The following is a 112,288-nucleotide window of genomic DNA, read 5'->3' as shown; positions in this document are numbered from 1 at the left end:
TAACAATACCATTATACTCCGGCTTTAACCCGTGAATAATAATCCTTCTCATTCTTGTTTCAGAGATGGCATTATTCGGATCTAGCTTCGAAATTTCGTCACAAATAGACTTAACTTTGGAGAAATACTGACTCACCGTCATATTTTGTTGTGACATCGACAGCAGCTCGTTCTCCAATCTTTGCAACTTGGCATCATTCGACCTCGCGAACAACGCTGCCAAGTTATCCCATGCCTCCTTGGGAGTCTCCGCACTCTTTATATGCTGCAACAAGTCATCTTCAACAGTCACAAGAAGAGCGTAAAGAGCCTTACCCGCTTTGATGTTCCATCTCCTCAGATCACCATCGTTTGTGGGTGCCGTGGTGTTGCTGCCGCCAACAATATCCCACAAATCTTGACCCCGCAAATAAAACTGCATGCGGGTACTCCAATTATTATAATTGGAATTGTTGAGCTTCTCAATACCATTCATCGAACTTGATACGTCCGCCATCCGATTGGAGAAAAATGCCCGGCTTGGTCCCAACCAATTGATCACGATCCCCGACTGTACTCCCGCAGAGCTTCGACGTACTCCGGTCCTTGACCGCTTACACACGAATAATGGTCGCTAACCACCGTCTTCACGAACCACGCTCCGGAAGACTTGATTCACGGTCCCCGATAACCGCGCTCCGATACCAAATGTTGAACCTCGTAGTTGCGAAGCACGTCTCGATCCTCAAGATGATCGAAGACTATCGAAGGTGAAAGGTTCTCTTCACACGAGAGAAGCTTTCAAGAGAGGAGATGGACTCAACAATTTTCTATATTTACCTTATTTTCACCTTAACGAAACAATTACGGGACTCGCCTTTATATAGGCGTACAACATGACTCCCGACATGCCCTAGGTACATGAAAAGACCCGTCCGGATACATAGCAATAATTACACATCGGAATACTAAAGGACTCTCGAGACACACAACAATGATGACTCTAAAAGAACTACAAAACAATAATAACACTAAACACGCGCGTCGATAGATGTCCATCGGAAACCGAAAAATCTATCGAAGAGTCACGTTATTGAATTCTAGAGTAGGCGGTGATATCTTCAATACACTCGCCTCTCCAAGCTTGTGTCACTTGATCTCTCTTACAACTACGATGAATCGAACTCATTCTCTTCTCTTGTGTTGGAGAATTCGGTCTTCACCATGCTTGTTCAGAATCTAACGGCAGTGAGAAAGCTTTGTCTTGATGCAGTAGACATGTCCATGGTTTCACCCATCTCCTTCGCAAATTTGTCTTCTTCTTTGACACGTTTAAGAGTTTCTGCCTGTTCCTTAAGGGGAAGGTTTCCAGATATTGTTTTCCGACTTCCTAGCTTTACTATTCTCTTTGCAAATTCCAATCCCCTCATGTCCGGGAGTCTTCCCAAATCCAATTGGACCGGTCCTCTTGCGTACTTGTCTCTTGAAGGTACAAGCTTTTCAGGAGAAATACCCGGTTCAATCGGCAACATGAAGAGGTTGACGGTTTTAGTTCTTAGTGATTGCAGATTCACAGGACACATCCCCTCATCACTGTGGAATCTCGAGCAACTCCAAATTTTATATCTAGCCGGGAATAACTTTAGCGGGGTCGTAGATTTCGAAAACTTCACAAAGTTTAAAAGTCTCCAAATGCTTAATGTTTCCCTAGAGCTAAATCTAACCCACGACACCCTGGAGTATACATTCCCGATGCTCGAAGTGTTGGGGTTGCCTTCTTGCAACTTGACCAAGTTCCCCCCTTTCTTGAGTTCGTTAAAAAGATTGATACGCTTGGACCTCACTTTCAATAGGATTAGTGAGGAGATTCCTTCTTCGATTTGCCAGTCGAGTTCGCTTCAGTATCTGAGCTTGGGTAATAACAATCTCTCTGGGAATATGCCACCATGTGTTGGTAATATGACCAATCTCGTTTATCTATACTTGAGCGGCAATAAGTTACAAGGGCCGTTACCGCGCTCCCTAGTCAAGTGTGTGAACTTATCGGTACTATTTCTCGGTTACAATAAGTTCGCTGATATATTCCCACATTGGCTGGAAGCACCACGACTATATGCCCTTGATCTACGTGTCAACAGATTTTATGGTAGTATCAACCTCACTGCCTTTGGACTCGTCTTCCCTGCTCTTGAGTACTTACTTATTTCCTACAACAGTTTTACTGGACAGTGGCCCACAGAGGTTTTCTCAAACACCTCATTGGCTGCGTTAGACTTGTCTTACAACGAGTTTGGAGGACCAATTCCACTTCCATCTCCCTTCACGTTTTTTTATTGCATTGCTGGCAATAATTTTACGGGAAAGATCCCTTCTTTGATATGCGATGCCAGCAAGCTCGAGCACCTCGACTTGTCAAATAACAGCTTAACTGGTAGCATGCCTCGGTGCTTAACAAATTTCAGCATCGATCTGTCAATTTTCAACTTGCGAATGAATCGCCTTGAGGGCACAATTCCTCAATCATTTTCTTGGAGAAATAGCTTGGCGACTCTTGACTTGAGTCAAAATCGGTTGGAAGGCACATTGCCCCGGTCCCTCATCAGATGTGATTATTTGGAAATTCTGGATCTCGGTAACAATCGCATAGAGGATGGATTCCCAGGATGGTTGGGTACACTCCCAGAACTAAAAGTTCTCGTTTTGAGATCCAACAATTTCAAGGATAATTTGGATTTACCTATGGGAGCTCACCTCTTCTCCAAGTTGCGCATTTTGGACCTATCCGACAACAACTTTGGCGGTCCTTTGCCATCCAATTTGATAATGCACCTTGAAGCCATGATGAATAGCGAAAATGACCAAAGCAATTCATTGTATATGACACGGTTTTTCGGAAGGGTGGTAGGATATGAAAATTCAGTCATCATAAGCATAAAGGGGCAGATTCAGCTACTGGTCTCCTTGACCGTCTTCACAATCATTGACTTGTCGCACAATTCTTTTGAAGGGGATATCCCAGGAGTTATTGGACATCTTCACTCTCTCATAGGGCTCAACCTTTCTCATAATCACCTTACTGGTTCCATCCCCGATAGTCTATGGAATTTGACCAATCTTGAATGGCTTGATCTTTCTTCGAACAAGCTTGGTGGTGTAATTTCTAGGAAATTGGGAGATTTGGCATCCCTTGGGTACTTAAACCTCTCGAAGAACCAACTCACTGGTCGAATTCCTCAAGATAAGCATTCGAGCACATTTTCAAGCGACTCATTTGGTGGGAATCCAGGATTATGTGGAACTCCGTTGCCTAAAGCATGCCTTGACGATGCTCACCCTCCTCCACCAAGTATCAACCGGAAAGGGTATGAGAACTGGATCGAACAGAATGTATTGTGGGTAGGTTATGCAACTGGAATTGTAATTGGGATTTCCATAGCGTACATTACATTTGAAACAGGAAGGCCCAAATGGCTCGCGCGACGTGTGAGAATGCTGGAGAGAAGAGCAACTGAGTGGATGGAGAAGCCAAAGCAGAAGGCCATCAAGTTTCATGGACAATGAAATTGTTTGAAGAGTTGTCCCTTTCAACCGTGGAATGTAATTTCAATGAATAAAGATGTAACTAGACTAGTTTAAAATGTAATTTCCCTTATGAAGGCTTCTTTCGAATGTCTTCTCTTCTTGTTTCTTGTTGCAATTATATATCCATTAATTTTTTTTTTAGTAACGGTATCTGTCAAGCACAAAGCTTAAAAAGAAGAAGCAAAAGCCCCCCCCCCCAAAAAAAAATGAATCCCATGCCATAAACCTCTACAAATATCTTTTCCAACTTCCCGTTCACGTAGCTATTATTCATGGTCGTTGATGGAGAACATAAGTCAAAGTGGAACCGAAAAATGTCGTGTGAAATATTCACAGCATATTCTCGTTCCAAATAATTCTACTGAAGAAGTATGGCAAAGATTGAATGAATCCCTTCTCTTCAAGATGAAAAAAACAGTGACGGGCCTCTTTGTTTTGTTCGAGAATGTCTTGTTGTCTAGCCTTTTTTTTTAGGGAAAACATGCATTGGAGAGTTGCTGTTAGAACCAGAACAGACATCTAGTCAAATCTGGGACCAAGGAAGAATTTTCCACGCACGAGTCATCCCACCAAGACAATCAAGAAAATCCAAATACTCCGGGACCCCAGCCATGTCGTTTCCAGAAGACTTTGACTTGTTAGTGCACCGCTGTCCTAAATCTACTGTGCCCAAGCAAAACACATAGATTCCAGCCAGACCCCGTGTCTTTTTCTTTGCCTAACCCTCGCCATTATGTCCGTGAAATGTTGAAAACTATTTTTCTGACAGTACTATAAAAAACGGTACAATTTCAACTTTAAATTCACACAATTACAGCATATTTTATATAAAATATTCATCGATTGAGAGATCTTGTAGTAAAAAATAACTGACACTATTATGAGATTGTCGGGTTAGTAACTTTCATTTGACAAGCTCTTTATTAAATCAAAGTATGTTTAGACAAGCGTTTTGCTCCCCTTGTAAAATATCAGTAACAATCCAAGGCGAAGCAAGTTGCTCCCCTTGATCGATATTGACTCAACTCCCAACCCGCAAGGCAAGTTGAAGTCATCTTATCGAAGGAGAAGTTGGAAGTCTATTGGAGCCCAACAACATATTGACAGATGTTTAAATACACTTCCTACACGTTTATACACGAGATTAATAAATGGATTGCGCCTAGGTTTCAAAAAATACCGTATTTGGATTAAATCTGAAGAGGCTATGATCCGAATGATACGAATTGTTAGCTCTGTTGCCAAGAAACTTTGCAACGATCATGTTTAAGAATTAAACGATACTCTAGAGGTTAGAATACAAGGGCCTCAACAATTGGTATCCGACCATGTGAATCCTCTCTCTGGATTTCTCCTCCTGTCCTAGACATAATGGCAGAGCCCCAAGAGACAGAAGTTGCCCTCGTTGCACCCATTGTTACAACCCCACAATGCTTCCTATTGAACGACGGGTTCACACACTTCCCTTTGCAACAGATCTCATTGTGCTTGCACTTCCTATCACACATCCCACAGTTGAGCCGGTCGGCAAGCAGATCGACGCACCTCTTCTTGCAACAACTATGTGTCCAGGACTTCCCTTAGCGCGACATATCCTAGGAAACTTGTTGCAAGTCAAGCGACAGGCATGCGTCCCTTTATGCGAGACGAACCGGATTGGGTCACGGGATGAGGCGAGGCGATGGGAGAGCTCACCATTGGGCTCGTACTCGTGCTCCCCGGGATGCGTCAGTAACGAGGGTAATAGCCACTGTCGCTAAGATAAAAATGGATATGATCTTACGGGACCTCATGGTTGAAGAGGGAGTAATTGTTGAGGGAAGATGGGTGGATTTTGGGGTGAATATCGAGCCTGGAGATGCGATGGCCACGGAGAAATGGCCTGAATGAGGAATGTGAAGAGACTACAGAAGTAGGATGTTATTTATACCTGCGCTGATCGTCAAAATTAGCTCACATCTGTGCTCTCTTTTCAGATTTCGGTGGTAAGTGGATTGGGCCAAATTCAACTATAAAAAATGAGGAATAATGACACAAATGATCCTTGAATTTTAACCTCATGTGTAGTGTGATCTCTGCACTTTTAATTTGACTAATGTAATCCATGAACTTTGATCCAATATGCAATATGGTCCCTGAATTTTTAATTTGACCATTATGGTCTTAAAACTTTGAACCAATGTGCAATGTGATTCCTAACTTTTAATTTGCCAATATAATCTCTGAGATTTAGCCTAATGTATAATGCGATTCCTGTACTTTTGAAATTTAGTCCATGAATTATAGAAAGATGTTCAATACAGTTCTTCCATTAATTCAAGTTCAATGATGACTCTGACATTTTTTTATAGTTCAGGAACTTAGTTGAACATGTTTAAAAAACACATGACCACATCAAAAAAATTGAAAGTTTATAGATTATATTGTACATTGTACTAAAGTTTAGGAAACATATTGGTCAAATTAAAAAGTCAGAGACCAAATTGCAAGTTTGGTCAAAGTTTATGGACCATTTGTGTCATTTTTTTCAAAAATAATTCATAGAAAGATATCAACAACAAAAAAAAAGAATGAAGGTCATAGACCTTCCAATTAAAGATGAGAGTCGACTTACAACTGTGATCAATGCTCTTTCTATACTAGTCGTCCGTATAAAACTCGGGATAGGATATGTTTTATCTTATCCCGTGTTTGGTAGGTGTCCCGGATAGTATAATGTCGGATATAGGGGGGATATAACCCGGATAAAAAAATCCTAAGGAAGGGGGTAAGATAAGGTCGGATAGGATTTCTCTTATCCGTCATATAAAAGCTAACTTTCTTGTCACATTTGTTTTTATTTTCATTTTATTTATTTATTTTGCAAAGAGGTTTGAAAATCTAATAAAATGTGTATATTTTCAAGTTTTTTTTTTTGTGTATGAGAATATTATTTTTATAGTAATAAGATCAGAATATTTCATGAGCATCACGTAGGGCATATATGTTCTTTATATTGATATACAGTTTCTACCAAATACGGGATAGGATAGGATATGAGAATATCCGACTTTAAATCCGTAGTTCACCAAATGATGGATATGATATGGCTAAATCCCTAGATTTCTTATCCTATCATATCCAATCCTATCCTAACCAGAAATCCCGATGACCAAACGCAGCCTCAAGGTATAATGACTCGAACACTAGATAAGCACTAGATAAGCACAATGAGAAAACCCCAGATGATCCTTAAAAACATCCCATTCATTAGAAAAAATATGTTAAAAGCATCCCCACCATGTTGTAATCAATATGTAGCATCGGTTATTCAATCCCCCAAGAAAGCAGGCGCTCGCATGTAATACATATGCTGCAAGTTAATCGACCCAACAACCAAGACCCCCCTCCCCGGCTCCAAAAAAAAAAAAAGTTGACTTGTAGTGAATGGTCGTGACTTCGGTTCAGACAGAAGCCATGCAATGAGAGATTTGATTCTCAACCTCAGCAGCAGACAAAGGTCCAAGGAAATGCTCGTTAGAACCCAGAATATGTATAGGCCTGTTAGTAAACAGATGGGACGGGACGCGGGGAGGAGTAGCAGATCTCCCTTTTGATCTGTCCTGTCTTCTTCTTTCTTTTCCTCTCTGCTGTCTTTCTCAGAAGTTGACCTTTTGATTCAAGAATGGGTGCATGAACAAGAACCGGCTGGCTATATTCATGAACAAGAAGAAGAAGAGGACTCCCCGGTTAAGACTCGTTTGAAAAGATTGGATTGATGCTTGCTCTAAATCGTGCCTAAAGAAAGAAAGATGGTGCATTGCTCGGAGGATCAGGACACTGAACCAAGACTACCCAAAACAAACGAAATAATCGTGTCGTGAAATTGGAAATTTAGTTCATATACCAGGTTTTTACTTGATAATAGCTTGTTGTATGAAGTCCAAAGCATAAAATTAAGTTGAGTTAATAGGCCACATGTGTAATTGTGTATGTATATTTATAACCGTAAATAGAATGAAAGATTAAGCACTTTTGGTGTATGGATAGATACCTTGGTTCATGCCAAAGTTAGGCCAATGGACACTAGTACGCATGGCAACACTTCTGAAAATGAATTTCTGCTCTAGAAAAATCCGCTTGATAATGCAACTTCTAAAGCAAAAATTCGTTTCGTAAAAATTTTTACTTCTGAAAGAAATTTGTACTTCTGAAGTTATTTTTTCCCCAAATTGAGAAGCTGAAAAAAATTGATTCTCAACTCAAGAAATACTTCTCGCCTCACCCTCTTTTCATTACGCCTCTCTCGCTCATTCACGCATTCCCCGTCGCCAACCGCCATCGCCCGCCGTTGCCGGCCATCACTCATCGCCGCCCGCCACCCTTGCTTGTCGCCCGCCGCCCACCACCGTCGACTACCCCCCTCCCTCGGCCGGTTGCCCTCTCGACCTTCGTCGGCCGCCACCAACCATTGGCCCCGTGTTGACCACCAAGCATTGCCTACGACCTCCAGCCACAACCAACCACCTCCCCACGCCAATCACTTCCCACCACCAACCACCGCCACCGATCTCCACCCACCGCTACTAAGTTGCCATCTTCGGCCACCGGAGTAAAAAATAAATAATAATTCTTTATTTTTTTAAAAAATTAAAAATGAAGTATAAATTTTTCAACTATCGATAATAATTCATTGTAGAAGATTTTGTGTTAATAATATTCCAGAAGTAAAAATTTTCAACTATTACCAAATGAATTTCTCCGATTAGAAATTAACTTCTGAAGCAGAAATACAAAAATCAACTTCTGCTTCTGAGTAGAAGTGAAAATTTTAACTTATAACCAGTAGTTGATTTACGAAGCAGAAGTCTTGCCATGCGCGCCTGCTCCATCAAAAGTAATAGGACCGTACATGTATTTATAAAATTACAACAAAAAAAGTTGATAAAATAACTGGCCTTCGGCTCTTAGCATCATATGCGCCACAACCTGTTTGTATATTATTTAAATATGTGGGATTCCACAAAATATTTATTTCAAGACTTGCTAAGTTCAAGTGTTTAGATAAATTCACGATAAACATGCCTTGTTCATGAAATAACTTTGTTTAATGCCTTCGGCCAAAGATCACATATAATCATTCATATGACAACCCAACCCGATAATGGTGGAGAATGATTGTCGGGCCAAATGGGCCCGAACAATGAGTGGCTCCCACCAGGCATCTACAATAGCAAAGGGGCAGAAATTAATCGAATTGCAGTCTAAATATGAAAAGAGTATTAATAGATTATATATGTATAGCTGAAATAACATCACAAACTGAGCCTCTTGGATTTGGGGAATCATTCGAAAAATTCTCTATATGTACATGTCAATAGACGAAACCGTAGTCTCGATATGGAACGAGGTAAAACTAACAATGCCTCCAATGAGTTAATATTTAGGCAGTCCAATTTATGGAAAAAAGAAAAGAAAAGAAATTGTAACACTAAATAACAAACTGAATAACGCACTTTGCCAGTCTGTTGAAAGCATAAAATTTTCTGACCAAAAAAAGAAATGGCATAAAATTTTCTCGGTTTTTTTACTACAACTATTATAGTCACGAGAAAAATGTGGCTGCAAAAATGTTCTCACTTGTCTTTTTCTATATTCGAGTTCACCTCTCTACCCCCGAAATCGGAAAATCTCGAGAAAAGCAACGAGCGGCATAACAGGAGCGGGACACGATCCCGAGTAGTTGCAACCACCGAGAACCATCGCGTTTCATGGCCGCTCCCGCCGTGGAGAGCTTCGCTGTAGCGGTGCTCCGCTCCGTCATGGTCCCAGTCCGTCAAGCGGCCGAGCGATCCGGCGCGAGTGCCGAGAATGTGCGCGCCGTGGCCATTTCGAAAACCAAGCCCGTCTCTCTGATTCGCGATGTCTATGACGCGGGTCGCCGTTGTTTCGGCAAAAATTACGTCCAAGAGTTCGTCGAGAAACCTCCGCAGTTCTCTCTCCCTGGGATCATTTATGTGCTCCGATCAGTTTTTTATTGTGTTTCCGTTCGGAGTTTTTGTTGAGATTGTGATTCGTGTTTGAGAGGTTGATATGAGCTGCGAACTAGTTTCTCTGAACGACATTCTATGTCCAAACATTTTCGTGGAAAATGAATTATCCATTTTTGTAAGCGGTACACGCATTTATCTTATGAAAAATATTTTCTTTAAATTACCTATTTTTCGCAAGATATAGAAAGCCTGAATATCCTATTGATGGGATGGGCGATGCAAGTATTCCCCAACCTGCAAGGCAAGTAGATGTTGGCAGTCTTATCGGAGACGTTGGGAGGCTAACCTGGCTTATTAGAAGACTCGTGTCAAACGGAATGCAAGCTGCCCCATGACCCGCAATGCAAGCAGATGTCGGCAGTCCTATCTCGGACACGATGGGAGGAGAAGAAGTTGGAAAGCTATGGTGAGCCCGTCCACAGGCCTTTCAAGAAGAAGACTTGTGCCGATAGCCTGGCTTTATTGCAAGACTCAACTTAGTATAAATTGAAGCTCTCTTCCCCCCCGCTTAACTCGCTCGCGTGTTAAAGCTGCAAAAAATGGGGTGGCATCAAATCCTCGGCCTCCTCCGTTTCCTCTTCTTCTTGCATCCATCCCCCCCTTTGCCTCCCCACTTTGCCCTCCCGACCACCGCGATGCCTTGCTCCTTTTCAAGAACTCCTTCGTGCTTGATCCCATGGCGTCCCGCTTCAGTTGCGACGATTTGTATTACCCCGTCACGTCTTATCCGAAGACGAACGCGTGGAACGTGGCCGTCGACTGCTGCTACTGGGACGGCGTCGCCTGCGACGGCACCACCGGCGACGTCGTCGGTCTCGATCGTGCTTGCAGTTGGCTTCGCGGCGCTCTCCGTCCCAATAGCTCCCTCCTCCTTCGCCAGCTCCGGAGCCTCAACCTTTCTGGTAATGACTTCGCTGGCACACGAATTTCGCCTAATCTGAGCGTATTTGTACAAATGACTTACCTGAATCTCTCTCGTTCGCACTTTTTCGGTGCCATTCCCCCTGAAATCGCTTGCCTATCCAAGCTTGTGTCACTTGATCTCTCTTACAACTACGATGAATCGAACTCATTCTCTTCTCTTGTTTTGGAGAATTCGGTCTTCGCCATGCTTGTTCAGAATCTAACGGCAGTGAGAAAGCTTGGTCTTGATGCAGTAGACATGTCTATGGTTTCACCCATCTCCTTCGCCAATTTGTCTTCTTCTTTGACACATTTAAGAGTTTCTGCCTGTTCCTTAGGGGGAATGTTTCCAGATATTGTTTTCGGATTTCCTAGCCTTGCTATTCTCTCTGCACGTTTCAATCCCCGCATGTCCGGGAGTCTTCCCAAATCCAATTGGACCGGTCCTCTTGCGTACTTGTCTCTCGACGGTACGAACTTTTCAGGAGAAATACCCGGTTCAATTGGTGACATGAAGAGATTGACAGTTTTAGGTCTTAGTGGTTGCAGATTCACGTGACACATCCCCCCAACGCTGTGGAATCTCAAGCAACTACAAATCCTATATCTAGCCGGGAATAACTTCAGCGGGGTCGTAGATTTCGAAAACTTCACAAAGCTTAAAAATCTCCGAATGCTTAATGTTTCCCTAGAGCTAAATCTAACCTATAACACCCTGGAGTATACATTCCCGCTGCTCGAAGTGTTGGGGTTGTCTTCTTGCAACTTGACCAAGTTCCCCTCTTTCCTGAGCTCGTTAAAAAGATTGATACGCTTGGACCTCTCGTCCAACAGGATTAGTGAGGAGATTCCTTCTTCGATTTGCCAGTTGAGTTCGCTTCGGTATCTGAGCTTGGGTAATAACAGTCTCTCTGGGAAGATGCCACCATGTGTCGGTAATATGACCAATCTCGTTTATCTATACCTAAGCGGCAATAAGTTACAAGGCCTGTTACCGCGCTCCCTAGTCAAGTGCGTGAACATATCGGTACTACTTCTCAGTTACAATGAGTTCGCTGATATATTCCCACATTGGCTGCAAGCAGCGCGACTATATGCCCTTGATCTAAGTGCCAACAGATTTTATGGTATTATCAATCTCACTACCTTTGGACTCATCTTCCCTGCTCTTGAGTACTTATTTATTTCCCACAACAGTTTCACTGGACAGTGGCCCACAGAGGTTTTCTCAAACACCTCATTGGCTGTGTTAGAGTTGTCCTACAACGAGTTTGGAGGGCCAATTCCACTTCCATCTCCCTTCACGTTTTTTTATTGCATTGCTGGCAATAATTTTACGGGAAAGATCCCTTCTTTGATATGCGATGCCAGCAAGCTCGAGCACCTCGACTTGTCAAATAACAGCTTAACTGGTAGCTTGCCTCGGTGCTTAACAAATTTCAGCATCGATCTGTCAATTTTGAACTTGCGAATGAATCGCCTTGAGGGCACAATTCCTCAATCATTTTCTTGGAGAAATAGCTTGGCGACTCTTGACTTGAGTCAAAATCGGTTGGAAGGCACATTGCCCCGGTCCCTCATCAGATGTGATTATTTGGAAATTCTGGATCTCGGTAACAATCGCATAGAGGATGGGTTCCCAGGATGGTTGGGTACACTCCCAGAACTAAAAGTTCTCGTTTTGAGATCCAACAATTTCAAGGATAATTTGGATTTACCCAAGGGAGCTCACCGCTTCTCCAAGCTGCGCATTTTGGACCTATCCGACAACAACTTTGGCGGTCCTTTGCCATCCAATTTGATAATGCACCTTGAAGCCATGATGAATAGCGAAAATGACCAAAGCAATTCATTGTATATGACACAATTTTTTCGAAGGGTGGTAGGATATGAAAATTCAGTCACCGTGAGCATAAAGGGGCAGATTCAGCTACTGGTCTCCTTGACCGTCTTCACAATCATTGACTTGTCGCACAATTCTTTTGAAGGGGATATCCCAAGAGTTATTGGACATCTTCACTCTCTCATAGGGCTCAACCTTTCTCATAATCACCTTCTTGGTTCCATCCCCGATAGTCTATGGAATTTGACCAATCTTGAATGGCTTGATCTTTCTTCGAACAAGCTTGGTGGTGTAATTTCCAGGAAATTGGGAGATTTGGCATCCCTTGGGTACTTAAACCTCTCGAAGAACCAACTCATCGGTCCAATTCCTCAAGATAAGCATTCGAGCACATTTTCAAGCGACTCATTTGGTGGGAATCCAGGATTATGTGGAACTCCGTTGCCTAAAGCATGCCTCGACGATGCTCACCCTCCTCCACCAAGTATCAACCGGAAAGGGTATGAGAACTGGATCGAACAGAATGTATTGTGGGTAGGTTATGCAACTGGAATCGTAATTGGGATTTCCATAGCGTACATTACATTTGAAACAGGAAGGCCCAAATGGCTCGCGCAAGTTGTGAGAATGCTGGAGAGAAGAGCAATTAAGTGCATGGAGAAGCCAAAGCAGAAGGTCATCAAGTTTCATGGATAATGAAATTGTTTGAGGAGTTGTCTCTTTCGACCGTGGAATGTAATTTCAATGAATAAAGATGTAACTAGAACATCTTAAAATGTAATTTCCCTTATGAAGGCTTGTTTCTAATGTCTTCTCTTCTTGTTTCTTGTTGCAATTATATATCCGTTATTTTATTTTATTTTTAGTAATGGGATCTGTCATGCACTATGCAGTATGCTTAAAAAGAAGAAGCAAAAGACCAAAAAAAAAAAAAAAAAAATCCCATGCCATAAACCTCTACAAATATCTTTTCCAACTTCCCGTTCACGTAGCTATTATTCATTGTCTTTGATGGAGAACATAAGTCAAAGTGGAACAGAAAAATGTCGTGTGAAGTACATTCCCGTCCCAAATAATTCTACTGAAGAAGTATGGCAAAGATTGGGTGAATCCCTTCCCTTTAAGATGAGAAAAAAGTGTCGGGCCTCTTTGTTTTGTTCGAGAATGTCTTGTTGCCTACCCTTTTTTGGGGGAAAACATGCATTGGAGAGTTCCTGTTAGAACTAGAACAGACATCTCGTTAAATCTGGGACCAAGGAAGGATTTTCCTCGCACGAGTAATCCCACCAAGACAATCAAGAAAATCCAAATACTCCGGGACCCCAGCCACGTCGTTTCCAGAAGACTTGACTTTGACTTGTTAGTGCACCGCTGTCCTAAATCTACTGTACCCTAGCAAAAAACATGGAATCCAACCAGACCCTGCGTCTTTTTCTTTGCCTAATCCACGCCATTATATCCGTAATACATTAGAAAATGTTTTTCCGACAGAACTATCAAAGACGGTACAATTTCAACCATAAATCCACACTATCACTGCATGTTTTACATAAAGCACTCGTTTATTGAGAGATCATATGATAAAAAGTAACTAACACTCTTGTAAGACTGTCGAGCTAATAACTTTTATTTGACAAGCTCTTTATTAAATCAAAGCATTTTTAGACAAGCGTTTTTATTAATGTTGCTCCCCTTGTAAAAATATCAGTACCAATCCAAGGCAAAGCAAGTTGTTCCCCTTGATCGATCTTGACTCAACTCCCAACCCGCAAGGCAAGTTGAAGTCATCTTATCGAAGGAGAAGTTGCAAGTCTATTGGAGAGCGCCGACACTTTGACAGATGTTTAAATACACTTTTTGCAGGTTTATACACCAGATTAATAAATGGGTTGAGCCTAGGTTTCAAAAAACACCGTATTTGGATTAAATCTGAAGAGGTTATGATCCGATGATACGATCATGTTTTAGAATTAAACGATAGTCAAGAGGTTAGAATACAAGGGCCACAACAATTGGTATCCGACCATGGGAATCGTCATTCTGGATTTCTCCTCCTGTCCTAGACATAATTTGCAGAGCCCCAAGAGACAGAAGTTGCCCTCCTTGCACCCATTGTTAGAACCCCCACGATGCTTCCTATTGAACGACGGGTTCACACACTTCCCTTTGCAACAGATCTCATTGTACTTGCACTTCCTGCCACACATCCCACAGTTGAGCCAGTCGGCGAGCAGATCCACGCACCTCTTCTTGCAACAACTACGTCCGGGACTTCCCTTAGCGCAACATATCCTAGGAAACTTGTCGCAAGTCGACCGACGGGCGTGCGTCCCTCAATGCGAGAGGAACCGGGTTGGGTCACGGGATGAGGCGAGGCGATGCAAGAGCTTGCCATTGGGCTCGTACTCATGCTCCCTGGGCGCTTGGTCGTAATCTGGATCGCAGCCCATCTTCTCGGGCGATGATGTGTCAGTAACGAGGGTAATAGCCACTATCAATATGATGAAAATGGATATGATCTTGCGGGACCTCATGATTGAAGAGGGAGTAATTGTTGAGGGAAGATGGGAGGATTTTGGGGTGAATATCGAGCCTGGAGACGTGATGGTCACTGAGAAATGGCCTGAATGAGGAATGTGTAGAGACTACAGAAGTTGGATTTTACTTATACCTGAGCTGATTGTCAAAATTAGCTCACATCTGTGCTCTCTTTTGAGATTTTGGTGCTAAGTGGATATGGCCAAATTCAACTAAAAAAAATAAGGAATGGTCCTTGAATTTTGACCTCCTGAGCTTTTAATTTGATCAATATAATCCATGAACTTTAATCCAATGTGTAATGTGGTCCCTAAATTTTTAATTTGACCAATATGATCTGCGAACTTTGAACCAATGTGCAATATGATTTCTAACTTTTAATTTGACCAATATGGTCCCCGAACTTCAGCCCAATGTGCAATGTGGTCCCTGAACTTTTGAAACATGTTCAACTTAATCCTCGAATTATAAGAAAACGTTCAATGTAGTCCTTCCATTTATTCAAGTTAAGGGACGACTTTGACATTTTCTTATAGTTCAAGGATTTATTTAAACATGTTCAAAAAGTACAGGACCACATTAAACAAATTGAAAGTTCATGTATTGTCTTGTACATCGGGCTAAAGTTTAGCAACCATATTGGTCAAACTAAAATTTCATGGACCACATTACACGTTGGGTCAAAGTTTAAAGACCATTTTTGTCATTTTTTCCAAAAATAATTCATAGAAAGATTTCAACCCAAAAAAAAAAAAAAAAACAATGAAGGTCATAGACCTTCCAATTAAAGATGAGGGTTGACTTACAAGGGTGAATGCTCTTTCTGTACTCTCAAGGTATAATGACTCGAACACTAGATTAGCACAACAAGAAAACCTCAGTTGATCCTTAAAAACATCCCATTCATTAGAAAAAATCTGTTAAAAGCATCCCCACCATGTTGTAATTAAATCCGTAGCATCGGTTATTCAATCCCCCGAGAAAGCAAGCGCTCGCATGCAATGCGTATGCTGCAAGTCAAAATCTTTTTCAGTTCTTCATGGACAAGATGGTACGTGAAAGGGAAAAAAGACCAGAGTGGATAAGAAGTGGGTGATGGCGATATCCATTGATCGCTGCGAAAGTAGGCACATAAGAAGGTTGACTTCTTGACTCCCAAAAAAAAAAAAAGAAGGTTGACTTCTCGACCCAAAAAAAAAAAAAAAAAGAAGAAGAAGAAGGTTGACTTGTAGTGAATGGTCGTGACTTTGGTTCAAACAGAAGCCATGCAACGAGAGATTTGTTTCTCAACCTCAGCAGCAGACAAAGGTCAAAGGAAATGCTCGTTAGAACCCAGAATATGTTTAGAGGTCTGTTAGGAAACAGATGGGAGAGGACGCGGGGAGGAGTAGCAGATCTCCCGCTCGATTCTGTCCTGTCTTCTTCCTCCTTTTACTCTCTGCTGTCTTTTTCTGAAGTTGACGTTTTGATTCAAGAATCGGTGCATGAACAAGAACCGGCTGGCTATACTCTCCCTTAAGACTCGTTTGAAAACATAAGCTTGATGCTTGCTCTAAATCGTGCCTCAAGAAAGAAAGATGGTGCATTGCTCTGAGGATCAAGAAACTGAACCATGACTACCCAAAATAAAACGAAATAATTATGTCGTGAAATTTGAAATTCCGTTCATATGTTGGCGTTTTACTTGATAATAGTTTGTTGCATGAAGTCCGAAGCATAAAATTAAGTTGAGTTAATAGGACATATATGTGTAATTGTGTATGTATATTTATAACCGTAAATACAACGAAAGATTAAGCTCTTTTGGTGTATGCATAGATTACTTTGGTTCGTACCAAAGTTAGGCCAATGGACACTACGCCACCAAAGTAATAGGGCCATACATGTGTTTATAATATTATAATAAAAAAAAAGATCGTATGATAACTAGCCTTAGGCTCTTAGCTTCATATGAGCCACAACCTGTTTTTAGATTATTTAAATATGTGGAATTCCACAAAATATTTATTTCGAGACTTGCCGAGTTCAAGTGTTTAGATAAATTCACGGTAGACATGTCTTGCTCATGAAATAATTTATTTTGCTTGATGCCTCAGCTGAAGATCGCATATAACCATTCATATGACAATTGACAACCCCATCCGATAACGGTGGAGGTTGATTGTTCGGCCGAATGGGCCCGAACAATGTGTGGCTCTCAACAGGCTTCTAAAATAGCATAGGGTAGAAATTAATCGAATTGCATTCTAAATATGAAAAGAGCATTAATGGATTATATATGTATAGCTGAAATAAAATCACAAACCGAGCCTCTTGAATTTGGGCAATCATTCAAAAAATTCTCTATATATATGTCAATAGACAAAACCATAAATCTCGATATGGAATGAGGTAAAACTAACAATGCCTCGAATGAGTTAATATTTAGGCGGCCCAATTTATGCAAAAAAAATGAAAAGAAATTGTAACACTAAATAACAAACTGAATAACGCACTTTGCTAGAATGTTAAAAGCACAAAATTTTCTGACAAAAAAAAAAACAAGGCATAAAATTTTCTCGGTTTTTTTAGTACAACTATTATAGTCTCAAGAAAAATGTGGCTGCAAAAATTTTCTCACTTGTCTTTTTCTATATTCGAGTTTACCTCTCTACCCCCGAAATCGGAAAATCTCGAGTAAAGCAACGAGCGGCATCACAGGAGCGGGACACGATCCCGAGCAGTTGCAACGACCGAGAACCTTCGCGTTTCATGGCCGCTCCCGCCGTGGAGAGCTTCGCTGTAGCGGCGCTCCGCTCCGTCATGGTCCGAGTCCGTCAAGCGGCCGAGCGATCCGGCGCGCGTGCCGAGAACGTGCGCGTCGTGGCCGTTTCGAAAACCAAGCCGGTCTCTCTTATTCGCGATGTCTACGACGCGGGTCACCGTTGTTTCGGCGAAAATTACGTGCAAGAGTTCGTCGAGAAAGCTCCGCAGGTCTCTCTCCCTGGGACCATTTACGTGCTCCGATCAGTTTTTGATTGTGTTTCCGTTCGGAGTTTTCGTTGAGATTGTGATTCGTGTTTGTGAGGTTGATGTGAGCTGCGGACTAGTTTCTCTGCCCGTTCATGTGTCTTAATCAGTTTCTATTTGTGTGTTCTCTCGGAGTCTCTGTTGAAAATGCGATTTGTTTTCGCAAGGTTGGTTAGAGCTCTTAATTCGGTTCCCTAGATTCGATTCATGTGTTTGAGGAGGTGCATTAGATTGATTAGAGGGTGAAACGTGGTGCTTTGACTCTGAAAGGTGCGCGTTCTTTGTGCAGCTGCCCGAGGACATTGAGTGGCATTTCGTGGGGCATTTGCAGAGCAACAAAGCCAAAACGCTTCTCTGTATGAACCATTGCTCCCTACTACTGTTCTGTGTAAAATTCGAAAGAAAAAATATTTACTTCTTCTCCTAGGATACATTTGTTGCCCCTTGATGGAAATAATAGATTACTTGTGTTTTAAAGTAAGAATATCGAGCCTTCTGCGCATTTTTCGTAAGCAATCAAATAGAGTGTGTGATGTAAATTTTCTCCCTTGTGTTTCTATCTATAGTAATAGTTTGATCATTGCGACCTGGCTTGGAAACAACTTAAATTTTTAAAGTGTCACACATAGACGCAGAGTCGGTGCATGTGCTGAGACTGGATGATTAGTTCTCCTTTAGTCATTTCAGTTCATTGCCGAGCTTCAAGTTGGCTATGGGACATTTTGAACAGCACCGAAATGGTGGGTCATGAATCTACTTTTTAGATGTCTGCAAAACTTTTCTCTGTGGGACGTCGCAATTGTCGTTTATGGAAATGGAAATGTATGGTGATCGCTTACGAGGTCTCCTTCTTAAATCTGCACAGAGTTTGTTCTAAGATTATTTCAACTTTGTCACAATATGACACATGGTATTTTTGTCTGTACGTTCAGCTGCAGTTCCAAATTTGGCAATGGTTGAGGGCGTGGACAACGAGAAAGTAAGGACTCCAATCCGTCTTTGCAGAAATTAGAAGCTATTGCACTTCCATGGCTGTTAGTTATTAGCTAGACATTAGTAGAAGGTGTTTTGCTGTAATTTGAATTTAGAACTGTCTATAGTGACAGATTACATGGCTTAACAATATCTTAGGTGGCATTCAGATTTATGCTTACATATTGCAGTCCTTGTGAATTTTTTGGACCACAAAGGCCTATCAACTTACCACTTTTTAAGTTACTAAGCTTCATTACAAAGTTTCATGGTCTTGGCAAAATTGAAAAATCTTGAGGAGGCATGGGAAGCTTTCAGATAAAATGATTGCTGACTACTTCCTTTTTTGCAGATTGCTAACCATCTTGATCATGCCGTTTCAAGCCTTGGAAGAAATCCATTGAAAGTCTTGGTCCAAGTGAACACCAGTGGAGAAGTATGTGAGTAAGCAGATAATTACGGACATGGTCTTCTATTATCAGTAGACTTACCTGCTAGGTTAGTAAAGCAATCTGTTATTGGGGGATCAATTGTAGCTAAAGTAATTGCTTGTAACACTTTCAAGTGCTGATTTCTCATCCACATGCTTAGTATTCGTTACGCCTGTTATTTTAAGCATAGCCGTTCTTGTGTGCAAAAGGACTGTAGCTGCTCTCTTGTTTCCTGAACTCTTATGCTTCCTGTAATATGGAGTTAAATTTTGTCTTTTCAGGCTTTTAAGTGGATTAAACTTGATGCTCTTTAGTTATACTTATTCTTTTTCTTCAAACTTTCAATATGATATTGAAAAAGGTTCAAAAAGGTTTTTCCTTGTGCTACATGTTTCAACTACAGTTTATCCTTTTTCTTTATCTTCTGTCATGGAGGGCCTTTAACCAATTTATGTCCTCATCTAGTTCCTTTCATGCTGCACACATTTCACAGGGTTAGAATCTCTCTCCTGCAGCTTGCTGAAGTTTCCTAAAAGATTTTTGTGTATTCAATTAGATGGTTAGAACCGGAGACTTGTTTTTTCTCTTTTTTCCTAAGAGCAGGTTAACAGATTGCCAAAGTGTATGCAAAATTATTGTTGGACTGGAACTGATGGAGGATTTCTTTTTAATACCAGAAGGAACAAGTGAACATAGCATCAGTACCTTCTGCTTAGTCGTTGCGGACCTTTTTTTAGATAAATGATATGCTTTATTGACCGACTAGTCCTCATGACACTGTTGAAGCTAAATCTGGTGTGGAGCCTGCAAATTGTTTGGAGCTTGTGAAATACGTCAAATCGCGGTGCCCCAACTTGGAATTTTCTGGCTTAATGACAATAGGGATGCCAGACTACACATCAACTCCAGCGAATTTCCAGGTGATGCTTTTTTCTCAATGTCAGGGAATGGAAATGAACCATCTCGTCCATTGTGAAGTCTGAAGTAGGTTCATACTGTAGAGTGTGGTTAATGTGGATTTAAAATTACCTGGTACAAGCAAATTCAGGATGGCATCTTCTTCTTATTATTATTTAAAGTAAACCAACTTGACATATTATGATGTCTAACTCAGCTTACTTTATTCAGGTTCAACTTGTTGCCTCTGCATGCTAATTTTCATTGTTCATGCTGTTTAATGTGACAGACACTTTCAAACTGTAGAACAGAGGTTTGCAAGGCACTAGGAATCAATGAGGGGCAATGTGAGTTGTCAATGGGCATGTCCGGTGATTTTGAGCAAGCAGTAAGTGACATACTCACTACTTACTTCTTCTTATGTCGAGTGTGGGATCCTCAAGAAGCATTCCTAGTGGATGTTCTATGGAAATGTTAGTAACCAAAACTTCATAGATCTCAAGTGAGTCTTGGGATGTGCTTTCCTTGGCAATAGTTTGAGTTCGGAGCACATATCTTCTTTCTGGGCATATACGGATCTATGGTGCAGAATTAATCAGTATTTCTTCGTCCCACTGAACAGGATTGTATCAAATCTTTTCTTTCCATTCATGTCATTTACATGAGATGCAGTCAAAAGTATTGTTCATGCAACCCATGTTTCAGCATAAGTTGATAAATGTCATGTGAGCAATTAGATCCACTTCCTGATTTTTGCAGATTGAGATGGGGAGCACAAATGTGAGAATTGGTTCCACCATATTCGGCCCCAGGGATTATTCAAAGAAGCGACCGAATTAGTGTGCTCTTTACCTGATACGTGAGTGAATGACAATGGTCCGTGCATGCAACCTTGTAATTAGTTGATTAAGGTATCTTGCAGTTACTTGATTAAGCGTCTATTATTTGGTTGATCAGATATCTACAATGGCTAGGCCCTTGTATCTATGGATTCTGTAGCCGTTGCTGCAATACTTAAGCAATAGAAAATCAAAATTCTAGCGAGAGAAAGATTTGGGCATTTGAGGAATACCCACAAGGTCGTTGCGGCTTCTAGACTTCAATAGGAATTTTTTCTGATGGAAAGCATCTTGGTGATGCTTCTTAAGTTGCTCTGGATAGAATAGAGCGGAGCTACAGGTTAGGATCATGACGATGATTATGGAGCTGTAGGTTATGATGACAACGATGATCACAATGCAGAAACTATTATGATGGATGATGCAGAGGACTATAAGGCGTTGTCTGCTACAGAAGGACTTGAGTTTGTTTTCCAATAGCTCAGAAAGCATGCCAAGCACAGGTATTGTCACAATCTGCATGAGAATTGAGAAGTGAAACGAAGGTGTATTTTTTGCACTTTTTCAGTATCATTGCGTGTGTGCCTTCTCTTCTATAACTCGCGCATTTCGATGTACAGTCATGCATTTTATAATAGAACCACGTAGATAATGAGTTTACCTCAATTAGGCTCAAATTGAACCATGAAAATCCATGATTTCCTTTACAAAGATGATTTTCGAATAATTGGACTTTATTGCTAATTTCTGTTTCATATTGAGGAAGTTAGAAAAATTATAAACATTTGTTTAAATAAGATGTCATATTATCAATAGCACAGTATATAAAGCAATGATTGCATTATGTGAATTCACATGTCAATATTGTATATTAGGAAAGTTTTATGTGTTTCAGAATAATAAAATGTCAAAGTGTGTCAATCGCAAAATTTAAACTTAAAAGTCTGTGAATTATTCTTATCTAAGTATTTTATGATATACGCAATATAAACATGCAAATTATTTTATTGTATTAGTGTTCTTGTGTTGAAAGTAAAATGTTGTACATAGCAAAGCTTGTAGTTCAAATTAAGCCAAGTATTAGATCATTTGAGCATCAGTCCAAACCACACAATCTTCATGTGAAGCGAGACTTAATTGAAAACTTTCTTGAAACTTTGCCATTGAAGCGAAAAATCCGAAGCCGATTGCCACTTGACATGTAGTTTTATTGCATGCGTCCCACCTTTGTAATTCTCATTTTCGATCCAATTTCAGGACATCTTGTTATCAACAATTCTATTATTCACCGAATTACTTGGGATTAAAGTATTTAGAGAGAGAAGTTTTGGGAGAGAATATTTTGTATTGCTTGAGTGTTTAATGATACAAATGAGAGAGAGCCCTCCTATTTATATAAGAAGCCTCTCAATGACTATCGTTGATCGATTCTAGATCTAATGGTCGAGGTTGCATCTCCACATCTAACAATTACTGACATTTATGATAAGAAAACCCTAGAATATTGTACATTATTGTATCACCCGCCCCTAAGAATATTGTAGAGGCCACAAGAAAACTGTGGAGGCCAAAATACTTCAAGTTTTGTGGTTCACCCAGTTAGCTCACTGAACCTCCGATCTGTGACAAGTGCACGTAGCCTTGTGATTAGTTGATTAAGGTATCTTGCGGTTACTTGGTAAAGCGTCCATTGTTTGGTTGAGCAGATATCTACAATGGCAAGGCCCTTGTGTCTATGGATTCTGTTGCCATTGCTGCAAGAAAATCAAGATTCGAGCGCCAGAAAGACTTAGCATTTGAGGAATTACTCAGGATCGTTGCGGTTCCCAAACTTCACTAGGATTTTTCTTGATGGAAAGCATCTAGGTGATGCTTCTTAACTTGCTCTAGATAGAATAGAGCGGAGCTACAGATTAGGATCGTGACGGTGATTATGAAACTGTAAGTTGTGATGATAATGATAATCACAATGCAAAAGCAATTATAGTACAGGCTTGAGTTGATTTTCATATAGCTTAGCAAACATGGCAAGCACGAGTAGGGCCTACATGATAACCATTCTCATTCTCTGATTCTGATTAAGGGAACAAAAAAGGATAAGAATCGCATTTGGTAACGCAAATAAATTCGATTCTCATTATGTTCCCAAAATCGGTTTTAGAGCAAAATCCAGAACCGAGAAAAAAATTGGTTACGGAAAAAAGAATCACTTTTGAGAATCACAAAACAAAATAAAGTCTCACATCTCTCACTTTTCCCTCTCGGTTCTCTCGTCACTTTTCCCTCAAGCTAATAAAAATAAAAATTCAAAATTCAAAAAAATTGGAAATTTTTTAAAAAATCACAAAAAATTTAGAAAATCCCTAAAAATAGAATAATCTTATATTAAGCTAGTTTGACCTTATTTTCATAAATTTGGGCCTAAATTTCTTAGATTTCATAGATTTCACTCTTATGCAAAAATGTCACAGAAGATGATGGCATCCAACATGTGAATGATAACGTATATACTCGTAGCCGTGCATCACAAAATGTAAACATCTGCACGTGGAGCTGAAGCTAAACGCCCACTTGGATTTAGGACGGAAGCTACAAAATGATAGTGAAGGACTTGTACTTCGTATCAAGGAGGATAATTTATTATTATTTTTTTGTTAGTGAATAATTTGATTATTCGAATGCTATATTTGTATGTATTTTGGACAACGCAACGTTTAAAGAAAAAAAGTTCTTAATATGGGAATTATCTCATGCTTCAATCGAACTTCAAACATAATGTATTAAAATTCGTGTTTCATTTATGACATACTAAAAAAATAATATATTTTAAATTATTTTAGTGTGCATTGTAAATTAGTCTTCAATTTAGGATGAAATTTTACAATGTAACTACATGGTTATTTGACTTAAATAAATAAAAAAATTAGGAAGAGAAACAGTTTTTTAAAATAGAAATTTTGTGCAGTTATCAAACGCGTTTCTATTCTACGAACAGAAATTTTGGGCGGTTATCAAGTGCGTTCTGATTCTCTAAATCCCATCCAGAAACGTAATCAGAAAAAATCATTTTAATTAGAATCGGTTTTCTGGAACATAATAGTTGTCATGCGCAATCGTAGTGTCACAAGTTTCTTGAGAATTGAGAAGTGAAGCGAAAGAGTACTTTTTAACACTTCGTCGGTGAAGCGAAAAATATGAAACCGTCTGCCATGCAAAACGGCACGCGGTATCATTGCGTATGTGCCTACTCCTTTATAACTCGTGCATTTCGAGAATGGGTTTACTCAGTTGGGCTCAAATTGAACCATTTAAATCCGCGATTTCCTAAAAAAGATTATTTTTGAATAATTTACTTTATTGCTAGTTTTTGTTACCTATTGCGAAGTTAGAAGAAAACCATAAATATTAATTTCAATGCTATATTATCTATAGCACGATATATAAAGCAACAATTTAATTATGCGAATGAAGTATTAGGTAAACTTTGGTATTTCGGAGTAATAAAATGTCAAAGTGTGTCAATCGCAATATTTAAATAAAGTAAGAAGCAACAAAATAAAAGTCTATCCAAATACTTAGAAGTTGAGATGAGTTGCTCCTTTTCAAGTATTTTATGATATACACCTTATAAGCGTGTAGATTATTTTATTGTGCGTAGTACTTATGTCGAAAGTGCAAATAATGTATTTACCGAAGCTTGTACGCTCAAATTAAGCGAAGGATTAGATCATTTGAGCATCAGTCCAAACCTCAAAATTTTCATGTGAGGCGAAGGACTTAATTGAAAAGTTTTTTGACACTTTGCCATTGAAGTGGAAAATCCGAAACCGACTGCCCCTCGAAACGACATGTAGTATCATTGCATGCGTCCCACCTCCTTTATAATCCCCCATTTTCGATCATCTATTTAATCTCTGAATTACTTGGATCGCTTACTTATTTACCGGATTATAGAGAGAGAGGAAGTATTTAGAGAGAAGCTCTTGAGAGAATATTTTGTATTACGTAAGTGTTAGATGATATAAATGAGAGAGAGGCTCTCCTACCGTTGACTGACTCTAGATCTAATGACTGAGGTTGCATCTCCCCCATCTAACAACTACCCACATTTATGATAAGAAAGCCCTAGAATATGGTACATTTACCTCACTACCCCGCCCCTAAGAATATTGTAGAGGACTTAAGAAAACTTGTAGGCCAAGATACTTCAAGTCTTATGGTGCACTCAGTCCATGTGATCGATCTGTTGGCTCACGGAACCTCCGATCCTTGACACGTACATGTAACCTTGTAAATAGTTGATTAAGGTATCTTGCTGTTACTCGGTTAAGCGTCTGTTGTTTGGTTGATGAGATATCTACAATGATGAGGCCCTTGTGTCTATGGATTCTGTTGCCATTGCCACAATACTTAAGCAAAAGAAAATCAAAATTCGAGCACGAGAAAGACTTGGCATTTGAGGAATTACATCAGGATCGTTGTGGTTCCTGACTCTTTTTTTTTGTGGGTCAGCTGGTTCCCAGACTTCAATAGCGATTTTTCCTGATGGAAAGCATCTCGACGATGCTTCTTAACTTGCTCTGTATAGAATAGAACGGAGCAACAAATCAGGATCATGACGGTGGTTATAGAACTGTAAGTTGTGACGATGATGATAATCACAATTGCAAAAGCGATTGGAGTGATGATCCATGAGGACTAGAACGCATTGTACACTACAGAAGACTTGAGTCGATTTTTCCATGGCTCGGCAAACATGCCAAGCACGAGTAGTGTCACAAGTTTCATGAGAATTGAGAAGTGAAGGGAAAGAGCATTTTCGACACTTGGCCAGTGAAGCGAAAAATATGAAACCGTCTGCCATGCAAAAACGGCACGTGCTATCATTGCGTGTGTGCCTACTCCTTTGTAACTCGCGCATTTCGAGAATGAGTTTACCTCGATTGGGCTCGAATTGAACCATTTAAATCCATGATTTCCTGAAAAAGATGATTTTCGAATAATTGACTTTATTGATCATTTTTGTTATTAAAAGAAAACTATGAACATTTATCTCACATAAGATGTCATATTACCGTTAGCACGGTAAATAAAGCGACGATTGAATGTTAGGTAAATTTAGGTGTTTCGGAATAATAAAATATCAAACTGTGTCAATCGCAAAATTTAAATTAAGTAAAAAGAAAAAAAAAGTCTATCAAAATGCTTAAAAGTTGAAATGAGTTACTCCTATTCGAGTATTTTGTGATATTTATACCTTATAAGAATGTAAATCATTTTATCATATTAGTGCGGTACTTATGTTGACTGTACAAATATATTTGTACTTAGCAAAGCTTGTACGTTCAAATTAAGGGAAGGATTAGATAATTTGACCGTCAGTCCAAACCTCACAACTTTCATGAGAGGCGAAGGACTTAATTGAGAATTTTTTTTTTTTTTTTGTTGACACTTTGCCATTGAAGCGAAAAATCCGAAACCGACTACCTGTCGAAACGACGCGTAGTATCTGCATGCGTCCCACCTCCTTCATAATCCCCTTTTCGACCCCGTTTCGAAACATCTATCGACACTTTTATTTAATTTGCGAGGACAGTGCGCTCTGCAACTCGGCAAAATGTCCATGCCGAATCTGCCGCAATCGCTGTCCATGAACGCGCCGTTCGGGGCCGGGCCGGGGGCGCCGGCCCCAGGCCCCGGCGGGCCTCCGCCGAGCAAGGACCGGAAAATGGCGTCGGCGGAGCAGTTGGTCCTCGACCTCTGCAACCCCGATCTCAGAGAAAACGCACTTCTTGAGCTCTCCAAGGTGAACTAAACAAAGGGACTGTTTTTATGTTCTGTTATTGAGTCGTGTCGTTCGATAGTGTTTTTCTTACTGGGTTCTTGACATTGGTGGAGTCTGTGGGCGGGCGGGGGCGGGGGAAAAGAGCGATTTTTAACAGATATCCGTGTGAATTGGCATGGGCATTGAGGGAAGATGATAAATTAGGGTTTTGGTGTGATTCTGAATTTGCTTTGAACGACGGTGATTTTATTCTGTGGTGGGTCGATTGGTTTTGGCCTGATTTAGTGTGGTGAAAGATCGAAATTGAGGTTCTTGGACTTGCATGTGGCTCGTTTTGTTGCTATTGCATTTTGTTGATGCGATTAGAATCGGTCTTCAATGGTGAAATGGAGCTCTTTATGGTGGGCTCTCCACGACACACTGATTACACCAAAGAAGCAGGGAGGCTTTCATTTATCTATAAAACATAAGATTCGATAAAGTTATAATAAGACTTGAGGTAACATGTCAAAAGAGTAATGGAACAAACCTATGGAGGATGACCATGAGTATATGGGTCTTGCAAAGACATGGTTTAAGGCAGGTGCAATGGCATGAAAGAATTCATGCTGTTGATCCAACTCAACTATAAAACGCTTCAAGGTAGTAGTAGCGCTGGTGGTTTTTTTTTACTATCGTTTAAGATGCAGAGCACTTTAAATTGTCTTCCCACAATGGAATTTCTGTATTATGAGTGTGTCAGCGTTCGGTTTCATTTCATGGAACAAGGAACGAGTTTCGAGAACTGGCTACTATGTTGTTGTTTTGGTTTGTGCATTTTGTTATTGTTGCACTCATGCAGGTATGGCTAATGCATCTTTGTTCTTTGACACGTTTCGTAGAAGAGAGAACTGTTTCAAGATTTGGCTCCACTGCTTTGGAACTCTGTTGGTACTATTGCAGCACTTTTGCAGGTACGCCTTGGGTTTTATGCAAAACATGAATCCTTAAGACTATTTGTATCTTGTTTGTACATATTTTTATTTCAACATCTAGATCTTTTAATGTTGTATTTGTCATTTACCTGAGTGTCCTATCGGTGGAAGATATCAGACTCCTTCCTTTGGTAACTATTATAGTATATGAGATACTTCTAAACTTCATTTTGTATATCTAATAGGCTTCCCTAATTGCTGATATGATCTAACGTTGCTTGTTTTTATGCCTTTTTCATGTATTCATGTTTAACTTGTTTTCCATTCAGGAGATAATCTTCATATACCCGGTCCTGTCCCCCCCAAATTTAACTCCTGCTCAATCAAATCGAGTCTGCAATGCTCTTGCCCTTCTTCAGGTAAAGTTCATATCCTCTTTCAGGTGGTTGGATCTTCATATTACTCATGTGACTTTACCATCATGTGGGTGGCTCGTCATTTTGAAAGTCCTCAGCTGTCGCTCCAGCATTGCAGTGGAAGTTTGTTAGAGTACATTGAAGAAATTATACCAATGTTTTCATCATTTGATTTCTGTCTGTTCTTCCTTTGTCTACCCCTATGCTGATAATGATGAGTCCTGTCTTTTGTTTTGTACAGTGTGTAGCCTCTCACTCTGACACAAGAATGTTGTTCCTCAAGGGTAATGTTCTAGATCCTGTTGAAAGGCTATCTCCATTGAAATATTGTTGAATAAAGCATAATCTTCTTTTGTTACTTGTGAAGTTTCACTATCAGAAAATTACCTAGAAATTATCTCTGAAGCATACAAGTTCTAGAGAAAGATTTATATCACACCGTAATAGTTGTATGATTATCAGGATTAACTGAATTACGGATTTGTAGAAAGTCTCAAAGTTCAAATCTGATTCTTATAGGTTACAATGACATGTTATTTGGGATTTATACATTGACCAGATCTATGTTTCCACCAAAGCATAGAAATGAGCTAGCAAGTTCCTTTAATAATCACTTTAATGACTGCATCAAAATGTGTAGCTGGAAATTTCGTTCCAGTAAACGGTCATTTAATGAAAGGATTGTCTATTTAGCCTTACATTTCACTTTATATCTAAGAAAGATGATAGCCTCAAGGAATTTTGATGGGGTCGTGTGACATGGCCTTTCATCAGCAAGGATCGAACACTTATGATGATATGGTTGATCTTAATGACTTGTCATTGTGACAATAATTACCTTATCATCAAGTTCCAATAAATTGCTTTGTCCGTGGTTGATGTCATATCATCATGATATTCTCAGTTCTTTCAGTGTAAAGTCATCAATCATGTTTTATTGTACCTCTCCTCAGCAAGGAGCGAACATTTACGACGATATGGTTGATCTTAACGACTTGTCATTGTGACAATAATTACCTTATCATCAAGTTCCAATAAATTGCTTTGTCCTTGGTTGATGGCATATTGTCTTCATACTCTTAATTTGTTTCAGTGTAAAATCATCTAGCGTGTTTTATTGTACTTCTCACTAATAAAATTCCTTTTAACTGATACTTTACTTATTGCACCTTTCTAGCTCATATACCTTTATACTTGTATCCTTTCCTCAATACGGGGAGCAAGACAAGGCCATTCGAGTATCTGAGACTGACTAGTCTCGGTGTCATTGGTGCCCTGGTTAAGGTACTTGATTCGGATCAACATGCTATCACTCCCATATCTCAGTACATTGACTTTGCATATGTGCATAATACCTTGTAAGCTATAACTCTGAATTTCTTTCCATTTCACCAGTTGTCTGAGAACTTCTTTAACTGTAACTTTTCTTTAAACAGGTTGATGACACTGAAGTTATCAGTTTTCTTCTGTCAACAGAAATTATACCGCTGTGCCTTCGAACTATGGAGATGGGCAGTGAATTGTCGAAGACGGTGAAGTTTCTTCTTTGCTAATTTGGAGATATGCTTAATAAAGCAGTATTTCAATCCATTTGCTGTCTTATTTCAGAATTTGATTGTGATTTTTGAATTACATCAAGCTCATGGTTTTTTTTCCGCTTGGTGCCATAAGTTCAATAATAATTGGTCACCCAATCATTCTCCTTTTTGTGCAACACAAAAGAAGAGTTCTTTTTGTATATAAGAAGTTCATATGTGCCTTCCCCATTGAAAGAACAGGAACAAATCTTGAGTATTATTAGACTTGCTTGATTTTATAGAAGTGTCCTTCTTTGATTGACTTTGATTCCTGTGAGCTAGGGTTATACGAAGAAGCTTGTATCTGTTGATCTAGATCTTGAAACAATTTCTGTAATTAGTTCCTCAATAGCCTCATGTGGAGCCAATGCCCTTAATACCTCTTAATGCTGAAGTTAAGCATCTGGTATATAAAATTGCTTGAATGGATTTTGTCACCTTTGTCGAGTTGGTCTCTGCTTATGGAACGTGTCTGGGAATTCTGGCTTGTTGCTCAAATGATTTTGTTATCCGAGAAACTTCTTGAACTGCAGTACCCTAGAGTGATAACATAGTTGGTCTATCTAATCTTAAGTTTTGTGTAACTATGCCCATAAAAGAAGATAGTGGTCCGAAGTTCAACTTCATCTTTATTTTTCTCTCGACAGGAGAATGCAAAGCTGGACTGTTTATTTTCTGTTCCTGCAGGTTGCAACATTCATTGTTCAGAAGATTTTGTTAGATGACTTGGGCTTGGACTATATTTGCACTACGGCAGAGCGGTTCTATGCCGTAGGCCGTGTTTTGAATCACATGGTTGGAGCACTTGCTGAACAACCTTCATCACGGCTGCTGAAGCACATTATTCGTTGTTATTTGCGTTTAGCAGATAATCCAAGGTTGTCTATTTGGAGCATTCATCTTTAAATAATTATTGCGTAATGGCTTAAGTATTTGTTTGGTTGACAGAAAATGTCTTTCTGTTCCCTTTCAGGGCTTGCGATGCACTGAGAGGTTGCCTTCCAGAAATGTTAAGGGATGGCACATTTAATGCTTGTCTGCGTGTAAGTGCTTGTAGCCATGTCCACTTTTCTTCTGAAGAATGGGAAAATAATCCGTCCATCTGTCAGTTTTTCTTCATTAAGTGTACTCCGGATATGTTGGTTGTATGCAGTTTAAATTCTTTGAGTTCCATGGCCCAATTACTGTTGGCCTCTGTTTTGCTAATTGCATGCCTTAAGATACCTTTCTATTTATGCGCTTTGTTGGAAGTTTGTATCGAGGTATCAACTGCTTAGTGTTTAACCACCGCCGTTATCTGAAGATGCTGTCTTTCTCTAATGTTGTTATTATTACCTGTTTTTATCCTAATAAGTAATGACAACTTAGACCAACTGATGAAGTTCCTTGACGCCCTTATTTTCATCATATTTGTTTGTCGAAGGCGTATTCATAAATCTCATGGTTATGTTACTGCAGGAAGACCCAACGACTAGGCGGTGGCTCCAACAGTTACTTTCCATTGTAGGCGTGAACCGGGTGCCCGGGCTTCAAGCTGGCGGAGGATTCGAGCACATGCTCTGAACCAGAAAAGTACAGTGGTGCACATTTTATACAGAAGTTAACAGTCAGACACTCTTGGTCCATCAACACCCAGTATATGAATGATTTATCATCTGCATTCAGTTCTGTTTTAGTTTTTTTTTTAAGTGTTGTTCCGCATAGGGTAGGCTACTAGCCTCACATGAAAGTGTCGTAAATGAACAGAGAAGAGGCTACTCTCGTTTTTTTGGCTGGATTTGAGTGAACAGAAGAAACTGCTTTTTACTTAAAGGGGGAACCAAAAGCTGCTTGGGCATTCATAATTGAGCTCTTGGGTGTTCCTTTTGGGTATCTTCGTTTGCTTGTCGTTTTGGTTCTGGCTTATTTGCTGACCGATACCGACTGTAGCCTTTCATAGCACAAAAAAAGGGCTTGAACTCTACATTTGACATCTGCTCTTTTGTAGTTTTACTTTTGTTTGTGAAGAAAAAACTATCTTGTCCGTTTGTTTGAAAATATTTTTTTTTAAATGTTAGCTTATATCACTTGAAATAATTAATCAATTGAAATGTTTTTATTATTAATAAAAATTTATGTTTAAATGTTTCTTATGGATGGTGAAAATAATTATTTTTCATGGATGGTGAAAATATTTTTATTCATTCATTTAGATAAGCAATACAAGCGAGCATTTTTAGGAAAGTATTTTCTAAATTGTTCAATTTTCGCGAAACAAACAGAGTTTCAGGCATATTAAACCTTATACATGATCTGAAATAAGTTCTATATATTCATTTTGAAATCTTATGAAAGTTAAGAAAACAGAAAATCACTAGTGCAAATCGCCAGCCTTCCTACTGGTTTTCTGTTTCAGAGTTTGTTAAATTCATGTTTACTAAAACTCTGGTTCTACATTTTCATATTCTGAGTCACATGAAAATGTTTTCGGGATATATGTCAATGACAATTTAACTAATTAAAGAAGACATGAAGCAAAAATGATGTGTATGGATAATTCAGTATTTTGTAGGTACGTCTGTCTTTCATATAAATTTGATTTTCACTTGAGAAACATCGTGTGTGTCCAATTTTACCAAAACTGAACTTATAGTCAATTTATCCCCGCCCAAGCCATCCCATTTTCATTCAATTTTTTTGCTCGCCCATGGCCACCCGTGGCCATCTGCCAGCCCCGGCCACCTCTGCAAGAGCACCAATAGTCGTCGGCAGTCATCTCCCGTGGACCCAAAACCGAAAGTTCCCTAGTTTGCGGCCATCTCCATTGCTGGAGATCGGGAGCCGAAATTCGCGCTTGATCTTCACTTCGATTAAGCCAAAACAACCATCGAGAGACAAAGAACAATTGAGATATTCTCTGAGCAGTGATTGGGATGGCTTGGACGGAGAAGAAGATGGACATAAAGAAAGGAAAGGAACAAAAAAAAAATGTTTATGGGCGAAAATACTCCTATGTTTGTCATCGGAAAACTCAAATCGACCGAAAAGAGAAAAAAAAAAAACCACTGAGTTGATATTTTTATTTAAAACAAAATTCACTTCGACTTTTATTTTAGAAAAAATGATCTCACTCCACATCTTTATTCGATGTTCTTTCCAATAGTAGATATTGGATTCGAGAGAAAGGGAGAGTATAGAGTTCGAAGTGGGAGAAATGACAGCCCTTAGAAAAACTATGCTTTGAAATGAAAAATTCAATATTGACCAAAAACAAAACAACTCAGGAAATATTGAGTAGGCCGGATGCGCGCCCATGCCAATCAGCAGTGGACACGTCGCTCCACGTCAGCGGAGTGGATCCCACTTGCCTTAGGCACAGAAAATTCTTTTTTTTTTTTTTTCATTCAAGAAAATTCCTTTTTTTTCATTACTCCCCGTGTTCCATGCAGCGACTTGGACCAGACTTTGGTCTTAATGGTCTCTGCAATTGGCAAATTCTCGTGTCGGGAAATTGCCGACGAAGTTTCCCAAAACGACAAGAAGATTTCCACAAGAAACAAATCCTACGCCATTTATGGCAGTCGAATCTCTAGATTGATATGGCGGTTGAATGGCTAAGTTTACTGAACAATTCTTTAATAGTGAGGATATCATTCATTAACAACGAGATCTCGAGAATTAATCTTATCCTCCATCGTGTTCTTTTTTATCTAGAACAATAGCGAATGCGCATGGAAATTGACATTCCAAGGATGAAGCGAATTATTTTGTTTTGGAATAGTCGAAACATTGAATATTAACACGTGTTCTTGATAAGATCACGAGATAAAAAAAAAAATTGCAGTTGTATGTAAAAAGAGAAAAATGTTTTGAAATTTTTTTTAAAAAAAATCAGGAAGGTAATTACGGAGTAGAGAATGTCTAGATTTTGGCTTGAGATCAAATTAAGTTCATCCCTCGAAAATTTAAGTGGACTCAGATAATCCTTATCGATGCGACCTTTCAAAAGAGAATTACATCTTCAAAAAAAGAAGAGTGATAAGGGTTTTTTTTTTTTTTTTTGGGTCAGATAATCCTTATCGATGCGACCTTTCTAAAAATAGTTACTCATATTGTATAAGATAATTAAGCAATGAAAAATATTTTTATTATGGCTGACAATTTATGTCCGAATATTTTCGTGAACAATGAAAATATGTTTCGTTTATTCATTTTTGAAATTAATATAACCAATTATTTTTAAAAATGGAATTTAAATTATTTATTTTTTACGAATTAAACTAAACCTTAATTGAAAAAAGAAAAAAGAAAGTGGGGAACTCCAATCTCTAGGCATCTCCTAGTAAGGGGGCATCCCATATTTGGAGTGGAAAGATGTGTCATATCTTAAGGCCTAAGGATAACGAAAAGATGCTCTTTTTCCCTTTTTTTTTTTTAACTAAATTGAAAACTATATCCTTATCGAGGAACGGTCCGTCAACGAATTTTCTCGATAATAACCAATTACTCAATCAATTTCCGAAAACGATAACGATGTCTATTTAGCGTTGATCCCGATCAAATTTTTTGTCACATAATTTAACACGTTACGTGATTAGTTATGAAAGATGAATAAATATTATATTTTGTCGTGCAGTTTATCGAGCAAGTGCACGTAATTAGTTATGGAAGGTAAACAAATATTGTATCATTGATTAATGCGAAAAAAAACCAAAATGGCATACTCAGATATAAATTGGCAAAAGCGGCTTGCCCACCCTTATAACTACCAAATTCAAAACTCAGCAGGCACGCTCTTTCTCTCTCTCTCTCTCTGTCACCCTCTAATCAAAGTCCAAACTTTGATCACGGAACCTTGTCTCCATTCTAGACAAAGAGATGTTCTTTCCGAGTCGCATCGTCTCCGGCGGCCACGCTCCCTTCCCTCCGCCGTCGCCGGAGAGGAGCTCCTCGGTCTCCGCCGTCGAGGTCATCCTGAACTACAAGTTCAAGAACCCGAAGCTGCTCGAGGAGGCCCTGACGCACTCCTCCTTCCCGGAAGCTCCGTCCTACGAGCGGCTCGAGTTCGTCGGCGACTCCGTCCTGGAGCTCGCGGTCAGCAACCACCTGTTCCTGGCGTACCCAGGGCTCGATCAGGGACGGCTCTCGAACCTGCGGTCGGTGAACGTGAGCACCGAGAAGCTCGCGCGGGTGGCCGTGCGTCACGGGCTGTATCGGTTCCTCAGGCACAATGTGCAGTCCATGGACGACAAGGCAAGTACCACCGAGAATTTTGATTCTTTTTGTGCTCGATTTCCTTCTCGAAAAATAGCACCTACAATGTGCTCTGTTGGGTGAATTACAGAGTGTTTGGTATGAATTGAGTGGTTGCTGCCTAAGTATTAATTTTGATTCTTTCTGTGGGACAATTGTTTTTTGTGATCAATTATTTGTCCCAAAATATAATCCTTAGTTTCTTTTTTAGAGTTCTACAAACATGGCCTATGGCCTTGATGCAGTGGTAACGACATGCATGTGTCACCTTCCGGAGGTTTTCTAGACCGTGAACCATTCATACGGCCATCTCTCTTAACTTCCCCAGAATATTCCTATAGGCGGGCGATATTGTTGATGGATCTTGTTCTAGAGAGTTCCTTGCAATGTGGTCGGTTGGGAGGTGCACTCTCGTTGGTCGATAGGGAGATACGATCTCCATCATTAAATCGAGGATAGTTCAACTGTTGTAATCGAAGGAGTATTTGCATATATAAGGGGAACCCTCCTCTCATTTGTATCTATCATCTCACAAGTGAATAAATTCCACAGCTTCTCTATAGTATCCTTGTGAGGTTGCGTGTGTGCAAGGAAGGCTGACTTAGGAAGGAATTTCTGACGCCGCACAGGGGTTGAATTCTGGTAACGAATATCGAGGTTACCAGAATTCAACATCAGGTTACCAGAAAAAGAAAAAAGGGAGGGGGGGGAAGGAGACTCGTTGCATCGAGCACAACTTATGGTAGAACAAATTCCTTAGCTTCCACACATGTCAAACAATGCATTGATTTCGCATATGTCGACCAATGGATCAGAGCGGAACTAGCAGATTCCGGAAAAAGATCAAGGCATAGTCTTGATGCCTTTTTAGCATTCTATCCATTTTGGTGGATTGGAGAGTAGTGACCAATGAGTGAAAGTTTGGTGAAACCGCTTCAAAGCTTAGAATTACTGACTCTTTTCTGTGTTTTGCTAAGTGATGCTTTAGCTTTTGGTTTTGGTACTGATATGGCAATAAGACTCTGTAAAGTGAGGCCGGTAGTCAGATGTCTATGTTCAATTCTCAGAAGTTAGGCATTTTCTCTCTTTTCTCGTTTAAGCTTCATCACCACTATGCGGATTGTTGTGGCTAGCCACAATGTGTTTGGTGGTCCTTGCTATTGGTTCAAGAAATTGTTTTCGGCATTGGTTCTATTCCATCTGCTAACATAGAATGAGGACATATAACATTTCATATTTTCCAAAAGCAAGTCCAATGGACCTAGCCCATCCTGCTTTGGCTGCAATGAATTTTGGAGAAAATGTGTAAGGGTAATGCCATGGCACATGACATGCGATGTGATATTGCCAAACCAACCAACTATGCACTTGATCAATGTGTAATGAACAGTTGCACTTCATAGAATGAGGATCTAATGTCAGCATGTCACATCGTGTAATCATATATATAGTTTCTTCTTCTCGAGTGGCTAATCATTTTTATACCTGAAGCCTGCATTCTCTATTCTCAGCGAGTGCAAGGGTAAATATCCATTTTTATGTTTAAAAAAAAAATTTGCACCTGGATATTTGCAAAGAGAATGTTAAGCTGAAAAGATCTCCATTTCTCTACGCGATCTAAAGTGTGCAATTCTCAAGATTTTCAAACTGCCTTCTTATGGAACTTTCCAGAAGGAACATTACCATCCAAAATCGGTGCCACCCTGTAAATTTCTGTGGTTGGTGCTTGTGGATTCTTTGTTTCTCTGGACAGTTGGAAGTATAATGGCTTGACAAAATGCAACAATCTATTTATCCTTTTTTGACTCTATGTGTTACTGGGAATGTGCAAAATGTGTGATATGGGAATGAGATGCATGATCGAGTTTCTATCTGTTACTTGTTAGTATTCTCTATCACTCTTTTTTTTTCATTGGGATGTTTCTAGTTAATTTGCAGGTTAGAGAGTTTGCTAGAGCAGTTGAGGAGGAAGATGATGCTGTTGCACATGGGGGATCAATTAAAGCCCCAAAAGTTCTCGCAGATATTGTGGAATCTGTGGCAGCTGCTATCTATATAGATGTTGACTTTGATCTACAGAGATTGTGGGTGGTACGGCGTTTCTTTCTTCAATATGATGAGTCCTTTATTTTAATCTTCAAGTTATACGTTTTGTTATCATTGTTGTCTTTAGAAAAGATTTGTTTGGTACATGTTTTAGATCTTCAGAGGTTTACTGGAGCCTATTGTTGGCCCTGAAGAATTGCAACAACAGCCTCAACCAATCACAATGCTATTTGAGGTTTGTCAAAAGCAGGGAAAGAAGGTAGAGATAAGGCAAGGGAAGAAAGGTTCAACTAATATAGCAAGTGTCCATGTAGATGGAAAGTTTGTTGCCTCATGTTCTTCTGAACATAAGGAAATTGCTAAGCTTAATGCTGCCAGGAGAGCTTTGTCTCAACTAGCACAATCAGAGCCTGTCAACCGTGGAATTATGGAAATAGATGGGTTTGATGGCCCATTCGAAATTGAGGGGGCCAAACAGAAGTTACATGAGCTTTGTGACAAAAAGAAATGGCCCAAACCAATCTACCGGTACACTTCCTTCTTCATTTGATTTATTTACCATTGTTGTGCTCGCTTTGCAGATGTTTACCCGTCCAGGCAGTTTCCTTTACTCTCTGCCTGTTCTTTTGGATTTTATTGCAAGAACCAGTGACGTGTCCAATCTTCTCATGGTATTAGTAATAATTAGTTGCTTCAAGGTAGTCTTGCATAGACTCTACGAAAAGATGCAAACTCTACGAAAAGATTTATGAGTGACAACGTCGGCAAGAGATTTATCATGGTCATAATATTTTTGGTATTTCCCAATGAGATGAAATGCCGCATGCCTCTGTTTTCCTTCTTCACCAACTGTTGATGCTCTCTTTTTCTGTTTCTTTCTGCTGAAATTTCATGTAAAATTATTATCTTGATGTCTGTCCTTTTAACTTGCAGAAAGAATGAGTCAGGCCCTCCACATAGTAAGAGCTTTGTTTGTACAGTTCAAATAGCTACGGATGATGGTGTCCTCACTATGATGGGAGAAAAAAGATCAAGAGTAAAAGATGCAGAGAACTGTGCTGCTTCCCTCATGTGCCGTGCCTTGCAGGAGTATAATTATCTGTGAGTCTCTCTCGAGCCTAAGAATCTGAAGAGAAATGCTTTGCTAATTCTTTGCGGCAGCTTCGTCCAGAAGATAACCCCATAAACAAGGGGAATTCTCTGTCTTGTGATGAGCTTGCAAAGAAGTAGCGATGAAAGGATGCGTTTCATATTCTTATGGTTGGTGGATACTTATAGATAATTAGATTCTTTCAAAGCATGGAAGGTTTTGGTGGGGAAATTATTAGAATATATGTCTCTTGTATTTTTGGGTGGATTTCAAATTTCCCAATGCTTTTACTTCTCTTTCCAGTTGTTGAGAACTGGCATGAATGTATAGGTTAACTTTTTCCAACAACCAGTTATTTAAATGTTCAATTTGGTAGCCAATGTAGTCTTCACTGCAGAAGTCACAAAGGACTCAATATTGCAGACTGATGGTATCTGAATTGATTACAACCTCGTATACAGGTGAAAACTATGATGAACCCTGGAGCTCTCGGTTTGTCTTATTTCATTGCTCCAGGAAAGTCTCGATGACATATGAGAGTAATGCAACTTAAGCAACATTATGTCCCCAAGGGACATGTACTTTACAGACCTTTTATGTTTTTCTGAGGGTATTTGTTTCGAAGTAAATTACTTTTCAATATGAAAAATGATCGTCGGTCAGTGCTTGACCTGGACAACTAAGTGGTGCCAGAGAAGACAGTGTGACTTGCTCAGCCGTAGCAGGAAGTGGCTGCCTCCGCCAATTGGACTGGCAGTGATGGGCCTGGCGGCACTAGCAATCGGCTCTTATGGTTGTGGTGTAGATGGCGACGAGTGGTGGCAGTGGCCACTGGTGGTGGTCAGGTGAAATAATAAGCCAAAATCAGTTTTGGAAGATGACTTCCACTTCTTGAAGTCAGAGATTATGCAGATTTCAGAGTTTCCTGACTAAATAAACTTCCCGGAAGCTCCTCAAGCCTCTTCCATCAGCCACATTGCAGGACGTGATTTCAAGAAGGTCACCATCCATCTATACCTGGGGATGTTCAGTTCTTATCTTCCCATGTAAAGCTTATGCTGAATGCCAAACCATGAAAACTGACTTAGAAAGATAAGGAGCAAAGGTCCACGCAAGCAGCGACATTCGTGGACAGTGTTGCGGACACTGACTCTTCTCATTATAGGCAGAGATTGAGAAGTAAAAAGCTACTTAGTTTTATAAGAAAATCCAACAGATGATGGTTTCAATGTGCGTACAGCGACAACGTTCTAGTGAAATCGACTCCTCGCTCGAGTCCAACGGCCAGTGGTGGACAACATTGGACTAGTGAAAGAGAGCGTTCATTGATTTGTAAAGTAGAGGGTCGAATTGTGACGATGGCCATGGCTTCTAGTAGAATTTTGTGCGGAGAAAGCTAGCGATGTCACTGTTAGAATCTGTTCTCCACTAAATTAGTCTTTTCGGGTTGATGGAATAGGGCAAGTTGATGACCTCTAACTGAGCTGATGATGCGGCCGATTTGGGTAAACTGAACAGAAAAAGAGACAAATAAGCCGGACACTTTCATCGTCCTCAACGGCGGTGTCAAAAAATCATCCGCTGCCTTATGCACCTCCTACATGGATTGCAGTGAAAGAAATGAAGAGCCTCCCTCCTCCACAGTGCTCTTTTATATGAAATTATTTGCAGAAACCAAGTAAATTTTGATGAACAATCAAAGCACCATCATTGAGGATATACCAGCAATTGCAATTGGATAACTACATTGATATTCTAGTTCAGTACAAATGACATCCCTTAATCAGGTTCCATGAGACCCGAGCAGATTCTCCTAATTGCCGTCTCGACTAGCTAGACTAATCTGATATTCCTACGAAGGAATGATCAATGTGGAGCAATAGAATAGCTGAGAGAACTGCATAATTTCACTGGACTTCTAGACATGACAAGTAGAACCTATTTACATAATACAGTTGCGAGAAAGATGAATGAAATGATAATTCTGCCTTCTTTTCACACACTTGTCCCAAGAACCAATGATCCTAACGTAGATAATGTAGTAACTGTAGCAGAATATGGATGTGTTGATTATATAATACGTGAAGCAACTGGTCTTCAAAAGGCTTTCTGGTACAGACCATGGATCTTCTTCCATGAGTCTTCCCTCTGCATCTTCAGCTGCTTGTAGAAGTTCCCTATGAAGGTCTCGGATTTGGTGAACAGCTCTTGCCTGCTGATCCCCTCAGCCTGCTCTGGCTCTTCATCTTCTTCGCTGTCCTCCTCGGACTCATATTTCTCTGCCTCAGCCTCTCCACCACCAATGAAGAACAGGCTTGGCGTGGAGGGGCACTTCTTGACCTTCTCCTTTTTCGCTGCGCCTGCACTCATCTTCTCAGAAGCAGATTTCTGCACGCACTTGGTCTTCTTTTCATTGCTTTCAGGAGTTTTCTTCTCAATGCTCTCAGAAGAAATAATGGGTTTCTCTATAGTGGCATCTCCTTCTTTATCAGGAGTTGGAGCTGTGTCTGGAGCCACGATCGTGGCGGTTATCGGTTTTGGGGCATGATTCGCAGTTCTTTTGTCATCCGAAGGCTTTGAGGAGACGGAGAGAAGGCCAGCTTCTGCTCCGAGTGTTATGATGAGGAGGTTGAAGATGAGGTAAAGGTATGGAGACCTTAAGTTTGAGGAGAGAAGCGGTGTCGCTATGAGAAGTGCAAGCAGAAGTGCGAGCATCAACACTTGTGACCTCTTGAACTTCTCCATTAGGTGGTGTCTTGGAGGAAATCAGTGCTGTGTCTGTGGCTTATTTGTCTGAGAGTCAGATGATCTGAATGTTAACTCGTGGGGACTGCCGAGTGAAGGTCCTCAGACAATTATATAGAGCAGGCAGGAGACAGAGAGATGGAAATGTTCTTGGAATATTCTGTCTGAAGAAAATTTGAGAGCTGCATCAGTCAAGAAAGTGCAGAAGATGTGCATTGACTGACCAAATGGGTGTTGTTGATTACCAAGGATGTTCATCCAGTCCTGATATTTGAAATGGTAATGATGAGGTGTGTATCTAATAGCTCAATGAAAGTTCAATTATTGGACTATTTGTTGTTATGCCACGTGAATGCATCATGGGTTACAAGTTTGAAAGAGTAAACTTCAGGACGTTGCACCAACCATGATCTAATAGAGAATCGAATGATGCACGGCGCATTAGTATCGAAACCAGTGGGACAAGCATAGATTTCACTAGAGTTGTGTAGCCAATCTGGTTCTATCATGGAACATGACCAGATTGCTCAAAAAAGCAAGTCCGGTTCTCAATTCCAATAGGAACAGATTCGTTTTGGGTTCCAAGCTTTTTGAACCGGTACTGCATGGATGGGTTTCAAGTTTTGGGAGTTGAACCCACCTCTCGGGAACCGAGTAGAACTTATTTTTTGAAGTTGGAAGAAGATGATTTATTATTCTTAAATGAGCTTGACTTCCCCATTATATTTCTCTTTATTTTGTATTCATGTTTTACTTTGAGCCGTTTTGTCGCTTATAATATTTCGCTATAGTTGCTATTTGTCTTGGTTTAAAAAAAAAATGAATCATTAAAAAAAAAAACATATTGGGTAGACCCTAAAACTATATCAGACAAACATAATAGATTTCAGGTTTCAATGATTGAGAATAGGTTTTAATAAGATAGGTTTCGGGTTCTAGATCTAGAACCTATCTATCTTGAAACCAATCGCTATTAGATTTTGCATGACGTCGATAACAAGGACATCTTAAAGGGACCAAATAATCCGGAATCTTGGAAGCTAAAGCAAAGGAAGTACCCAATGGGATAACGACTATTGACATTTGCATGCAAGTGCTCAAGGAGGCAAAACAAGATAAAATCACACGAACTTTTACAAAAGAAAAGAAGGAAAAGAAAATCAAGAAGAGGGGAAAGATAAGGTCGGTGAAAGCATCTTCTTTGGGGGCTCATAAACACCAGCTATTATCCCCTTTCTTATTTTTTTCCCCTTTTTGTGTGGGGGTGGCGCCGGCGGATCGCCGTTGAACGAGGACGGGCCAATCCATGATGTTTGGCTTCACGGGCTGCTTAATCTCGGACGCAAACGTGGTATTCGCACGTGGGTCCCCCGGCGAAGGTGTCGGTGGCCCCACTAAAAGAAGGGCCTTGGAAAAATTTGAGGATCTTTTCCGGGCCATGTTTTGGACCCTCCGGGAATATCTCTCTGCCCCTTACCATTGTCCACTGACCCACTTGTACCTTAGTGCGGTTGTAGACCCCTACGACGGTCGATAGGGTATCGTCCCATGCCAACGTTAAGGAAATGACGGTTTGAAAATTCAAATGCCAACTTTTTTTTTTCTCGACGAAAAAATTTATTTATTAATCAAAATAATAATCGAGAGAGTTAGATAGAATGTTTTCAAGTTCTCAAGTAACTTCGAAAAAATGAAAATATCAAAAAGCAAATAACAAACTATATTCGGCGGCTAGAACAATGCTTGTAACCGGGGGTATGTTGCCAACAAGCACTATGAAAAGCACAGGCCAACAACGTTGAAGCCGAAGCTCCAATGGCTCACTCCAAGTGCAAGTCGCTACTATACGAGTCTACTCGACGGTAGCCAGCCGAAGCTAATATGGTGTCTACCTTTACTACCGTCATCCTCCTACGTTAAGAGAAAATATATTTTTTCCCCTCATCTCAAGAAATTTTCCCGAATTTTAAGTCCCAAAATTCAGATAAAGCAGTTTAAGGACTTACTTAAGTCCAAAATAAAAAATTATTAAGGAAATGAGAGTTTGAAAATTCAAATAAAAACTTAAATTATTTATTTTTTAGTCGAAAAAAAAAAACGATTCCATTCATTAGTCGGGATAATACTCAAAACAGTTACATAGAATACTTTCAAGCTCCCAAATAACTCTAAAAAATAGAAAACACCAGAAAATAAATAACAAAACATATTCTGCGGCTAGAAGCACACTCTCATCCTCCAAGGATAGATCTAAAAATTTCGACGAGCGATTAGCAAAGCCAGTGACGAGCACACATTGAGAACTCCTACATCAATTGCAACGACTTGCGGTGCGCGTCTAAGTTCGACATCCCTATCACCATAGTCTACCAAGAATACCAATATTAATATGTTAAAAGAACACATATGAGATATCCGGAACTTCTTTCATATCTATATCTAGATCTAGAAAGAGAGCGTAAAATCCTTAATTCTAAACTTAAATCTAAATAGGGAGAGGAGAGCGGCTTAATTTCGGAGAGTTTGTGAAGCCAAATCACAAACATCCCCATTGATGGTCGAATGGACGAATGGCCTAACCGATCTCCACTCTCCATATTCACCCAAAATCAGCAGCAGAAAATTATTCATACTCACAAACTCTCAAAACATAATGGGAGAGAAAAAGGAAAGATAACACTAGCAAAGAAAATCGATGCCGAGTAAGAGGCTTCGGCTTGAGGATCTTCCTTCGGAGTCCGACGATCTTCTGAACCAAATGAGCATGAACCAGAGCTAGATTTCATGCCAAAACCCAACCGAGAAGAAGGTAGAGAAAACAAAGGAGATGGCGAGAAATGGACAGAGAAGAAACAGGTTGAGGCAATCACCGAGGCGAAGGGGAGGGGGGAGAGAGCACCTAAGTGCAAAGGAGACCGGATTTGGTGAGAGAGCACCTGTGATTCTCCCAGCGCGGTGACATGACTTGATTAATACGAACTTAATTGAGATGAATAATCATGGCATGAATAATGTAATTGGTCGACTTCACCGGTTTATCTTGAAAGAACGATAAACATACAATTAGTATGTCTTAATCCAATGACCTCAGTATAAAACTCTAGCAACTTTACTTACGCAGCTATGAGTGATTGGTGGCTCTGTGGCGCACTATATATATATGTATATCTCTTCTTCTTCTTTTTGGGTCGGAACATATATCTTACATATACGTATATATGTATGTATATGTATATATTTGAAACCATGTACGAGTGGCCTTTTCTGTATGGCCTCCAATACTGTTCCAATCCCACTGGACTCGACTTGGAAATCGAACTAAACACCCGATTTAAGATGAACTCGATTCCATAGTTATTAGTAAAAGTCAAAACTCTTTAACATCATCGGAGCTTAACTAGATTATCTACGAGACAATGCATCTGCATTATTGAGTCCTTCAACAGAAATGGCGACGTGCATCTTCTCTGAGATCAAGACTACATACATAGTTGTTGGGGTTGTACACACGAGTTGTTGGAGATTAACCATGATGTGCTCATCCTCTCGCACTTTTTTTTTTTTCTGGGAGAAGTTGTCCGAACGCGGCCTATATCCCCATGCCATGCTTGTGTGTTTATCCACATTTCTTTTGCCCTAATGCCCTTCCATCTTTTCGAATTTGGCCCCGGTACTTTTGCTTTTATTCCCAAACGCGTCTCCACTTTTTAGGGGGAGTGCAATCGAAGTCAAACGGGCGGACGAAATCTTCCATGTCGAGGCCCACATGCGTGGACGAGATCTATGGAAAGTGCCTAAAAAAGCAACCAAGCATATATTCCTCCAGGTAAGCAAAGACATTGGTCACCACTACATTTAGTAAGTTAAAATCCTTGGATGACGTTATCATAATCACTTTCTTATCTTGTCAAGCTTTTGTAGATAGGGTGGATCACGCTTATGTCCATTCTTGGCGTAAAATGAATAGATCATTGTGTCGACACATATAGCTAACTTAACGACATAAAAGAAAAAAAAACATATATAGCAAACTCATGCATGTTCATCAATTATTTGCCCCCCCCAAACCAATTCCAAATTTTGTCCCTTACCATGCGAAACCCATCTCATAAGCAATTGTCTTGTTGTGGAATGTAAGTTATAGGGAACTTAAATACAATTATTCTTGAATTTTGATCAAGTATGCAAATTGTTTTTAGACTTTTAATTTTTTCAATGTGGTCACTAACTTGTTGATAAGTGTTCGATGTAGCCTTTCCATTTGCTCGAACGACAAATTAGACGTTAGTTTATCACATGAATAATCATATGCTACGTTAGAGTATTAAGAATAATTAGTCACCATGTCCATTTTTTTAATCCATCTGCTTCAAAAAGGGGAAAAGAAAATACGGGCATTACAAAGCCATCGTTATTTGATAAGGTGGACTCTTATATGCTGATTTGGGACAAATATCTTACATGGATAATCTGCCGATAACTTTTTTTAGTTGTCCACCGTAGAAACTTAAGGGATTGAAAGTCACACCAGCAGATTCCATTAACTTGAATTCACGGAATGATGGCATTTAACGTTTTCATATAATCTAAGGACTAGAGTAAATATTTACCAATAGTTCAGGGACTGAACAAATTAAAATTTATAGAAGACATCGCTCATTGGACCAAAATTCATTGATCATGGCAATCTCTCCTTTCTTTTCCTCAAAATTGTTGGCGAACCGAATGATGAACTGGTAGTCCATGGCTCAGTCCTATTGTGTACCAAATTCTATTTCAGGAGGTCAGGATCAGAGTCATGTTTCGTACACCTCGACTCGGCCCAAGGTGGCAATTCGCAAAAACGAGTTCTGGGCCGACTCGACACTTGAGACCCATGGGCTTGAATCAGCAGCCCATTAGCAACAAAACGAAATTTGTTTAATTAAGAGCCTGGACTTTATGTATAGGAGGACAGCATTGCTCGCGGGATGCTTACACGAGTTTGCAAAAGATGGATTTGCAACACGACGACGCCGTGAGGATGAGCAATGAGCTAGGTACCCCTTGTTACTTACGAAAAAATAAGCCAGAAAGTCATAAACCTATTAATTTTTTGCTCAATTCAATTAAACATTTGAATTGTGCTAATTGAATCCCGAGTCTTTTCATATTTTGCTAGATAAGTTCATCCAGTCGATTTTTTTATCGGAAGGCGCTGACGTGATGGTCCAGTCAGCGCTAATTGCTCCTTATGGTGTATCGGCGCCGACATGGACGATTTTGTAAAATTTTTCTAAATTTTTTCTGTTATTTCCTTTTACTTTTTGCTGATGGCCATAGAGGGCTCGGTGAGATCGCCTTTGCTGGCACTAGGTAAAAAAGAAAGAAATGTAAAAAAGTAATAATTAAATGAAAATAAATTATTATAAAGAAAATGTCCACGTCAAGACGGACGTGCTACTAAGACGATCAGTGTCTACGTCGGTAATTCCATATCAAAGTTGGCCCAATGGACTCAATTAGCAAAACTTGAAAAGGTTTATGGCTCAATCGATATAATTGAAAAGTTTATGATTGAATTGGTCAAAATGCAACATGTTTATGATTTTTCGGATAATTTTCCCTATTACTTATTACTCGTTAACCGATACGCATTGGTAGGTAACATGTACATTTTTAAGAAATTTGGACGCCTAAAGCGATGTCGCAACTTCTGCGGGAGCTTTCCCACCCGAGATTCTCGTCAATCTGTTGCATTAGACCAAGGAACTGGATAGGTTTGCATAAGGTCGAGGTGATGCAACGACAATGCTAGGGACCACGGCTATTTTCCTAGGCGTAAACATAAAATAGAGGAAGATTCCTAGGTGTGTCGTTGGCTGACGTTAGCCCTTTCACGCATAATTGGAGAATAGGAGCTAAAGATCGAGCTGATCATTCGATGTAATTGCGAAACTTATTCTAAAGAGACGCCGCTCTAAAATTAGAGACACGTACCATTATTTAGCGATGGATGTACCTAACCGGTCCTATCCTCAGAACAATAATAAACAAAATGACACCTAACTCACAAGGGCTGCAGCTATTTTGTCTCGTTTGGGATGGGTTATTTCTTAATCTTTGAAATATTTTGGACTCGATTCGAAGCTTACCAGTACCGGGAAGTATGGGTTCTCCTCTTGATGTAAAACTTTCAAGAGTTGCAACATTGAATTCGTGATGAATTGATTTGTCGGGGGAATTCGAAAGTCGTAAAAAACAATAGGAAAGAAATAGCGCAAAGTACACCGAACATAATATATCAACAATATCGGTTTAAAGACGCTACTTTTCTTCGAACGTTATGTAATAAAATGGAAATCCTGTTCTAGGGGGGTTTTTTTCCAATTTAATTTTTTTAAAATAAATATTTATGAAATTATTTTTTTAAAAAAAATATTTACGAATTTGGGCCTTACTCGGCGGTTGGGTTGCCGAGCGAGGCCCGCTCGGCAGCCCAATTGCCAAGCAGGCCCCGTTGGGCCCGCCCCCAGCTGCTCGGTAGCTCAACCGCCAAGCGGGGCTTTTTTTTTTTAAATTTTATTTTTTTAAGTGTTTTAATTATTTATATTTATAATATTTAGTTTATCTCGTATTTTTTTAACATATTTATATTTATTTTATTTATAATTTTTTTTCTTATGAAGCTTATCTTTATAACATAATTAGCAATAATTAATGTAAAAATTTATTAAGATCTATAATTAATAAATAATGTTGTAATTATGTAATTAATTTAAAATATTCATAAAATAATTTCCCCAAACAATTGTCAAGAGTATTTTGTGAGGTTTTTTTTTCAAAATTTCAGCGGACCGAATTTTTTTGGGGAAAGAGGGAAAAGAAGGTTTGTTCGATATCGAGAAGTGGCACCGGAGGGAGAAAATGCAAAATTGACAAGGAAAACGGCGTTTTTGGGGAAAAAAAAGCCAGGACAAACTGCCTATGGCTATTTGCAATGGATTCGTCTCGAAAAATTACGTGAAATCAAAAAAAAAAAAAAAACATCCCAAACGGACGCCCGAGCGATGAGATATGCTCTTCCAAAGTTTTGCCCTTTCTTTACTCGTTCCCACTCTTTTGCTGCGGTTTTTAATCTTTTCATGCGGATTTTTAATTCTTTTGCTGCGATTTCTCATCTATCTATTATTGCGGTTTCCAACATATTCCTGCGGCTATATTACATTTTATTTTATGAATATTTTAAATTAATTACATAATTACAACATTATTTATTAATTGTAGATCTTAATAAAATTTTACATTAATTATTGCTAATTATGTTATAAAGATAAGATTCACAAGAAAAAAATTATAAATAAAATAAATATAAACATGTTAAAAAAATACGAAATAAAGTAAATATTATAAATATAAATAATTAAAACACTTAAAAAGTGAAATGAAAAAAAAAATCCTTGCTCTAAAATTTGGGCTGCCGAGCGAGGCCCAAATTCGTAAATACTTTTTTTAAAAAAATAATTTCGTAAATATTTATTTTAAAAAAATTAATTTGGAAAAAACCCCTGTTCTAGGGTACAATGCCATAGCTCGAAATGTTCTTTTCTAAGTCTGCATAATAAGAGAAGGTGAATCGATTGGAACTTATTATTTGATGGCTAATGCATAATGAAAGAGGAAGGAGAAGAACCAATAGTAAAATATGAAATCCAATGAGGAGAAAATAGATTAATTTTCCTTTTTTATGAACGGGGTAATCGCCCCACTACTATATTTTCAGACTTTTCGTTCAATGTCTTCTCTAAATGTTGTTTTTTATAACTAATAAAAAATCTGTCTTTCAATAAAAAAAACGTCAACATACTTTGGTAAAACAATCTCGTCGTATTGCTGACTCATCGATATCACGAGAGAAAAAATTGAAACCGACGGTATCTCAAATTTTCACGGATGAACGGCACACAATTTGAAGTTATCGGCGAGAAGCTTGAAGCCGATCGATGAAGTCATCGATATCAACAACAAGCAATCGATACGAGGATAACCGTTGGATGGTTATTTCTATTAACACTATTTTGCAATTGTTGTAACCATGATTTGTAACCTTCATTTGCAACTATCAATTATAGGTTTTAAATAGTTACATCGTACTATTTGTAAAACCCTTGCGCTAACGATAACAAAAAAAAAAAAATCGCTATCTTTCGATTCCCGTATCCTCATTGTCGCTATCTGTCGGTTAGATTCCGACATATATCTTAATTATAGATTTCTAGTCTTCGTTGTCCATTAAATTCATACGTTACATCTTTATATCATCGGACTTTGTCATTGATTAAGTTCCGGTAAAAATTTTGTGTCATTGCGGTTCATTGTCGATTAAATCCTTTGAAGCATATATGTTCTTTGTGCTCGATCGGAATCGCCACGTAACTTGTCTCTTATTAATAACAATCGAACAAAGAATTTCGATGAAAGATATTTCGTTGTCGATTACGTTCCAAAGAAACAAATATCAAGTGAGGATGACATCATCGCCGATTATAATTATCACGTTACGCCATGTAATTACTTTGGTATATTTATAATTAAGGAAATTAACCGTTTACGACATGATACACGCCGCATGTTGAAAATCTCAGCGGCCCATTTTTTTTTTTTTTTTGTGGTCAGAAGCGACCAAAGATTAGTGTGGGGAAAGAAGGCGAGAAGCTTGCCGCCTTAAAAAAAAAAAAACACAAAAATTCAAAAACTGGTTTAGTTGACGTATTCAGAATTTTGATAAGAGTCAATCATGACAGCACTAACACAGAATCATGCCCTCAGCAGATTCCGAATCTGGTCTGTCCATTGATTAGCAGTTAAATCACACTCGCCATCAAATTATTTAGCACTTTGAAAATAATTATTAAAACATGCTTAACAAAGAAACGGCACGGATCACGAGAAAAAAATGTAACGTGCTAGAGTTACGGCGTTCCCTTTTATTTTGTTGCTTACCTGGCTATTTCGCCAAAAACTAAATAATTTATATTTTAAATTAAAAAATAATAATTTCATAATTCATGAAAATGTATACAATAAAGAATTTTTTTTATTAATTAATTATTTAGAATAATATAAGTGATTATTATTAAAAAGGCATTTTTTTCAAGTTTCCTATTTCCTGCAAAATAGACGGAACATTAATTCCAATCACTGATGCTTTTGTAATAAAATTCGTCTTAATTATTTTTTTCATTAGAAAATACTTTTTATTAACTAAACGAAATCGTTCAGAGATAAAAATTCGAAATGAAAATATAACAAGGCCAGGAAGGCTTCAAGGGATTGGACAACCAATTTTGAGGAAGAGATTTGTTCTTTCGAGCTCGACAACCCAATTCGCGGCTCTGATAAAATTCGTCTTAATTTTTTCTTTTTTGGTCGAAAAATTCATCTTAATTCGCTACGCCGTTTTTAGATTGATTTTTGTTTTTGATAAAATAAAAAAAAAATTGGTCGATTATATGTGTACTGGCTGGTTCCTCAAAATTGTTAAAGGGGAAATTGTCCGAGCCCCACGTGTTTTTGTAGCACGTGGTGAAAAACAGAGTGGCGGGCACTCACGTGAAACTGGGAAGCGCCCACATCTCGAGAAAGTTCCCTTGGAGGTGGAGATAAGGAGGGCCCACCACGAGCCCGGTTGGTGTACGGTCGGGTTTGCTTGGCTCGGGCTCGGACTCTCTCCCGCCCCGAACCTTCCTCGCCTGGACTCTTGTGAAGAATTTTCAGCTTCTTCTCTTCACGCCTCTCCAAACATCACCTACTGCCAAAGACTTGCAACAACTTCGTTTTTGGGTACGTTATAAGAAGCTTCATTGAGTCGAACCATCAATAAGAAAGCTTCCCAAGCTTCAAGGTGGCCGGGAGAGTCGGACAAGAAACAAGAAGCTTCGTCGAGCAACCGACAAGTCTACCCTCCCGTGACTTTTTGAATGGAAAAGTCGCCCATACTTGTGTTAGTCATTAAAATCTAAGCTATGTTTGAACTTGTATCTCGTTGGCAGTCTGATCTGAAACTTGTTATTGTTGACCATCGGATTGGATCATGGCATATTTGCCTTGATTTTGCTCAAGCGAGGATAGACTCGACGTTGTACTCCTTAAATGGAGCGAGAAAAGCATGATTAGAAATGAAATACTCGATGCTCTTGGTTTGATTTATTAAGTGGTTGATTTACTAAAGAGATAAAGGACTCGTCATGCAAAGCAACCAAAGCCAAATGTTAACAAAAATTAGTGCTAATATAGAATGAAAAGCGATTAATACTTGCTTATTCATGTTCCGATTGATTGACCTATTCTGGAAACATTATACTTTTCTCATGTATTGAAGGACGTAACGACATTGATTTGCCAAAATCGGATGTCGAGGAATTCAAAGTTTAAAAATCTACCTGCACATAGCTTTTCTTAGAAAATATACATAAAGACTCTTGGACAATGCAGATTGAATTCAAACTTAGAGCCTTTTTGTTTAAGGGAAAATTAATTACGAAAAATTATTTTTCGAGTCCATAGTATTTAGATGACGGAAAATCAATTGATCTACAAAAAATATTTTTTATTGATAGTAAAAAAATAAGCTTAGATCGGGGAAAAAAACAACTTCCCCTTCTAATAAAAACAAAATCACTTTTCATAAACAACCAAACAAATTGTACCGGAAGAAAAAGTGATACGTTAATATCGTGCAACACAATAACACGACACGTCTCCTTCGTTCAACCGGGGAGAAAAAGAGATACGTGTGCGTAAGAGAATGAAAGCACCAATACACAAATTCAAAACGAGTCAAAAAGTCGAGAAATGAATTGACCGCAAAAGTCATTTTCCGTTGGCTGGTTTTGGACGCATCCGTCGGACTTGTATTCTTAACAGGACAACAATCGAATAAGCCACGTCAATCCATTGCCAAGAATTATTGGACGTGCTAGTTGAAACGTCAAACATGTTATCACCATGTGTGCCCACCCATTTCTTTCTTTAATTGATAAATTTCAACATTCTTAGGCAGGTGGGTGTGGAGAGGGACCAATATATCTTGGGAAGATGCAGCCCACCCTAATTATATTCACTAATCCGCTTTCACCCTAGTAATTGGTCTGAGAATTAGCCATCGTTGTTTCGTTAACAATTCTCGTTGAGATAATCTTTAATTATCGTTTATTTTCTATCTTTTTCGTTACCTTTTTCTCCATCTGTGCGATTTTTAATGCGCGTATTTCGTCATAAAAAGTTTCTTTTTACCCTTTTCTTGTTAATTTATAGCTTTCCGTTAAGATCTTTTTCAGGTGTTTAACTGCTAAATAAACAAATTGACTGCTAAGTGTGTTCAAAATCACGTGTCGAAAGCTACTTGCCACGTAATTAGGAAAATATAATGTGTGCCCACGAAAGTGTTAACGTGGTCTCGCCATGGTTAGATTTTTCCCTCCGACCCGCATCCCCGACCGAGTGGTCCATTTCAGCGTCCGACCACCAATCCAGTTGTTCGGCCGATCCCGAAGCCGAGCCTCTGCTTCGGACATTTCGGTACCTGTCGAAAATTAGACAAGTATTGTCTACAGTATATTCACAGTGACGAATGAAGGTCCCCCGGGTCGGGTCCATTTTACCCATTTTCACCTGCCGGGCCATCTTCTGGGTCTTCCTCGGAGTCAATCTCTTCTCTTCATCTATAAAAGAGAACCACCCATCTTCCCCCTTCGCACCCAGCCAACCATCCTAGCTCACATTGCCTGCAGAAATCTCTCCCTTCCCTCACAATCGCTCACTTGAACCCTAGAAAATTCCGAACCCAAGTTTCCCGATCGATCGCTCGTACAAGCGCCCGGTCTCTCCACCTTGAATCGCTGCGCGAGTTGTGTTCGTTGGGGTAGAACCCGGTGGCAGACGAGTTGAAGACATCACGGCTATACACGGCATAACTCGGCCTCTCATCCATGCCCGCTCCGTTCGACGCCGCAAGGGTTGCCTGATCGCCGCCTCCTGCGTCGGCAACCCTTCGCCGCACGGCGGACGAGGCGCCCTCCCCTCCGAAGGCGGCAGCCCCTCCGACCTCCTCTTCCTCGCCGGCGGCGGTCCCTCCTCCCTCCCCTACTGCTAGCATATTCTTTTTTAGGGTTTCGTATTCGTCCTAGTTACGACGTATTCTACTGCGTGTATTAAGCAAGTTGCTGGTTTTTAGATCTTGTATTTTTTCTCGTGCCTGTTCTAGTTGCTTTCGATTTCGAGAGAGAGAGAGAGAGAGAGAGAGTTGAAAGAAAGCGGTGAGAGAAGATGATGCTCAGGATTAAGAGGGTTCCGACCGTCGTTTCGAATTACCAGAAGGAGGAGGTTGAAGGGGGGCGTGACCGGGGTTGTGGCCGCAATTGTCTCAACAATTGCTGCGTTCAAGGTAAAATTTTTGCTGGATTTTCTATTTTCTGGGTTGGTAATTTATGTAATTTTGTGAATTTCATTTGTGCGTCTTCTGGATTGCGTAATTGAGCTGTTTTCTACTTTGGTTTGGGATGGATAATAGGGGCGAAATTCCCTTTGTATGCTTTCAAGAAGGAGAAGGAAGTCCCTAGCGACAATGCTTTGCTTGGGCATGAGGACATGGAGCCTCCTGTGGCGTTTCTTGACTCTCTTCTGCTTGGAGAGGTAAATTTTAACCAATTAACAATAAAACAGACACGAAAAGGAAGTTTAGCAAGTTCTGGAAGTTGTAGTTCTGTTATTTATAAGTGTTTAGCTCAAGTTGCTCGATATGTGTTATAATGCTCGTTGTCTTGATTTGTAGTGGGAGGATCGGATGCAGAGGGGTCTATTTCGCTATGATGTCACTGCCTGCGAAACTAAGGTCTCTTCCCTGACTCCATAAGTTTATCTTGCAGCTGTCCCAAGCTTGTGGGTTCTTTCTGATTAACAAAGGCAGTTTGATTGCTTATGGGGATACGGGGCTCTGGTGTGATGACATTGGTGTAGGTGATTCCGGGTGAGTGTGGCTTCATTGCCCAGCTGAATGAAGGACGTCATCTCAAGAAGAGACCGACCGAGTTCCGTGTTGATAAGGTGCTCCAGCCTTTCAATGGAAGCAAATTCAACTTCACCAAAGTTGGTCAGGAAGAGGTGATCTTTCAGTTCCAAGCAAGCGAGGATGGTGAAACTCAGTTCCTCCCCTGTGCTCCAATTGATGTTGATAGTTCCCCCAGTGTTGTTGCCATCAATGTACGTGCTTGTCTACTTGAAACTAAGTGATTGTTTTGCTTCCACTATCTTTTGGGAAGATTGTTTGCTGATCTTTCTTTTTCTATATCCACAGGTCAGTCCTATTGAATATGGCCATGTGCTGTTGATCCCTCGCATCCTGGAGTGCCTGCCTCAAAGGATTGATCACTCGAGTTTCTTGCTTGCCCTGTACATGGCTTCAGAAGCAGGAAATCCTTATTTCCGACTAGGTTACAACAGCCTGGGGGCATTTGCCACCATCAATCACCTGCATTTCCAGGTGTCTACTTGATCGGTTTCTATTTATAATTTAGTGGCTTTGCTGAATAATGACCGGTAAACTTCGGTAGGATAAAAGATTTAACTTGATTATCAATATCAAACAGGCATACTATTTGGCTGTGCCCTTCCCTGTTGAGAAGGCTCCCACTCGAAAAATAGCAGCCCTTGACAATGGGGTGAATGTAGCTGAACTTGCCAAATATCCAGTCAGAGGTCTTGTTTTTGAAGGTGGAAGTACCATGCAAGACTTGTCCAATGCAGTTTCGGACTCGTGTATCTGCCTGCAAGACAACAATATACCTTACAACGTCCTCATATCTGATTGTGGAAAGCGTATTTTCGTCTTCCCACAGGTGATACCCAATTTATATTTCTCAATATTTTGAAGACATCATCATGAATACGCTCCATGAAAGATTCTGATTGATGTGTTGGTGTAACGAGCAGTGTTATGCTGAGAAGCAAGCTCTCGGAGAAGTCAGTGCAGAGCTTCTGGACACGCAAGTGAACCCAGCTGTGTGGGAAATCAGCGGGCATATGGTCCTAAAGAGGAAGAAAGACTATGAGGAGGCATCTGAGGAGAATGCATGGAGGCTCCTAGCAGAGGTTTCCCTATCTGAGGAGAGGTTCCAGGAAGTGAGCGACCTGATCTTTGAGGCAATCTCTTGCAGTATTGATTATGTTGCTCAAAGCTCGCTTGACGAGCCCAATGCTGAACCTTTGGAGGACTTTGCCGCCACCTGCCCCAATACGGTGGGTGGGAAGAATGATTGCCTGGTCCTGCAGTGAGAAATTCATCCTTTGGATATCTGCATTGTGGGAGTCTTGTGTGTGTGTGTCTCTGGAAATTCAGTTGCTATGGGGCTTCCTGAGGAATGCCAGCAACTTGCTGAATAAGCGAACTTGGTTTCGATGTTCTAGTGTCGGTGTGTAGTGTCTGTTTTTAGAATGTTTCATCTGTGTTCACCCTGAATCAACCGTTGGTGTAAATTACTGTATTGGTACGCTTCTGAGGATGTTATCTAGTATCCTCCGACAGCTTGATGTTTCAACTCTCCTGCTTAAATTTTAGTTCAGATGGATGCTCCCTTTCAAGTAACTGCTTAAGTTTTCCTCTTGCCTGAAGTGGACAATACTACTTTCTCCCAGTTCAAAGCAAAAATGAGATAAACTACCTGAAATCATTGAAAATTAATATATTCAATGTGCTCTGCTCAATAATTCATTTTCAGATTTATGTAAAACAAGGCAGATTTTCTTATTAACTGTGATGTACCTTTAATTTGTATCCAGTCTTGTCTTGTGGGTGAGATAAACGATAATGATGCACTGCCTGTGCTGTTATTTGAATTTTACTTGATTGTGAGAAAAAGATGAAAAATTGTAGTTTGACGAACCAATAGGGTAAATGGCATTAACTTAGACCTAACCGATATTTCAAAAATAATTAATTTCAAGTTAAGTGGGTTTTTGAATTAGTTACTTTCATTTTTTATTTTCAACCATGTGGACTTCCTTGAATCATACAAATTATCTATGACTAGATACTTGGCCTGGGCATTTGCTTTCATAATTGTGAATTTCTTCATAGATTGTATGTTTCCATTGTTAGGTAATATGATCTTAAGATAGAATCCTGAGAATTCGGAAAATACAATGCCGTGGTGATAGATGAATTCTAAATAAACGAAAAAACATACTTAAAAGGGAAATATGATATTGTGCAGAAAAACAAATTCTACAAAACAAAGGTGAGTTTCTTATATAATGTTGTGAAATATCACGATAACTAATGGATCTTGCAATTCAAGTCTAACACAAAATGTATAAATTTCCCAAAATAATAATAATAATAATAATAATGAGGAACGGTAAGTACACTAGAGATTTATCCGATTCCATCGGAATATCGATACTACTCTATGGGGAGAGCCGAGATTACATATTTTACAATGGCTTCATCACTAGCCCCTAATCACGCCCAAAACAATTCCACAAAAATTATCTTGCAATCTTTCGTTAAGAATAGAAGATTCGGATATAAAATCTTAACGATATTCAGTTTGTTCTAACTTGTTCATCGCTAGAAATCTAGCCCACATATATCCATAATATTTGCATTCAAAGTAAGAAATCGGGAAAGCAACTCAAACTAGATAATCTATTATTATGAACGATATATTATCAACACAAACTGCATTTTTTTTTTGTATGATATTGATCTAATATATGTTAGTTGGGAAGTCATTGCACTGTCAATGTAAGAGTTTTTTTTTTTTTTTTTTGTGGTTTTGATTCTTTCCTATCTTGCTCTAGTATTCAAGTCACATTGTGTGGCTATATGCCGTGTGTAGATTGCAAAACCCTACTCTCTCTTACTCATCAAATTCAAACCCCACCCCTCTCTCTTTCCAAGTGAGAAGAGTGGCCACTGAGGCAATCCCTCAGTAGTTTATCAATATAAGAATTAGAACTCTCTATTTCTCGACGTGTCATGTTTCCGTTACTGTTGCTGGTCCTTAGAAACGAATTTTCAAATATACACACCTACTAGAAAATTTTCAAAATAAAAAAAATTATACATATGAACATCATTCTAATCAAATAAAGAATTAAATGAATTGAGAGCATTTTACTATGGTAAACTTCTTTCAAGATAGAAAATGCCATAAGGTGGGTGCGGGCTGCAGAAGCCCATATTGATAGGAGGCCCAATCACAATTGACTCAGACATCGGCCTCCATCTCCATCTCCATCTCCATCTCCACTGCCAAAGTGGCCTGAGGGAGTTCCTGCTTCAACTCCCTCCACACGAATCGCCAGAGACACAGTCGACTCGGCCGCCGTCGGAGTCAAGCCCTCGCCAGAGACACACATTCGCTTCCACTTTGGGTTTCTGCGCCCGTCGACGCCGCTGAACCTCGCCTCTGTACGTATGAATTCGCTTTAGGTTTTCGTTTTCTGCGTAGAAGCTGGATCTTTTTTTTCTTATGATCTGCGTATTTCGTGTATAGTCGTTTAAAGTACGGCTAAATGCTAATTCCTGGAGCTCCGAAACCTGTTCTGTAGTTTGTTGTTGTACTTGGGAGTTGTTTAAAAATTTGTTCTTTGAATTTGATTCGTTGATTCTGGAGAATGCAGTGGAGTAAAAAAATTGAGAATGCTCGATTTTTGTGCAAAGAAAAATCGTTGGTCGTTGACGGGGCGGGGGGTTGAGTGCTTTTGATGTGCCCCTTGGCCGTCCCCGAGTCGAAACAAACGGGGATAAGACATCAACTGCTTGTAACTTGTAAGGGACTCCCCTCTTCGTAAATGTTAATGTTAAATGAAGAACTGAATGTCAGTTAATATGCTGGACTATAGGTGTCCTATGGACTGCTGTAACATAATGCAACACCCGTTTCACTTTTAGTTGCAGTGAAGTGAAATCTTAATCGACACTTTTACGATATCAGTTATAAGAAGCTGTTTATGCGTGTCTTGTGTCTCTGCTTTGGTTTTTGCTAAAGTGTAGGTTCTGAATGGTAGTGTAGAAACAAAGTGCATGTGGTCGAGGTTGAGGACTTTGTGTTGCGTCTCGTCTTTCCCTCATATTTTGCCTTTTTGTGCTGTTTCCCAGCTAGTGTCATTAGGCACTTACCATAATCGATCATCCCCTATTAATCGAAATGTGTAAATCTTATTTTCTTATTCTAGTGTTGTGGAAAATTTCATGATCTATCTCTAGTACTCTACCGTCTACATTCATTGTTGAGTCGCTACTGGTAACATGCCCGAGGCAGATATCACATGCCAGGGATTAAGGTGCTCTTTTGTGTTGGTGGAATGTAGATTTCCAGTAATTTCATATGTTCTTTTGACAATCTTTTGATTATTCTGATGATCTGTTTTTTTGTATTTTTTTTTTTCTGAAGATTCTTCATGAACATGAAAGCATGGTAAAATTACCTTCTTCCTTGTTGTTTAAGGAAATATGAGCTCATCGGTTGGTGAATTTTCTTAGATCTGTCTTTGGCAAATACTATTGGAGTATCTCTGCTTCCTCTTATGTGAAGTTAGGTCACTTTATTCATTGGAGAGTAGCTTGGGTGCCAATAATTTAACTTTTTCAAAATTGCTTTTGGCCAATGACTTCTCCCAGCGACATTCAGAACCGAAACTCATTGTTTTCATACATATTCTGTCCCCTGTTAGCATTTTTAGTTTTTTGTTAGTTATAGATGACATCTTGCTTACAGGACCTGCCTCTCTAATGATGAATCATGGAGAATGGTGTCCTTCATGTGAATTGTTTGGTTGAATCTTGTGTCTACTTCTTCTTATTGTATATTCTTCTTGGGCTGCAGATAAACGAAAAATGAAGAAAGGGATACACCCTCAGATGCAATGGATATCGTATGTGACCCAGAGTGGGAGATTGATGCATGTTATGATGACAAAGATACACAATACTGGCAAAGTTTACCATTTCCGAGCAAGACGTCAAATGGCTCAGAGCTTGGGGCAGATTGCAAAATACAAACGCCGTTATGAGCAGCAGAATGCTGAGGACAATGACAAGTAGTACCTTTGAAGGTGCAAATAGAAAGTCAAAGTCGACAATTTGTTTTCTGGGTTCGGTCTTTCTAGCGCAAACACTTCGAGTCTTATGGGTAATGCACGTTTCCCACCTTTCTGTTTAATAAGTCCAGGAAGGAGACCTTTTCATCACTTACAGAGAATGAGATGGAAGATAAGAAGTGTATTTGTCAATAGATTGTTCGGTTTGTCCTTGGTTTGATAGGTTTGTGTTCTTAATGATGCATCCGGATTGTCATGCTGCTTTGGTTTGATAGGTTTGTGTTCTTAATGATGCATCCGGATTGTCATGCTGCTTTCATTTGTCTGGCCCTCGAGTCAGTTCTTGTGAAAGCATTAAACTGGAGCTTGTCCTACAAAATGCTCGCCTGCTGTTCAATTGGTTGTTGTGAATGATGAAATTATGCGACATCTCATCGAAAAATGTGCAAAATAAGTATTCTCATGCGGATCTTTTGCGGTATATTTGAACTCTGAAGGAGCTCGATATAAGGTGTAAGTCTAGGATCATAGATCGTGCCAGTTCAGTTGGGTTTCAGCGAGACCTTTCTTTGACGATGGTCCGATTGAAATAAGCTCTTTTTTAAACATTGTTTGAAGACTTACTTTAATGGCATCATACTTCAAATCTTGGATTTTGATCGCATGCCAAATAGGGAGCCTAGAAAATCGATCTGATCAACCTCGTCCTCAATCCTATAAGGGTGTAAATAGTCCGACATGGTTTTATGCATCAGCTTGATTCGATTATGTACAGCTCGGTACTCCGTTTGAGCTAGATCCATCTTAGTTTCTCGAGCTTTGTCTCGAAGTCACCAAGTTTTCGTACTTGACTTGATTGATAATTCAAGCTATTCGAACTCTAGGAGAATCAAAACAGAGTTCGAATCAAAACCCAGTTCGAGTGAGCACTTGAGCTTGCCTAGACACGAGAGTTTCATCAACATCTGATATGAATGATGGCTCTGTCATTTGCTGTGAGTGCATAAATAAGCAGATTTTTAAGCATCCTATGCTGAGCTTGCTCATATCTGCTGCAATGGTCAAGAATTTTCAGACATTGTTGATCAGCCTGGATCTTAGCAAGTGCCTGTGGATAATAACTAAGATTAATAATCTTGTGGATAGAAAGAATTAATCCATTTAATTAATCATCAGTGGTTGTTTAGTTGTCCTAGTTAGCCTAAACCTTATCAGCTTAAAATGGAACCATATTGTCACCGGAATCCCCTACTGATTGTTCATGCTTATCACGGATGATGAAGTAGTAGCCTGCTAATGCCGTTACAGCTTTAAATCATGAACTTATTAATGAAGCAAAAGGCCCTTGAACCACAGCAAATAATAAGCCAATCCCTCATCACGAATTAAGCCGTTCACCCCCACACCAGGGTCACCACCTACAACATGAAACCTCATGACTCTGCCAGGTAAGAAAAACATGAATTCAGTCTTCTCCCACAAGATCAAATTAAACAATGATCCCTCCTCCTAACCTTTATATAAATACAGCACCAAGCTCACCAATTATCCTACTGCATCATCTCACAACGATGCGGCTACACAATGTGCTAATCGTGTTCTCGTGGCTACTCTTGTTATATGCATGTTCCTTGATAACGGAAGCTAAGCCGACAACTTCAAGGGTCTGGAAAAATGCAACCAATGCCTCATCGTCGTCTCCATGGCTAAAGATGGTGTCCAAGGACGGATGGCCGAGGCCCGTCGGGTGCTGGAGCAGGTCATGGATATGCAACCAAGGGGAGTATCCGCCATTCCGCAAGCAGTGCTGCAGGAACCGGTGTGTTGACATCACTTCGGACGTCGACCACTGTGGGTTGTGCGCCATCAGGTGCCCTTACACTTGGCAGTGCTGCTTCGGCCTCTGCAGGAACATAAACATCAATCCGCTTCACTGCGGTCGGTGCTTCAACCGCTGTCCCTTTGGGGTTCCATGTCTCTTCGGCATGTGCGGATATGCCAAGCCTCTGCCACCGCGCCGCCCTTACCCTCCCAAGCAACCCTGGCCTCTGCCACCACGCAGTCCTTACCCTCCCAAGCAACCCTGGCCTCCCAAGCAACCCTGGCCTTTTCCGCCCCGCCCACCCAAGGGAGATCAGCCACCTGCGGTCGCTTGAAGGCCGCCTATCCGTTAGTTCGTGTGTTCTTTAATTCCTCTAGTATTGAATTTCATATGTGGATGTTATTTATTGTTGTAATAATCAGTCTATATTCATGTTTCTCATGCTGTGTATGGGTCATAGCCATATGCACTACACAGTATGAAATTCCAATGTGAAACGTATATTTAGGTCGATAGTTTCATGAAATGTATCCTCTGGTCTAAGAAGTCATTTTGTTAGTAAGAAAAGAGGTGGTCTCGTGTTTATTGAGTCCACTAAATATTAACTGTTTTCATAGTCCAATCACTCTCCCTTGATACCTGTCTGTTTTTGGCTCAAGCTTGATGCTATGACGTACAATTAACTGATGAAGACTAACCCCATTTCGGGAAAATATGCTACTGAAAATGATATAGTTTCCACCTGGAAAATCCTTTAGACGAGAACAAACTACTCCAAAATGGAAACAAAACTCCCTCCAAAGATAAAAGAAAAATAACTGCACAAATCAAATCGTTACAAAACAGAAGAGCTAATGTAAAAGTATGTTTGTTCTCGAGCCTCTTCTATTTGTCCTTGTAAGAAGGACATGAACATATATCGTTTGGAGGCACGTGAAAGGTACCAAAACAGGGTAATAGAAGCTTTAGCATGTTGCTTGCCGTCACCAGAATCCATTAGAAATCTATTATTGATGCAATGAGCAATGAAGGTACAGATTGTCATTAATACGAACACAGAGAGAGAGAGAGAGAGAGAGAGAGAGAGAGAGAGAGAGAGAGAGAGATCACTTAAGCAACAAGCAACATAAACATTTTTTTTTATATGAGAAGCTGTGCATCTGTTACAAAAAAGTAGAGAAAAATACGGATTACAGCATAATGAAACTAATTGAGCACAAAGCTATCACTCAAGATATGAGTTTGCCACAATCATCTATGCTTACTAATAAGTAGGAAAGCTAGGATCCACATCCCGAGCCCAGGACTCCAGTCCCCCAATGATATCCTTGGCAGAAGTAAAGCCTATATCATGGAGGTAGTTGACAGCCCTCTGTGAATCGTTACCTCTTCTGCAAATCACATAAAGGCTCGCATCCCTCTGGCCTTCTGCTTCCCTTAAAGCTGATGAGATTTCAGCTAGTCTTTTCTCTAAGGTCGAAAGCGGAATGTTCAAGGAATTGGGAAGAGATACAATCCTGAAGTGGTGCTCAGGGCGGACATCTACCAGTATATGCACTTCACCATTTTTAAGTCTCTCATTGTAGTCCTTACTGCTTATCCTGGAGTCTCCCGAGAGCAAATTCAACTTCGGAGGGGCAGACTGCGTCCAGTAGAAGATCATTGGGACAGAGAGATTTTCATCAGTTAAGCATAACAAAACAAGGCCAGATAGTATTTTCTTTCATAAATCATCAAACGTTCCATCTTCAAAGAAAGGAGATTTAAGTTGAGGTTGACAGTTCACAAATGCCAAATAGAGCACCCTGCTTCGTTTACTATTTGGAAGCACATTTTCCCCAGATGTGACGCAACATGATATAATTTCAGGCTCTTATGCTTGTCACTGGCAATTACAGTCAACCATTTGCATAGTGACTGTATAAAACATGTCAAGGTAATAGAAGTAAACGAAGAAATACACACTTAATAGGGTCGTATCAAGGGGAGAAGAAGAGCTGAAGAACACATGTTACCGCAGACAATGGGGACTGGGTGAACTTCTCATAGTCAAATTCTTGAAATTGTTGTCGTGTGAATGTTGCATTCTCTCCACACACTTCACAGTGCAAAGACCTGCCTCTTATCTTGACCTAGACATACAAAAGAGAAACAGGGAATAGGTCAGAAGCTCTTAGAGTATTCCACAAACAACACACTAGAAGAATGACCTGTTTAAAAAAAAAAAAAAATCTGAGTTCATAACATAATGCGATGATGCATACAATTCGTATCCGTCCAGATAAAGCATCAAACAAAAGCATCCTTCCCACTAGTGGTTCGCCAACTGCACTTGCAATCTTTATTGCCTCGAGTGCCTGAAGACAGCCAATGATACCCGGTACTGAAAAATTCACATTAAGGAATCACGCTCAAGATCTTAACTATTAACAATGGAAAAGAATGCTGTTTCCCTAAAGATCTTATCTCCATTAATGACCACTAATAGGAGAATGCGGAAAATACAATCTCCACTCGAGACCATACTTCCAAGAATGAACAGGAAATTCCACAAGCCACCAATTGAGGCCACTTACCTACTCCTAGAACTCCACTGTCAGAACATCGCTGGCATGCTGTTGTCGGTGGTGGAGTAGGAAACAAACATCGGTAGCACGGACCTCCATTGTAGTTATAAACTGAGAGCTGTACACAGATAATTTTGGTTTCTGTTAGTCTCACAAGCAATAATGTTTCTGGTCCTTTTGAGGGAAAAAAAATGCAATTCAGAAATTTGTATTGAAGTAGCTGCTGAGCTTACCTGCCCCTCCAATCCCAGTGCAGCACCTGATACAAGAGGCTGCACTTTCAAAAGAAGCAACTTATCATAATTACAGCTAGAATGCTAGGCACAAAAAAGATTGACTTGCTTCTCTATGTCCAATCAACATGCCCAATCGATAAACCCAGAAGAAGTACGAAGCTCATATTGCGATACCTCAGCTCAATTATCAAGGAGCATTAATATTGTTACATTTACATTTCTTAGGTGCAAGTATCATAGGAAGATTTATTCTGGTAGATGACGAGTATAAAGCTATAAACCTCCTCTCTGCTAGGGACATTTCAATTTTCACGGAAAAAGGCAGCCAACCGATAGAAGGCAGCTGGTGACTTGGTTTCAACCCAAAAAACAAAAAAAACTGGTGACTTGGTGTCTTTGTCAAGGAAAAGCAATCACAGGCCTGACAAAAAGCCAATATACCTTCCCCAACACCACACAGCAATCACTGATCATGTACCGGCCTGGAGCATTATCCGTTGCATCTACCACAACATCATACCTAGCAAGCACAATAGACATGAAAATCAAGATACTTCAATCACCGAGAAGTGAGAAAGAAAAAAGACACAAAAGTTGAATGTGAAAATATAATGTCAAAATAGCATATTATCACTTCAGGCATACTTGCTCAAGATTTCCAAGGCATTGGAAGTGCGTAAAGCCTCTTTGTGTTCAACAATCTGGACAGTTGAGTTGATGCTGAAATCATATCAATACCTTATCAGAATACAATAAAATTCCCATCAAAATACAGCATATGAAATTTCGGAGAAAAGAACAGAAAAGAGCCGGCGGTGTCACGTACGCACGACAAGCAGCAGCAGCAGACTCGACCTTCAACCTGCCTATATATGCTTCGGTGTGGATAATCTACAGTTAAGTGTAGCAAAAGGAAGGACGTCATGTCACAAACTCACAACAGCGAAAACAGCCAAGAAAGAAAATGCGCAAACGCGATTGTGACTGCTCAAGAAATTACAGCATGTACCTGCCTGTGCATATTATTAAGCTCGACCTCGTCATTGTCGACAATACCCAACCGACCTGGATTTAACCACCAAACATATTGAGTTCAGCACACACAAAACTACAGAGCTACAGTGTAGTTATTCAGGTCATGTGCCTGACGAGTTGACCGATTCCTCTACCCCGCATCTTCCCCTTCCCCAAGATATTGCCGCTTCGTTTGAACCAGTAAATTTACGCCTAGGATCAAACAAACTGAAGAACTGTAATAACTAGTCAGTAAACATAACAAACCTACTCCACAAGCCGCAAGATATAACAGAGCCGGCGATCCCAATCCTCCAGCTCCAACCACTAAAATCGACGACTTCAAGAGATTCGACTGCGCTGCGCAAATTAAGAGGAGCGAAAAAATTATAACCAATTCGCAACAAATCAAAAGCCATCCATCGACTGCAATAGAATCGCCAAATAGCTCTATCTTGCAATCATTTCTCGAGCATACGAATTCGAGGTAGAATGAACCTTGAACTCCAAAAGAAGGGAGCAAAAGCTGACGGCTGTATCTATGGATCATTTCGGGCGAGAGGCCGTGTCCGAGCCCCGAATCGAGGCTAGTTGCCAGAGGACACGATCCGTTGCTGGAGACTGCGTCGTTCCGGCAGTTCAAGTCCTTGAGCTGAGCTTCGAGAGCAGAAATCTTGGCCTCTATGTCGCTCTTCGTCGCCTTCAGACCTTTGATTTCGCTGAGGATTCTAGCAGCATCAGCTCCACCAGAATCCATCTCTTTCCTCGAGACGTTGAATGCGAGAAGCGATTGAGCTGAGAGTGAGACCGAGACTGAGACAGAGAGGGAGACGGGGGGCTTCGAAGATTGACAAAAACCCTAGCTTGGATGTGGAAGAAGGGCAACGCAGATGAAAGAGACGAGGAAAGGTTTTGACTTTTGACTCGTTGACTCCATTCGCTAATTAACCAATGAGGAATTGCCATTGCCACGTCAGCAACACGATCGCCAAAAAAATTGATTTAAATAGCATTTCATTAAAATAATTGCTCGTACATTTCAAAATAATTATTTCATAAAAAATACTTGTTATCCATAACAAATTATATCTTAAAACTTCCGTGAAATTCATCATTTATTTTTGCAAACGATAGTAGCTATATATAACTTAATCGTTTTTCGCGAAATAAAAAGAGCACTACCTATGAAATTACTCCAAAATTCAGAAACAAGGCGAGGTCAAAAAGCGCTAATCTAAGATGTCCAATGGCGACCAACTATATTATATTTAATCACCTATGACGTCCTATAACTATTTGATATACTGCTGTGGCGAAATAAGGCGAGGTCAAAGCTGTGATCACATATCACTTAACGTAAAAGGACTTGTCACGTGGCTTATGGTTTGTAAACTTGTTGCGTGGCAAATATGGAGACTTACACATGCGAGAAATTTTTTTTTCCTTCGAGTAAAATTTCGTCCATATTTTTTTATCTTCATGAGCCGTTCTGAATTGTGCGGATTTTTTTTTTTTTTTGTTCAGCTGGTACAAGTTGACCAACTTTTTTAATTTCCAAATTTGACCGATTTAATTAAGCAATTGTACCTCTGAATTTCCTTTGGATGGCCAATTGGAAGATCACGAGCCCATTGTAAGTTGAGCCCAGGCCCAGGCCCAGTCCAATCCCTTGTGGCCCAGTGATTCCGAGCTCAAAAGGCCTGACTCCGGACAACCCGACCGACATCGCCCGTGCCGCCAAAAGGAATAACCCCGGACACGCGCTGAGGATGGCGCGTGAATGGATGAGAAATGGGATAAGTCGACGCTGTCAATTGTTACGACCAAATCAAATCACATACTTTTAGTTGAGGAAAGAGACTGAGAAATCCTAGGACGATCAACTAATCTGTCGGCGCTACAGCTTTAATAGAAAATGTTTGGTTTCTATACTTAAAAAAAAAAAAAAATCAATAGCACCGATTTTAAAGTATTGCATTTGCAGGTGAATTATTAAACATACAAATATCAAAATTAAGGAAACAAAAAAATCGCCCAAAAAAATATTAATTTAAAAAAAAAAACGCAATTTCCATTGGGCACGAAGAGAGCGTGGATGATGATTTGCATTTTCGGATTTCTGGGGATTCTTGGAGCCGCAACATACGGAAGCACGAAGTTGATGAAGTAAGGGATTTAAGGAGAAAAAGCTGCCCGAATCTCTGCGGAGTTGGACTAGTTCGAGTTCCTTCTGCCTCCTAGGACGTTGTTTGTTCATCATTCGGGATAAATCATGTCGCACAAGCACGGGACAACATCGATCACAGAACGTGGACACGTAATCCGACTCGTCAAGCATTCAAACAAGGTGATATCTCGTTTGTGTCACACATAAATTTAATTTTCCATAAACCAAATGTCGGGAAACTCCGAAAACATTTTCTCGGGAAGATAATTTTCGCGAAACGAACGGAGTCTTAATATAATGTTAAGAGTGTTTTAGCAGCAGACATTGACAAGACCCGCGTACATTATGCTGGACCTTTTCAATGACGAATTTGAAAAAAATCAACACTTCTTCCATTATCGATGAACTGCTATTCCGCATATGATCCAAAAAAAATAAATTCAAAGATATTGCTTCAAGGGCATATGCAAATTTGATGAGCAGGAGGACATCGGAACTTGAATCTCTAGTGTAACCGCCGGTCTGATTCAACTCGGGAGTCGAACTGATACCTTTGATTTTAGATGATTCCAAATTCCCAAAATTTGGAGCTGATAATAATCAATCCGGTTCACGGAACCGGATTAGACCATATGCCTTCATTTCCTTTTCTTTTCTAAGTTTTTTTTTTTTATAATATTAGAATTGAAGCTGCATTAGGGGCAGAGACAATATGCCTTGTGAAATTTCTACTCATATCCAAAGCCGAACTCCAAAAGTCGGAAGAAACTATATATATATATATATTTACGACAAGGAAAACATGCTAAGTATCACATTAACTTGACAAAAAATAAGTCGTAGATTATCAAATTCCAACATTAGAAGTCTGATCATCCACAACAAGAATTAATATACTCTAATCACGAAGAATTATAACCTAAAAAAAAAAAAAAGGCACCTCCGGTTCTCGGTTTCACAAATTGGAAATCTATTCGGTCCGATCCGATTCTCAACTCCAGGATGGGATACAAAAAATAAGTTCCGGATTATCAAATTCCAACGTTAGAAGTCCGATCATGCACAGCAAGAATTAATATGCTCTAATCATGAAAGAACAAAAAAAAAAAAAAAAAAAAGCACCTTCGGTTCTTGGGTGGTGGACAAGGTTGATTCTCGGTTCCACAAACTGAAAATCCATCCGGTTTGGTCCGTTTCTCAACTCTATGATGGGAATCGATCATCCCTAAGATTTATAAAACCGTTGTCTAGCCTAACGAGGAAAACAGAGAAATAAGATTTCCTATAAACATTGCAAATGCAATAAAAAAAGAAAGAAAGCCGCTGGCATGGCGGTTTGTGATGATTGTCATTATTTTTGACTCCACAATTTTTTAATTAATCGGTGCTTTGTGCAAAACATGTGGTGATGGTGTGTGGATCTGCGGTAAAAAATAATTGACAGTATTGCTAGATCGTCGAGAAAGCATTTAAAAAAAAAAGTACTCTCGTAAAACTTTCTTGGCAACATCATCAATTTAATACAACTTAGTAATCACACATGAGAGAGAGAGAGAGAGAGAGAGAGAGAGAGAGCATGTGGATAATAAATTAATTTGTCTTTATTTATTTTTTTTGGCTCAATTTTTTGTCTTTATTTCTCTAATTTGGAATTTATCGGTGTGTAAATGAACATGTATACAGCTTGAAGCACCAAAAGCTAATTTTTCAAATTAAGGCTCGGGATGACCGGTTAGAGGAGTTCACACCCTCATCGCCCAATTCTAAGCTACTCAATCTAGCCAATGCCCCCACCAAAGTCGCTGTGTTGTAAGTACACGCTTCCGTCTGCATAAAATTCTTCCTTTCGTCCCTGAACCGGTCCATGTCGTCGGGCCCGCCCACCAGCGCCCCGACCAGCACGTTCGGGTTCGGGTCGCGCCGTCCGAACCAGTCGTAGTACCCCTGCATGCACCCGATGAATCCCTTGCTCTTCCTGTACGGCGGGATGGACGCGCCCCGGTGGTGCACTCTCTGAGGGTACTTATCGCCGTACCCCACCAAGTAGCTCGCGCCCCGCGGGTTGTCGCCGAGGATGTAGTCGACCTGCGACTTCGCCAGGCGGAGGAGCTCCCGCGGGCCCACCCGTTCTCTGCCGCAGCCGAGCGTCTGGTTCGCCGCCCGGAGGTGATCGGAGTAGGCCGACAGCAGGAACGCCGCGCCCGACACGTACTGCATGTTGTTCCACTTGCGGACGTACAGTAAGCCTCCCGGGGTGCGGCGCACGTTGGTCCCGTTGTTCTTGTTGAGGCAAGCGCACAAGTAGTGCTCGGCCTTGGAACGGTACCGTTCCAGGATTCGCCTGTGCGGCTCGTGTTTCGCTCCGTCGTCCATCAGCAACTGCACCCGATATCCGATGCGAAACTTCGATCAATCAAGAGTTAATGCAGCACTAAAGACGAAGAGAGAGAGGTAGAGGGGCATACCATGGAGGCGAGGATTTGGACGCCGGCGAACTTGATGTCCCAGCTGAACTCGGCGATGGCCCAGGTGATCCCACCAAGCAACACCGCGTTGTCCAGCGCGTAGGACAAGTAGCCGACGCTGTCGGTGGCCTTGTAGAGCCACAGAGCAGCCCACAACAGCTCGTCATTGTACCCGCTCACCGACGGGTAGTACCCCTTCGCCGCCGCCACGCTCGCGTCGTACTTCCCCCTCCTCTTGTCTCCAAACTCGAACAACTGCACGGCCCACCAACAATTTAACAAACTCACTTCATTAAAGAAAGAGTAAGAGAGCACGGTGCGGTCCGCGCTGTAATGCTACGGTTCACCTAAACGCAAACCGTTTTTGGTATAATGTGGTTTACCAGCTAGCAGTATCGCCCACGCTCAACATATGTCGCTATAACGGTGTCAATGTACCTGCTGGGCGTGGTGCAATAGCAGGTGGGAGTAATGTGGGTTTGTTTCCCTAAACACGATGGAGGCCGCCGCCATTGCCGCCGCCGTCTCGCCGGCAATTTCTGACCCAGGGTTGTTCTCGTCCACTTTGTACGCCTGCCGGGACGTCGTCATGTCCTCCGGCCGCTGCCAGCAGTAGTGGTCCGTGTCCCCATCCCCCACCTTAATAGTGAAAAAAAAAAACCTGTCATTAATTAATTCCCCTGAACCCAATTAATCAAAGGACGCAAGTGTGTTTGGAAACCACCTAACGTTTGCAAAATCTGACATTTTGTGGACCGAATCTACCTAAATAGGCTAATCATATGTATGCGGTTGTCGATTTTTCCTTTTCCGCTATTTACAAAACATTATGATTATGATCGACTCGATTCATAAACGACCTGACAAACCGCGACAATTTATTGAAAACAGAAAAGAAGAAATTATGAAAGGAAATGGGGGAGACAAAATATATTATACCTGAGCCCAGAGGACGTTGGGGTGGGTGTGGGCTTTGATGAAGTAATCGGTGCCCCATTTGATGGCCTCGAGCGCGCGGGCCAACTCGCCAGCGCCGGCGATCTGTTGGCCGTACTCGATCACCCCCCACGACAGCATTGTGATGGTGAACGCCATCGGGAGGCCGAACTTAACATTGTCGCCGGCGTCGTAGTATCCTCCGACCAGGTCCACCTTTTGCATTTCAACAGAACCCAGAACCCGTCAATTCTATTCATTCAATGCGCAGCCCATATGGAAAGGTGGAAAAAGATGGAAAGAAGATTTGATGGCATTGGTTGGATTGAATTTAGGACGAACCCCTTGTTCAAGGCCATCGGTGAGGCCGGAGTGGTCGCGCCAGGCGACGTGCTGGTTGTGGGGCAGACGGCCAGAGCGCTGCGACTCGAAGTAGAGGAGGCTCTTCGCGAGTGCATCACCGTAGTCCGGAGGCTGAGGCTCAGAACGAGAGACGGTTGCAAGCGTGAAGAAGAGGAGGAGGAGGAGGAGGAGGAGGAGAGCGGAGCGACGACGCCGGAGAAACGCGAGCATGGCGGTGTTCATGCAGGGATGGCGTCTCTGCCCTCCCTGTCTCTCTTCTCTCTCTCGGCGGGCATGTGTGTGAGCTATAACACCCGAGCCTTCTGGCAGTTGCCTTGATATGACTAGCAAAAAAGGGAAAAACAAAAAAACAAAAAGGAACTTATGCGATGACAAAAACAATACTTATCTAGGATTTGGTTAACAATCTGTATTTATGGGAAACTATTAATTATGTTTCTCGGTTGTAACGAAACTAATACTTCCTTGACAGGCATACTGGCTAAGAGCCCTCGAGACATTTACTAAATTAAAACAAGTCTTGTTTACGTTACTATACCTGTACACATTATCGATCAGGACAAGTGTTGTCCATTCAAAAAAGTGCTTTTGTCCGTTAAATTTTTTATAAAAAATATATTTAATTTAGTAAATAATTTTATCTCAGCCCGTCACGTTATGCGAGAGATAAATTAATGTTGTAATTTTTGAGTTACGAGGATACAATTAGGTACCTCTTCATGGGGGGCTGATTTGACAGAGTAACGCTGGAAAAACCCATTTCGTAGAATTTTCAATTGAGTCGGGGTTGGAGATTGGATGAATGACTCTCGACTCCCACTGCTTTTACGTGTTCAACCTTTACATGTTCCTCTCTTTTTGGTTAAGCACGGTTTGGGATTAAGTCGCCCAGCAGGAATGGTCAAAGCGTGGTCTCGTGAAAAGAAAATTCAGACAGCGGCGACCTTTGTGCCCGAGCGCGTGCGGCACTAGCGACGCTTTTGAAAGAGATGGGAGAACAAACTCGGGATGACGGTGGAACCAGCTTGGAAGAGAGCTCACGTCCCAAATCCTGAGTGGTTGGCGAAATATGGCGAGGTGTTTGTGAACAATATTTTTATGAAAAATAATAAAAATTTCAGATTTGGCGAGGTTGGCGAGACTCGGCTCAACCTCGCTCACCTGCGACCAGTCGCACGGCCTTGACCATGGCCAGCGACCGGCTAAAGAAGAAGGGAAAATACAAAAGAAAAGAGAAAAGAGAAAAAAAGTTCATTTATTTTTTAAAAATAAAATAAAAATGAAATTAAAACTAATTAAAAAGAAAATAATGTGAAAGAGTGGAGAAGGAAAGATGAAATTTTTTTTTTCCTCTTCTCGAAGAGAGGAAATATTTTCTTCACTTTTGAAGGTATTTTTCTTTTCGTGAGTATAGAATGTTTTCCTTGGCTCATTTATTTTCCATGAACCAAACCCCGAGAAATCTAGAAAATATTTTCTTGAAAGTTTTTCTTTTTCACGAAACGAATGGTGCCTTAATTTGTTCTTTTTTAGTAAATAATTATTCGTGTATTAGATGATTTATCATATAATCTAATGTCCTATTGAGGAAAAGAAATGATATTTTCTAGCAATATAACTAGATGGTTACGGGGGAAGGCGTGCCGATTAAACCTCAAACCCGTTCTAAATCCTATAGGATTTTCCTAGCGGGTGCCTCAGACCTGATTTAACCCCATCTGCCTCCATCCCTAGAACAAACATATAACTAAGCAACATTAAGTATAGGGATCCTCCTCCTAACTCAATACCTAACTATGTCCAACATGATTTGTATGAAAGTTGACTGGAAAAATCATAAAAAAAGTCCTAAATGTATTGCAATTATGTTAATTCAATTTTAAAGCTTTTGCATTTGTGACAATTCAGTTTATCCAGCCAATTTTAGCCGAAAATCGCTGACATGGAGAATATATGATATTATTATAATATTTTTACGAATTTTTATTTTATTTTTTATTCGTTTTTACTTTTCTTTCTCCTCCTTTTTTTCTTCCCTTCCTTCTTCCTCCAGCCGATCGCCAGCCTTTGGCAAAGCTCACCCTCATGGACCATTGGCGAGGCTCGACCTCACCATCTCTGGTTGAGGGAAAGGTTCATTTTTGTCATATCTCTATTGGGAAAATCTGCCGAATGCATAAAACAAGGGGGGGGATGTAGTTATTATGGGAAAGGTTTTCCTAACAAGATCGTCAGAGATGATACAATCTCAATTGTAAATCTATACATCATCCCCGCGCGTTTTGCATAAAGCACTCATTAATTGGGAAATCGTGTGGTAAAAAATATCCGACAATATTGTTAGATTGTCGGACTAGCAGCTCCCGGTTATTATATACCCCACAAGTGAAAATTACACATATATACTATATGACTGTCGAGGATTTTTAGATCAGTTTGGATAAAGGCACGTGGGTACATAAACTTATGGGTGAATCTATACATGCGCGAGTAACGTTACTTCATGGCTAACTCCACTTGCCAAAAGATAATGTTAGAGTTTAGTCATTCGAGTCTATCTCCAGACAATATAAATTGAAGGTGAGTTTCAAGCTTCGTCTCTTTGCCACATAGAGCAGCTTGCGAAGCAAGAGCAGGTCGACCCTTTTTCATATACGTTTCGAAATATGGTGATTAGGTACCTAAAATGTTAGTAGCATGTCTTTGTCAATTCTTAAGGTCATCACGGTTCAGTATGTGCGTGTTGAGGTTCAAAATCAGCTCATTATGATAAGTTTAACCACTCGTATCAAGTGGAAACGACGGACTTTGGAGGTTAATTAAATAAGTTTAGGGAGAAGATGAGCGTTTTTGGCTTCTAGAAACAGTTGGTAATTAAGGGAACGAGTATAATACATTGGAAAATGGTATGTGTTCAGTGAGATTGCATCATCTCTTCCCACCAAAGACACAGAAAAAATTGTCTTCTCCAAAGAAAGGAGCTACGAGAAAATAAAGTCGTAAGCGGAGACTTCCTCTGCTTGGCCCTTTGAGCGCAAGTCTTAGCATCGGTCATAAACTAGAGACAATATGCATGAATTGTGTCGGAGAAGTCACATATCAGAGAATTAATGTGGTATGTAGCGGTTAATATATTCTAATTGGCCTATAACTCATTAGATTAAGTTTTTGAGTGAATGTGAGTTCAACTGGATATATTGATGAGCTCGAACTTGAGTTCTCTCTTGGCAATCTCCCTGGGTGAAGGTATCGGGCAGTGAGACTCCTGCACGGCCAAACCGATTGACGCCCTTTAACTTTTCAAACTTCAGTTTTAAGGCCGCACGAAAGATGGTTTTCCATCTCCAACGCAGGAACTATCATGATGGCATCATCACTCACAGTAGATTATAAAATATGCTTTCTGAGCTCTCTGATCTCACTCGTTTGGTTTGATTCGAAGGGATGTGAGTTTTAGCTATACACATAAAACCAAGCTGCGCGGATTAGCAATTGCCTGGAACTCAACTCAGAGGCCCAAAATAATTCAGCCCGGTGACATTGACAAATGACCACCTTTTTGGGCTTGACTAAAACTATGAGCTACATAAGGTCTCTTCAATAGATCTATGTAATGGAATCTAGTCCCTGACAATGAAATTTGGGTAGAAACGACCTTAATTTTATGTTTCATGGAATTAACTTACGACGTATGTACGGTCGATTGGTCTCGTCAATGTACGAAGTTGTATTCGTAGTCGAAGGTGAGACCAAAATTCGTCGTTTTAGATATGGTAAGTTTCTGGTGAACCTTGGTTCTCACAACAATTGAAACTCCTATGCTCTTTCGTTATCAGTGAAAATCAATTACAAAAGATTTCTTTCGATGCCTTCTTTCTCCAATAGGCCTCTTGCTGGGCCTGGCCCATCTGTATGCTGGGCCTTCCAGCCAGTACTCTTTAAGACCATACCTATTCCCTTGCTCTATACTTTCCTTTTAATGGCGGGATCGTACTTCTCTCTTTCTTTTTCCCTTTTTAATTTGGACGTCTCTTGTTCTAATCACGTCTTGCATCTTATTGTACTCATATACGGTATCTACACGTAACATTTGGAATTTCTCTTGCAAATTCCGTTTTCGCTCATATGCTTGATGTGCGCATTCGACCCGATGAAGTGATTCCTGTCAACTTACCTTAAAATCTCGTAATTAAAAGCTCTTTGACTTTTGTTAAATTTGAAATGATTAAAATCTTCACAACACGCAAATTATTGACACCTAAAGTTTATATATTATCGGTTTGTATTATTTAAAGTTAGAATGATATTTCAAATTTTGATGTAATCTTTACTCTTGCCTTTGAATTTTAAACAAACAAGCCTTTTATCAAGTAAGTAGGTGGATAGATATTATAACGATCAAGTGAGCGACAAATTTTTATTATACGCATCACGAGTTTATTATGAATTTACTGATAAGGGTGCACAATTTCCCAAAAAAAATTCCATGAAAAAGAAAGAAATGATTTTTCAGGAAATATTTTGTTTTCCTTTATTTGGTGATATGTGACTGAAAATATTTTCCGATGTTTGCGTCTCATTTGAAAAATGATTACATTCTCATGATTTTATCTTAGGCCAAAAAAATTTCGAATTACGTGTTATATTTTATACTTAATTTTTTTATTGTTTTTCTTTTCTTTGTTTTGTTAAATAACCATTCTTGTATTGTATGATTTCTCATATCATCGAATGTACTCCGAAGGAAAAGAAATGATCTTCTTCAGTAATATAACTAGATGGTTACGGTTTATCAGGAGGGCCTCCCATTAAACCCTAAACCCTGAATCCGTTTCAAATCCTATAGGATTTTCCACATGGGTGCCTCGGCCCGTCATGCAATTCGAAACCCGATTGCAAATTGGTGTTGATCCCAATCCGACCCCATCTGCCTCCATCACTAGAACAAACATGTAGGGTAGGCAACTTTAAGTTCATAGGTGTCATTACCTAGGTCATTGAGCATGATTTATATGGAAGTTGATTTGTTACCGAGAGAAAGGTTCATTTTTGTCACATCTCTATTCTTTTTTTTCTTCTTCTTAGCGATGCTGTTTTCAAGAAAAAGCAAGTGGGCACATAAACTTCCGATGAATCTATAAAAGCACGAGTAATTTTTCTCATGACTAACTCCACATGCCAAAAGATAACGTTAAGGGTTTAGTCATTCGAGTCCATCTCCAGACAATATAATTCGAAGGTGAGTTCAAGCTTCATCGTCCTCGCCCACTTAGGAGTGACTTGTGAAGCAAGAGCAAGTCGACCCTTTTTCCTATCCCTTTCGAAATATGGTGATTAGGTACCTAAAATGTCAGTAGCATGTCTTTGTCGATTCTTAAGGTCATCATGGTTCAGTATGTGCGTGTTGAGGTTCAAATCCAGCTCGCTTAACTACTCGTATTAAGTGGAAATGACGGACTTTAGGGGTTTAATTAAACAGATTTTGAGAGAAGATCAGAGTTTTTGGCTTCTAGAAACAATTGGTAATTGAGGGAACAAGCATACAGCACATGGAAAATAGTATGTGTTCAGTGAGATTGCATCATCTCTTCCCACCAAAGACATAAAGAATGACTTCTCCAAAGAAGGGAGATAAAGAGAAAATACCGTCGTAAGTGGAGACCAGACGTCCTCAGCTTGGGCCGTTTGAGTGCAAGTCATAGCATTGGGCTGATCCTATACGTGTATATACCTGCATATTCAAATGGTTTGTAAAGTAGAACGGTATGTATTCTTATGGGGTATATCTCTACGCAAGGGGAGGGCAATGGTTTGCTTTGAAAGATCATGTTCAGAACTGAACGGGCTGACCTCATGGCCTCTGGTTCAGGAACAACAGGTCATGAGCCCTGCGGATGTAAAGTAGAAGCAGCCTGGTACAAGCTTGGAGCTTGCAGCAGAGGAAACATTAGCTGCTGCTCCAAGCTTTTGCAACTCCCTATCGCCTATGGTCCTCACGACAGATAAGGTGGCCAATAATGACTGTGAAGTGTAAGGGGGTTTCCCCCCAGCGAGATAAGAGCAGGAATCAAGGGACGGGGAGGAGATGGAGGAGACGAGTGAAATAGTCTTTCTTCGCACCACAGAAAGGGAATTGATTATGTAACAGTTTTTAGATGACTGTTATGCTAACAGTCTGTTTTATGCCCCAAAAAATAAATAAAGATTAATTAAAAATTACGAGGTCTGATTTTTTAAGAATTTATGACTCACAACATGTTATTATTCCCGCAATCATTATGCTAACAAAGTTATAAATAAATAAATAAATAAATAAACATCCAAGTTTCATGGATTAAGGACCGGCTAGAACTCACCTTGTATGGCCCAAAACTAATTAGCCCAGTGATGGTGATACAAGACCGAGCTATAGGCTCTCTTCAAAATATATAGCCTTATGGCTAATAGAGCCTTGTGTCATGGGCCGAGAGAATCCTAGCACTGTGCGGTCCTAGTGAGTCGAAAATACCAAACAAGCCTTCACGTGATTGTTCGTTCCCAAGAACACTGCGACAAATCACCTCTACATAATGGATAGGATCATGCTCAGTTAAGCTTGGGCATCCAATCCCCCAAGCGAGACATCTAGATCACTTTGGTACAACAACTAGTTTCGGCCCGCCATGGCTATCGTCGTGAGAGTGACATCATCTTCCGAATAGTTCGTACACGGGAGGCCAGCTCCGCCTTTAAAGATCCTCCAAAATAATATTCACTCTACTTCAGGATTCCTAGTACAAACCCCAACGTCACTCTCACGAACCATTGTATCGACCCTTATGCATCACTCACTCTTCAACATGACAGCGCAAGCTCGAAGAAAATGCAAGTAAAGAACTCTTCAGGACGGTCAAATGCGTCATTTGCCAAGTAGAGTTGTTAGTGCCGTCGCATGGGGTGTTGTACACATGCCAACTTTTGACCGCGAAGGGCATAAGAGTTTGTTTAAACAAAAACAGTGTGGATAGGTTATGCATTTGGAATCGTAAATGGCATTTCCATATCGTACATTGCATTTGAAACTGGAAGGCCCAAATGGCTCGCACAATGTATGAGAATGCTCGAGAGAAGAGGAGCAAGCGGATGGAGACGCCAAAGCGGAAGGCCATCAAATTTCATGGGCAATGAAATTTGTTTTCGGAATTGTCTCTTGAAACTGTGCAATGTATTTTGGTGCATAAAGAACCTGATTGACATGTTATTATATTTGTAGAGGCTTGTGTCTAATGTCTTCTCTTCTTATTTCTTGGTACAATTCTATGTCAGTTACATTGGATTCATGAATAATGAGTTACGTCAAGCAAACAGCTTTAAGAGAACCAAAAACCGAAAAATGAAGTGAGCGCCAATAACTCTACCGGTATCTTTTCCATCTTCCCACCTGCGTAGCTTCTATTTTTGTCTATGAAGAATTAGATTTTGAAGACCGACCTTAACCCATTCAGCCAAAGTTGTAAATAAATTATCTGCCATGGAAATATGTTCTTGTTGACATCTAAATTTTCGCTGCGCAATGAAAGTGATGTACACCCTGGATTTTTTCTTTTCGGGAGTGTTCAATTCTTCTTTACATGTCAAAATGCTTTTCTCAATACATTTACTGGGTGATTGGTTCTGTTATTACATTGCATTAGGAATCATACATTGTACCTTATATTGGGATGGCTGAAACAGATGGTGACTCTGGAAGATGTGGTTGAGGAATGTGCTCGTGAAATCTCGTGATGCTAAGGCTTCCTTTTTTTTTTGGTCATAGATGCTAAGGCTTCCTTGGAATGGGCTATCGGTCAGATTTGTGGGGAGAGAAATGATTGCTTGCATGGTTATGTTGTTACTCAGATTGTTTAAACTTATCGAGTTGATTGTTTTCTCTGTCCAGGGTTGGGATGCACATTGTGTTTTAGAAATGGAATTTGTTGCCGACTAATGTAGAAAAAATTTAGGTCCCGCTAGCATGACAATGTCACAGTATAATGGTGGAATATTAGGCATAAGATCAGAGTTGAGTCCCGTCATAATTGCTATATATTTTTTTGCCATTGATAATACTTGCGGTTGAGATTGCACCGCTATATAATTATACTGTTAGCTTATCAAATCCTAAAATGCTTTGAGTTCGATATTTGGCAAGGAACTGCAGTGGACATGAGCAAGTTTGATTTTGGGCTTGGGAGACAAACTGAGAAACGAGCAAGTAGTGGGGTGGTGTTTAAGGGTCCGGTTAGGGTCGAATTTTCATGATACCCGACGAATCAAAATATTAAGAGAGTGCGTTTGTTATGTCCGACGGACCCAAAATCCAAAATCGCTTATGACCTAATCCGAAAAACACGGGTCCGGTTTTCAGGTCTTCTTCACTCTCTGTTTTTTTTTTCCCTCTATTTTTTTTTATGCTTCGGTAGCCTAAATAGGAGAAATAGAAAAAAGAAGAAGAGTCAACAAGCCTCGCTGGTGGAAGAGAACTTCAGGTCACCACCACCACAATTGCCACCGCCTCCTTCGAGCAACACCACCACCGGTGGCGCTTCCACCATCAAAAGCATGAGAGATCGAGGGACGTTGCCCTTGCAATTTAGCGCGCGAAGAAGGAGAGCTTGTCCTTAACCATGTCGCTGCAGGAAGGTCTTCGCTGCGTCAAAGCTCTTCAACTTGGCCAAGTAATAAATTCTGATTCTGAACTAAAAGCAGTAAAAGGTCATGCAAGAGCAAATGAACTGATTGATTGTGAAGTAACATGCGAATTGCTGTTGCACTTTGTGTGCAGGCGAAGAAGATGAGGGATGCCGATTTTGGTTTGAAAAAGTCATAGATTTATTATTTGAGTATGTGAGCCCTATCTTTATTCAGATTATTTATCTTGTTATCTGGAGTTTGTTTTGTGTTGAAGTTGTAGCAGTTAGACTACGGCTTTTTATATGAATGAAATATTAGTTTGAACCCCCCCAAAAAAAAAAAGAGAAGAAGATGAGGGCAAGGTACCAGTGAGAATTGAACCCAAAAAATAAAAAAACACCCTTCCATCACAATGAGTGAACAAAGTGAAACATATACTCTCATATACACAAATGCAGTACATCCCAGAACTATACAAGACTTTCTAAATTGACCTTGCCAAACTCGATGGTCCCTCATGCTTGAGTTAATTTGGTCAATTTTGGCCAAAAATCACCGACATGGACATCAATTGTCCTATGTTGCACGGCTAGAGCTAACTTGGATTTTTTTAATATTATTCTAATATTTTAAATAAATTTTTAATCATTTTTTTAAATGTTTTTAAAAATTACTTAAAATATAAAAAAAAATTTAAAAACTATCCATGTTAGCGTTGGTTGTGCCACGTAGGATAATCGATGTCCACGCCAGTGATTTTAGGTCAAAATTTGTTGAATTAACTCAATTGACATAAATACAAAATATTTAGGACTAAATTGGTACTAATGCAAAATGTTTAGGACTGAATTGACACCAATAAGAGGTTTATGACTGAATTGGCATCAATGCAAAAAGTTTAAGACTGAATTGGTACTAATGCAATAGGTTTAGGACTTTTTTGACACTTTTCCCCTTGCCAAACTATTTTACTCGAAATAACATGCATGTAAAGGTTTTCAAAGTTTGGAGCCAATGCCAGAAGCCCAAAATGTTTATCCGGAACAAACCAAACCAAAATAATCAATCAAGCGAGTATTCTAGACATGCTAATCCTCAATTGATCTCGATAATCTTAGCTTATAAACATTCATGTACATATGATTAATATAAGTTCCCATTTTAGAGTGTTGATGGAGTCGGCAAAGAAAGATAATCCGAATATGAGGGAACTCAAAGGCTTGAAGGCTTCAGTTTTGGAAGCTGTCACTATGTAATTACTTGCGTTTATGCATTTCATCCTCTTGTCGCATTAAAGCACTTTATAAGAGTTTAATATTCTGATGCACCAACTCCATATATGCTTGGAGAATGAACATAGGGAAAATTTTAGAGAATTAATTTTTTTCTTGAGAGTGGTTCAAAGGACGATTAATCTCGAGAGAGAGAGAGAGAGAGAGAGAGAGATGATACTTAGGCTACATTTATTTCGCGAAAAATGGCTGATTCGAAATTTTTTTCCTAAAAATAATCGCTTGTATTACTTATAAAAATGAATGAAATGATTTTTTTATATCGTCTATAAAAATGTTTAGACATAAATCATTAACGATGCTAATAACATTTGTTGATTAATTGATTGATTTCATTGAGATTTTAAGGCGAAGCATGCTGCTCCCTTTGCAAGCGCACGCATGTTTCTGGTAGTAAAGATACATCGGTAATTTGTCTACAAACTTAACCGGATTATTTAAGTTAAGTCATTGTTACGAGCATACTAATATACATAGAAAAGCAATTAATATTCGTAGCATGTGGGAACATCCAAGTACATAAGCGACTATTGCTTCCTAGTTCCTATGCAGATGGCAGTGGAAGTTACAACAACGTATGGATGGACGCTTGCCAAGATATTTTTGGTTCTAGATAATGGAAGAGACTTGACTTGACTTGACTTGCACTTGGGTGGACGAAACAAAAGGCAGGACACTTTCTTTTCCGCTTGATTTGGTTGTCGTCTGATTGATTAAACTCCGTTGGACAATCCTTTTTGCCGTGTGAGAAAATAGACTTTCTGACTTGGAATCTTGGAGCATGGGTCACGACGAGGACCATTTGATCCTTGCCTTTTCGCATCCTAAATTGCAATTTGTTTATGTGGTAATATATATTTTAAAGTTATTGACTTCTTAAAATCGTGTGAGACAGTTTTCTAAAAAGTTATTGTAAGCTTTATATTGTTTAGATCACGTCTAAACATGTATAATACAAGAGTACTTGAGTCGATATTTCTCAGTCATATACACACACACACACACACACATTATTGTTCGAGTGAAGTGTCAAATAACTTTTCTAGGTTGTTATTTGCTCTTTTATTTGATGATAATAACCTGAGGCTTTTTTTCACCATTATTATGGGTTGTGGTTAAACTTAATTTCCTTCCATGACTAATTAGATATTTTGCTCGTCAATATTGGAGGCTGCCCGATGCCCTCTCACTTTTTCTAAAGCCACTTTTGTAATTTCCTAATCAGGTTGTCGAACGACAGAATAAAGTGCTTTGGACGATACCTTTATCAATTCACATTGGGAATGTGAATGTGATGATGGTCTGACTCTTGCTTTTCACATTCCAATAAGTCATGGCCCGATTGAGTTCCCATGACAGTCATTGGATTGTAAGAATTAGAATGCCAATTCATCTCATTTGCCAAAGAAATCAAATATTCTTTTTTTTTTTGTTGAAATGACATTTCATTTATTTTCCGATGAAATAGATTTCCTTTTACGCAATTATACTTGATCTCATATAATTTATTAGGAATATTTGAAGATAGTTAGCTTCTTTTATATATTTCAGTCGTTCTGATGCGTGTAATGTAAATTCATTAGAATTTTACACGACTTGAAAAGTGAAAAGAGTGAAATGTACTTCTACCCCTCGAGAAATTTTCAAGTTCTAATAGCATATTTCTTACTATAAAAAAAATGTGAAAAGAGTGGAATTAGTTAGAAATAGCATTCCTTGCCTATAAGCATAAGGGCAATGCAATCTAAATTAGGTCATTAAATTTATATAGATTTCCCAATTAGATCATCCCGACTCTAAATTTGATTAACCGAAAGTCATGGGTTCGACGAAGTTGGCCAGAGTCCAACACGAAAAACATCTTTTTGCCATTGTGATTTTGAACTATCAATTGATCAAAGATTTCCCAGTAAATGCAATTAAAGAATTCAGGACAGAAAATGCAATTAAAGAATTCAGGACTGTCAAAATTCGTCAATCGTCCAAAAGAGTTGCTAGTGCCGTGACATGGGGGGTGCTGTACACGTGGCGCACGAGACTTTTCAACAAGATTATTTATTCCATGGAATTTTCTATGGCACTAAAAAATTTTCTACACGCAAGTGACCCCACCATGAAAATTATGTGTCCCAATAATGTCATCTTGAGAAGACTTTGACCGTCACCTCCTCGAGAAGAAGACCCGTGTTGATCATTTCACGATGCAGTAAGTAAGGGCCCTGCAAAGCCCTTTTTTTTTCCGTTGATTTCGCAAACAATCCCGTCGTTGTTTTGTCGCGATGAGTTAAAAAATTTGGAGTGCGAGCATCTCATAAGAATATGCTATTTTGGATTTACTCGTTCGCTCCGACTTCGATACTTACTCCATATAGTTGATTGCAGCTCCACTATTATTTTTACAGTCGAGTTATCTAAAAATTATTTTGTGATCAATTGATTTTTATTTTGCAGGTCTTCGCTTCCGATCTAAAGTTAGATTTAGATTTGGATGCTCTTCTCTTCCGATCTAAGAACAAATTTAGGATTTACAAGATGTTATTTGTGCTTTTTCAACTTCTTCTCTATACGGTGATGGTCTTGGGAACGCCGAATTTAGAAACGCACCGCCTTTTGACAAATCCGTAGTTATTGAAGAGATAATTTTTGGGTATATGCTCATCACCGATGTTGATACGAGATTTGGTAACCGGCCGCCGATTGTGTTTCGATGCATCCGTATGGAATGAACGAGTCTCTGCAGATTATACCAGGTTGATTTATTTTTCAGATTTACTAGTTTTGTTTGATTTACATCTTTATCTTGAAGTAATGTACTTGTCTCTCGAATGAAATGAAAATTTTCTTTCCAATAAAAAAAAAACATAGGCTTTTATGATTGTAACTTTCCGACTCTAAATTTGATTATCCGGAGCTTTTGTGAAAGATGAAGTGGGCAAAAGTGCGGCACGAAAAATATGTTTTCGCCGTCGTAACCTATCAATCGATCAAAGACCGCAATTAGAAGCTTAATTTCCCTTATTAAAGTCAACAGCATCACGTAGAAGGATGATTTATCGGTCTAAAAGCCTAATTATAGAGCCCCGGTCATGGATAAAAGGTATAGGAACAGAGTTCATGATTGAAAAATAAATTGGGCTTATACCTAAATCCCCAAATCATGATTGAAAAATAAATTGAGAATCACTAAAAAATTACTAAAAAAAATAATCAGCCCCAAACCTTTCGATTTTGATATTAGTCTTGAATGTTTTGATAATTTGTCAATTCATTCATATTGCTCGAAAGTCATTCACGTGGACGACGGTCGTCCTACATAGCACGATTTGAGCTGACGTAGATATTTTAAATGTTTATCGTTTGTATTAGTTTGTTTTAATTTTCTTTTTGACATTAGGCCTGCTATAGGTTCGCCTGTGACCCACCTCGACACAATTTTAAAAAAAGGGAGGAAATAAAAATAAATCGAGAATCACTAAAATATTATTAAAAATATATATACGTTAGAGTCGATCGTGCCACGTAGGTCGTATGACGTCCACGTTAGGAATATGCTATTGAAATTAGCCGGAATGACTGAATTAACTCTAGATAAAAAAAATTAGGATTAAATTAACATTATTAAAAAATTTATGATTAAATTAATACCAATGTGAGTTTAGGATTTTTCGGACACTTTTACCCCAAACTAGTCGAGACTTTTCAAGAGGATTATTCCATGGAAATTTCAAAAAGGCACTAGAAATTTTCCACACGCAAGTGGCCCCACCTTGGAAATTATGTGTCCCAATAATGTCATCTTAACAAGACTTTGACCGCGACCTTCTCGGGAAGACCCGTGTTGATCACTTCACGATGCTGTGTAAGTGTAAGGGGCTTTATATATATATATATATATATATATATATATATATATATATATATATATATATGAGTTGAAGTTCTCTACAGTCTCCACCACCACCACTCAACTCACACGCAGTTCTAAATTGCAAGAATGGGGTGTCATCGGATCCTCCTCCACCTCCTCTGTTTCCTCTTTTTCTTACATTCCTCCTCCCTTCCCTTTGCCTCGCCGCTTTGCCCTCCTGACCAACACGATGCCTTGCTCCTCTTCAAGAATTCCTTCGTGCTCGATCTCATGGCGTCGGCCAATTGTGATCGGTACGGCCCTGTCGTGTCTTATCCGAAGACAAACTCATGGAACAAGAGCGTAGACTGCTGCTCGTGGGACGGCGTCACTTGTGACAACGTCACCGGCGACGTCGTCGGTCTCGACCTTGCTTATAGTCGGCTTCGTGGCGCTCTCCATTCCAATAGCTCCCTGTTTCTCCTTCGCCATCTTCAGAACCTTAACCTTTTCTGTAATAACTTCATTGGCTCGCGCATTCCGCCTAATCTGAGTGCATTTACAGAATTGACTCATCTCAATCTCTCTGGTTCGCACTTTGTGGGTGCCATTCCCCATGAAATCCCTCGCCTCTCCAAGCTGGTGTCACTTGATCTCTCTGTCAATTATGTTGACACCGCATACTCGTACTCTTCTCTCGGGTTGGAAAATTCGGTCTTCACAATGCTTGTTCAGAATCTGACAGCATTGAGAAAGCTTGTCCTTGATGAGGTAAACATGTCCATGGTTTCACCAAAGTCCTTCGCGAATTTGTCTTCTTCTCTGACATATTTGAGCGCTTCTGGTTGTTCCTTGGGAGGGGTGTTGTTTCCTGATACTGTTTTTCGATTACCGAGCCTCACTCATCTCGATTTACGTGACAATAGAAACATGTCAGGGACTCTTCCCACTTCCAATTGGACCGGTCCTCTTGAGTATTTGTCTCTCTATTCTACCAACTTTTCAGGAGAAATACCATATTCAATTGGTAACATGGAGAGTTTAACAGTTTTAGATCTTAGCAATTGCCCATTCACAGGACACATCCCCTCGTCAATGCGGAATCTCAAGCAACTCCAAGTCCTGTATCTTTACGGGAATGACTTCAGCGGAGTTGTAGAGTTTGAAAACTTTGCAAACTTTAAAGATCTCCGGGAGCTTGTGGTTTCTCAGGAACTAAATCTAATCTATGATGCACCGAAGTATACATTCCCGAAGCTTGAAGTGTTGAGTTTGCGTTTTTGCAACTTGACCAAGTTCCCCTACTTCTTGAGTTCATTGAAAAGATTAATGTGGTTAGACCTCTCTTCCAATAGGATTAGTGGGGAGATCCCGAGATGGTTTTGGGGAATAAGCCATGATACATTAGACGGCTTAGATCTTTCTGATAACCTTCTGGAGGGAGGCGTCCCACAATTGCACTGGAAGAGATTGTCATCTATTTACCTTTACAACAACGCATTCCAAGGACTGCTCCCGATCCCTCCATCTTCAACTTCTGTCTTTCTTGCCTACAATAATAATTTCACCGGTGAGATTCCCTCTTTGATTTGTCAGTTGAGTTCACTCCAGGTTTTAAATTTCTTTAATAATAGTCTCTCCGGGAATATTCCATCATGCTTAGGTAATATAACCAATCTCGAGTCTCTAATGCTGAGCAATAATAAATTACAAGGACCGTTGCCGCGCTCCCTAGTCAAATGCGTGAATTTATCATTACTATATCTCGATCACAACGAGTTCGGTGATATCTTCCCACATTGGCTGGAAGCACCGCAACTACAGAGTCTGGACTTGCAATCAAACAAATTTAATGGTAGGATTAACCTCACTGCCTTGAGACTCTCCTTCCCTGCTCTTGAACTTTTGGTTATTTCCAACAACAATTTCACTGGACGGTTGCCCATAGAACTTTTCTCAAACACCTCATTAGCTATCATAGATTTGTCCAACAATGAGTTCGGAGGGCCAATTCCACTTGCATCTCCTGTCACATTTTATTATTCCATTGCAAATAATAAAATAACAGGAAAGATCCCCTCTTTGATATGCAAGGCCACCAAGCTCCAAGTCATTGATTTTTCCAATAACAGCTTAACAGGTAGCTTGCCTCGATGCTTGACAAGTTTTAGCACCGATCTATCAGTTTTGAACTTGAGAATGAATTACCTCCAGGGCACAATTCCTCCATCGTTCTCTTCGAGAAGCAGCTTGATGACTCTTGACTTGAGTCGAAATCTGATCGAAGGCACATTGCCCCGGTCCCTTGTCAAATGTAAAAATCTTGAAGTTCTAGATCTCAGCGACAATCGGATAGAGGATACATTCCCAAGATGGTTGGGAACACTCCCAGAACTAAAAGTTCTCGTTTTGAGTTCCAACAATTTGAAGGATCTTTTGGATATTCCCATGGGAGCTCACCTCTTTCCCAAGTTGCACATTATGGACCTCTCCAACAACAACTTTAGTGGTCCATTGCCAGCCAATTTGATAATGAACCTTAAAGGCATGATGACTGACGAGAATGGGCAAGACAAATCACTTTATATGACACGATCTTTCGGATCGGCATCATACGAGAATTCCGTGACCGTGACGATGAAAGGGCTAGAGATTGAGCTGGTGAAGATCTTGACCTTCCTCACAATTATGGATTTGTCGCACAACTCTTTCCAAGGGGATATCCCCAAAGTTATCGGACATCTTCACTCTCTCGTAGGGCTCAACCTTTCTCAAAACCACCTTACGGGTTCCATCCCTCCGACTCTAGGGAACTTGACTGATCTTGGATGGCTTGATCTTTCTTCGAACAAGCTTAAAGGGGCAATCCCTAGAGAATTAGGAGATTTGGCATCCCTTGGGTACTTAAACCTCTCGAAGAACCAACTCACCGGTCGAATTCCTCAAGATATGCATTTGGGCACGTTTCCAAGTGACTCGTTTAATGAAAATCCAGGCTTATGTGGAACTCCATTGCCAAAGGCATGCCCCGGTGATGCTCAATCTCCTCCACCACTTGTCCTCATCAACTTCGATCGCAAAGGGCATGAGAGTTGGTTCGAGCAGAAGACAGTGTGGCTAGGCTATGCATCGGGAATCGTGATTGGGATTTCGATAGCTTACATTGCATTCGAAATGGAGAAACCGAAATGGCTCATGCGAGGTGTGAGAATGCTGGAGAGAAGAGCAGCCAAGTGGACAGAGAAGCCACAACGGAAGGCCATCAAATTTCATGGACAATGAAATTGTTTGAGGAGTTGCCTCAACAAAATATCACGGCGAATTCAGTTAATAAAGATGTCGCCGAACCAGCTTGAAATGTTGTTTTCCTTAGGAAGGCTTGTTTCTGATGTATTCTCTCTTTGTTTCTCGATGCAATTGTATGTCAGTTGAATTGAGAAAATGGATAATACGATCAGTCGAGTACATCGTTCTCACGGTTCTAACTAGCGAAGAACCCAAAAACGAGAGAAGAAAAAAATGGAGAAGCCAGTGCCATTAACCTCTACACATTATCTTTTCCATCTTCCCGTGTACGAGCGGTGGGTCACGTCGTTATACGAAGTAATATTAATAGTTGAAGGGTCAGCAGAATTTGTCGGTCTCCATACTCTAAGTTTCTTCTAAACCTTGGTCTTCTCCAAAACAATTAACGTACAGAAAACACCTTAGGCCATGAATTTTCTTCTCATCCCTTCTTTTAACATGGGCCATTGTTGAGCCCGGCCCATATGCAAATTGGGCCTTTCAGGCACTTCGCTCCAAGGCATTACTTTGCTCTCGTGTTTTTTTCTTAATGTTGGGACCATCTTTTTTGGGGAAGTTTTTTTGGGGAAGTCTCTTATTTTTCTCACGTCTTTTGTGTTACTGTATATTACTAATTATACAAGCAGTGTTGGAATTTCTAGTGCAAATTTCTTTTCGGGCTGGCTCGTAGCCGTGACGTGAGCGTTTGATCTGATGGACTGATTTTTGGTCAGCTAAGCTTATCCTTTGAGGTCATCTACTCACTTAATGATTTTTTCACACGGAAAGTAAAAAGGGTGATGAAGAGAAGGGAAATCATAATTAACAACAACTACTCCCGCCCTGGAACTTTCTATGCGATTGCCGATTCAAAAATACTGTAACGGTTAACGGAGAGGTTAATTTTTATAATGAGCATTGAAAGTGTAATAGTAATTTAAAAATTCTTAATTAAATTTTGCTTAATAGATGGATACGAACCTGGTTTTGTTGAGATGGGAGACGATGATGGTGGGTGGTGCCAAGGCCTAATAGGGAGGAACAGCTGGCCCTTTAAAGCAATGTCGTGTCCCTTTTCGATTGAGAACTTTGACCCATATGCAATGCGATTTCTGAATTTTAATTTGTTCAACATGATCCGTAAAATCTGTCCAAAAAAAAAAATATGATCCGTAAACTTTTGGCTTATGTTCGATCTAGTCCAATGAAAATGCTATATGAAAATGCTCAAAGTCATCCCTAATTTGAATTAATAAAAGGGAAAATTTGAACATATTCATATAATCTAGGGACTAAAGTGAACATATATTAAAAATGCATAAATCTTATTGCAAATTGGATTAAAGTTCATGGATCGTTTGCGTCATTTTTCTCCTTTTTTTAAACCCCATCTCCGTTTTATCTAGTGAATTTCTTTGGAATATGCCAAAGAAATGTACCTTTACTTTACTAAATATTTTACTTAGGATAATGAGATCGATTTTGCTTTTCTGAGGCTAATTTCAAGGCCGACTTAATGCTTGGCCTAATTAGCTACCGTCCCGTCCCATTCGGAAGGGGGAGGTAGGCTTGAGGGTGGGGCCGGCCAGCAAAAGATACCAATAGCAAAAAAACATAGTAATAAAGTAATGGGTAATGTCACAATTGGTGCTTATTGTTTATTCGAAAATCAAACTCATTCTTCTACTGTTCTTTTTTTTCCTCCAAAAAACGTTCCCCTACATCCTAAAAAACGCCGAGCATTCCTTACGTTATGCTTTTAATTTTGACGGTTGATTATTGTTGACATGAATTATCCGATTATTGACACAGACATAATTATACACAGTATCGTGCTATGACTAACTCAATTTATATGGCACCAAATTGGCACGACATCCAAATAAAAAGAAAGAAGGGAGTCCGTTGCAATAGCTATTAGAGGTGATTGGTTATCAATCCGGTCCGGTTCCTCTCAAAATTCGGGAAATAGACCGGTGATCCGGATTCCCATTTTTTGGAACCGGAGACCGGACCGGCCATCCTGGGAAACGAAAATCTGACCGGGCCGTCGGTTGGGCCCGGTCCTATGTCTCTGGAATCAAGACCGGACCGCCCGACCATCGGTTCCAATATTAAGAACCGAGAACCAGATCACTGGTCTAGGCGGTTCCCGGTTCGAGCAGTCCGATTTGCTCACCTCTAGTGGCTATAGCTGTCAGTTCAAGCTCTAATCTCACAGCCACCAGGACCATTCCGCAATGAGATCCCTGTCCAGGGGACCGGGTTCATCTCTAGAGATGATGAATTTCAAGGGCCTAGCATCTGCCACGATGAGCGAACGGTGAAAATGAGCGAAATAGGCTCTCAAAGAGGCGATACAGTTAATTTTCAAACTTGAGCTTTACGGCTAGTCCAATCCCTTCACAGCCACGTGCAATATCATTTTCCATCTCCAACGCAGGAATTACCAAAGGGATGTGAGTTTTAGCTATACGCATCAAAGTTCCGCGGATCCTAGAACTCCGACCCAAAACAATTCAACCCGGTGACATTGATACATGGCCAACTTTTTGGGTAGAAACGTCCTTAATTATATGTTTCATCAAATTAACTTATGACGTATGTGCGATCGGTTGGTCGCATCAATGTGCGAAGTTACATTCACACTCGAAGGCGAGACACGATTCGTCGATTTAGATATGGTAAGTTCCTGGTAAACCTTGGTCCTCAAAACAATTAAAACTTCAGATCCATCTTTAACTGTGAGTGAAAATCAATTACCATGAGTTTCCTTTTCATGCCTTCTTTCTTGAACAGGCCTCTTGCTGAGCCTCGCCTATACTCACCTTGGGCCCTCCAGCCAGTACACTTTAAAACCACACCTATTACCTTGCTCTAAGCCTCTATAATTCCTTTTTAAATGGCGGGATCATTTTTCTTTCTTTCCATTTCCCTTTTTAATTTGGACCGTCTCTTATTCTTTCTTCTTCCTTCTTCCTCCGTCGTCGTGTCCTCTACCGCGACCGGCTGGCTGCAGCCACGAGCGAGCTCGAGGGACGCCGGGATCCGGCAAGGCTCGAGCTTGTGTGGCCGGCTGCCGGCTATTGCCAAGGCCGACGGCCGACGGATGAAGAAGAAAAAGAAAATAAAAAAATGCTAAAATATTTATAAAAAATGATAAAATAGAATACTAAAAGTTTCATATGAGAAACTCCGAAAAGTGTTTTTACCTTTTTCAGATTGAGGAATTTGTTTTTCTTATTTTATGCATGAATTCTTTATTGATCAGAAAAAGTGTTTTTTATTAATCATATCGTGCGAAAACAGGTGAAAATCAGGAAAATCAATTCCCGAAAAACAACTTTGCTAAAACAAACGCATCGAAAAGTGCTTAATAAAACGACAACGAACGGTTTTTTTTAGATCGGAGACAATGAGGGTGGATAAGGAAGGTGAGGGCCGGGCCAATCGGAAGAACAGCTGGCCCTCAAAGCAAAATCACCACTCAAGGAGGCAGATGACGTCAGAAATGCACTGGATCCCTTCTTTTTCCCATATTAGGATTGATTTATTTATCGTTTATTTTGCGATGGAATACTTCTTTCTTTTAAGCAATTTTACTTGAAAATTAATATCCTCTCTCTGCTCTTTTTTATTTTTTTAAGGTTCAAAAGTAAATGGAGGGTTTTGTTTTTCATGCAAAACTAGAGGGACCGATGGTGTTGTAAACATGGCAAGACGTCGCGCGCAAGACTTTTCAAGAAGATTGTTCCATGGAAATTTCTATGGCACTGAAAAATTTTCCACACGCAAGTGGCTCCACCGTGGAAATTATGTGTCCCAATAATGTCATCTTAACAAGACTTGACCGTGACCTTCTCGAGAAGACCCGTGTTGATCACTTCACGATGGAGTAAGTAGGGGCCATGCAAAGCCCTTTTCCATTGATTTCGAGGACAATCTCATCGCGTTTTATCCAGTGAACTCGGAGGTTTAGAATGCAAGCATTTCCAAAAAATATGCTATTTTGAATCTGCTTGCTCGCTTTGATTTCGGTGCTTGTTCCATATAGTCGAGTACGATTTCAAATTGCTTATGCAATCGGCTTATCTAAAAGTTATTTTGTGATTAATTGATTTCCATTTTGCAAGCCTTCTTTTTCGATCTAGAGTTAGATTTAGATATCCGATCTATAAATAGAGGATTTACAAGATGTTATCTGTGCTTTTTGAATCTATTAGTGTTGTTGTTGTTTCTCTATATGGTGATGATGCTAGGAATGCCGAACCTAGATGAACACCGCCTTTTGGCAAAGCTGTAATTACTGGAGAGAAAAGCCTTCGATATTCTCGGGGATTGGATGAATACTCATCATTGATATCGATAAGAGATTCGGTGACCGGGCACCGATTGTGTTTTGATGCCTCCGTATGGAATGAACGAATCTTTGCGGGTTATACCAGATTGATTTATTTTTCAGATTTATTAACTTTAGTTGATTTGCATATTTATTTTGAAGTAATGTACTTCTCTTTCGAATGAAATCAAAATTTTCCTTCCTATCCAAAAAAAAAAAAGGCCCTTGGACCTTTAATTTGTCCGATCATGTGATTAGATTTACATGGCTTTTATGATGGTAACTTTCCGACTCTGAATTTGATTAACCGGAGCTCATGCGAAAGATGAAGTGGGCAAGAGTGCAGCACGAAAAATATCTTTTCGCCGTCGTAAACTATCAATCGATCAAAGACCGCAATTAGAAGCTTAATTTTTCCGTCGGACTCTTGCCAGCTTCAATGAACATATCGGCCCCGGGGAGATTAATACTTGTAAGAACGTGGTGAATTTCCCCTATTAACGTCAACAGCATCACGTAGAAGGATGATTTCTTGGTCTAAAAGCCTAATTATAGAGCCCCAGTCAGGGATAAAAAGTACAGGAACAAGAGTTCACAAGCCATCATCGTGTCTCCATTCCAGCCTTTAAAATAATTAGGCTCATGCCTAAATCCCTAAATCATGATTGAAAAATAAATGGACAAAAAAGCAAATAAAAGATGTCCGTCAATCACGAGGGAAAAATTTCTAAAAAAAAATAATCAGCCCTAAACCTTTCGGTTTTGATCTTAGTCTCGAATGTTTTGATAATTTGTCAATTCATTCATATTGCCCGGAAGTCGTTCACGTGCAGGACGGTCTTCCTACATGGCATGATTTGCGCCGACGTAGATATTTTAAATGTTTATCATTTGTATTATTTTGTTTTAATTTTCTTTTTGACAATAGGCTTGCAATAGCCTTGCCGGTGACCCACCTCGACACAATTTTAAAAAAAAGGAGGAAATAAAAATAAATCGAGAATCACTAAAATATTATAAAAAAATATGTACGTTAAAGTTTATCGTGCCACGTAGGTCATATGGCGTCCATGTCGGGAATATTCAATCGAAATTAGTCGGAATGACTGAATTGACTCTGTATAAAAAAAATTGAGAGTAAATTAACATCATTAAAAAATTTATAACAAAATTAAATTTATGACTAAATTGATATTAACGTGAGTTTAGGATTTTGCGAACACCCTTTTTCCAAATTGGTCGATTGTCAAAAGGAGTTGATAGTGCCGTGGCATGGGGTGCTATAATAAATGCGGGAAGGCAGACATAGCGTGCACGACACTTTTGAAGAAGATTATTCCATGGACTAGAAATTTTCCACACCCAAGTGGCCCCACCATGGAAATTATGTGTCCCAATAATGTCTTCTTAACAAGACTTTGACCGCGACCTTCTCGGGAAGACCCATGTTAATCACTTCACGTTGGGCCTTCGGGCCAGTTCACTCCATGGTATTACTTTACTCTCAGTTTTTCATTTTTTTTATATTTAAATGTTGAGACCATCCTTTTTCTTTTTTTCTTTTTTTGGAGGGGAAGGGGGGCAAGGGAAGTCTCTTATTTCTCTCACGTCTTTTGTGTTACAATTATTGTACATAAGCAGTGTAGGAATTTCTCGTGCAAATTTCTTTTCGGGCTCATGGCCTTGACGCGAGCGTCCGATCAGGGGGAGAGATTTTTGGTCCGCTTAGCTTATTTTATTTATGTCCGAATGTTCACTTAACGATTTTGACAGGCGAAAACTTTGGTCGATCGGGATAATAGAAATCATAATAATTAACAGCAATTAATTACTCCCACCCAGAAACTTTCGATGCGAAGGTTGGATTCGAAAACACCGTAACGGTTAAAGGGGAGGTTAATTTTTATAATGAGCATCAAAAGTGCACTAGTGGTATTTAAAAATTGTTAATGCAATACAATTTTTCTGAATTAAATGGAAAACGAAGCCGGGCTTTGTTGGGATGGGAGACAATGATGGGAGGAACAGCTGCGCCCTTTAAAACGAAGAAGAAAAACCCACCCACTCGATGCGACAAATCATGGTGGAAATGCACTGCAATTGGCGAGGTAGTGAGCTGGTTTTCGGTAATTCTTGGGACGGGTATGAGGGCGGAAGATGAAATATTGGTGAAATCAGTCTTGAAAGCTGTCGCCATGTAAATTACTTGCGTTTATGCATTTCATTCTCTCATTACACTAGAGCACTTTCCAAGAGTAATATTCTGATGCGACAACTCTATATAAGCTTGGAGAATGAAGATTGGGAAAATTTTAGAGAATTAATTTTTGTCTTGAGAGTGTTTCGAAGGTCAAATTATCTCGAGAGAGAGATAGGATCCTTATGCCCTGTTTGTTTCGCGAAAAATTACTTATTCAAAAAATACTTTCCTAAAAATAATCGCGTGTATCGCTTATAAAAATGAATAAAACGATTTTTTTTGTAATGTCCATGAAAATGTTTAGACATAAATTATTATCGATAGTAACAATAATATTTTTTTCATTGATTGATTTATTTCAATGAGATTTTAAGGCGAAGTAAGCTGCTCTCCTTGCAAGCACACGCATATTTCTGATAGTAAAAATACGTCGATAATTTGTCTACAAACTTAATCAGATTATTTAAGTTGGGTCATTGTTATGAGCATACTAATACACAAAGAAAAGCAATTAATATTCGTAGCATGTGGGAACATCCAAATAAATAAGCGACTATTGCTTCCTAGTTCCTATGCAGATAGCAATGGAAGTTACAACAACGTATGGATGGACGCTTGCCAAGATATTTTTGGTTCTAGATAATGGAAGAGACTTGGCTTGACTGGACTTGCACTTGGGTGGACGAAACAAAAGGCAGGACATTTTCTTTTCCGCTTGATTTGGTTGCCGTCTGGTTGATTAAACTCCGTTGGAAAATCCTTTTTGCCGTGTGAGAAAATAGACTTTCTGACTTGGAATCTTGGGAGCATGGGTCACGACGAGGACGATTTGATCCTCGCCTTTTCGCATCCTAAATTGCAATTTGTTTATGTGGTAATATATATATTTTAAAGTTATTGACTTCTTAAAGTTGTGAGAGACAGTTTTCTAAAAAGTTGTTATAAGCTTTATATTGTTTGGATCATGTCTAAACATGTATAATACAAGAGTACTTGAGTCGATATTTCTCAATCATATTATACACACACACATTGTTGTTTGAGTGAAGTGTCAAATAACTTTTCTAGGTTGTTATTTGCTCTTTTATTTGATGATAATTACCTGAGGCTTTCACCATTATTATGGGTTGTGGCTTAACTTTATTTCCTTCCATGACTAATTAGATATTTTGCTCGACACTATTGGAGGCCGCCCGATGCCCTCTCACTTTTTCTAAAGCCACTGTTGTAATTCCCTAATCGGGTTGTTGAACGACAGAATAAAGTGCTTTGATGATAATTACCCGAGGCTTTCACCATTATTATGGGTTGTGGCTTAACTTTATTTCCTTCCATGACTAATTAGATATTTTGCTCGACACTATTGGAGGCCGCCCGATGCCCTCTCACTTTTTCTAAAGCCACTGTTGTAATTCCCTAATCAGGTTGTTGAACGACAGAATAAAGTGCTTTGGACAATACCTTTATCAATTCACATTGGGAATGTGAATGTGATGATGGTCTGATTCTTGTTTTTCACGTTCCAGTAAGTCACGGCCCCGATTGAGTTCCCACGACAGTCATTGGATTGTAAGAATTAGAATGCCAATTCATCTCATTTGCCAAAGAAATCAAATATTCTTTTTTTTTTTTGTTGAAATGACATTTCATTTATTTTCCGATGAAATAGCTTTCCTTTTACGCAATTATACTTGATCTCGTATAATTTATTAGGAATATTTGAAGATAGTTAGCTTCTTTCATATATTTCACTCATTCCGATGCGTGTAATGTAAATTCATTAGAATTTTACACGACTTGAAAAGTGAAAAGAGTGAAATGTACTTCTACCCCTCGAGAAATTTTCAAGTTCTAATAGCATATTTCTTACGATAAAAATAAAAAAGTGAAAAGAGTGGAATTAGTTAGAGATAGCGTTCCTTGCCTATAAGCATAAGGGCAATGCAATCTAAATTAGGTCATTAAATTTATATAGATTTCTCAATTAGATCTTCCCGACTCTAAATTCGATTAACCGGAAGTCATGGGTTCGACGAAGATGGCCAGAGTCCAACACGAAAAACATCTGTTTTGCCGTCGTGAACTTGAACTATCAGTTGATCAAAGATTTCCCAGTAAATGCAATTAAAGAATTCAGGACAGAAAATGCAATTAAAGAATTCAGGACTGTCAAAATTCGTCAATCGTCCAAAAGAGTTGCTAGTGCCGTGACATGGGGGGTGCTGTACACGTGGCGCACGAGACTTTTCAACAAGATTATTTATTCCATGGAATTTTCTATGGCACTAAAAAATTTTCTACACGCAAGTGACCCCACCATAAAAATTATGTGTCCCAATAATGTCATCTTGGGAAGACTTTGACCGTGACCTTCTCGAGAAGAAGACCCGTGTTGATCACTTCACGATGCAGTAAGTAAGGGCCATGCAAAGCCCTTTTTTTTCCCGTTGATTTCGCAGACAATCCAGTCGATGTTTTGTCCCGATGAGTTAAAAAAATTGGAGTGCGAGCATCTTATGAGAATATGCTATTTTGGATTTACTCGTTCGCTCCGACTTCGATACTTACTCCATATAGTCGATTGCAGCTCCACTACTATTTTTACAGTCGAGTTATCTAAAAGTTATTTTGTGATCAATTGATTTTTATTTTGCAGGTCTTCTCTCCCAATCTAAAGTTAGATTGGATGCTCTTATATTCCGATCTAAAAATAGATCTAGGACTTACAAGGCGTTGTCCGTGCTTTTTCAATTTGTTCTCTATACGGTAATGGTGTTGGGAATGCCGAACTTAGGCACACACCGCCTTTTAGTAAAGTCGTAGTTATTGAAGAGAGAATTTTTTTATGTATGCTCATCATTGATGTTGATACGAAATTTGGTGACCGGCCGCTGATTGTGTCTTGACACGTCCGTATGGAATGAGCAAGCCTCTGCAGGCTTTGTTTGATTTGCATCTTTATCTTGAAGGAATGTACTTCTCTCTCGAATTAAATGAAATTTTCTTTCCAACCAAAAAAAAAAAACAAGCACTCGGACCAAGAAAAAAAGGTCATTAGATTTTCATGGCTTTTATGATTATAACTTTCCAACTCTAATTTGATTAACCGGAGCTCATGTGAAAGACAAAGTGGGCAAGAGTGCGACACGAAAAATATCTTTTCGCCGTCATAAACTATCAATTGATCAAAGACCGCAATTAGAAGCTTAATTTTCCCGTTGGACTCTTGCCAGCTTCAATGAACATATCGGCTTCGGTGAGATTAATACTTGTAAGAACTTGGTGAATGTCCCCTATTAAAGTCAACATCATCACGTAGAAGGATGATTTATTGGTCTAAAATCCTAATTATCGAGCCCCGGTGATAAAAGGTATAGGAACAGAGTTCACGAGCCATTATCGTGTCTCCATTCCACCCTTTAAAATAATTAGGCTCATGCCTAAATCCCTAAATCATGATTGAAAAATAAATGAACAAAAAAGAAAATAAAAGATGTACGTCAATAACGAGGGAAAACTTACTTAAAAAAAATAATCAGCCCTAAAGTTTTCGGTTTTGATATTAGACTTGAATGTTTTGATAATTTGTCAATTCATTCATATTGCCCGGAAGTCGTTCGCGTGGAGGAAGGTTGTCCTACATGGCACGATTTGCGCTAACGTAGATATTTTAAATGTTTATCGTTTGTTCTATTTTGTTTTAATTTTCTTTTTGACATTAGGCTTGCAATAGCCTCGCTGGTGACCCACCTCGACACAATTTTAAAAAAAGGGGGGGAAATAAAAATAAATTGAGAATCAAGAAAATATTATTAAAAAAATATCTACGTTAGAGTTGATCGTGCCACGTAGGTCGTATGGCATCCATGTTAGGAATATCCGACCGAAATTAGTCGGAATGACTGAATTGACTCTAGATCAAAAAATTTGGGATTAAATTAGCATCATTAAAAAAAATTATAATAAAATGAAATTTATGATTAAATTGATATCAATGTGAATTTAGGATTTTTCGAACACTTTTTTCCCAAACTGGTCGATTATGAAACTAAGAATCAACCCTTTCAATCCAGATCCCAATTTCAAGGTGAGAATCTGTCCATCCCGAAATCGATAACCCCTTATCTCTAGTATGGACTAAGACCTGAATTTGAAGGATTTTAAGCCGAACTTTAAGTTTCCACTCTTGCCGGTGCTCGGATAGAATATTAAACCCAGTTGATATTAAGAAGACCGGTTCAATAGGCGCTTGATTGCTTACCACTAAGATCCCTCATCTCCTTAAACTACAGAGAATGTTGTTCTGTCCTCAAGCGTTTCAACAGTGCTTTATGTCATACAAACATTATAAACCTAAAGTATTCTCTCGTGTTTCCAAAATCACCCCTCCGTCGCATCGCTTTCGAAGCTCATTCAGAACGTTCCGTACAGCTTTGATTTGTCAATTTAAACAACAAATAAAACATGTGATCTGGTACTCCAACTTCTTAAAAAGTTACCAAAAAGCTATAAGTTAACCTATAAATAAAATTTTCATCCATTTTAACAAATAAAAAATAAAAAAAATTGAAAAAGCTAAAGGTGCAAGGTCAGGAGAAACAAATGAAGTAGGACACGAAAGAGTAACATAAGCCTACGCCTACGTCTTTCCCCTTTTAATAATAATAATAAGGTAGGCATCCAGCTCTTTGCTTCAACAATCAACTAGTACCCAACGTACTCTAGCCTCCAAAATTGAAGTTGAATTTAAGCTATAAAAAATTGAAGTTTACTTTAATCACCCAAAAAAAAAAAAAAACTAGTCTTGGAGAAATTAAAATTGCAACCCACCACGGGCATGGCGCGTTTGGTGAGCTTTGAGCTCTTTGGCCCTAAGGCGCAAGCTGGTCAAAGGTTCAAAACCCTCCCAACGCGTTTCTCGAACTTAAGTGGGGGGCCTTTGCTGGTGGGCTGCGGGGCTAGCCTCCCTCCAGGTATAGTCGCCGTTGGAAAGGGTCTTCGCCACCCTTTGGGTGGTGGTGAGTTGACCCGATTACGACCGGCGGATCCCGGATTACCAAAAAAAAAAAATTTGCAAGGTCAACCCAAAATAAAAGAGAAAAAAAATTGGAAGGTCAATTATCTAAAATTGAAGTTTAATTTAATCCCGTGGCATGAGGTGCTATAATAAATGCGAGAAGGCAGACATAGCACACACGAGACTTTTCAAGAAGATTATTCCATGGAAATTTCTAAAGGCACTAGAAATTTTCCACACGCAAGTGGCCCCACCTTGGAAATTATGTGTCCCAATAATGTCATCTTAACAAGACTTTGACCGCGACCTTCTCGGAAAGACCCGTGTTAATCACTTCACGATGATGTAAGTGTAAGGGGCTTTATTTATTTATATATGACTTGAAGCTCTCTACAGTCTCCACCACCACCACTCAACTCACTCGTAGTGCTGAATTGCAAAAATGGGGTGTCATCAGATCCTCCTCCGCCTCCTCTGTTTCCTCTTTTTCTTACATTCCTCCTCCCTTCCCTTTGCCTCGCCGCTTTGCCCTCCTGACCAACACGATGCCTTGCTTCTCTTCAAGAATTCCTTCGTGCTCGATCTCATGGCGTCGGCCAATTGTGATTGGTACGGCCCTGTCGTGTCTTATCCGAAGACAAACTCATGGAACAAGAGCGTGGACTGCTGCTCGTGGGACGGCGTCACTTGCGACAGCGTCACCGGCAACGTCGTCAGTCTCGACCTTGCTTGCAGTCGGCTTCGTGGCCCTCTCCATTCCAATAGCTCCCTCTTTCTCCTTCGCCATCTTCAAAATCTTAACCTTTTCGGTAATGACTTTGCCGGCTCGCGTATTTCCCCTAATCTGGGTGCATTTGCAGGGTTGACTCATCTCAATCTCTCTAGTTCGTGCTTTACGGGTACCGTTCCCCGTGAAATCCCTTGCCTCTCCAAGCTGGTGTCACTTGATCTCTCTGTCAATTATGTTGACACCGCCTACTCGTCCTCTTCTCTCAGGTTGGAAAATCCGATCTTCACAATGCTTGTTCAGAATCTGACAACATTGAGAAAGCTTGTCCTTGATGAAGTAGACATGTCCATGGTTTCACCAAAGTCCTTCGCGAATTTGTCTTCTTCTCTGACATATTTGAGCGCTTCTTATTGTTCCTTGGGAGGGGTGTTGTTTCTAGATACTGTTTTTCGATTACCGAGCCTCACTCATCTCGATTTAAGTGCCAATGATGACATGTCACGGACTCTTCCCACTTCCAATTGGACTGGTCCTCTCAAATATTTGTCTCTCTCGTATACCAACTTTTCGGGAGAAATACCAGATTCAATTGGTAACATGGAGAGTTTAATAGTTTTAGAGCTTAGCGGTTGCGGATTCACAGGACACATCCCCTCGTCAATGTGGAATCTCAAGCAACTCCAAATTCTATATCTTGATTGGAATAACTTTAGCGGAGTTGTAGAGTTTGAAAACTTTACAAACTTCAAATATCTCCGGGAGCTTGGGGTTTCTCACGAACTAAATCTAATCTATGATGCACCGAAGTATACATTCCCGAAGCTTGAAGTGTTGTGGTTGAGTTCTTGCAACTTAACCAAGTTCCCCTACTTCTTGAGTTCATTGAAAAGATTAACACACTTAGACCTCTCTTTCAATAGGATTAGTGGGGAGATCCCGAGGTGGTTTTGGGGAATAAGCCATGATACATTGGAATACTTAGATCTTTCTAATAACCTTCTGGAGGGAGGCGTCCCACAATTGCACTGGAAGAGATTGTCATCTATTTTCCTTGACAACAACGCATTCCAAGGACCACTCCCGATGCCTCCATCTTCAACTTCTAACTTTAGAGCCTACAATAATAATTTCACCGGTGAGATTCCCTCTTTGATTTGTCAGTTGAGTTCACTCCAGTTTTTAAATTTTTTTAATAATAGTCTCTCCGGGAATATTCCATCATGCTTAGGTAATATAACCAATCTCGAGATTCTAAAGTTGAGCAATAATAAATTACAAGGACCATTGCCGCGTTCCCTAGTCAAATGCGTGAAGTTATTATCACTATTTCTCGATCACAACGAGTTCAGTGATATCTTCCCACATTGGCTGGAAGCACCGCAATTACTGAGACTTGATTTGCAATCGAACAAATTTAATGGTTACATTAACCTCACTGCTTTTGGACTCTCCTTCCTTGCTCTTGAGCTTTTGGTTATTTCCAACAACAATTTCACTGGACGGTTGCCCACAGAACTTTTCTCAAACACATCATTAGCTGTCATAGATTTGTCCAACAACAAGTTTGGAGGGCCAATTCCGCTTCCATCTCCTGTCACATCTTATTATTCCATTGCAAATAATAAAATAACAGGAAAGATCCCCTCTTTGATATGCAATGCCACAAAGCTCGAGATCATTGATTTGTCCAACAACAGCTTAACAGGTAGCTTGCCTCGGTGCTTGACAACTTTTAGCACCGATCTGTCGGTTTTGAACTTGAGAATGAATTACCTCAAGGGCACAATTCCTCATTCATTTTCTTCGAGAAGCAGTTTGATGACTCTTGACTTGAGTCGAAATCTATTTGAAGGCACATTGCCCCGGTCCCTTGTCAAATGTAAAAAGCTTGAAGTTCTGGATCTCGGTGACAATCGGATACAGGATACATTCCCAAGATGGTTGGGAACACTGCCAGAACTAAAAGTTCTTGTTTTGAAATCCAACAATTTGAAGGATCTTGTGGATATTCCCATGGGAGCTCACCTCTTTCCCAAGTTGCACATTCTGGACCTCTCCAACAACAACTTTAGCGGTCCGTTGCCAGCCAATTTGATAACGAACCTTAAAGGCATGATGACTGTCGAGAATGGGCAAGACAAATCACTTTATATGACACGATCTTTTGGATCGGCGTCATACGAGAACTCCGTGACCGTGACGATGAAAGGGCTAGAGATTGAGCTGGTGAAGATCTTGACCTTCCTCACGATTATTGATTTGTCGCACAACTCTTTCCAAGGGGATATTCCCGAAGTTATCGGACATCTTCACTCTCTCGTAGGGCTCAACCTTTCTCGTAACCACCTTACGGGTTTCATCCCTCCAACTCCGGGGAACTTGACTAACCTTGGATGGCTTGATCTTTCTTCGAACAAGCTTAGAGGAGCAATTCCTAGAAATTTGGGAGATTTGGCATCCCTTGGGTACTTAAACCTCTCGAAGAACCAACTCACCGGTCGAATTCCACAAGATAAGCAATTGGGCACATTTCCAAGCGACTCGTTTAATGAAAATCCAGGCTTATGTGGAGCTCCATTGCCAAATGCATGCCGTAGTGATGCTCAATCTCATCCACCAGCATCCTCATCAACTTCTGATCGCAAAGGGCATGAGAGTTGGTTTGAGCAAAAAACAGTGTGGCTAGGCTATGCATCGGGAATCGTGATTGGGATTTCGATAGCTTACATTGCATTTGAAATAGAGAAACCCAAATGGCTCATGCGAGGTGTGAGAATGCTGGAGAGAAGAGCAGCCGAGTGGACAGAGAAGCCAAAGCGGAAGGCCATCAAATTTCATGGACAGTGAAATTGTTTGAGGAGTTGTCTCGGTAAAATAGCATGGCAAATTCAGTTAATAAAGATGTCACCAAACCAGCTTGAAATGTTGTTTTCCTTAGGAAGGCCTGTTTCTGATGTATTCTCTTTTTGTTCCTCCGTGCAATTGTATGTCAGTTGAATTGAGAAAATGAATAATATGATCAGTCGAGTACATGGTTCTCACGGTTCTAACCAGCGAAGAAGCAAAAGAAGAATAAAAAACAAAAGAAGAATAAAAACGGAGAAGCAAGTGCCATTAACCTAGTCCTCTACACAGATCTTTTCCATCTTCCCGTGTACGAGCGGTGGGTCACGTCGTTGTACGAAGTTATATCAGTAGTAGAAGGTTAGCAGAATTCGTCGATCTCCATACTGGAAATTTCTACTAAACCTTGGTCCTCTTCAAAACAATTAACGTATAGAAACTTCTTCGGCCTTGAATTTGCTTCTCTTGCCTTCTTTTAACATGGGCCAATGCTGAGCCCGGCCCACCTGCACGTTGGGCCTTCTAGCCAGTTCGCTCCATGGCATTACTTTGCACTCAGTTTTTCATTTTTTTTTACTTTTAAATATTGAGACCATCTTTTTTTCTCTTTTTTTTTTTTTTTTTTGGAGGGGGAGGGGACAAGGGAAGTCTCTTATTTCTCTACCGTCTTTTGTGTTACAATTATAGTACACAAGCAGTATAGGAATTTCTCGTGCAAATTTCTTTTCGGGCTCATGGCCTTGACGCAAGTGTCCGATCGGGGGGAGAGATTTTTGGTCCGCTTAGCTTATTTTATTTAGGTCCGAATGTTCACTTAACGATTTTGGCAGGTGAAAACTTTGGTCAATCGGGATAACAGAAATCATAATAATTAACAGCAATTAATTACTCCCACCCAGAAACTTTCGATGCGAAGGCTGGATTCGAAAACACTGTAACTGCTAAAGGGGAGGTTAATTTTTATAATGAGCATCAAAAGTCCATTAGTGGTATTTAAAAATTGTTAATGCAATACAATTTTGCTGAATTAAATGGAAAACGAAGCCGGGTTTTGTTGGGATGGGAGACAATGATGGGAGGAAGAGCTGCGCCCTTTAAAGCGAAGAAGAAAAACCCACCCACTCGATGCGACAAATCATGGCGGCAACGCACCGCAATTGGCGAGGTAGTGAGCTGGTTTTCGGTAATTCTTGGGACGGGGATGAGGGCGGCGATGTCGTGTCCCTTTCCGATCCAGATTTTTGCTCAGTTTGCGGTGCGTTCTTTTTTTTTTTTTTACAAGAATGATAGATATGAATGATCATTGAGCTTTGATTCAATTTGTCAATTTTTCTCTGAATTTTTAACTTATTCAATAGGGTCTGTAAACTTTTGACTTTTATTCGATTTAGTCTCTGAATTATATGAAGATGCTCGATGTTGTCTCCGGATTGGAATTAATGGAAGGATAAAAAATTGAATATTTTCATATGATCTAGAAACTAAATCGAACTGTTATCAAAAAGTTTAGGAACCAATTCAAACAAATTAAAAGTTTAGAAATCGCAGACACACATTACACGTGGAACCAAAGTTCGGAAAACAATTTATCCCATTTTGCCTTTCTTTTACCCGTCACTGTTTGTCTCATGAATTCGTTTTGGATTATGTCAAGACATGAGCTCTTTACTTTAGGTATTTTGCTTTGGGTAAAGAGATCGATGATGCTTTTATAAGAATAATTTCCCCGCTGCAAAGTGGATATGAGATAAGTTCACCCAGGCCGACTTAATGCTCGGCCACATTAGTTACCGTCCCATTTGGACGGGCGAGGTAGGCTTGAGTCTTGACAGCCGGAGGGTGGGGCCGGCCTGCACAAGCTAGCAATGGCAAAAAAACATAATAATAAAGAAATGGGTAATGTCACAATTGGCGCTTATTGTTTATTCGAAATTCAAACTAAAATTCTTCTACTGTTTCTTTTTTCCCCCCTCCAAAAAAAAAAAAAAAAAGTTCCTCCACACTGTTAATAACGTCGAGCTTTCCTTAGGTTATACTTTCTCTTTTGACGGTCGATTATTGTCTGACATATACCATCCGATTATTGATACGGACTCAATTATACACGGTGTCGTGCTGTGACTTACTCAATTTATACAGCAACGAAAAGATCCAAGGCGCTTTTATTTTGCTTGGCCTATTGAAAGCGGGTGCAATGGAGACCCAGGCATTGCCTCCGGCATTGAGGGTGTAATTAAAAGATCGTGCACAGTGAAGTAATCACGAAACTGTATTTTGGATTTTGTGTCTACGAAAGTTTCTGCGTAGAATGCAAAGGTGATGGGCAGGGAGATTCTCCCATAGTCCATGAGTCTGCCACTTTCAGGAAGTTATTGAGGGGAATTTCGCGGGAGACACCAAGACGGGCTCTGTTTATGAAAGTATTGGAAGTCGTCTTTTTGGATTTTGATGGAGGTGGGAGTTTCTCAGTAAAGGCGAAGTGTGGCAGAATCTGTTGGAAATTAGAAAGCAGCAGTTGTTTAATGATCTCGAAGTTGGTTCGATAGTCTCTATTCTCCAATAATGATGTGATAGGAGGTGCGACTAATGGGGACAAAAAACTTCTAGGAAGTACTGTATACTTGTGCAAGATGGGAGGCAATACCCAAATCGATCGTTCTCGTACCTGTCCAATGAAAATTGGAAGTCATTGATGATACTGCATCGATTGAACTCGTGTCATTCACTGGAATTGGAAGTAGCGGGGACGAGGAGACGGGAGACGCAAAAGAAGTGGCATATGGAAAGAAGTAATAGCATAAACTCGTTCTAACGAAAACCAAACCAATCCCGTTGACAAGGAACCTTCAACGTGTGCGATTAAATTTGCAGCGCATTTGTTGTAACTGGAATAAGCTAAGACGGTTACGTAGGAATCAAGAAGTAAAGGAAGGAAAAGGAACCTCAAAAGCTGGAAGCTTTAATTGTTTTTTTTTTTTTTTTTGGGTGCCAGAAGATGCTTTAATGTTCACTTCTCTAAAATTTGCAAGCACTGTCATGAAGGCAAAATGCTAAAGTTTTGGAACAAATTCATTCTTACTTCGCGCATATACTATGTCTGTAAGAGCTCATAATGTGAGGTTGCCTTGCCGCGACCGCCGCACGCATTCAAACACCATGTGATTCCACTTTTGTACGGTTAAGAAAGGCAAGAAGGCGAAGCAGTTTCATTATAGTTCGATTAAGAAAGCTCGGAACCCAACTACCCATTTGCACTCACTTCAATCTGGGATCGCCTGCGTGAGTTTAATGAAGTCATTAATAATCTGAAAAGTGTGGATGAAGAGGCATCCGATCAAGAACAGATATTGGGTTAGAGTCCTGTTCGCATGAGTCTCATAAGTTATGTCAAGAAAACAAAATTAACTGGCATGGCACCGTGCCCAAAACACCACAGTAAAATGGAGTTGCGGCATGAGTGAATAAGACTTGTCTTGAGAGGACCCGATATTTGCTCTTGAACGCTGGTTTGTCACAAGACTTCTAGGCTGAGGCCGTCAAATCAACATATCACTAGATTAACATATCTTTACCTTTTGTAGTTGTGTTGTGAATTCTAGAGGAAAGAGTGAACTCGTCGACCTGCACATTACTCCGGGTATTGATATGCCAAGTTGACGGCCTACTTTGCTCTCGGTTTTTTATTTTTTTATTTTTAAATGTTGGAACATTTTTTTTTGCTCACGTCTTTTTTGATACTATATAGTAAATAAGCAGTGTTGCAATTTCTCGTGCAAATTTCTTTCCGGGCTCATAGCCTTAACGCAAGCGTCCAATCGGAGGGAGAGATTTTTGGTCCGCTTATCTTATTCATTGAGGTCGAATGCTCACTTAAAGGGCCAACAAGAACCTGCGAGTAGTCGACGTCGACGAACATCATGAACACCCCCACCCTCTCTCTCTCTCTCTCTCTCTCTCTCTCTCTCTCTCTCAGGGAGGAGAGGGGACAAGACGGAGGGGGATGTGGTGAATTTCCTTATGGCCAAGTGGATTTAAAAGTGTGATCCTTTAAAGAACATTTAGCTGCACTTTAAGCTTTGTTCAAGTTTCTTAAATGGCTCGCTGGTAATGGTACGTTTACGATGTGGTGAATTTCCCACCCGCTTTGTAAAATATAACTCATTTTCTGCACTTTTCTTCCTCAACAAAGACAATAAGTCGAAAGCCAGTAGAGTATGTGATCTGAACTCGGCATTGTAATTTTTACGAGCCGATAAATATGACATGCAAATCAAACGTTCCTTCGTATACATAATTGAATTTACTATTCTAAAGGATTTTATTCCCAATGATATTTTGGGTATAGCATGAGGAAATTGAGAAGAAAATGGGCTAGTAACGATGGGATTAGAGAGAATATTTAATGTTGATGCTAACACAGCCATCCGATTAGCTTTTAGCCTTTTAGTATAGCTGAATATCAACATACAAAGAGGTATATCGTCGCGTTAGTCCTGAGATTCACACTCAAATATTTTTCATTGCTTTGCATCTGCCTCCTGAGCTTTGGTTTACTTTTCCCCTTATCTCTGCTTGAAGTAGAACTATCCTTTCAAACACAGCATGGGATTTTCAATTTGAATGGATACTTCGAACTGCTAAGGGGAAATCCGTGCTTGAAACTCTACTAAGGCTTCCTTGGAAAGCGGCTATCTGTCAGATTTGTAGGGAGAGAAATGATGCCTTGCCTTGCATGATTATGTTGTCCCTCAGATTGTTTAAAGTTATGGAGTTGATTGTTTTCTTTGCACATTGTGTTTCTGGAAAGGAATTTGTTGTTGACTAATGCAGAAAAAGCTCTGTGTTCTATATGTGGCATCGAGCTACAGTGTATATGAGCAAGTTTGATTTTGAACTGGGGACACAAAATGAGATTCGGGCAAATAACGGGATATCTAACAGTCCGTTTGGGGTCGAGTTTCAATGATACTCGATCTGAATCGAAACATCAAGAAAGCGCGCGTTAGTTATGTCCGGCCGGCCCGAAACCTGAAATTACATCTGACCCAATCCAAAAACACGGGTCGGGGCTTTCGGGTCTTCTTCTCTATCTGTTTTGTTTTTTCCCGCTCTATTTTTTGCTACTTTGGTAGCCTAAAAAGGAGGAAAAAGAAGAAGAATCAATAAGCCTCACTGATGGAAGAGATCGTCAGCTCATCACCGCCGCAATTGCCACCGCCTCCTCCTATCAACCCCACCACCGGTGGCATTCCCTCCATCAGAAGCGTGAGGGACCACCAAGGGACGTCGTCACCGTGATTTTGCGCATGAAGAATGAGTGCTTGTCCTTCACCATGTCGCTGCAGGAAGGTCTTCGCTGCGTCAAAGCTCTTCAACTTGGCCAAGTAACAAATTCCGACTCCGAACTAGAACTAGTAGACCGAAGGTCGTGCAAGAGCAAATGAACTGATTGATTGCAAAGTAACATGCGAATTGCTGTTGCACTTTGTGTGCATGCGAAGAAGATGAGGGCCACGGATTTTGGTTTGAACAAGTTATAGATCTGTTATTTGAGTGTGTGAGCCCTATCTTTATTCTGATGATTTATTTTGTTATCTGAATTTTGCTTTGAAGTTGTAGCAGTTGGACTGCGATATTTTACTCTGTTTTTTTATCGAATATGAATGAAACGTTACTTTGACAAAAAAAAAAAAGGAAAATGAGGGCAAGGAACCAGAGGAAATTGAAACCGTAAAAATAATAAAAAAAATAACTCACAACGAGTGAACAAAATGAAGCATATACTCCCATATACACAAATACAGTACATCCCAAAACTATACATTGTACAAGACTTTCTAAAGTCACCTTGCCAAACTATTTTATTGGAAATAACATGCAGGGGAAGGTTTTCAAAGTTTGGAGCCAATGCCAGAAGCCAAAAATGTTTATTTGGACGACCAAACCAAACCAAAACAATCATCACGCAAGTATTCTAGACATGCTACTCCTCAATTGATCTCGATAATCTTAACTTATAAACAATCATGTAAATAATCGTATGATTAATATAAGTTCCCATTTCAGAGTGTTGATGGAGTCGACAAAGAAAGATAATCCGAATATGAGGGGACTCAAGGCTTAAAGGCTTCAGTTAAAGAGAATGAATAGAACTTTGAGATTTGGCAAAGAATAGAATACTAGGAAGATGAAATATTGGTGAATCAGTGTTGGAAGCTATCGCCATGTAAATTACTTACGTTTATGCATTTCATTCTCTCGTTACACTGAAGCACTTTATAAGAGTTTAATATTCTGATGCGGCAACTCTATATAAGCTTGGAGAATGAAGATGGGGAAAATTTTAGAGAATTAATTTTTGTCTTGAGAGTGTTTCGAAGGGCGAATAATCTCGAGAGAGAGATAGGATCCTCATGCTCCGTTTATTTCACAAAAAATGACTGATTCAAAAAATACTTTCTTAAAAATAATCGCTTGTATCGCGTATAAAATGAATGAAACGATTTTTTTTTATCGTCTATGAAAATATTTAGATATAAATTATTATCGATAGAAATAATAATATTTTTTTCATTGATTGATTTATTTCAATGAGATTTTAAGGCGAAGTAAGCTACTCCCTTGCTAGCGCACGCATGTTTCTGATAGTAAAAATACGTCGATAATTTGTCTACAAACTTAACCGGATTATTTAAGTCGGGTCATTGTTATGAGCATACTAATATACATAGAAAAGAAATGAATATTCGTAGCATGTGGGAACATCCAAATAAATAAGCCACTATTGCTTCCTATTCAGTGGGCGATGGAAGTTACAACAACGTATGGATGGGGGCTTGCCAAGATATTTTTGGTTCTTGATAATGGAGGAGACTTGACTTGCACTTGGGTGGACGAAACAAAAAGGCAGGACACTTTCTTTGCCGCTTGATTAGGTTGTCGGACGGTTGATGAAACTGCGTTGGACAATCCTTTTTGCCGTGCGAAAAAAAGTACTTTCTGACTTGGAATCTTGGGAGCGTGGGTCACGGCGAGAACGATTTGATTCTTGTCTTTTCACATCCTAAATTACAATTTTTTTATGTGGTAATATATATTTTAAAGTTATTGACTTTTAAAGTTGTGTGAGATAATTTACTAAAAGTTATTGTAAGCATTATATTATTTAGATCAAGTCTAAACATATATAAAATAAGAGTACTTGAGTCGATATTTCTCAGTTATATTATATATATGCATTGTTGTTCGAGTGAAGTCTCAAATAACTTTTCTAAGTTGTTATTTGCTCTGTTATTTGATGATAATTACCTAAGGCTTTCACCATTATTATGGGTTGTGGTTAAACTTTATTTCCTTTCATGACTAATTAGATATTTTGCTCATCAATATTGCAGGCCGCCTGATGCCCTCTCACTTTTTCCAAAGCTACATTTTCAATTCCCTTATTGGGTTGTCGAACAACAGAATAAAGTATGTTGGACAATATCTTTATCAATTCACATTGCGAATGTGAATGTAATGATGGTGTGATTCTTGTTTTTCACATTTTAATAAGTTACGACCCAATTGAGTTCCTACGACAATTATTAAATTGTAAGAATTAGAATGCCAATAAATTTACTTTGTCAAAGAAATCAAATATTCTTTTTTTTTTGTCGAAATAACATTTCATTTATATTCCGATGAAATAGATTTCCTTTTACACAATTATACTTGATCTCGTATGATTTATTAGGAATATTTGAAGGTAGTTAGCTTCCTTTATATATTTCATTCGTTTTATGCGTGTAATGTAAATTCATTAAATTCTTACACGATTTGAAGAGTGAACAGAGTGAAATGTACCTCTATCCCTCGAGAAATTTATGCATTCTAATGACATATTTCTTACGAAGAAAACAAAAAAGTGAAAAGAGTTTGAAAATAGGATAATGCAATTCAGAGTGTTGTTAAGTAGCGCACCTCGATGGCCAAAAAATTTAGTTAGAGAGAGTGTCCCTTGCCTTTAAGCATGAGGACCATACAATCTAATTAGGTCATTAAATTTATATGGATATCTCAATTAGACCTTTCCGACTCTAAATTCGATTAACCGGAACTCACAGGCAAGAGTCCAACACGAAAAACATCTTTTTGCCGTCGTGAACTTGAACTATCAATTGATCAAAGATTTCCTAGTAAATCCTATAAAAAGCTTACGGGCTTTGTCATCATAAGCAATTACTAACTATCAATTACCTCCCTTTACAAATGCCGACAGAAAATGCGATTAAAGGATGCAGGACGGTCAAATTCGTCAATTGTCCAACAGAGTTGCTAGTGCCGTGACATGGGGTGTTGTACACGTGGCACACAAGACTTTTTTCAAGAAGATTATTCCATGGAATTTTGTATGGCTCTAAAAAATTTCCACACCCAAGTGGCCCCACCATGAAAATTATGTGTCCCAATAATGTCATCTTAAGAAGACTTTGACCGATTGGACCAAAAAAAAAAAAAGAAGACTTTGACCGTGACCTTCTCAAGAAGACTGCGTGATGATCACTTCACGATGCAGTAAGTAAGGCCCATGCAAAGCTCCTTTTTATCTGTTGATTTCGCAAACAAACCGGTCGATGTTTTGCCCCGATGAGTTCAAAAATTTGACGTGCGAGCATCTCATAAGAATAGGCTATTCCGAATTTACTGTTTCATACTTGTTCTATATAGTCGATTGCCGCTCCATTACTGTTTTTACAGTTGGCATATTTAAAAGTTATTTTGTGATCAATTAATTTTTATTTTGCAGATCTTCTCTCTCGATCTAAAGTTAAATTTAGATTTGAGTATTCTTATATTCCGATCTAAAAACAGATATGGGATTTACAAGGCATTATCTATGTTTTTTCAACTTGTTAGTGCTGTTGTTGTCTTCTCTATACGGTGATAGTGCCGAGAATGCCGAACCGAGGCATGCATCGCGTTTTGGCAAAGCCGTAGGCATTAAAAAGATATTTTTTTTAGTATATGTTCATCACTGATGTTGATACGAGATTCGGTGACCGGCCGCCGATTGTGTTTTGATAGGTTTATATGGCATGAGCAAGTCTCTGCAGGCTGTACCTGGTTGATTTATCTTTTAGATTTACTAGCTTTGTTTGATTTGGATCTTTATCTTGAAGTAATGTACTTCTCTCTCGAATGAAATGAAAATTTTCTTTCCAACCAAAAAAAAAGCTCGATCTAAAGTTAGATTGGATGCTCTTATATTCCGATCTAAAAACAGATCTAGGACTTACAAGGCGTTATCTATACTTTTTCAACTTGTTCTCTATACGGTAATGGTGCTGAGAACGCCGAACTTAGGCACACACTGCCTTTTAGCAAAGTCGTAGTTATTGAAGAGAGAATTTTTTTGTGTATGCTCATCATTGTTCTGTAGGCTTTGTTTGATTTGCATCTTTATCTTAAAGGAATATACTTCTCTCTCGAATTAAATGAAAATTTTCTTTCCGATCAAAAAAAAAAACAAGCACTCGGACCAAGAGAAAAAGGTCATTAGATTTACATGGCTTTTATGATTATAACTTTCCGACTCTAAATTTGATTAACCGGAGCTCAA

General features: G+C 39.7%; 13 protein-coding genes across 19 annotated transcripts; 10 read left to right on the top strand and 3 right to left on the bottom strand.

Moving 5' to 3' along the window:
- The first annotated feature begins 1,203 nt into the window (after positions 1 to 1,203).
- On the top strand, positions 1,204 to 3,540 carry LOC115749952 (receptor-like protein 6). The gene has a single exon (XM_030687011.2). It carries the CDS (start codon positions 1,204 to 1,206, stop codon positions 3,538 to 3,540), a length of 2,337 nt encoding a protein of 778 aa, XP_030542871.2.
- Positions 3,541 to 11,169: 7,629 nt separating this feature from the next.
- LOC115749951 (receptor like protein 26-like) lies at positions 11,170 to 13,035 on the top strand. The gene has a single exon (XM_030687009.2). The coding sequence runs from the start codon at positions 11,170 to 11,172 to the stop codon at positions 13,033 to 13,035; it is 1,866 nt and encodes a 621-aa protein (XP_030542869.2).
- A 4,493-nt stretch (positions 13,036 to 17,528) lies between these two features.
- LOC115749947 (pyridoxal phosphate homeostasis protein) lies at positions 17,529 to 22,819 on the top strand. 3 transcript variants are annotated; one of them, XR_007197456.1, is made up of 9 exons: positions 17,531 to 17,850; positions 18,176 to 18,242; positions 18,819 to 18,865; positions 19,211 to 19,298; positions 20,076 to 20,209; positions 20,476 to 20,574; positions 20,946 to 21,062; positions 21,144 to 21,197; positions 22,784 to 22,819. XR_007197456.1 is itself a non-coding variant. In XM_048274367.1 (7 exons), the coding sequence occupies exons 1-7, from the start codon at positions 17,629 to 17,631 to the stop codon at positions 20,899 to 20,901; spliced, it is 750 nt and encodes a 249-aa protein (XP_048130324.1). In that variant the 5' UTR covers positions 17,529 to 17,628; the 3' UTR covers positions 20,902 to 20,946. The 3 variants fall into 3 exon arrangements, 2 of the variants coding, with proteins under 2 accessions (XP_048130324.1, XP_030542866.1); XM_048274367.1 differs by lacking the exons at positions 21,144 to 21,197; positions 22,784 to 22,819 and having other exon boundaries at positions 17,529 to 17,850; positions 20,809 to 20,946; XM_030687006.2 differs by lacking the exon at positions 22,784 to 22,819 and having other exon boundaries at positions 20,946 to 21,594.
- Positions 22,820 to 26,569: 3,750 nt separating this feature from the next.
- On the top strand, positions 26,570 to 31,589 carry LOC115749946 (CCR4-NOT transcription complex subunit 9). 2 transcript variants are annotated; one of them, XM_030687005.2, is made up of 9 exons: positions 26,570 to 26,831; positions 27,692 to 27,763; positions 28,054 to 28,143; positions 28,382 to 28,424; positions 29,318 to 29,424; positions 29,577 to 29,672; positions 30,405 to 30,595; positions 30,691 to 30,760; positions 31,176 to 31,589. In XM_030687005.2, the coding sequence occupies exons 1-9, from the start codon at positions 26,643 to 26,645 to the stop codon at positions 31,278 to 31,280; spliced, it is 963 nt and encodes a 320-aa protein (XP_030542865.1). In that variant the 5' UTR covers positions 26,570 to 26,642; the 3' UTR covers positions 31,281 to 31,589. The 2 variants fall into 2 exon arrangements, with proteins under 2 accessions (XP_030542865.1, XP_048130318.1); XM_048274361.1 differs by lacking the exon at positions 26,570 to 26,831 and adding an exon at positions 27,525 to 27,578.
- A 2,903-nt stretch (positions 31,590 to 34,492) lies between these two features.
- Positions 34,493 to 38,461, top strand: LOC115749945 (ribonuclease 3-like protein 2). 2 transcript variants are annotated; one of them, XM_030687004.2, is made up of 5 exons: positions 34,493 to 34,949; positions 36,888 to 37,040; positions 37,150 to 37,523; positions 37,929 to 38,133; positions 38,180 to 38,461. In XM_030687004.2, the coding sequence occupies exons 1-4, from the start codon at positions 34,575 to 34,577 to the stop codon at positions 38,098 to 38,100; spliced, it is 1,074 nt and encodes a 357-aa protein (XP_030542864.1). In that variant the 5' UTR covers positions 34,493 to 34,574; the 3' UTR covers positions 38,101 to 38,133; positions 38,180 to 38,461. The 2 variants fall into 2 exon arrangements, with proteins under 2 accessions (XP_030542864.1, XP_030542862.1); XM_030687002.2 differs by having other exon boundaries at positions 37,929 to 38,461.
- A 1,000-nt stretch (positions 38,462 to 39,461) lies between these two features.
- Positions 39,462 to 40,949, bottom strand: LOC115749991. The gene is made up of 2 exons (XM_048274370.1): positions 40,160 to 40,949; positions 39,462 to 39,937 (listed from the first exon to the last, which is right to left on the bottom strand). Exon 1 carries the CDS (start codon positions 40,828 to 40,830, stop codon positions 40,183 to 40,185), a length of 648 nt encoding a protein of 215 aa, XP_048130327.1. The 5' UTR covers positions 40,831 to 40,949; the 3' UTR covers positions 39,462 to 39,937; positions 40,160 to 40,182.
- An 11,598-nt stretch (positions 40,950 to 52,547) lies between these two features.
- Positions 52,548 to 55,563, top strand: LOC115749987 (GDP-L-galactose phosphorylase 1). Its single transcript, XM_030687056.2, has 7 exons — positions 52,548 to 53,254; positions 53,381 to 53,502; positions 53,642 to 53,701; positions 53,827 to 54,069; positions 54,164 to 54,349; positions 54,456 to 54,704; positions 54,799 to 55,563. Exons 1-7 carry the CDS (start codon positions 53,137 to 53,139, stop codon positions 55,138 to 55,140), a joined length of 1,320 nt encoding a protein of 439 aa, XP_030542916.1. The 5' UTR covers positions 52,548 to 53,136; the 3' UTR covers positions 55,141 to 55,563.
- A 1,225-nt stretch (positions 55,564 to 56,788) lies between these two features.
- LOC115750024 lies at positions 56,789 to 59,153 on the top strand. 3 transcript variants are annotated; one of them, XM_048274399.1, is made up of 2 exons: positions 56,789 to 56,811; positions 58,698 to 59,153. In XM_048274399.1, exon 2 carries the CDS (start codon positions 58,709 to 58,711, stop codon positions 58,913 to 58,915), a length of 207 nt encoding a protein of 68 aa, XP_048130356.1. In that variant the 5' UTR covers positions 56,789 to 56,811; positions 58,698 to 58,708; the 3' UTR covers positions 58,916 to 59,153. The 3 variants fall into 3 exon arrangements, with proteins under 3 accessions (XP_048130356.1, XP_030543011.1, XP_048130355.1); XM_030687151.2 differs by lacking the exon at positions 56,789 to 56,811 and adding an exon at positions 57,101 to 57,190 and having other exon boundaries at positions 58,692 to 59,153; XM_048274398.1 differs by lacking the exon at positions 56,789 to 56,811 and adding an exon at positions 58,166 to 58,189.
- A 1,329-nt stretch (positions 59,154 to 60,482) lies between these two features.
- Positions 60,483 to 61,067, top strand: LOC115749950 (stigma-specific STIG1-like protein 4). Its single transcript, XM_030687008.1, has one exon. It carries the CDS (start codon positions 60,483 to 60,485, stop codon positions 61,065 to 61,067), a length of 585 nt encoding a protein of 194 aa, XP_030542868.1.
- A 779-nt stretch (positions 61,068 to 61,846) lies between these two features.
- LOC115750003 (adenylyltransferase and sulfurtransferase MOCS3) lies at positions 61,847 to 65,469 on the bottom strand. The gene is made up of 11 exons (XM_030687086.2): positions 65,049 to 65,469; positions 64,818 to 64,910; positions 64,546 to 64,601; positions 64,363 to 64,427; positions 64,182 to 64,256; positions 63,978 to 64,056; positions 63,534 to 63,572; positions 63,310 to 63,418; positions 62,998 to 63,116; positions 62,749 to 62,865; positions 61,847 to 62,375 (listed from the first exon to the last, which is right to left on the bottom strand). The coding sequence occupies exons 1-11, from the start codon at positions 65,305 to 65,307 to the stop codon at positions 61,998 to 62,000; spliced, it is 1,389 nt and encodes a 462-aa protein (XP_030542946.1). The 5' UTR covers positions 65,308 to 65,469; the 3' UTR covers positions 61,847 to 61,997.
- Positions 65,470 to 68,299: 2,830 nt separating this feature from the next.
- LOC115749949 (endoglucanase 11-like) lies at positions 68,300 to 70,786 on the bottom strand. Its single transcript, XM_030687007.2, has 5 exons — positions 70,461 to 70,786; positions 70,122 to 70,334; positions 69,621 to 69,821; positions 69,183 to 69,437; positions 68,300 to 69,096 (listed from the first exon to the last, which is right to left on the bottom strand). Exons 1-5 carry the CDS (start codon positions 70,701 to 70,703, stop codon positions 68,425 to 68,427), a joined length of 1,584 nt encoding a protein of 527 aa, XP_030542867.1. The 5' UTR covers positions 70,704 to 70,786; the 3' UTR covers positions 68,300 to 68,424.
- Positions 70,787 to 76,196: 5,410 nt separating this feature from the next.
- LOC115750023 (receptor-like protein 33) lies at positions 76,197 to 87,712 on the top strand. The gene is made up of 2 exons (XM_048274330.1): positions 76,197 to 76,202; positions 85,956 to 87,712. Exon 2 carries the CDS (start codon positions 85,962 to 85,964, stop codon positions 87,552 to 87,554), a length of 1,593 nt encoding a protein of 530 aa, XP_048130287.1. The 5' UTR covers positions 76,197 to 76,202; positions 85,956 to 85,961; the 3' UTR covers positions 87,555 to 87,712.
- An 11,835-nt stretch (positions 87,713 to 99,547) lies between these two features.
- On the top strand, positions 99,548 to 102,780 carry LOC115733449 (receptor-like protein 9DC3). The gene is made up of 2 exons (XM_048274281.1): positions 99,548 to 100,779; positions 100,930 to 102,780. Exons 1-2 carry the CDS (start codon positions 99,556 to 99,558, stop codon positions 102,688 to 102,690), a joined length of 2,985 nt encoding a protein of 994 aa, XP_048130238.1. The 5' UTR covers positions 99,548 to 99,555; the 3' UTR covers positions 102,691 to 102,780.
- The last annotated feature ends 9,508 nt before the right edge of the window (positions 102,781 to 112,288 follow it).

The sequence above is a fragment of the Rhodamnia argentea genome, chromosome 2 (genome assembly GCF_020921035.1).
Source record: "Rhodamnia argentea isolate NSW1041297 chromosome 2, ASM2092103v1, whole genome shotgun sequence".
In the NCBI taxonomy this organism is placed as follows: domain Eukaryota; kingdom Viridiplantae; phylum Streptophyta; class Magnoliopsida; order Myrtales; family Myrtaceae; genus Rhodamnia; species Rhodamnia argentea.
This window is presented reverse-complemented; position numbering and strand designations above follow the sequence as displayed.

Bases quoted from the DNA above. Each gene is read 5' to 3' on its own strand.
- LOC115749946 (XM_030687005.2), top strand. From the start codon at position 26,643: ATGTCCATGCCGAATCTGCCGCAATCGCTGTCCATGAACGCGCCGTTC. The intron at 28,425-29,317 runs GTAATGTTCTAG...GCACCTTTCTAG, and splicing joins AAGAATGTTGTTCCTCAAGG to CTCATATACCTTTATACTTG. The intron at 30,596-30,690 runs GTTGTCTATTTG...GTTCCCTTTCAG, and splicing joins CGTTTAGCAGATAATCCAAG to GGCTTGCGATGCACTGAGAG.
- LOC115733449 (XM_048274281.1), top strand. From the start codon at position 99,556: ATGGGGTGTCATCAGATCCTCCTCCGCCTCCTCTGTTTCCTCTTTTTC. The intron at 100,780-100,929 runs CCGAGGTGGTTT...CCACTCCCGATG, and splicing joins ATAGGATTAGTGGGGAGATC to CCTCCATCTTCAACTTCTAA.
- LOC115750003 (XM_030687086.2), bottom strand. From the start codon at position 65,307: ATGGATTCTGGTGGAGCTGATGCTGCTAGAATCCTCAGCGAAATCAAA. The intron at 64,602-64,817 runs GTTTGTTATGTT...GGTTAAATCCAG, and splicing joins TCTTGCGGCTTGTGGAGTAG to GTCGGTTGGGTATTGTCGAC. The intron at 63,117-63,309 runs GTAAGTGGCCTC...TGAATTTTTCAG, and splicing joins CAGTGGAGTTCTAGGAGTAG to TACCGGGTATCATTGGCTGT.
- LOC115749949 (XM_030687007.2), bottom strand. From the start codon at position 70,703: ATGAACACCGCCATGCTCGCGTTTCTCCGGCGTCGTCGCTCCGCTCTC. The intron at 70,335-70,460 runs GTTCGTCCTAAA...GAAATGCAAAAG, and splicing joins CCGATGGCCTTGAACAAGGG to GTGGACCTGGTCGGAGGATA. The intron at 69,438-69,620 runs GTACATTGACAC...TGGGCCGTGCAG, and splicing joins TATTGCACCACGCCCAGCAG to TTGTTCGAGTTTGGAGACAA.
- LOC115749950 (XM_030687008.1), top strand. From the start codon at position 60,483: ATGCGGCTACACAATGTGCTAATCGTGTTCTCGTGGCTACTCTTGTTA.
- LOC115749991 (XM_048274370.1), bottom strand. From the start codon at position 40,830: ATGGAGAAGTTCAAGAGGTCACAAGTGTTGATGCTCGCACTTCTGCTT.
- LOC115749951 (XM_030687009.2), top strand. From the start codon at position 11,170: ATGCTTAATGTTTCCCTAGAGCTAAATCTAACCTATAACACCCTGGAG.
- LOC115750023 (XM_048274330.1), top strand. From the start codon at position 85,962: ATGCTGAGCAATAATAAATTACAAGGACCGTTGCCGCGCTCCCTAGTC.
- LOC115749987 (XM_030687056.2), top strand. From the start codon at position 53,137: ATGATGCTCAGGATTAAGAGGGTTCCGACCGTCGTTTCGAATTACCAG. The intron at 53,255-53,380 runs GTAAAATTTTTG...GATGGATAATAG, and splicing joins CAACAATTGCTGCGTTCAAG to GGGCGAAATTCCCTTTGTAT. The intron at 54,070-54,163 runs GTACGTGCTTGT...CTATATCCACAG, and splicing joins CCAGTGTTGTTGCCATCAAT to GTCAGTCCTATTGAATATGG.
- LOC115749952 (XM_030687011.2), top strand. From the start codon at position 1,204: ATGCTTGTTCAGAATCTAACGGCAGTGAGAAAGCTTTGTCTTGATGCA.
- LOC115749947 (XM_048274367.1), top strand. From the start codon at position 17,629: ATGGCCGCTCCCGCCGTGGAGAGCTTCGCTGTAGCGGCGCTCCGCTCC. The intron at 17,851-18,175 runs GTCTCTCTCCCT...TTCTTTGTGCAG, and splicing joins TCGTCGAGAAAGCTCCGCAG to CTGCCCGAGGACATTGAGTG. The intron at 18,243-18,818 runs GTATGAACCATT...CTGTACGTTCAG, and splicing joins CAAAGCCAAAACGCTTCTCT to CTGCAGTTCCAAATTTGGCA.
- LOC115750024 (XM_048274399.1), top strand. From the start codon at position 58,709: ATGAAGAAAGGGATACACCCTCAGATGCAATGGATATCGTATGTGACC.
- LOC115749945 (XM_030687004.2), top strand. From the start codon at position 34,575: ATGTTCTTTCCGAGTCGCATCGTCTCCGGCGGCCACGCTCCCTTCCCT. The intron at 34,950-36,887 runs GCAAGTACCACC...GTTAATTTGCAG, and splicing joins TGCAGTCCATGGACGACAAG to GTTAGAGAGTTTGCTAGAGC. The intron at 37,524-37,928 runs GTACACTTCCTT...TTTAACTTGCAG, and splicing joins TGGCCCAAACCAATCTACCG to AAAGAATGAGTCAGGCCCTC.